This window comes from Dama dama, chromosome 14 (genome assembly GCF_033118175.1).
Source record: "Dama dama isolate Ldn47 chromosome 14, ASM3311817v1, whole genome shotgun sequence".
Lineage (NCBI taxonomy): Eukaryota > Metazoa > Chordata > Mammalia > Artiodactyla > Cervidae > Dama > Dama dama.
The window spans coordinates 75,010,352-75,130,611 of record NC_083694.1 but is presented as its reverse complement, the minus strand read 5'-3'; the positions used below and the strand labels follow the sequence as shown (position 1 = coordinate 75,130,611).

The following is a 120,260-nucleotide window of genomic DNA, read 5'->3' as shown; positions in this document are numbered from 1 at the left end:
CCCCAGCGGGAGAGACCCGGGCAGCCAGGGCCGGGGTGGGCTTCAGACCTGCCTCTCCCAGGCTTGACCCTGACCTCAGCACACCTGGGGCGAGGCCTACTCCCCCTCTTAGTCGGCTGCCCAAACTATCTCCTGGCGGGGGGTGGGGAGTTGGTTGTGTTGGTTTGAGTTGCTCAGAGAAACAGGATATACACATAGACACTTATTATAAGAAACTGCCCACGCGGTCACGGAGGCCGGGAGGCCCCCGGGGTCTGCACGCGGCGCGCTGGAGGCCTGGGGGTCCCCGTCCCCGTCCAGCTGGAAGCAGGAGAGGCCTGGAGTCCCAGGTCCACCAGGGGAGGCCTCCTGGTGGAGGGCCGTCCGCTCTTCTCGGTCTTCAATTCAACTGTCACCCGAAACACCCGAACAGCCTGTGACCAGGTGCCCGGTGGCCCAGCCGAGCTGACGCGGGAAGTTAACCGCCGCACTGACCTTCTGAGAAAAGCAGCCGGTCCAGCGGCGCGGCCTTCCCCCCGGGGCACGCGCTGGTTCAGCGCTAACGGGTGAGAAGCAGGGAGGCCGAGCCAGCAAGTCAGAGGCGGACGCGAGCGCGGGCTGTGGCCCAGGGTGTGGGGCTCTGAAGTCCTACCCCGTGTGTGGCTTTGGCGAGTCAGGAAACCTTGGCCTCTGGGTTCCCATCTGTAAAATGGGGGTAATGATACAAGTCCTCAAGGCAAGTTCCCCGAGCTTGCCAAGCCTTGGTGTTTTCGCCTGGTGAACAGGCAGAATGCTACTGTACGTGCCATAAGTTGCTGGGAGGGTGATGAGGAGACGTAAAGCCCTCAGCCCCTCTCCTGTCATAAGTTCTCATGAAATATTAGCCATTATTTTAACACCTACTTCAGAGCAATATTGTAATGATACTTTGTATAGCAAAGGTCTTTGGAAGAATATAATAAGATGGTCATATTGTGGTTTTTTTTTAAACTTGGGAAGACACCAAATTGGCAAATACTTTTTTACGATAATAATGCCTGTTTTTGTTATGGGTGTGGTGAACGGGCACCCACAAGCCTCCAGAGAGAATGTATTTTTTCCCACAATTTGACACACTGCACCAAAGTCCCAAATTGTTCATAACATCTGATGAATAATCTCACTGCTAGGAGTTTGTCCTGAAGAAAGAATCAGAAATGAAAATAAAGATTTCTGTACAAGAATGTTCATCACACACACACACACACCAAAGAACGTTCATCACAGAATTACTTAAAAGAGTGAAAAATTGAAAAAAAACTTCAAGGGCTTGTTAAATAAAGGTGGTTACATTTGAGTGTTTTCAATATTTTTCCTTTATATTTTCTTATGATTTCTTTTTTCAAAAAACAAAGAACCTGCATTACTTAAAAAACCAGGAGAAGCTTACACTTTCTAAGGGGAAGGCCGGGCCTAGGTGACCAGCGTGAGCTGGGTGTCGCGTGGAGGGGTGGCGGGGCCGGGTAAGCCGGGAGGAGGGAGCACAGAGGCTTGAGCCGCCCTGTGCTTTACTGTGACGCTGACCGAGCCGCTTCCAAGCCAGGTCCCAGCTTCCGTAAAATGAACTGATCAGTCCTGCCTGCCCCCGGGTCAGGGGCACCGAGGAAGCCCCCTCTGTGCACCTTTGACAGACATTGCTGAGCTTCACGCTGCAGGGTCGCCTTCCTGGGCCTGGCTCTCCCCGTCCCCCTCCTGGAAGGAGCGAGACGGGCCTCCAGCCCTGCTGGCCCGTGACGGACGCACACGGGGGTCTCACGCAGCGCCCACTCTCCCGAGACGCGAGGGCGCCTTCAGTGAGCCCTCCGATGACTGCGGGAGGAAGAGCGGTCTCACCTCCTCAGCTCCTCCTCCCACCCGCCAACCCAGCGTCTCTGCTTTCGGCTCCCGGGGGTCTGTCCATCCTGTGCCCCGTTGGACTGAGGTGGGGGTCTTGGCGGGGGCAGGGAGTGGTCAGTAACTTCCTGCAGGTACCCCAGCCTAGGCAGGGCAGGATCTGGACCCCGTGGCTCCGACAAGCAGGATATCCCCACACAGTCCAGAGTGGTGTGGGGCTGAGTCATCTCAGCGAGCCGGGCTTTGCCCGCCCTGCCATTCCTGTGAACTCTCCAGATCACTCACCCCGGGGCCCGGCGACCACACGGTGCCCTGAGAAAGGGCCCAAGAAAGCCCAGAATTAGTCACCAGCTCAAATCAGAATCGCACAGGCCAACGTGCCCGGCGTTTGCCCAGAGGTTGACCTTAAAAAAACCCAGAGACTCCACCCCATCTCCGCTGCAGGCCACAGTCGGTGGGCAAAGGGCGGGGCAGTGGGCCTGGACCAGCTCACCCCGAGGGCAGGGCTCCTGAGGTCTAAACACCACAGCTCACAAAGCGCGTTCGAGGACACGGCTTCGCTTGACCCGTGAGGAGCGGAGCAGAGTGGACAGAACCGTTGCCCTCCATGTGAAGAAAGGGAGGCTGGGGGCGTCTGGCCGGGTTGCCCCAGGAAGGCCCCGCTGGGATCACGCCAGCTCAGGCCTGGGTCCGCCTTTATCCTCAGCCCTGGGGCAGCATGACTGCTCTCTGTTCACTGCCCTTAAAGAAGGCTCCTAGAGGGGCTTCTCCGGGCGTCCAGTGGCTGAGAGTCTGCCTTTTGGTGCAGGGGCCGTGGGTTTGACCCCTGGTCCGGAAGATCCCACGGGCCTCAGGGCAGCGGGGCCCGTGGGTCCTGACGACTGAGCCAGGGGAACTGAGCTCCGCCACACGAGAAGCCCGCGCACCGCACCAGCGCAACTGCAGAATGGCCCCCACTCTCCGCAACTGGAGACAGCCCGCGCACAGCAATGAAGACCCAGCTCAGCCAATAAATAATCCATAACACTGTTTAAAAAGCTCATAGAAAATTTCCAGAGAGAGAAGTGGAGCGGCCTTCCTTTGCTGTTGCCCTTTTGCAGATCATACAGACAACGCAACACCCCCCCACCCTTACCCTTCCCACTATTTCTTACGATTTCACATTACGATGGATCACGACGGTCACTCCCTGCCCAGGGGCTTCATGCGTGTCCCCTTCCCCACCAGGCACAGGGGCCACAGCAGGGGACCAGACACAATCCCTTGACTTAAGAAGCTCACGTTCTGATGGGAGAGATAAACAACAAATACAGGCACAAAACAGACGGCTTCCCGTTAGTTGAGAAGAGAGACACCCATGGTGCTTAACTTGTGCCAGAGAAAGAAAAGAACAAAAGGTGGTTTTTACCCAGAGGACTCTGTGGTTCCTAATGTTCTGCACCAACACCACCAATGCTAACAATGATTTTATATCCTCCAGGCCTGAAGTGTGTGGGTGTGTATTTAACAGGAGCAGTTCTGTTACCCCCCTTTTTCTTTCGCTTACCAGCATTTTCCAGTCTCCCAGCAGTGGGAAGGAAATGCTGAGTTTTGATAACTACTTGTGGGGTGGGGGGTCGGAGATGGAGAAGCTTCCTTTCTGCCTGTCTTTGGGGAGCTCGGTGTACCAGCAAATCGGGAGAAGCAAGGTGGCAGCCTTAAGATGGGGGCTTCGTCGGAACAGCCCAGGAGAGCACCTCTGCTGTGAGCTGGGGCCTCGGCATGTGACTTGGTCATTTCTTGTCTCAGAGACGGGGCAGGTCCGAAGGGCCGCGGTACACTGACCTCTCCAAGACTGAAGCATCTGGAATCAGTCCTGCCGGCCCGGTGACCCCATGGACTGCAAGGCCTGCCTCCCTTGGGGTGTGGGGGGACAGGCCTGGGTGTGTTTCTTCCCAGTGTGACCGCTGAGGGCAGCTGATGGGTGGTGTGAATCTGCCCTAACCCAACAGCCCCAAAGGCTGCACTCCATGCCAGGAACGGACCTGGTGAGACGGGCGCGCCAGGAGAATTTCTGACTTCTTCTCTGCACTGACTGACGTTTCTTTAGGCGAAATCGGCTTAAAAGTATAAAGACTGAATTCCCAAGCCCTCCAGAAAGCTCCAAGGATGTCACAGACTCAGAACATGGATGCCCTTCAGCATTTGTCCTGGTCGGGCCCAAAGGGAATAAGGAAAACTTTGCCAGGATTTGACAGCCTCAAGGCCACACTTCCGCTTTGAAGTGACACCTGGCTAGCGGCTGCACTTAAATCTGTTTCCCCTCCCTCTCTCTCTGAAACCTCCAAAATGGGAAACGTCCTTTAAAATAGTAAGAAGAGAAGATAGGCTGCCCTCCCGGGGGGCCCATGGCGGGGCCGCTGCTCTTGGCCTGACTACACACCAAATCCCGAGCGCTTTGAGGTCAACCTCAACTACTGGGTTGAGTTTTGTCTGACCCAGTGTTCGAGTCACCCCCTCACACTCATTTCAGTCCCTTCCACTCAAGTAAAGGCAGACACAGCTGTCGGCTGAGGGCAGCAACAGTGTTTATTGAGAAAGGGGAACTCACGCCGGCCAGAGCATCCGAGCGCCGGGGGAAAGATGCTGGAACCGCCTGTCCGCAGGGAGGCGCCCGCCTAAGTCCAGGGTGAGTCCTGCGGCTTCTTGGGAGTCGGGGGAGATACAGGACGGGCCTCCTGGGGACTCTGGCAGCAGGAAGGGGCGAGCGGCGACAGCACCGTGGTTCCCACGCTTTGGTGAGCGTTGAAAACGAAGAGGCTGACGCGTGATTCAGCACAGCCACCAAGACGGCAGAACGTGAAGGTCCAGATTCTTTGGAGAGGGGCCAGAGAGTTTGGCTTGGAAAAGGCAAGGGCGATTGTAGGGATCAAAGATAAGGGAGCCGACCCAGACAAGAGTGGCCTGTGGGGAGTCTCTCCCAGGGGGCAGAGCAGGGAGGCCACTTCCCTTTCCGAGCCCGGGTCGGTGTTGCCTGCATCTCCCAGGACGTTTACTGCGCTGGAGACAAAGCGTCCAGGTGTCCACTGGGCGGAGCGGGAGGAGAGCGGGTCTCAGGAGCCGGGCCAGGGGTGGGAGGGACGCTGGAAAAGCTGAGATTCTGGGAAAGCTCGTGAGGGAGACTCCGGGAGGCCCCGCGGTCCAGGCAGAGCGGCCCGCTGCGCTCGGGGAGGTCGGGGAGGCAGGTGGCGGTGGGGGGCGGCCCGCTTCGGTTCCCCGTGCCGCCCGCCGCCCGCGGGCCGAGCAGCTACGGGCCGACAGCCGAGGGGGCGCTCGCCGTCTGGGCTCGGCCGCCCGCGCGGGCCGGGCTCCGGAACGGGGAGCCGTCCTCGCCGGAGAGCGAGGACGCCGAGCTGCTCCCGCGCGCTTGGCGGTCGGCGAGCCCGCAGGCTCCGCGCTGCCGCAGCTGTGCGCGGAACGAGCGGTCGAGCAGCAGGTAGATGAGCGGGTTGGCGCAACTGTTGACGAAGGCCAGGCAGGTGGCGACGGTGAGGCCCCAGCGCAGCGCCAGCAGCAGGCGGCAGGGCAGCGGCAGCGCGCCCAGGCTCGCCAGGTGGAAGACGGCGCGCAGGGCGCAGAAGGGCAGCCAGGAGCCCACGAAGGCGCCCTCGACGGCCAAGATGATGCGCAGCGAGCGGCTCCGGGCGCGGCCCAGGTGCGGCGGCCCGCGCAGGCGGCGCGACACGCGGCAGTAGCAGACGATGGTGACGGCCAGGGGCAGCACCAGGGTGAGCAGCAGCAGCAGCAGGCTCAGGCCCTGGAAGGCGTCCGATGGCTCCTCCCCGCACTGGCTGCCGCGGTCCCCGCTGGGCAGCGGCCGCAGGCGGCGGAAGGCCAGCGCGGGCAGGCCGGCGGCCAGCGCCGTGGCCCACACGCCGGCGCAGGCGGCTAGCGCGCAGCGCCGGGAGCGCGGGGAGCGCGCGGCCAGCGGGCGGCCCACGGCCAGGTAGCGGTCCACGCTGAGGCCGGCCAGTAGCAGGGCGCCCGCGCAGCGCGTGCCGGCCAGCGCGAAGCTGCTGAGCTTGCACAGGCCCTCGCCGAAGGGCCAGCGGCCGCCCCGTGCGGCCGCCGCGGCCCACAGGGGCAGCGTGAGCACGAAGCCCAGGTCGGCGGCCGCCAGGTGCTGCACGAAGGTGTCCACGAGCCGCCGCGGGCCTCGCGTCCCGGACAGCAGCCACAGCACAAAGGCGTTGCCCGGTAGGCCCACGGCGAAGGCCGCCAGGTAGAGCACGGGTATGTAGGCGTGGCTGTAGGGCAGGTCCCGCGCCGCGCACAGTTCCTCCGGCTCCGGCTCGCCCGGCGCGCCCGACCCCGAGTAGTAGTCCCAGGGCGCCGTCCCCGCGCTGGGGCTCCAGGGCTCCGTGGGGCGCATGGCCGGAGACGCCCGGTGGCGGACGCGGGGCCAAGAGGGAGGGTGGCTCTTCACGGCCCGTGCCCAGCCCAGCACCTCCCTTCCTGCCGCCCCTGGCCGAGGCGACTGGGTGGGCAGGAAGGGGTGGGGGCAGGGGGAGGGGCAGGCGCCTGGGCCGAGAAGGGGGCGAATTTCAGGGTGGGGCGCAGGGCGGGGGACATGGCTTCCCAGCTGGGTCTTTGGAAGAAAAGTCCGCAGGCTGGTCGCCGCCCTGCCTCCCGTGGAAGCCTGACCTGTACGTCCATCAGTCACTGGTTTTACTGATGAACTAAGACCGTCAGCGGTCTCAGGGGCCAGAGGGCCAGTAGGAGAGGCGCTCAGAGGCTCAGTCTGTCTCATCCCCTCCTGGCTCCAGGCTACTGTCTGTCTCTGAGGATTTTCCCCAGGGAGGTACCTGCTGCCAAGATTTACCTGGTCTCTTTTCAGAGCCAGCGGGTGGAGGGAGCCTGCCCCTGGGAGCCTCCCTACAATCAGGGACTGAACACCAGACTCTCGGATGCTGTTAGCTCCCTGAGCTGCTGGGTCTTAGCCCAGGGTGGCGTTTCTGACCAGCTCAGGTTCTCAGAGAGTCACGGGGAGGATTTGAACCTGGAGAGGGAGGGTCAGCCTGTCCAAATGAGGCAACAGAGCCTGGAGTCCAGACCCCAGCCCTTCCCCACCTTCCTTCCTGGGCAGAACCTACGTATGGAGCCAAACTCGGGTGTTAGGCGTGGAGTGCAAGATGGAGCTGGGCTCAGTGGCAGAGGCATTGTCCTCAACCAGCAATCGGGAGTTTTGGAGGACAGGATCCCCCGTGGACTGACAGGCAGGAAGGATTCAGAGAGAAGGGTGGGCATGTAGCCTGGCCTTGGAGGAGGCGGTGGGCCAGGGCGAGGACGGGGGCGGGGTTCCCCAGGATGCTGGGCATCCAGTCAGGCCCCAACTCCTCTTGGCATGTCCTCCCGTGAGCTGCTGCGGGAGAATTGCTGTGGCAGTGAGTCCTCCACAGAGCCGCCGCCTCGTTCTCCCCAGGAGAGGATGAGCCGTTGGGTCTTCTGGCGTTAGAAATTCAAGGCGGCTTATTCTTCCATTTTATTCCGTTCAGCCCTGTACAGCAGGCACCTCCGTGTGGCAGGCCCCATTTTGGGTGTCACAAGAGATGCCGGTTTTGACCTTGGAGGGTCACTAATTAGGCCCCAGAGACAGATCCATGCGTCCCACGTGCAGTGGCCGGCGTGCCAGAGGTCACACGTCCTGGCATAAAGGTTAACGAAGTCCCCCTGGAGCTTGAAGGAGCAGGCCGCCCCTCTGATTGAGGAGTAAGTCCCGAGTCTTTCCCGGTAAGTTCCAGAAGGGTGCTGGAGGCTGCGTTCGAGCAGCAGAGCCGAGGCGGGAAGAGGCGGTGGGAGAGGACTGAGGGGCCCCTGGACACACGGCGGGGGGCAGAGCCCACCTGCACCCCCTGGGCAGGGCAGTGCCGGGCTGTGGACGGACATGCAGAGGCCGCAGCGGAGCCCCGCGCTGGGCAGCGGTCGTGTGTGCTGGGGACGGGGAGGGCCAGACGGGGGACTGGCAGTGGGGACAGTGAGGACAGGACCCGTCCAAGAGGCCCTACGCGGGGCTCTTGTAGCCGAGCAGGCGGGCGGGCCTGGGCGGCCGGCGGGGAACGATGCAGGTGCTGCCCGCCTGTCCGTCCACTGAGGCCGGGGCCGCGGAGAGGCGCGTGTGTGTTCTGTTCCGTGTTGACTGGAGTGGGGTGCTGGAATAATTCGCGATCCACACCAGGCCCTTCTGAGGGTGAAAGCAGCATTATGACCGTTGACATGGGCCGTCGGCCTGGCCTATGCCAGGGACGTCAGGTGTCCGCAGCCACAGCGCGTCTGTCTGCAGGGACACCTGGCGGAAGAAAGCGCCAGGGGCACGTGGGGTGTGTGCACACTCCCTCGCAGGGGTGACTGCCCGATGGGAAGGGCAGGCGAGGCATGAGGCAGGGGCGGGGAGCCTCTGAACCACCCTCCCCATGCCCGCACCCAGGCCCGGGTCTCCCCTGAAGGCCCCCGCCTGCGGCGTGGAGACCCAGTGGGCTGCCTTCTCAGGTCTGGTCAGGCTGCTGGCGGAGGACGCTCTCGTCCTGGGAGGCCCTGCAGCCTCCGGCCCTGGAAGGCCAGCCCAAGCTGTGCTGCCTGTCCTGAGAGGGGCCACGCGGCGACCGCCAGGGGCAGCTGGGGACAGGCGCCGTGCCTCCTGGGCGCACAGCAGCCCAGGCCTGGGGCGTGTGCGGTTCTGAAAGCTCGAGATGAACGCCCAGGAGCCGCAGGGGAACGAGAAGAGCAGGGCAGGGCACCCGGAGGGCCGTGGAAGCAGGGCTGGGGGGGCCGACCTGGCTGTTTATTAGAAACATTGCTCCTCGCGCTTCCGGGGCCGTGGCCTTGCAGTCCCGAGCGTGCAGCGGGTTCTCTCTGCTGGGGCCCGGGCGGCAGGAAGCCACGGGGGCCCAGCCTGGCTTCAGTGACCAAGGCCAAATCCATGATGCCAGTCTCTCGTCCCCCTCAGGGGACCCCCACAGGGCTGGAACCAGTCCCCTGATGCATCTCATCCTGGTGAGCTGAGAGTGCAGGACCCTGCAGACGGGCATGAGGCCCGCAGGGAGGAGACGGCCTGCCTCTCTCCACCCGCACCCCACGGCCCTCTCAGGCCCCCAGGGCTCCAGCCATCCAGAGGGCGAGTGGCCTGGTGAGCCGGGTCAGCCTTGCCCAACCACAGCATCATCAGCTTCTGGGGTGAACAGGGCTCCCCGTCATCGTGCTTGGCACAGGCCTGCTGAGATCAGAGGAGAGTATAAATACATAAATATCCAGGGCTTTGAACTGGATGGCTTCTAGGAGGTTTTTCTTTTTTTATCCCCAGTCCCTTTATGGGCTGTATATTTAAACTTTTACCACTTTCCCCCTCAATGTTAATTTTTCTGTCCAATCATCTTAACTCTTTGGGGAAAATTTTGAAAGTTCTCTCGCCTTTTTCATCATGAAAGCCTTAGTCACGTTGCAGAATGTGGAATAAGAAAAGGCGTCCTGGCCCTCCGGCAGCATGACATGCCGGTGACCTTCTTTCTAACCAGTGAAGGACATTTTCATAAAGGAATTTGTCTGTGATCCCATTGCTCTTGGGTTTTCTGTTTTGTCAACATTGAATTTCAGATGTTCTCCACATACGTATTTCTCACACACCTGTTTCAGAGATGTGTTTGTAGCCAGAAGGTGCATAGTTTCATAGTCTGCTTTTCTCAAGTAATGCAAATCCACATTTTCCTATGTTGCTAAATCTTCCGATCCGTCTGCTTTGGTCATTTGGGTTGTTTGTAGTATTCTTTTTTGCAGTATTTTTATTTACATAAATTTGTAATAAATAACTGCACTTACCACTTTTTTCTTCTTTCACACTGTTCTCTGAGTATAAATGCCTTTGTGAAGGACAAAGACTATGAAGTTTTTTGTGGCTTGATACAATTGCTTGCAATGATCACTAACTGGCATCATAGGAAAGCATAGCTTCAACACAATCTTTTAGAGATGCTCATTGGTAAAATACGTCTTTCCACTTTAACAGGTAATGAGGTGAAGTGGTAACTCACCTCAATTTGCATTTCTCTGAAAATAGTAAGATTGAAAATGTTTCCAGATGTAATTCCTCTCATGTGAACTAATTATGTCCTTCAGACATTTGTTTATCTATTACAATCTTTTGTGTTTCTAATAATTTGTATCAACTATTTATTTAGAATAAATCATTATTCCATTTGGTTCAAGTACCTTTCCAGGCTTTTTTTCTTAGCTATTTAAAATTTTTGTTTTACATTTTCATAGTCAAATTCATTGCTTTAAGCAATTTCAGAGTTTAGAATGTTACTTTTCCTCTGATGATCTAAAAACATTCACTTTTATTTTTTAAATGTATTTATTTGGCTGCACTGGGTCTTAGACACGGCACACGGGATCCAGTTCCCTGGCCAGGGGTGGAGCCTGAGCCCCCTGCACTGGGAGTGCAGAGTCTTAGCCACTGGACCACCAGGGAGGCCCCTTCAATTTTGTTAAAATTTTGTATCCTCTTTTTAAGTCCACATAAATTTTTTTTTTTTTTATTTCTAAGTTTCCCAACACCATCACATTAAACATATTTTTAAGAAACCCGCTGCGCCGCGATGTCGAGTTCATTGCGTACTCAGCCAGCATGCGGTGTCCGTGTCTGCGTGTGTCCAGGGAACAAACGGGGGCTTGCTGGTGGGAGGCACTGGCTTCCACATCCACTTTACTACCGGACCGCCATGTGCAGCCGGGCTCCAGTAGAGCAGGCGGGACAGGGCCTGTCTGACGGGGAGGACCCCGTGGGACAGCCGGGGGGGGGCACCCCCACAGCAGCCCTGCCCCCCTGGGGAGCTGCGGGCTCGGCTGCCCTGCCCCGACCCCCGCCCCGGGTGTCTGTGCACACCGCGGGTGGGGGGTCACGGTCTGAGATTGCCCCAGACACCTCCTGAGAGGTCATCCCCATCTGGGGGCTTTCGGACTGGGCCAGCGCAGGTCCCTGGGGCTGGGTCTCACTGGCGAGTGCCACGGGTGAGGGGGCTTCTGCTGCGAGCTGACTGGGCCCGTGGTGGGCAGGGGCGGGTGTGTCCCCAGCCTCTGGACGACGAGGGCGCTAGAAACGGGAGCCCTGGCTTTACTCACGGTCATCGGCCGGCTGCGGGGTGCTTCCTCACACACCACGCTCCTGAGCCCTCCGTGTGGTGTGCCTGTGTGCACACGCACGTGTGTATGTGGCTGTGTGCACGCATGCCTGTGCTGGCATGTGGAGCGGGGAGGGGTGTCAGGGGAAGGCCGGCAGCGGTCCCCCCGCACCGCGGCTCCCCAGCCCAGGGCCGGCCCCACCCTGGATGGCAGGGGTGGAGCAGGGTTTCAGAAACTCTCAGGGACGAGACGTGACGGCCGGGAAGGGGCAGGAGCGTCTCAGCGTCCCTGGGGGAAGCGCTTTGGTGACTCAGTGTGAAAGTGTCTCAGGGCCGCAACCTCACTGCGGGCCTGGGGGTGGTGGGTCAGGGGTGAGAGGAAGAGGGTGGCTTTCAAGGAAAGCGAGATTCCATCTCCTCCTTCGGGGCTGCAGACTGAGGCAGCAGGAACCCGAGAGGACGGCAGGGAAGTCCCCCGGCAGGACAGGGCCCCGGGCGTGTTTGGAGAGGAAGTCGCAGGTCTGGGTGGCGATTACTCAGCCCCTGAGAGCTGCTCGCCAGCACCGTTACTTCCCAGTGATCTCAGCCCGTCTCTGGTCACCGAGGCAGGCCTGGCAGCTGGGAGGGGGCGCGGGGTGGGGGCCAGCCCTTTCGCTGCCCTTCCAACGCCACGCTGCCCGTCCTAACAGGGCGGATACCCACCTCTCAGTGAACAAAAGACCAGAAGAAGATGACTGGGTGCTCCCTCTCCACTGCCCCCGCATTGCTGGGGAGCTTGAAGCTTTAGTGCAGAATGGCTGGGAGGCAGGCAGACCCGGCACCGTGGTGAATGGGCGACGCCCGGAGTGACCCTCCAACGTGACACACACGTGAGGAGCCGAGGAACCTGAGAAAGTCCTGACGGTCGGATCTTTCTCACGGCGACTTTGACTTATCTCGAAATGCCACACTTGCCTGAGTTTCACAGTGTCGACTGGGGATTTCCCTGCCGGCTGCTGTGACTGGGGCAGGCTGGCCCGGGAGGACTTTGGTGACGGCCAGGCTCAGCCGGGCTTGTGCAGGGGTGCGGGGGCATCGGGACCCCGGTCCCCCTTGCAGAAGAGATGGCCTGGAGGCTCGGGCAGGGGGCTGGGGTGGATGGAGGCTCAGGGGTGCAATGCGTGGGGACTCCAGGCCCGGGCACCTCCGTGCTGAACCAGAGAGGAGGAAGGGAGGCCCTTGCAGACTTGGCCTTGGTGGCTGGGGGTGCAGGCCTCCCCAGAAGGTCGAGGACTGGTTTCTGAGCTGGCTGAGCTGCGGAAGGCCGTGAACTTCTGGGCGAGGGGTGAGCTGCACGGTGGTGGCGGGGAGGCCAGGTTGTACGGAGGTGTCTGCGCCAGTGGAGGCTGCAGGCCTGGCAGAAAGTGCAGGGGGTGGGGAGGGCCTGGGGCGGAGCCCTGAGACGCAGCGCGTGGAGGGGAGCCAGGGCCAGAGAGGAGGGGAGAGGCTCACCGTCAGGTGACAGCGTCTGCAATTTCAAGCTGCCCCCAGGCCCCACGGAACAGGGTGAGTCAACCGGAGGGCGCCGGACCAGAAAAGCCACCTCAGGGTTCTTATTTTGAGGGCAAAACTATCTTTAGTTGGAAAGTAGGGGTGGGCTTCCCTGGTGGCTCAGGTGGTAAAACATCTGCCTGCAATGCAGGAGACGCGGGTTTTCAATCCACGGAAGATCCCCTGGAGAGGGGAAGGGCTCCCCACTCCAGCATTCTTCCCTGGAGAATCCCATGGACAGAGGAGCCTGGCGGACTACAGTCCAGAGGTCACACAGTCAGACATAGCTGAGCGACTGACGCTTTCCCTTCACACAGTTTTTAGGTTTTTCTTTAACTGCTCTGGTCTGAATGAGGAGAATCCACAAAATCAAAGTGAAGCTTATGGAATAATTGTAGAGACCTGGCTCCCACTGCTGCTGGAGCCGGGTGAGCTCAGCAGACATTCACTTCTAGAGGCGCAGAGGGTTAATTCTGGCATTTTAATTATCAATTCACCAAAAAAAAAAGAAGAAATACAGGCAAGATTAATGCAATGTGAGCACAAAGGTTTTTGCACCACTGTGTAGACCATCTGAGCCGAGCACAGAAAGCGACAGACTTTCAACACTGCCTAAGTCAGGATTCAAACAACTTCTAGTATTAATCACCTCTCATGAATACCTAAATTGCTCAATTTAAACAGAGGTTAAGAGACAGGAAAACCATGTGATGTGTTTGCTCAGGTTCAAATATTAGCCCCAAGACCCCGTGTTTTAATCGAGAAACAGAAAAGGGCATTTGGCGCCATGCTTTTATTCAAATGAAAGGGGAAACCACACCGCACCACGAAGTGGCAGACAGGACAGTGTTACAGCACAGCATCGCAACCCTGTGAGCAACGTGCCAGAGCGGGCAGCCAGCACACAGACACGGCCCACCGCCCCAGCTCCACGGAGCCACAGTTAAAAGGCTGGGTTTGGCTTTAAAAACAGCCAACTGAACTGTAACAGTCATAACACAACTGAGCAGCTGAGGGGAATGAAAAGCTTTCCAACGCCTGTCACACGGCAGACTCTGACAGGCCGCACTGGTGACCACGACAAGGGTCTGGCAAACTTAACTGAGTAATTATCCAACAGCGTGACCTCCAATGATGAGAAGCACCAATGTGTTTCAATAAGTTGATGACTATCTCCAGACTTTATGAAATAGCATAATTCTCATTTGTATAATTTTAAAAACATAATTTAAAAAAATCCACAGACTTAAATATATCCATATTCTTTCTGCATGAATAAAGTAAAACATCATACTGAGAGCAAGGAACTTTTGTGGCAATATTCACATTCTACCTTTATAGACCTTACAGACATCACTGGACACACACAGATTTGAGAATAAAGGGTGGTCCTGTCTGGTCTTACACAGTTACTTCCTCCGTTGTCTTGCATCCAGTTTAAAAAAATTTAATGGCCAAGTAATATCACCAAGAAGATTGCTTTGATAAGGGAAATTCCATTGATTAAAAAGAACAAATTTAGTAATGTTGAAGGCTTGTTAACTCTCCTTTTGACTATTACCACATTTTTATCAGATTCACTTACGATTTTTTTCAACTAGTCAATCTATTTGACAATTATTTCCTTCTAATTGTGACCAAAATGGTTGTCTGAAAGGTAAAATGTGCAATCCCTCAGTTGTAATCTTCATATATTATATACACAATATGTATACACTTAAAATATAAGAGTTACATATATCCTGGTCTTTTACATGCAAACAGCAGATCACAAATAGTTCTGAGCTACACATATATCTTGCACAGGTATTGGAAAAAAATCTGTGAAATTTTCTTTTTTACAGTTTAAACAAATATACATAAATATAAGAACATAAATTACAGTAAAATATTGACAGCATTTGAGAAGATGTTGATAGCCCAGGCGCACTGGCGCCAAAGGCCTCATAGTAAGAGAGAGGCACAGTCCAGGGACACCTCACTCCTACTCTCTTTAAAAAAACAAGTGAATACATCATCATTTGAGATATTAGTCATTTCTCTGAACAACTCAATTAGAGAAATGCATATATTTTAGTCTCTACTTCCCATTAAAGAAAACAAACTATGCATCTCATATATGCTACAATACTGTCTTTTCCCTCTAAGTTTACACGTTGTCACAACACTGAAACATAACAGGGTCACAGAATCATTCAAGTCGTTTCCTGAGAATGAAGTTTTTCCCCAACTAACCCTCTGGTATGCACTGTTAAAGGAACAAAGATCACGTAGGGAAGAGTTCAAGTGTGTACTTAATCTAAGCTGTCCCACTTGAAAAGGATAAAAAATGAAGAAAAACTCAGTATCAGTGAAAGAATGTGAAGCTATTTTAAAATTAAAATGTAGCCCTTTGTACATGTTTAAAAACTCTAAATATAACTTTTTTATCAGTTATAAATACAACGGAAAGACCTCTTGAGAGCGTGTGGCAGGAAGTCTTCCATCTTCAGGTTCAGACTACTCTCAAAGTGTCGTTCATTTCTGCCAGCTTATAAAGTGACATGTTTCAAAAGAGACAGAAAGCCTTTTTGTTAAAAGAACAGTCTAAATTATTCTGAGTTGGCCAGAAGTGGTGTAAAAACAGCACTGATTTAATAGCAACTTCTTATAACATCTTCTTGGTTAAGCTTGTGTGGTTTTAAGTGAACTATAGCAGCTCTTTACAACAACTCCTCTTGTTTCATAGAAAAACGTTAATACTTGAGTGAGTAATAAATACAGAACTGTAAATACTTCGCAGGGTAATTCGGCAAATGCTCAGACACCACTAAAGCATGAGGGTTACTGGAAAACTAGCACTAGTGTTTCTCTCCGCGTCCTAAGAACAGCGCGAGGTATCTCTGCAGGCCTATTTCCTACTCCCGTGATCTCCACATGAAACCAAATACAAATATTATCCTGGACCAAACTCCCAGGGGAGAAAAATAGCAAAATAAACCATCTGAAGACACTCATATACATTAAAAAGTTGGAAAAAAAAAAAAGCAACAAACAAAACACACAACTGGTAATCCTAGCCATACGTCAACTAGCGTCCGTGAGAACTCAGTGCTTTGCTGTATCGAGAACCCAGCAGGCAGACCTCCACCTGAGAGCCAGACACCCGCCGTCCGCTGGCCTGTCACCTCGGTGCGTCTCCCGCACTCCAACACTGTGGTCTACATTCCAGTTGTCATGACAACAGGGCTGAACGTCCAGTTTCAATGAATAAAAGTCTGTTGGCAATTAGAAAGGGTTTCTATAGGCAGGAGGGATGAAGTGCAAACTTACCATGAATGTTCAGAAGCAGGTATCTCCCAGTTCCTATGCTTTAGTGGGTAACAGTTTTTTGGGCGTCACTGGCCTCTTGGCCTGCCACAAATGGCTGTGAATAGTAATTGCATCAACACTGGCAGATAAAGTTTTAGCAGGTATGTGGCTGAACTGTTTCCTGTCAGAATTGTATTTGTAAAGGCCCTCGATCATCTTCTTAGTGATAGACTTAGGGCCTATCCCAGTCAGCTTACTGATCTCTTCAGTCTCTGGGCAGTAAGTGTACAGAGACCGGAACTGGCAGCCGGAATCCCGGAATAAGATCAGGAAGTTGTTGGCATCTGACTTCTCCATTTCCTTCAGGATTAGAAACAAAAACAAAACAATAATAAAAGCCCTTAAACACTTTGCCAAACACAATTCATATAGCTGTGTTACATTTCTTAACACGTAATTTAAAACAGCTAACATGAGGCACAAGTAATACAAGCCCAGCACGCTGGGGCTGAATCGCATGCAGGCCGAGGACTGCTGGCTGTGCCAGGATTAAGATCCCAGGGGATCTTCAGGGTCTCCAGGGTCTGCTAAATCTCTACCACTGACAACCCCGCACTGGCCATCTCCTTTGCGACACAGCTCCATTTTAAAAAAGGCAAATCATGTAATCTACGCTTATGAAATGTGACCGAGTGACTCTGGGCAAGAAAATATTTTATAATTTTATATTTTCATCTTAAGTCTATGCCTAGTCTTGAATGAAATGTGCAGTCTTCCAGAATCCCATCTGAAAGTTAAGTCCGTCTAATAATGAAAACATAGTTTAAGACCCTTCATATGTGGCTGAAATTCTAGAAGTCCCTAAGGAGTGCTTTTACTTGAATTGAAAGAGAAGACTCCTACAATTTTAAGACGTTGCCCAACCTAACTTTATTTATTTTTTTTGCCCAACCTAACTTTCATGCAAACATGCTTACCTCCAGTATTTTTTTCTTCTGACCTTCATTTACTTTTCCAGCCAAACAGCAATGAGCTAAAGCATTTTGTATTATGTGCTTATTGGATTTTGCACTGGGTTCTTTGAAGAGCTTTGGTCCTATGATAAGAATTTAATAACAATAACAGTAAAAATAACATTCCTAAGTCAGAACTACTACTATGTTTAAATGACACAATTGTTCCTGCACTGATTAAACTCCTAACGTGAAGGCCCCTGACTGCCCTGCTCCGGTCAGGACACGGTTTTACCCGCGGGGCTACACCTCGCGGGTCTCCTCTGGCCTCCCGAGGTGGCCTGGAGGGCAGCACTTTCTACCACTGTCCTGGAACGTTTGCACCTGAGAAGGCCCCTCCTCGCTCATACTCACCTCCTCCAGGAGGCCTTCAGTACGTACGCAGAGAAACCAGCTCTTTGAAGAGAAAAAAGTTAGCCCTGATTTGTCATGTTTACCTCTATCTGGAGTAAATTACTCCCACCACGGCTGACTCAGAGCTACCCACGGCCCTGAGCCACGTACCTCCTGGAGGCCTCACCATGTATCTGACAGCCTCGCAGGCCCAGGCTCTCCGGGGCCTGCACTGACCTTACAGGCTGCTGGGCCGGCTGGAGCCGCAGGATAGGGAGGAAACAACTCTCGGGGAGTCAGCAAGCTCTGCTCCCCGGGGCCTTTGGGGACCACTCGGGGGTCACCCGGATGCCGGCCGGATGCGGGCGGTCCCCGTCACCTCTGCTCCTCCCACCTACCTCTCCACGGCCGCTCCCACGTCCTCTCCTGCTTCATTTCTTTAGTTCTCACCCACATGTTATTCTGCGTGCTTCTCCTTCAACGACGCCTCCCCCAACAGAGCGAGACCAGGTGCCCTCCTGGACCTAAGGCATTCCTTTATCTTTCAGAGCCTCTCAGCACTTGCTCCAGACACACAGTTCCAGACCCTGAAGGCCCAGCATGAGGGGAAGGACTTGAAGGAGCCGGGCTGTTCCCCGCGCTCATGACTGATGTGGGGCGGAGGGACCTCTGCAGACCAAACTGAGACAGCCTCAGACCCAGACTACAACACAGAGACGGACAGGGCTTTTAAGGGAAAAGTGGGGGGCTGAGGGCTATTGCTCTTTTTTTGAAGCTGAATTCATCTGGGACAAGTCGCCACCACTCTGAGTGCAACCGTATCATAGACACTGACTTGCCTGAAAGTGACTGCCTGCCTTAGCCACTGTTTCCCATTGGTCTTCCGTGTGTAGCGCACCCTGCATCGCCTCTCAGCCCCCGTCACCAACCGCTTCCCGAGGACGGGTGGGCACTCACCTGTGTACTCCGTCCCTGAGGCCACGGACGACGTGGTGGATGCGTTCTCCCAGTCCTTCTCACCGTTCCGGCTGCCACACCGGCTCGGAGACAAGAAGCCTTCTACAGACTCTGATCTGAATAATATAAGACATGCACTGTAATGTCTCATATAAAGAAAAATCATTTGGGGCTCAGGAGAATATAGGTGAGTGCCAACCAAACTCAACTCAGAGGCTTAAAAAGAAGATGATGGTGGTCACTCTGTCTCGTTCACAGCCACAGAGCCAAGACCTCAGTGGGCAACCCCCTGAGTACCTGTGGAGGACAGATGGACGTTCCCACAGGACAACTGACAGTGCCTGACGACCTTCACTAGGAACCGTCTTTTATATGGGTGCTACGTTATAACATGCTTCATAAGACCATGAAATACTGATTTTTAGCTTCTAATACATATACTGGGTTGGTCAGAAAGTTCATTCTGTTTTTTTTTCCATAAGGTGGTTTGAAACCTCAAACTAACTTTTTGGCCAACCCAACACATCCTTGAGAAAGAGTGAGCATACAAAGGAGCTTTCCTAAGTCACAAGACGGAGAAGCCTAGAGGCTGGTGCACTAAACATGAGCACTTTCCACTTCAAGCTCGACTGTATCACACTGGCTGACCAACAGTTACAGGTACTATCCTGCTGATGTCATTATCCTAAAATCCAAAAGATAAAAAACTGAAAGAGGAACAGACCTCTTCATATATATTTTTTTAAACAGACATTCGAACTGTCCTAGTCAGCAAAACTTATAACCATCTGTGACTATGGTGCATTTACTGAGGACGTTATGTTCTCAGGAAGACGTCTGTGCTGTGACTCACCTCGGAGTCCTCTTCCCTGAGTGCAAGCTCTCGTTATCGCCCATGCTCAGTGATGCCAGAGAAAGGCTCGAGACTGAAAAGACACGACAGATTTGTGATCCTGAATAAAAATTAGAAATTTAAAAGGAGCAACTAGAGAAGAGAGTTCCTTAGGTAATACCAGTGTATGAAAATTGAGCTTGTACAGTTTCTTTTCCTTTTTAGATACATAACGTGCTTGCATGCATATATGCATAATTTATTTAAAATGGGCAAGGAACCTACTTTTGAGAACTAATGAAATAAGTGAGGGAGATTGAGAGATACAAACCTCCAGTTATAAGAAATGAGTCAGGCAGCTGACATGTATGGTGTGGGGAGTGCAGTGAGTCACTACGTAAAGTCTTCGTGCAGTGACAGATGGTAACTGGATTAAGCCTGGTGATCATTTTGAATCACTCTGTTGTATAGCAGGAACTAACAGAGGGTTGTAGGTCAACTGTATTTCAAGAAACAAACAAACTCATAGAAAAAGAGATCAGATTTGTGGCTACCAGAGGCGAGGGGAGGGGCAATTGGATGAAGGTGGTCAAAAGGTGCAACTGCCAGTTACAGACGCACAGTCCTGGGGCCGCGACAGCAGGGTGCTCAGTCTATAACTTCCCCAATGCTGCTGTGTGACACGCCACACGAAAGCTGCCCAGACAGGGACCCTAGGAGTTCTCAGCACAAGGAGAAAATGCATCTTTCTTTTCCTGAAATGTTTTATCTATTCAAGATAATGGATGCTCAGTATATTTACAGTGGGCACCACTTCATGATGTATGTAGATGAAATCACTAGACTGAGCATTTTAAACTAACAAAGTGCTATATGCCAATTACATCTCAACAAAACTGAGAGAAAAAAAGATAAAATTAATTATTCTAAAACAAGGTGGTAATAAAAGAGTGCTTATAAGAAAAAAAGCTAAAAGAAAAAAAGAAAAAAGCTAACAAAAAGAAAAATTAACAAAGAAATTAACAAGAAGAATAAAACATATTTTAGGAATATCTAATTCCCATGTAACGTTGGACTGGATGAAGCACAAGCTGGAATCAAGATTGCCGGGAGAAATATCAATAACTTCAGATATGCAGATGACACCACCCCATGGCAGAAAGTGAAAAAGAACTAAAAAGCCTCTTGATGAAAATCAAAGAAGACAGTGAAAAAGTTGGCTTAAAACTCAACATTCAGAAAACTAAGATCATGGCATCTGGTCCCATCACTTCATGGCAAACAGATGGGGAAACAATGGAAACAGTGACAGACTTTATTTTGGGGGGCTCCAAAATCACTGCAGATGGTGACTGCAGCCATGAAATTAAAAGACGCTTGCTCCCTGAAAGAAAAGTTATGACCAACCTAGACAGCATATTAAAAAGCAGAGACATTACTTAGCTGACAAAGGTCCATCTAGTCAAAGCTATGGTTTTTCCACTAGTCATGTGTGGATGTGAGAGTTGGACTATAAAGCAAGCTGATACTTTTGAACTGTGGTATTGGAGAAGACTCTTGAGAGTCTCTTGGACATCAAGGAGATCCAACAAGTCCATCCTAAAGGAAATCAGTCCTGACTATTCACTGGAAGGACTGATACCAAAACTCCCAATACTTTGGCCACCTGATGCGAAGAACTGACTGACTGGAAAAGACCCTGATGCTGGGAAAGATTGAAGGTGGGAGAAGGGGATGACAGAGGATGAGATGGTTGGATGGCATCACGGACTCAATGGACATGAGTCTGGGTAAACTCCAGGAGTTGGTGAGGGACAGGGAAGCCTGGTGTGCTGCAGTCCATGGGGTTACAAAGAGTCGCACATGACTGACCAATTGAACTGAACTCCCAGGTAGCAAATCAATTTGTTAATTTCAGCCAATACTAGGTATCAAGAATTTTCACTGACTACAAAAGGTGGAGTTCTCTTTACTTTTTTAATTGAGGCATAGTTAATTTACAATGCTGTGTTAGCTTCTGGTATAAGCAAAGTGATTCGGTTATATTATATATACACACAGACACACTTCTTTTCCAGATTCTTTCTCATTATAGTTCCCTGTGCTGTACAGTAAGTTCTTGTTGTTTATCTAATTTATATACAGTAATGTGTATATTTTAACCCCAGCATCCTAACACTTAGCCCACCCCATTACCCTCTGGCAACTGTTTTCTATGTCTATTTAATTTTTTTTAACAGTTCTCTTTAAATAGTATTACATTATTTTCCCTAAGTTTCAAAATGACTAGTAATTCAGTATAGAATTCAGTATAGAATAACTATAGTGACAACCCAGGGAGACGGTATGTGGGGGCGAGCACCCACTGGGCTCGTGCTCAGGCTGGATGTGAGCACCCCAGTGTGCTGTTGGCCATACGCACGCGCGCATAACAGGCTCCACTCGCAGGAAGCTTTCCTACCCAGTTCAGCGCCCCACCTCACCACACGCCCGTTACCTGGGGGGCCTTTCACGGGCGTCTTGGGGGACTCGAGGTGGTCCCTGTGGATGGACTTGGGCCGCTGCTTCTTCTGCCGGGCCGCCTGAGGCCGGGGCTTGAGGACGGTGTCCATGTCCTCCATGAGCTTCAGCTGCTTGCGCCGCAGGTACTCCTGCCGGATGAACTCGCGGCGTGCCCGCTCGTCCTCCTTCTTCTGCCGCTCCTCCTCCGTCCTGCGCCTGGAAACCGAGCGGGCGCTGCTTACTGCGCACGGCACGGGGGCGGGGCCCGTGCGTGAGGGGGGGTGAGCGTGCGTGAGGGGGTGAGCGTGCGTGAGGGGGGAGGGGGTGAGCGTGCGTGAGGGGGGAGTAGGGGTGAGCGTGCATGAGGGGGTGAGCGTGCGTGAGGGGGTGTGGGGGTGAGCGTGCGTGAGGGGGGTGAGGGGGTGAGCGTGCGTGAGTGGGGAGGGGGTGAGCGTGCGTGAGGGGGTGAGGGGGTGAGCGTGTGTCAGGGGGGAGTAGGGGTGAGCGTGCGTGAGGGGGGTGAGCATGCGTACGGGGTGAGGGGCGGTGAGCGTACGTGAGGGGGTGAGCGTGCGTGAGGGGGGTGAGGGTGAGCGTGCGTGAGGGGGTGAGCGTGCGTGAGGGGGGTGAGGGTGAGCGTGCGTGAGGGGGGAGGGGGTGAGCATGCGTGAGGGGGTGAGCATGCGTGAGGGGGGTGAGGGGGGTGAGCGTGCGTGAGGGGTGAGGGGGTGAGCGTGCGTGAGGGGGGTGAGCATGCGTGAGGGGGGTGAGGGGGGTGAGCGTGCGTGAGGGGGGTGAGGGGGTGAGCGTGCGTGAGGGGGGTGAGGGGGTGAGCGTGCGTGAGGGGGGAGGGGGTGAGCGTGCGTGAGGGGTGAGGGGGTGAGCGTGCGTGAGGGGGGTGAGCATGCGTGAGGGGGGTGAGGGGGGTGAGCGTGCGTGAGGGGGGTGAGGGGGTGAGCGTGCGTGAGGGGGGTGAGGGGGTGAGCGTGCGTGAGGGGGGAGGGGGTGAGCGTGCGTGAGGGGTGAGGGGGTGAGCGTGCGTGAGGGGGTGAGCATGCGTGAGGGGGGTGAGGGGGGTGAGCGTGCGTGAGGGGGGTGAGGGGGTGAGCGTGCGTGAGGGGGGTGAGGGGGTGAGCGTGCGTGAGGGGGGAGGGGGTGAGCGTGCGTGAGGGGGGAGGGGGTGAGCGTGCGTGAGGGGGTGAGCATGCGTGAGGGGGGTGAGGGGGGTGAGCGTGCGTGAGGGGGGTGAGGGGGTGAGCGTGCGTGAGGGGGGTGAGGGGGTGAGCGTGCGTGAGGGGGGAGGGGGTGAGCGTGCGTGAGGGGGTGAGCGTGCGTGAGGGGGTGTGGGGGTGAGCGTGCGTGAGGGGGGTGAGCGCGCGAGGGGGGTGAGGGGTGAGTGTGCGTGCAGGGGGGTGAGCATGCGTACGGGGTGACGGGCGGTGAGCGTGCGGGGGGGGGGGTGAGTGTGCGTGAGGGGAGTGAGTGTGCGTGAAGGGGTAAGCTGTGTGAGGAGCGGTGAGCGTGCGTGAGGAGGGTGAGGGGATGAGCGTGCGTGAGGGGGGTGTGGGGCGGTGAGCGTGCGTAAGGGGGCGAGCGAGTCAGCACCTGGGACAATCGCGGTCATTAACTGTATCATTAATAACTACTTTAAAAAAGGTGTGTGTGTGTGTGAGAGAGAGAAAAACCCAGAGAAATGATTTTAAGAGTTTCAAGCCTGGGATAAAAACATGCAACCAATACTTAAATAAACTTCTAAGAAGCACCCCAAACCAGCACTGATTTAGCTGTGTCACATTCCGAAGGTTCCTCCAAACACCGGTTAACATAAGTCAGCAGGACGCCCCTCCCGCCCCGGCGGCCCCACCTGGTCTCCTCTTTCTTGTGCTCCATCTCCGCTTCCAGCTGCTGCTTCCGAAGTTGGGTCTCCTTCTCCCTTCTTAGTCGTTTCTCCAACAAAGCTGCCCGTTTCATGGCCATATCATTTTCTGCTTTTTGATCATCCTAGGGAATGAATTCCATTGAGGAGGAGCAAACATTTAAGGTACCAATATCCTCATTTTCAATGTCTGAGGCCGCATGCAGTGGTTACTCTTAGAACTGAGAATCCAAATTACCCACTGAAAAATCTTATTCCAACCCCACCACAGATGGACATGTTCCAAAATGATGAAGGAAGAAATGAATTAAAGAGGCAATACTTTCATCAAATAACAAAGCACACAAAGCTCTTTGATTACATGTTTTCAAAACTTAGGAAGTCAGCAAAGAACAACATAAAACTGAAGAAAAAAAAAGTTTTCTGGGCCCTGATAATTTATAGAGTGGAGAGTTTCCCCACACATTTTAGAATACATACTTAATGTAGAAAAGTCAAGAAAAAGCACCAAAAAAATAGCTACCCAACGTTGTATCACATAAATGAAATTCCTGCTGCACGATTTTTTTAGGTGGAGGTTCTGACAGTTGCTCACTGGGTTCTGCACTGCACTGCGGGCTCTCCCACGGAAGAGGAGACAGGTGTAATTACACTCCTGACCCCAGGGCTAGCTAGAAGGTGGACCCTGGGCCTCCTGAGCCTGCCTGGCTCCTAAGCAAACTCTCAGGGCCCGAGTTCCTAGAAGTCAGGAGTAACCAGCTGGAGAAGTGGTTCTGATACATTCCCAGCACGGTACTGGGCCCACAAGACACTAACTAAGATGTGAAAAAGACAGGGCTCCTTAGGTTAAAGGGCTTCTAGATCCCTACCAGCTGGGGGAGAGGGAGAGGCACAGAAACTCAGCAACAGATGCACTCAGGTGTAGAGAGTCAGAAGACAGCCTGTGAACAGCCAGGCGAAACACACACACGTCCACGTCCGACAAGCTGCACACGCTGCAGCCTGCCAGCCTTTCCTTCACTCTGCAGATGAGAAGACGCAGTGCCTGCAGGAGTTCATGGTCTAAGAGAAACCGTGACAGAAGCAAGTCACGAGGTGGTTGGAGAGCCGGGTCAGCAGCGTCACCATGAGAACACTGAAGGTACAAGAGACGCAAGGGGAAGATACTCCGTCTACCCCCAGAACCACGCAAGGCTGCAGCACACGGAGAAGACTGAAGCGAGCCTGACAGGACATCCTGACCAGAGTGACAGGGAGAGGGTGGCCCTGTGGATTAGTGGATTCGATGCGAAAGGCCCCTGTCACACGCTGAGGGGCTGCACTTTATCCAACAGGCATCTCTAAGAGACCCCGTGGACTTCCGCTCCCAAGAGGCAGTATGAAGGGACCAGGCAGATGTGGGGAGCCCGTGACAAGCTGCCACCACAGTCCTGAGGGCTGAGAACCGGGCGGTGAAGACAGAAGTGAGGAAAGGAGGGCATAGGGGGACACCCGAGGACCCCCTCTGCTCTCCTCTCTCTGCGGGAGCAGAGGTAGCAAGGTCTCTAAAATTAAACACATCAATTACTGCCTACAGCAGCAGTCCATTAAAAAACATTAACAGTAGTCTCACACAGTTAGGAAACAAAAAAGCACAACTCACATTTAAGTTTCTAAACATTAAAAAGGGCCGACAGGGCCATCTCTCTACGACCAACTTCAAAGTAAGTTACACATTCCCACTATTTAATGATTCAAAGTAAGTGATTGTAACCACTTCCGAATTCTTAGTTCTGACTCCAATAGGACTCCAGAAAATCTGCAAGTATGGATTGTTGCCACTGAAGGCTGTCTTTCTATCTATATTCTAAACTGCAGAGGATTAGAAAAGATATATCTTGGTCTCTTAACTTATTAAAAAAAGAAACGAGTAGCACACACATACATGTTTCTGATTATAAAAAACCACATTCTTCCCTATAAGAGTTTGGAAAACACAGAAAAATATAAAGATGAAAAAAAGGATGATGGGAGAAAAACTTTAATACTAGGCCTTCCTTGTTCTAGTACCTATGATAAGTGTCCAGATGTTACCATCACGAGCTGATACTGTGCAGGGCTTAGGTTAGCTGGCCGCAGTGTCCTATAAATGTAAGTTACATCAAACACCAAACTTGAGACTGGGGTCGTAAGCTACACTCTCATCAGTGCTTCCAGAGGCGGTATTACAATGACAACTGCTCAAACTATATTTTTAATGTTTCATCTTGCAAGATTCCATCTGGTCAGTTTTTAAAATATTAGAAAAAAGTGTATGGGAAGATAGTCAATACCAAGAAAAGAAACTAAAAGAGATTTGCATGCAATGCCAAGTTATAACCTTTTTTTAACCAACTGGCAAGACAGTATCTTTTGCAAGAGTGAATTACTTGGTTCTCAAAAGGCTTTGGTGAAAGTGAGAGAGAGAGAAGCAGGGGGCAAAAACAGCACGTCTCCCCATGTTCCACGAGGTGATGAAAGACTGCTCCAGAAACCAGAGTGCCTGCCCGGAACCGCAGTCCACAAGGGACAGACCAGAACATAACCCAGGATTGAGGGTAGACCCTAACAGAGGTCCTGCTGCTCAAGAAGCCTGTGTGCGCACCAGAAGCATGGAGAGAGGAGGCCTGTGGCCCTGCGGATAGTTTTACCTTAAAAAAGAATCCACAGCATACTTTCTGGTCCTCATCAACTTGTTCTTTATCACTTTCTCCATCATACTTTTCAACAGATACATCAGCCTTTTCAGGGGGTTTCAAATCTGAGAGGGAGACTTCAATCAGATTAACACTTTTAGGAGCAGCCGGCGGGACACTGGGTTTGGAAGGCAGCTCTGCGGGCTGACTCGGGGGGTCCTCGCTGGGTGCAGGGCGCGTGGCCTCTGAGGCCAAGGCAGCCGGGCCCTCGGGGACCGCAGAGGGCGGGGGCCGGGCCTCCCCGTGCTCCGGAGGCCCTGCCGACCCCTCCTCCTCCTCCTTTGCCCCGTCCTTGCGCCCAGACTCCTGGGCCCGAGGCTCTCCATCGTCGCCCAAACACACAAAGGACCGCGTCTGAATGGGGACCTGACTCGGGGAGAACCTCCGGAGCCGCGGGAGGCTGTCCACAGACCGCGGGGGCGTCAGCGTGCGGTGCAGGGGTGTGATCTTGAGCTCGCTGGGCCTGGGAGTCCTTTGATTTTTGACGGAGAAGGACGCACTCTTCCTGGGCACGGCCTGTGGGGACGGGTGGGCTGGGCGAGGTGCATCGCGCGCTGGCCGGTGCGGGGAGGGCGGTGGCGGGGAGATGACCCAGGCCTGCTGCTCGCGCATGTGCATCAGTGCCTCCTGCTGCAGCGCCAGGCGCCGCATCTCCCGCTGCAGCGCATGCAGGGATGCGTTGAGCCTCTCGATGGAGCGCGTGTGCTCCAGCAGCTCGCCGTCCTGCGGCGGCTCCTCTGCGGGCCCGGCCGGGCTCCACCGCCCCTCGGGGTCTCCGGGCGCGCTCTGGCCCGATGGCCACCTGCCCGCGGGGCTCTCCACACCCTCCTTGGGGTCCGCTGGGGACTTGCTCCTTGGCCCGTTCGCCTTCTGCGGCTCCTTCTCCCGCGGCCGCTCCGTGTACACCTTCTCGTCCTCCGCGCCCGCCGCCTCCTCCCGCAGCGGGGAGACCCCCTCGCCTTTCTTCTTCACCACGGTGAGGAAGGCCGTCCTCCCCATCTTCTGCCTCTGCTTGGTGAACGCGGCCTCCATCTTCTTCTTCTGGGCCTCGATGGCCCGCCGCTTCTCCTCCAGCTTCATCCTCAGGTGCACCACCTCGGAGGCCAGCAGCTGCGTGGTGTCCCGGCCGTGCGGGAGGCCCGCGTCCTCAGGGGCTGGGGTCCAGGCCACCACGTGGGGAATGTTGAGCTCGGAGCCCTCGGGCGTGGTCTTCTGAGAGCTGCTGCCGCTGCTCTTTCCATCCGTGTGGTTCAGCTTCCGGAACTTCTGCTCGGCAAAGCTGGTCATCTTCACCCCGGAGCTGGAGGAGGCGCTGCTCCCAGGCTGGGACTTGGTGCTGACTGTGCTGGGACAGGGGCTCAAGGCCTCTCTGGCGCTGCCGGCCCGCACATCGTAGTCCTGCAGGAATTTGGACGCATCATCCATGTCGGAGTCCAAGCTCACAGTGTAGTCTCTCAGGGACGAGTCCTCGTCCATGGTTTCTGGAATGTCTTCCGAGGGCACGTGAATACCTGTGTCCACCTCCGTGGTGTCTGTGACAGGACTCAAGGCCCCTCGCGTGTCCCCTACGTTCTCAGGACTGGACTGGCTGCGCGGGACGCCAGTGTTCAGGAAGCTCAGCTCCTGGCTATGGAGGAAGAAGCCGTTGGCAAGCTGGTCTGGCCTTGGGCTGTGGGCGGGCTTCTCGGTGTCGTGAATTATCTGCAAGGCTTCTTCGATGCTCGGGGTCCCCACCTGGTTGCCGAGCTCATCGAGAAGCACCCTGTTGTGCAGTGCTCCGTTGGGGAACCTGCAGTGCGGGTTCTCGTTGGAGTTCAGCTCGCCTGTGCTCCGGGGCACGTAGGTGGTCAGGTCACCGTGAGAGCCCCCCGTGAGCTCCTCTGCGATGCCCCCTGTGTCCTCCTCTCCATTCACCGGCTTGAAGGACAGATTCTTCCGGATGTTCTTGGCTACGCGGTTGTTGTTCAGGGTGAGTCCTTCATTACTAATGGAACGAGTGATTCCTCGGTTGGAGGTGGATCTCTGCACAGTGTTTTCTTTATCAAAAGAAATATCAAATGAAACTCCATGCACTGACGATCTAAAAAAAAAAAAAAGAGAGAGAAGACCCTTAAATAATCCCAGAAAAGACAGGATCTGGTATCACTGAGAAGTGTGACTTCCTCTCCCCTCATTTCTCACAATCATATCCTCCTGGGGGGGGGGGGGGTTGGCAGGGCAGGTAAGGCTGTCAGGACACCTATCACCTATGGTCACTCCATCATCTGGCTAGCAACAGGGGTGGTGGGGTGGGGAATGAGTGCTTCTCGCTAAGGTGAGGACACTGAGAGTAAGTCTCCAGTTTACCTTTTCTCCTTGGGCCATGTCCCTATGAAGCCGTCGACATAGGACATAGATGAAGACCTTCTTATTCCTCCTTCAAATGCATGAGAAGAAAAGTCACTGGCATTGTGTAAAACAATTTTAACTTACACCATTTTAACAGATTTCACAGAAGGTAAGGAGATACACATGGAGAAATGAAGGTCATCTTATTAAGAAAAGCAGGCACAGAGAAACAGAAAGAGTCTTCGGTGTGTATATGGAACACTTTTTATTTGCGCTTATGCTCAGTCACCTTCCTGTTAAGCACTCACACGGCACTCTCCTGGCTCTCTCAGACACGTTACCTGAGGCTGAAGGGTGAGGCTGGGGCTGTGAGTGCCTGGAAGGCAAATGCAGACGAGAATGTGTGAACACAGCTGCTTCCCCACTGCAACATAAAAGACACGCAAAAGGTCACGGTGTGTCTAGCTCTTTCACACAAATTAACATACAGCAGCTGAAGTCACAAACAACACTGCCACCTCTGATTCTCCACCCTAAGTGAAAAAAAAAATTAAGGAAACACACTGTTGAAACCAAAGAATCGCTATTATTATATGAACCTTTATGTATTTTATGTTTTTTAAAAGCCCAGGAACTTGAAATACTACTTTCAAGTACAACTCAATGTCCTTGTGAGATCAGATATACCACATTATTTTCACTTTACAAGTAGAAAAACTGAGAAGCTAAAATAATCATCATCAGCTTGAAGTACTTTGGTCAAATCTAAATTTCTAAAAGTACAACAAGTATGATCACTTCTTGTAAAAGAGTCTGACACACCTGCTTGTTCGCGGCCCTGTGTGTATATCTCTAACACGTTTACATTTCTCCTTACTTCAGTCAGTTCAGTTCAGTCATTCAGTCATGTCCGACTCTTTGCAACCCCATGAACCGTAGCACACTAGGCCTCCCTGTCCATCACCAACTCCCAGAGTCCACCCAAACCCATGTCCGTTGAGTCGGTGATGCCATCCGACCATCTCATCCTCTGTCGTCCCCTTCTCCTCCTGCCCTCAATCTTTCCCAGCATCAGGGTCTTTTCAAATGAGTAAGGTCTTCGCATCAGGTGGCCAAAATATTGGAGTTTCAGCTTCAGCATCAGTCCTTCCAATGAACACCCAGGACTGATCTCCTTTAGGATGGACTGGTTGGATCTCCTTGCAGTCCAGGGGACTCTCAAGAGTCTTCTCCAACGCCACATTCCACCCTATTCCAGTCAATGCAGGGGATTAGACAGTCTATTTCTCAGTTTATGATGACATTTGGCCAAAATTTAATCTTTTTCTCCCTACGTTTTCAGTCTGCCACAGCTTACCTTCATAGGTGAAACTCAGCATGCCCCCAAGATGGGCTGCGAACAAGCCGGGGGCAGGGCGCAGTGACCTGGCTCTCTGTGACCACAGTGCCTTTCAGCTAATGCGAACCGAGAAGACGAACAAGCACCAGAGGATTCAGAGGCGAACCTCAGCGTGCACCCTGCTGCTCAGTAAGCGCCTACTGCAGAGCTTTCCAGAAGCAACACCTGCAGCAGGCGCATGCCTCCGCTGTCTCGTCTGCTCCCTTGCACTCCCCCCACCCCCCCGCACATCGCGTGTCCCCTCACCCGTGTCCTCGGTCGCGGGGAACCCGAGGGACACGACCACGCTGCTCCCCATCACAGGTGTCTCTCGTCCCCTCCGGTGGCCTTCCCAAGCCTCTGCTCTTCTTACACCGACTACCGAGCGTGTCCTCAACAGAGGCATGTTCAGTTTTTAAATATGTTGGCTCTTTTCTTCTTCCCCAAGTGTTGGCTAAACTGTTGTACGTTCCTGTAACTGCCTCACTTCACGTCTGCATGGAGGGTTTTGATGTGGGGCAACTCCTGGACAGGCCAGTGGCCATGTGTGTGCAGCAGCTGCTACAAAGGTCTTGCTCTGCCATCTTCTCTGACTTTTTCCCTTGTGAGATCACTCTTCAGGCACAATAACACTTGTACATGTGGCTGCATCATTCTCAAGAAGAATAGCATTCCTTGAACCCCTCCTCAAAAGTTCTACAGTGGGACAACTCACATGGGCCACACGGAGACTCACAGACATGAGAGGACTACACAGTGCCCACTGAGGAAGAGAAGTCAGAGCCGTCTGGCTACAGGAAGTTCTGCTGGAAAAAGGAGAGGTGGCTACTCAGACACCCGAGGGACAGAGAGGTGAGTCCTCCCGAGCGTAAGACAGTGTCGGAAATGTGGAGGACTGTGTGTCAAGTTTCTAGAAATAGTAACTGTGGAATAACCTAGTCTTTAAGTGGAAAGTTCAGGAGGTTTTAAAGATTTAACAGGACAAGAGATATGACCTAGAATATTGAGTGTTTTCTAAATTTCAAGGCAGGGAATGTCACTACATAACCAACCCACGAAAGCACTGAGGAAGTACCGTGAAGAAAGAAGTATCCCATGGGACGCAACAGAGAAGCTCCTGGACCAGTCGCAGTCTAGCTTCACCTTTTCGTGGTAAACCTCAGTGATGGGTACGAAACAGGGAATTTAAGGGAAGTAACAAAATCCATGGGAGTAAATACGAGGGCAAGGGGAAGAAAGAGCTTTCCTGATTCACAGGAAATATCTACAGGGCTCAGAAGTTCATGGCAATGAGAAGCCCTATGAGGGCAGTAAGAGGGTCGTGAGGGTTCTGTCCACACTGGTCAGGACACAATACAGAGAAACTTCTCAGATGTGAGGAGGGGTGACAGCTTTGGTACATGTTCATAATTTCAGGTTAAACCAAGAATTCAGGCAGAAACTATTTTCAATTCATTACTTATAATTTTAAAAATGTATTTGAAATAGATCAGCTTGAATTTCTTAAAAAAAATCACAAAGTGCTTCAGTTTTAAATTAAAAAAAAATCATATATTAATAAATTAGGGAGTCCAAAGTCAATACACATTTTAGGTTCTAAAAAAATACGCATCAAAGGTGCTTACAGGATCTGCTAAAAAACATTTTGAAACAAATTAATGTCTGTATCACATACTTGGGTCAGAAGTCAGGACTGTCCTGATATTAAATGTTTACCTGGCTTTGAATTCAATTCCTGATATTAAGAACTAAAGCATTTAACATTCAATGGTACGATAAATATTCCATTGTGACCTCTCAACAGCTGCAGTAACTAGCAAACCAAACAGGGAAAACTGTCTCAAAGATTTAAAAATCTTCCCCTGAAGCCTAAGAGTGACCCATCATTTGAGCCTCATATGATCTCAATTATAAACAAGGTGTGCAGCAAGAGTTTAGTTTTAGGCTGATTATCTTAGGATAATATTCTCCCACTTTTCAGTGTGACTCATAAACGCCTATTTATGAAACATTCAGTTCATGTAAATCTCAGTGACAGTGACATAAAAACAGGCTTTAACAGGGTAAGTTAATTGTAACTTATTCAGCTCAAAGTTCCAACTGAAACTGTAAAAACGCTCATGTAATGTAGTAATAATCTTGATCTCCTAAGTGACTGGGATGGCCGTCCGGACTCACCCTGGCGTGAGGTCAGAGCTTTCCAGGGCATCTCGCTGGGCAGCATTCAAGACAGGAACTGACGGCAGATCCTCCACAGGCTCAGCTACAGGAAAGACGAAAACCTCAGAATTAATGTTAGCACATTTCCAACACTGCTTCAAGGAGTCCGAACTGCAAGTAAATGTTTACTCTCAGTTTTCCTTATTACTTATAGAGAATCATAGTATATTTAGTTTTTTCCATAAATAATTTTTCAAAAGGACAAATCTTCTTTAAACATTTCTTGGAAGTGTTCTGGCCTATAAAATTCACTTGATTAAGGCTAAATAGGAGGAAAAAAGGCTTAACATAAATACAGGAAACTAAAAATAAACACGTATTCAATTTTGCAAAAGCTTCCACAGAACTTGTTACACATGGTCACTTTTTCATCCATGAAATAGTTGGTGTTTTGGTAATCAGTTAAAGAGACAGAATCTTGTTGGTTAATAACTAAAACACAACTATAGTTTACGTTTTTGCAAATAACTCTCATTTAGCTTTTTGCTTTTGAGACCTAATATAACAACTGTTGAATATTTTGAATAGTGGGCTTCACAGATGAGATCACATGAAGCAATGTACGTGAAAACTGTGCCAACAGTAGAAGTGGTGGGAACACTGGTTTTGATCACCACTGAAGACCCTGGCTTTCCCCAGTGGCCTTCGCGAGGGGCTGGGCGTGCGCACAGGCCTGCTGGTCACGTGAGGCCGGTGCCCTGGGCAGGTTCACAGCCATCACTGCGTGTCCCCCAGAACGCAGCCCGGGCACAGAGGGCGCTGAAGGACGCCGCTCCTACTCACTGAAATGGCAGGGGGCACGCCCCCAACCCCGCCCCAGGACAGACTTCTTCCTTCTCTTTCCCCTTTTTTTCTTTGATTCTTTTTGGGGGGGAGCGGGTGGGGATGGGGAGAAATAGGGGAAAATACAAAACTGTGGCGGCAAGGAAAGCAGGCAGGCAGCGGGGAGGCAGAGCAGTCACGCTGTGCGTGGGGCGGAGCGCTGGCAGCAGACGGAGCCCCGCCACGCTGAGGAAGTCCTCCTGGGGGTCAGGCCTAAAGGTGGACTTGTTCTTCCCCACAGAAAGAAACCTCTGGTTTCATCATGGAAGCCAGTGGAAAATTTGGTTTGCTTTACAGGAAGTGTAAGAGGTTATTTTTTTTCCTGTTATTTCCAGAGATCTTTATGGTAACTTACCCCTTTATTTCTTGAGCAATCAATAGACTGTGATGCTGTAACAATCACAGAACTTACTAGGTTTGAAAATAGATATATATACACCCAAGTCTTTCATGGCTTAATGGCAAATTCAGATTACAGATGAGAACCAAGCCAACCAATTTGAATAGCTCTGGCCAACAACGTTAAAAACTCAGACTCTAACAGGGAACAAAAGCGAAGGATGGGAGTAAAAGGATGGGAGCAAAGGGAAGAAAGAGGGAAAACAGTTAAAGCGAAAAGTTCCACAACATAAGCCTTGGAATTCAGGGCTATTCTCGCCATCCTTTTCCTCCCCTAAGGCGTGTCTCACTCACAGAGAATTTAATGGCTTTAAATATTAAAATATTCAGAATTTATCCAGGCGAACAGCTAGAACATGAAACAGTCACAGGCCGTCCTATAAAGAACATCAGGCAAGGTTATTTTAACTCTCCACTCTGTCTGCTCACGGAACACTGATCACCTCCATGTGGACAAGCGACGCGGGGCTGGACAAAGGAGGGCTTCACGACCTCGAACCACCAGAAGAGCTCGGCCATGAACACCAGGTAGTTGCTCTGAAAAGAGGCAAAAGAGTCAGGAGAAAAGTCAGGTAAAGCTTGACCACCAAGCGATGATAAGGAGAATTTTATTCTGTGTTACCTATTGAAATACAGCTTTAATTATCAGTCACTCATCGAAATTTGTCATTAAAAAAAAAAAGAAAAAGAAAGCAGTGAGAACGCTTATAATCCCTATGGGCTGTGCTGTGCATTACCTCCTCAGCAGCTTTGATTCCCAACTATACTTCTGTCTCCGATACATTCATTCTCCCCCTAGGCTGAACCTGTCCTACTTGGCTTTTAAACATGCTCAGGGACTCCCCTGGTGGTCCAGGGATATGACTCTGCGCTTCCAATGCAGGGGACCTGGCTTTGATCCCTGGTTGGGGAACTAAAATCCCGCATGCCATGCAGTATGGTCAGAAAACTAAAAAAATTCCACTCCCACACAGCACGAAGGCACAAAACCTCATCTGCTCAGGCCGCCAATGACGATGCACTGAATCAAGCAGGTTCTGTAGTGTCCCTTGTGCCTGACCCCTCAGTGGCACCCACATTCTTGACCTGTCTCCTCTGTGAAGACTGCCACGCCCCTATCAGGCGACTCCGGGACGCGTGAACTGTTCTGAGACATGCAGGGGCCTTCAAGCATCTCCTCCTGTGTTTCTCTGCCTGCGCCAGTCATCCTCCCCACAAACTTGATCCAGTTCCAGCCTTATCTCCCTGAACGACAACCGCCATCACCGGGCACAAACCAGAAACTTGGGATTTGCCCCATGCCCCCTTCTTTCTCCCTTCCCACACCAAGTCATCCTCAGGGCTGCAGAGTCTGCACCCTGAACAGTGGGTCCACCCACTTCTCTCCATCTTCATCATAATTACTTTGATTCAAATGTTTTCACCGCTTGGTTGCAATACAATCCCCTTTTCTTTGACTTATTAAGTCAAACTTCTCAAAATATAGCACCGTTTCCCCCACTTTCCCCACCCTTGGGGAAAGACTGACTACAGGTTACAAGTAGGTACTTGATCAGGGCCCTCTTCAATTTCCCCAGCTTCATCTACTACCATATTCTCCAGGCTTCCTCATCTTACCCGGCCAGCTCTATCGTAAAAGGACAACGCCATGCTCAGTACTCTGTCTTCAGTGTTCAAGGCAGTGCCTGGTACATAACAAATGCCCAATAAATGTTTACTGAATGAACATATAAATGAATAAGTAAACATATAATAAAAAAGGCCAGTCACAGGCAAACACTAATAGGGATTATCTCTGGGCAGTAACATGGCTGTGATTTACATTTATTCTTTATGCTTAACTCACAGTACACCTTCTAAAGCCAAAGTATAAAATTATATTTTAAGTACTAGTACTAGATTCTACTCTGCTAGTACAATTAACTGAACGCTGTGTATATGTTTTGAAAAAACACTTGTTAAGTGCTCCATAACTGTTATAGGAAATTAATCAATATTTAAGGACCTTGGTGCTCAACAAAACTACTCATCATCAGGAAAATGCAAATCAAAACCACCATGAGACAGCGCCTCACACCTGTCAGAATTGCCATCCTCAAAAAAATAAGTGATACCAAGTGCTGATGAGGGTGTGGAGAAAAGGGAAGCCTTGAGCATTACCAGTGGGGATGTCAAATGGTGCAAGCACTATGGAAAATAGCATGGAGCAGTACGGAGGTTCCTGAAAAATTAAAAACAGAGCTACCACAGAATCCAGCAGGCCTATCTGGGTGCAAACCCAAAGGAAATGAAAACAGGACCCTGAATAGAGATCTGTACGTTCATGCTCACTGCAGCTAAGACATGGAAGCAAGCCAAGTGTCCACAGCGGGTGGGTGGATAAAGATGTGGTAAATATATACAATGGAATACTACTTAGCCATGAGGAAAGAAGGGAATCCTGCCATTTGCAAAAACACAGATGGATCCTGAGGGCACTGTAGTGAGTGAAATAAGAAAATGAATAGGTCCTGGGGGTCTAATGACTATGGTTAATGACACTGTATTACAGATTTGAAAGTTGCTGAAAGTAGACCTTAAATGCTCACAACAGAGAAGTGATAATTATGCGACGTGATGAGGGAGTCAGCTGCCTACGGCAGCAATCACTGTAGTGTGTGTGCATCAAATCAACACACTGAACACCTCAGACTTCTACACTCATGCCTTCCCTGGGGGCTCAGTGGTGATGAATCCGCCTGCCAATGCAGGGGACACGGATTTGATCCCTGGGTTGGAAAGATTCCCTGGAGAAGGAAATGGCAACCCACTCCAGTATTTTTGCCAAGGAAAGCCCACAGATGGGGGGCCTGGTGGGCTACTGTCCATGAGGTCGCAAGAGTCGGACATGACTGAGCTACTAAACAACAACGTGTCAATTATACCTCAATAAAGCTGGAAAAATTTTATTTTAGGCACCCAGGTCAGATAACTGTCCTAATAACATCACTGTACTGGGTTTGGCCACAAGGTGTCAGCACAGTAAGAAATTATTTCCCCAGTAACTGAAGTTTATGAAGAGAACTCCTTTCTGAATCTGCGAAGATTAAACAGCAACAAATCTGTCACCATATTCTAGGAATGAAACCAAATTAATTTCATTTAAAAGCTCTTCTTTTAGTTAAGAAAGTCATGCGGCTCTACATTAACAATCTTGAACAATATAAACAATATCAAAGAATACAAATACACAGAATAAAAAGTAAAAGTCCACAAATTCCTCTTGTCCACATCAGTCAAGAAGAAACCACCTAACACCACAGTCAGAAGAAACCACCACTAACAGTTTTGTGTTTCTCTCTCTACAGACCTTTTCCTGTGCATCTATATATATGTGCAGATGTATATACAGATAGAAAAAGCATTTTAAAAATAGATATAAATTACATCATGTTAAATATAATGTGTGCTACCCAGTGCTTCTCTTCATAACTCTTGAGAGCTCTCTGCCTCCTTCCCTTAAACAGCTCAACTATATGACAGGACACTTCCATCACGTCCCTTCTAAGATGAAGTGTTCCCCACTGTGACCCACCAGGAACAACACCAACGCAGCCGTCTGTGCACTTTTGGTCTGGTTAGATGCCACCAAAGTGCCCTCTAAAAGGGCACACCAGTGTATGCATCCAGCGTGGGGGGAAAAGAGGGCTCATTCCCCATGTCCCCACAAATACTTGTTGCTCAAGTCAACACATGATGGGATCCCCAGCACCACGGACCAAGCAACTTCTTGAGGACACAGAGTCTTAAAATACTCATTTGAAGACAAAACCATGGTTCTAATAATTTAGCAGAGAACCAAAATAGATAGAGTGACAGTCTTATCTGCAGGTAATTATTTTTAAAATGCCTCATTTAAGAAATTATCTTTATATCTGGATCATGGCCAGAGTAAGTTGATCTAAACATCAGGGTTACACTTTATTTATGGGAAGTCCAAGGTCTATGACTTAAGCAAATGTAATCTTACAATTCAATGTATTTAATGAGATGATTTTTTCCTCTGAGATTATAGTAGTTGCATTTAAACTTTTTAATAGGCAAGAACCAGAAAAAGCATGAACAAGATAAACATGAAAATATCTCCCAACTTCCATTTTGGTAAAAATGGTGTAACCATTCAAAGTCAATCAAGGTCTTTCTTTCAATGTGCTGGACAGCGGGGAGTGGGTGCTGCTCTGGTCATTGGGCAGTGCACGGCTGGCTGTGTCTCCTGCCTTGTGGCAAAGGAGAAAGGGGCAAGGGTAAAGGGGCAGAGAGCAAGGGCTGCAAGCACACGGGCGGCAGCGTTACTGCGGGAGGCCCGCCGCAGCCTTTAGGGAGGTGGGCACCACGAATATGGCCAGGCGTCAAGCCTGACACAAAGCTGCTCCTCTCAGACATTACACAGAAGTGACGAACTTCAGGCAAGGGTACAGGAGGCGGGAAGGAATTCTGTAGCTGCCAGGAACAGCAAGGCATCACTCCCACCACGGAGCTCTGGCACCCGCAGCTCAGAAGCCATCACGCCTGAGACACGCGTCTGTCTTCACTACAAAGTAAGCTCTGAAAGGACATGGATCTCTGATGGTCTGCTGATTCACCCAAACCACCCGGAACAGTGCAAGGTGCTCAATGAACAGCTCTTGGAAGAAGGGTACTAAGCAATGGTGTGACGCTAAGAGGCCCTGTGATATCGTCCTGAAGCAAGGGACACGTGTACAGCTGATAAAAGGAAGTACTTTTAATTTTATTTATCTACTAAAAATTTTACATATATGTTGGCTGCACTGTGTGGCACACGCAGGATCCTAGCTCCCTGACCAGGGGTTGAACCCACACCCCCTGCAATGGGAGTGCAGAGTCTGAACCACTGGGCCACCAGGATATTGCCAGGAGTTACTTCTTAAAAGGTTCATTTCTAGACAACCTTAGTATTTCCTTCCCCCTTTCTTTCTCAAGGTTGTGCCTCAAGCTCTGGGATGGGAGGACCCTTTCTTCCCAGAGCCCACAGCCCTGCTGAGGGCCCAGAAACACTTGCCAGCTCCTTCTCCACTTCGCTAACAACTGCAGGACCACAGATTAACACTTTGTATTGAAAAAGACACCTGTAGCTAACAGCGTACATTAAAACAAAACAAAATCAGCAGAAAAATCTAACAAAACTATTTTGACTGAAATTACAGTTAACTTTGTAAGCTTAACACGGCTAGACTGTTTCTGTACCTGGCTGTGTGTTTTTTCCAACAACCTTAAATCAAGGGAGTACCTTTATGGAAGAAGCTGCGTAGAGCATGTCTTCCAGGGTGAAATGGCAACACTGGTTTAAATATTCTTGGCAAAATTCTTGGATCAGCTGCAGGTTATAGAGGCTATCAGCCAAAGACATGGTTTCTTTCAAGCAAATGTCTTCAAATAAGAAAAGAACAAGGATTAATTTTGATAATACATAGTTTGTACTCATTTTATAATTAGTAACTTAATACTAGCACACAACTACGTAGAATCGGATCACACACACACACACACACACACACACCCCTATAAATGTAGCAGTCACCACACAGAAAGACTTAGAAACCAGCACTCCTTCACTCAACTAACTGCCCTCCTAGAATGACATGTAAATGTTTTTCTTTAAAAAAAGCCTTCATTACTTATTAGATATTACCATCTTAAATACCTGTTACATCTACCCACACTTGAGAAATACTTCAGTGGAACACTTACCCTCTAGCCTGACGACACCAGGACAGTAAAAATGAATGAGGGCGGCCAGCGCACAGCCGTCCGAGCCGTCTTTCAGTAAGTTTTCTACCAACGGGATGCAAGGCAGTTGCCTGAGCAAGGTTTGCTCCTTCCTGTAGCGAGCCTACAACATAAAAAGAGATGGGAGTGAGCACTAACCACCGTACAGGAAAGACACAGTACTGCAGGCCCCAGTGTGTCAGTGACAGAGTGTGAGTCAGGAGAGACGGCAGCTCTCAGCCACACCTTCTCTCCTGACCAGCACCACTAGGCCTGTCCTCACCCACAGCACACGGCTGTGAAGCTAAGCGCTTAACCGAACGCCATGGGGCTCATTTATATGAATTCACTCAGCCTAAGAATTTAAATACAAGAGCATCACAGAATGGATTTTGGACATTTGAAATGTCCAAATTATCAGTTCTGTGGCTCTGCAGATGATAAAATTTGCTTTAACATTAGACTTAACTTAGACCGCACACTCTTGTATAAAAAGATTAAGACTGGAGCTTAAAGACTGAGGAGTTGTCAGCGTCAAGGACAGCCAGAGGAGTGTGAAACTACTCCTAAAGGAGACCTTGCAATAAGAAACGTCACTCTGAGGAACTAGAATCAGACCACAAAGAAATCCTGGATTCTCAGCTGAATGCTGAGACAATGCAAATAAAGTGTAACCACTCTGAAACTGAGAAAACCCTCCTGGATGAGGTTTCATTAACCCAAAACAGAGCAAGTATAAGGTTTCCGCTCCCTCTCAGAAAAGCAGCAGCTCTTGTTTTTTAAAGACTGGCTGGTGCGACCGATACAAACTTGTAAGACAGCTCCCTAAAAATGAGACCTGCTCTATAACTGAGCGTTTACGAGAAGGCGCTTCGTCAGTCAGACTGAGTGCCTGGGCTCAGATCCTGCTGCTGTCACTTCTCAGCTCTGGCATCTTGGGCAGGTTACCTGAATGCTCATCTCATGGTTCCTCATCTGTGAACTGAGGATAATCACAGTGCCTACTTCACAGGACATGGAGGACTAAGAAAGATGATGAACGTCAAGTGCGATGCATACACGGGCACACAGTCAGCAGTCACCAGAGGTCAGCTATCTTTAGCTACTAGCTCTCCTCAAGCCGAGAAAAATCATGCTGAAGACTTAATGAAAATGCACACTGAACTATTTCATTAGCAAAATTTATAATTATAGTGGTTACTGATGTTTGAATACAGGTTTTTAAGAAATCAAAACTAATTTTTCTTCTATCTAAACTGATCATCTCTATTTCATAATTAAAGTATAATTATGAAATATAATATTCTGGTGAGAATAAAAATAGAAAAATAACTTACTGAAAGAGATTTACTATTTGGTGGTGAAGTCAGATTTCCTATTTACTATTTGGTGGTGAAGCACACACATTCAAGGGGAAATATTTATTCCTATATCACCCTCACTGGTTACTCAAGAACAAGATTCATGGAACATTTTCCCTTGTGAAGAATTTCAGAGGAGATTGTTCTTAGGAATCAATCAGTAGGGACTAGAATCTGTATTTAATGGTATAGCGCACCTATATTCAGAACAAATCGCATCCATGCACTACAGAAATTCTTCAGTTGATTTTTGTGTTTATGTAATCGTTAGTAAACATCCTCATTTCGCTGCTGGTGGACAGTTTAGAACTCAAGCACGAAAATCAGGAGTGAGGGGGGGTGGCACCCGGGGCCTCGCCAGCCTTCCGCTGCCCCTCAGGCTTCCCGATCCCCCCAGCCCCACTTCCTTGGGCCGGTGAGAGACAGAACGCAGTCTCTGGAAACGCTCTCCAGTGGCTGGGCTCCACGCCAGACGTCCCGGGTCTCCAGGGCCCACGGCCTGGAGTGGACTTAGCCGAGCGCCCAGGGTGACGGAACAGAGAACTGAGCTGTGTGCTGTACCCTGCTGTGCTCTCCCGAGGAGCACACGCACACAGCTTCCCAAGGCTGCAGCCACAGAGGCCTACGACCTGGACCAGACGATCCACGGTTTCTAAGTGGCCGGCCGCAACATCTTCCTGAAGATTATGCTTAGAAGGCGTATCAGGGAAACCAACTTTTAATCTTGAAGTCGTGTGGTTCTCCCAGAACTTCTGGAATGTGCTTGGTGCTTTAGAAACGTACTGCTCTTTCTACAGACCGAGACATCTCGCATTTAAGAGGGATGTATTTTTGATCTCTCAACATTGTGGTGGACTTCTAAGTTACATGTCTGTTTCTAAGGGTGAAAAATATTTAAGTGGTCAAACCCCCAGAGTTCACCCAGAAAGATCTACTCTTCAAGTCAAACCAGAACTGATTCTGTTAATAGTTTAGATTCAGTAATGAGAGGGACACAGAATCTGTCACTTTTTTTTATTACACAAAAAGTATCTTCTAATGGTCAGGCCAAAAGGAAATGATTCTTTCAAAAAGATGACTTTAAATACAAATAATTTACATGTGTCATTCATACTCGCTTTTACTGACATTATTAAAACCAGTACAAATCTATACCCACACTTTCTTCTTACCTGGTTACTGCAAGTCTGCAAGTACTGACAGACCAGTTTACACTTTAAATTATCTTTAAAGCTGCTAATCCAAACTTTGGCTAGATTTTTTAGGTCTTTCTATTCTGCACTATGATCAAAGACCTTACAATTCAATCTCCACTTGTGACTAATGGAATTACATGAAATGACCGTATCAGCATGACACAAACAATACAATGACACTCTACGATGACATCTCTGGAGAGTGAGCTGAAGAAGCTGGGCAAACTTACAGGAACCAGTTTCCAAAACCATTTGGAAGGAGACTTCAGAGGAGGCAGCAGGAGAAAAGGGAAAGTGAAAGGGAAAGTACATCAGCATTTTTTAAAATTAACAAGTTATAGTAAAGCTTCTGTTACTGGAGCTCCAAGTATACAGTTCTCAAAACATGTTTTTTCTCAAAACACTTTTAAACTGTTAATACTTGAAAATTTAGCTTAAAATGTAGAGTTTCCTAGTGATAAAGACCACCACCTTCTCCCCCCAACTCTGCTCCCAACATGGATATGCATTTTTAGGATACCCTGGACCTTCTGCATACTTTGGCAGCAAAGAACTTTATTTCACAGCTCTGGAATCACACATCATATTAAAAAATAAAATATATAACACAAGAGGGAGTAGAAAGATTCCAGGGTTGGACTTGCAACCACTGAAATTCTTAGACATTAGGAAGCCAAGTCTTTGTCCCAAAAGGAAAAGAAGACTGTTCCATAAGTGTATGGATAAGGGCAAACAGTAATGTAGAATTGAACATGATGATTATTTCCCTTAATGATATAAAGAATTTCTTCCAATTAATGGGAAAGAAAAACAGTTGGCAATTCCTATCAATATTTTTATAGGATCTCTAAAGCAAGTAGCTACTAACACAAAGAGACTATAAATGTTATTATTTTTACTATCCAGGGGTGTCTCAAAGAATATAATTTTATGCCTTCAAGAAGATTAATATAATAAACTCACAATTTCAAATAATTGAATAATTTGTGATTGTTTATATTTCCTAGCACCGGTCTTTTTTTTTGCAGCCTTAAATAAATATTTGTTAAAATGAACCAAACTAAATGGGGTCTGAGTTAAAATTTGTACTAAACTTTTATGCAGAAAGTTTTTCTTACAGAAATTAACAGTAAAAATAAGACTAACTGGAAAAATAACATAAATAACATATATTTAAGAACTTAAAAAATCTGAAAAAGTCATCTTAAGAGTCAGAAAAATATCAGCTTCCCACAAAGAGATAACATTTCCAATAAGGTTTTCTTGCTGCATCAGAAGAGTAACCCTAACAGTCTGTCACATGTGTTTTAACCTCTCGTTTAACCAAAGTCTCTGGCGGCTGCACCTGTAACAGCCGAGAAAAGCACACAGACAGGGCAGGGGGCCCTGAGGACTGTCCGGGTCCCGGTGACTGACAGCATGTCAAAACGGGGGTCTTCCTGTGTTTGATACTAGAAGAATCCATTATATAGAAATTACTAGGGACTATTCAAAACAGGTGATGAGCAAAGGAGTTAGTCTGTATTTCTTGTAAAATATTCAGTACATGAACTTTTTACTAATCTAGAAAACTCTGACACAGCTCCCAATGACTGGAGCTGGGAAATCTGAGCAACAAGTGAACACCACAGACTGGATTGTAGCCCCAGTACAGACAGACAGACAGACAGACAGACACACACACACACACACACACACGAGTCCAGATTGCTACAAAAACTGACTGAAGGATGGAAGGAAGTGGACAGGACACAGTCTCCCTTAGAGGAAGGTTCCAAATGATGCAGGTGCTTGGCCCTGCAGGGAGGGAGCTTAACTTCTCTCTCCTGCAGCGTGGGCTGGACTGAGTGACCCACTTTCAAAGAAGACAGTGCTGACGGGGGAAATGGAAACTTTACAATGAAGGACGCGACTTTAATGAACCAAGTGATCACGCGGACACCATCAGTGACAAGCCGTGTTCATGTCACGTGCTCCCTGATGTGAAGAGATGAGGTGTGAAACCACCTCTGTGATGTTCTTCTCTGAAAGCCCATGCACCAAATGTCATCACAAGACACAGGAGACAAACCCCAATTCAGGGATGCTGGATAGAGCACCTCGGCAGAACACAAACCGGTGGGATCTAAAAAAGTCTGTGGTTTAGTCACTGTTAATAATGCACCAGCGTTACTTTCCTGTTGTTGACAAAAGGGCCATGATTATAATAATAAGATGCTAACATTGGGGGAAACTGGACAAAGTTGTACTATCTTTGGGATTGCTCTGTAAACTAAAATTATTCCCCAATGCAGTTTATTTCAAAAATAAATACACACAAAATTAGACGAGGCCATCAAAAGGTGCAAACTCCCAGTTAGCTATGAGGTAACAAGTAGCAGGGATGAAGCGTGCAACACGGCGATCAGCACTGCCGCGCGGCACATGTGGGGCTGTCAAGGTGGGTCCCAAGAGCTCTCACCACAAGGGGAGGCGCTTTCTCTGTTTCTTCAGTGGTGTGTCTCTATGAGATGATGGAGGCTCACCAAGCCTATTGCGATCATTTCACGACGTGTGTGAGTCAGACCATGATAATGCACACCTTAACCTTATACCATGCTGTGTCAATTAGATCTCCATAAAACTGGGAACGAACAAATGAATAAGTGAATAACCATGGACAGAAATATATGCGTTTAAACTAACAATCTATCAGTTCATACAAGTAATAAAGAGATGACAGGCGGATAAACAGACGAGCTCAGACCTGCTTATAGTATAAGCCTAGCTAACAAACATGGAAGAGATGATGGTGCTAGAGTGTTACCATTTTGTAGCCTCCACAGTAAAAGTGACTGAAGTAGGTGTCACCCACAAATGCTAAACCTAGGATGTAGGGAAATGCTGAAGAGGAATAGGGTATTTACAGTCTCAAAGTATCTCCTCTCAAATTACTACAGAAGGAAAAATAATAACCACGGTCAAAAAAACCAAATGATATCTTAACCAACTGATCAAAATTATTTTCATCTAACAGGGGCGAACGGCTATCATGTGCCTCTGGATACAATCTTGTGAGAAGGAGACACTTCACGTCGTATCTCAGTCTTAAAAAGCACAGCTTAATCTAACTGCAAGGAAATGCCAGTAAAAATACCAAATTGAAGGATATTCTATGAAAATGCCCTGCATTCTTAAAAAATGTCAAGGTCACAAAAAAGAAAAGCCGAGGGACTGTTCCAGATTCAAAATGATGAGAAAGATACACATTTAAATCCATTATATGATCTCTGACTAGATCCTAGTGTAGAAAAAAGTATAAAGTATCGATACAATTGGGATGACTGACAAAACTAAAACACAGGCTCTAAGTCTGATCAAAGCACACTGCTGACACTAAGTCACCTGTCCTGCGGCTGTGTGAGTGAACAGCTTTGTTCTTAGGAAATACCGAAATATTAAGGGGTGAAGGGCCATGATGTATGAAACCTTGTTTCAAATGTTTCAGAAAAATGTATGCACATACATATTTGTGTGTGCAACATGTAACACAAGGGCACACATGTAAGCATAGGAAATGTTACAAAATGTTACCAAAAGGGCATACAGGGTTCTTGCAAACTATCCTTGCAACTTTTTCTAAGTCTGAAATATTTCAAAATAAATGTTCTTAACAAGTTATATTAAGTCCATACCAATCCAAATCTTTGTAGGGTCTTGTGTCCAAATGCACAAGACTGATTTACAAAGCTGTTAAATCTAATTTTTACAGTCCTCTTAGACAAAGATTAAAATCATGGTATTAGGTTATCTAACTCATATATAAGTCACTTCAGACCAAATCATCTTCATAAAATATTCCTTGGAGAAAAAAAAATCATGGTACCATCTCTGAATTTTTAAAATGCTTAAATATATATATACACATGTGAAAGTTTATGATAGCCAATTACTTAAAATTTTCACTAACCTTTCATTTTGAGTCCCTTACGTTTACTACATGTAAACTGAGCATCACTTTAGTTACAGAATTTAGGAGCCACTCATCCAAACTTTTAGTTTTTGCAGACACAGGAGATAAGGTCCACGGTAGGGATGGGCCCTGGGAAGGGCAGTGGCAGAATTCTCCTGACCAGGACCAGGGCCCACTTCCAGCAGCACTTGGGACAAGCTCCTTAAGAGAGAGAACACTGGACTTCACGTCGCTGGCTTTAACCCTTAAGTGACTGTTAAAGTAGGGCTGCCAGATTTTGCAAATAAAAATACAAGATGCTCATGCAACTTATACCAAGAAATTATTTATCTGAAATTCACTCTTTAGAATCAAAAGGAGTAGCAGAAGCCAAAAGAGAAACTTGAAAGAAAATAAAGAAAATAACATCAGTAACCTGTTTAATCAAAACATTTGCCTAGGACACTATTTAAAATGCCTCCCTCTTAAAGCACCACCCAGTCCAACAATCAGAAATAGATGGTCAGATGATGGTCTAATAATCTACTGAAATGGCTTTGGAATTTTAATTTTGGTCCAACACTAATAATATACAGTACAAGTATCCCTCAACAGAGCGTGTGTTTTACCCAGAAGATAGATATAGAAAGAAGCTTCATAAAATGAACCCTATTGAACATCTGAGCAGAGAATCGCTAGACAGGACAAGAGATCAGACAGTCCCCATGCAGCACCCCAGGCTCCATCCACAGGAGGGAAGTGACAAAGCCCAGGCTTCTGCCCTGAGAGCACCAGCTGAGGGGGCAAAGGGCACGGCGGCCTCTTACCAACGGCACAGAGAGGAGAGAGAGCAAAGCACTCGACCTCTCTTCCCTAAAAGGAGAAAAGGTTGGGGAATTTGCTTTGCAAGAATGAAAATCAAGAATACAGTGATTCTATCTGTAGCCATACGGTTCGAAAGCTGACACGCCCACAGACAGTAAGAGAGCGAGACTGGCCGACCTTGTCCGTGCGTGGCCGCGTGTTCCCTCAGGACCCCTGTCCTGCGCAGTGAGATGCTGTGACATGAACACCTCCCCACACACCTTAATGAGAACAAGGATAAAACTCATTTGAAAATGAAGGTACTGCACCCAGCACACGGCACAAATCAGTCTATGAAACAGACACAGGCTCACAGACAGAGACCTGAGCTGCGGTTGCCAAGGGGACGGGGTTATGGAGGGGTGGACGAGGGGCCACGTGCAGGATGGGGGGGAACAAGGTCCTCCTGCACAGTGCAGGGGACTGGATACTCAGGGTCCTGGGATAAACCACAGTGGGAAATAACAGAGACAGCATGTCCATGAGCGTGACAGGGTCACTGCTGTGCGGCGGAATTTAACACAACGTTGTAAGTCAACTGTATTGCAATAAAAAATTAAACATAGAAAACAAAAGGGAAGAAAAGAAAATGAAGGCACAAATGCTGTGTTCGTGCTAAATAAAAATGTGCACTAAGCCAAATATTTAAGCGAATCGCACTAATTTATTCATTCACTCGCTCAACAAATCCTGGCTGTGAAATGTGTATGTGCAATTCCATGGGACCAAGTGCCGTGAAGTCAGAGTGGTGATCCAGTTGTGTATGGATTCCATACAGCTTGTCTTTCTTAAAGGTTAGTGAAGGCCAGGAAAGCTCAGCGTGCTGCAGTTCATGGGGTCACAAAGAGACATGACTTAGCAACCGAACAACAACAACTTCATCTACAGCTGACTGGAACAAACAGCAACTTTTCCCATAGAAACAATGTTTACTAGATCCTCTGTAAAATATAAAACCTGTTTAGTTCATAATGTGTGTGCAACACAACAGAACTGAGCCATTGTATGTAACAAACAAGGTCTCCTCAGAAGCCCCTTGACTCAGGATGCTGCTGAACCTGATTTCTGATCAGAGCTGGGGCAAAACAGCAGACAGGAGTAGATCCGTCTCCAAGGCAAGGGTTTCTATGCCTGAGGGCAGGAGAGGGCGAGGGGAGCAGTAAAGGGCTGGGGAAGGCAGCGGGTGGGGCCCACCTCCACTGGGGAAAGGTCAGCCTCGGGAGCAAGAGGGCGAGAGGGGGTCAGGTGATCCCAACACCAAATTCAGGCAAAGCTGCTGCTCTTGGGCAGAACCTCCCTAGCAAGGCTGCTTACACACAAAGCAACCCTCCCTTCCTCTCCTCTTACAGAGCATCAGTGGCCAGCAGCCTTTGTCCAAGATGAAGAGAAGTGCTGCATAATAAAGATACCCAAAATAACCCAAATGGGAAATAAAGTCTCTGAATAATAGAACTTCTTATACCTCAACTGAAATGCTGGACAGTAAGTTTCAAGAGCTCTCCCTATAACACATTTTAGAAAGTGTAAGATATACTATATTGCAGGAAATACACTTTAGGTTGCAGTATACAACAAACACACAAGTCTTCAGAGAAGAAACTTGTAAAAGCCTGTTCAAGAATTTTTAAAGAATAAATCCACGTCAGTGTTTCTTCTTCCTTCACAGAATAACCATGTGTACAACTTACAATTCCTGGAATAATTTTAGAGGTTGGTCTTATTACAAGTCACTATACGGTTGATACATTGGAAATTGTTTTCTTGTTTCATAACTCTACCAAAGGCAGAACCATTGTTTTTGCCAAAAGAATCTCAGAAATTGAGCTCTAATCATTAACAATCTTTCCTAAACATCATCATCCAGTTTTTAACTTCATTCTGCACTTCTACTTACCTGGCATTTATGGCAAGGTTTCCTAGGGTATAGTTAAGATCACCAAAAATAATCTGATGAACACAACTATGAACATTTCCCCAAACAGCATACACATGTGAACACAGGCTCTCATAAAGGCACTTTTTCCCCCCCTAGGAACATGCATGTACCTTCTGACCTCCTGGAGTTTCCACTGCGTGATGGTCTTTCAATTTCTGTTCTTGTTCCATTATATCCTTCAAATGTTCATTTACCTTAAAATATAAAAATATTAATTTTAATTTATAGTCAAATATAACAATAAAATAACACCTACTTAAAATGCCTGTGTTCAGATCTCTGATGTCAAATATCAGGCCCACTCAAATGAACAGAACCTCATTTTCCCAACAAGAAAAAAGTATTTTACAGTATTTACAGATGTTTTGTTTGAAATCCTAAAATTAATTCATTACTTTACCAAATACTTGCTGAGTACCTACATGTCAGGAGCTAGCTAGAGTGCTGGGAAAAAAGGGACTTGATAACTTCAGTTTTGATGCTTGCTGTAGTTTAGTCACTCAGTCATGCCTGACCCTTTGCGACCCCATGGACTGGAGCACACCAGCCTTCCCTGTCCTTCGCTATCTCCTGGAGTTTGCTCAGACTCATGTCAACTGAATTAATGATGCCATTCAACCATCTCATCCTCTGCTGCCCTCTTCTCCTTTAGCTTAGGAAACAATACAACTATTTTTCTGTAAAAATTTTCACAATCTCTTTTAGGACTAATAAGTGAACTATTTTCCTTAAAATTCACGTTTTCATTATCAGTAGAAAACACTTTGTTTGGATTAAATTCTTAACCTGTGATTTCCTAGGCATGTCCCTGGATCATGAGTGGGGTTTAGTGTGGTCACAGGTCACAGTTAAAATACATGAAAAACTTTTGTATATAGGAGCTTCTCAGGGAGAAGATCTAACTTATCAGATTGTTCAAACAGCCTATAATTCAAGATGACTAAGAAACAATCTGTCAAATATTTCTTGAGAATAGTTTAGATAATTTTGGATTTTGAGTTACTGATGTTAAAGTCATTCCAACAACAATAAATAAATGCTCAAATTAACTAATAATGGCAATCTAGAAAATATGAATGCTGTTATCAACCATTGTAAGCTAAATCAATAATTTTTTAAAATTCTGTTGCTTGAAATTCAGTTCTGTGCTTAAAAAAAAGGACTGAAGAATTTTAATTTATGATAAACTTAGTAGTTACTAACAGTCTTCTCTACCCATAACTCTACCCGAGGCGTTACAAGGAATTAACAGCACACACACTTGCTTTGGTGTGTTAGGCTGCTGCATGCCAGATCTCAGAGCATCGACTCACTCAGCTGTGTAAAACACTCTTCCTGAGAGACGGCAGAAGCAGAAATGAGCTGGCTCTGGCTCGGAATCCCCCACTCACAAGCTAGGACCTGATTTGTTGGTATCTCTGAGCATGGTTGCTGGTTTGAAGGAAACCTACTCCATGCGTGGTTTGGGGGATGATGGCTCTGAGACGGTCCCCAGGGATCCCGGTGTGGGCAGGGCTGAAAATTTGCTTCAGACCCACCGTGGTCGATGTGCTTGCTTCCACTGAGAGCGCGAGCTCTTTGTGGTCGACACAGAGGCCAGGGTCCCAGCTTCCCGGAACGGGCAGAACCACGGCCTCATCCAAGCAACTCTCGAGGCCCAGCAGAGGCCCGGAAGCCAACGAGAGGCCAGTGAGGCCTGCAGCCTGACTCGGGTCTCCCACCTGACAGCTTCTTCTTCTTTCTCTAAGGCTCAGCTTTCCGGCACAAGCCTTTCTAACTACATTATTTATTTATGGTCTTACACATGTCACTCAAGCAAACCTAAAAATCGTCTAATTGGCAATATGAAAAACTTATTTCATTCCTGGATGCAAAAAAAATTTATGCAGCACCCACAGAGTATATTCCCTACTCGGGAGTGCTCTGAATTTTGTACTAATCTGATATCAACTAGGTTAACCATAAAATGTAATGATAGATTTTGCAGAATACATAAAATCTGTTTCCACCATTTTAACCATTTTTTTGGTTTTTTTTTTAAGTCTAAAGGGAACGGGAACTGTTAAGTAAGACTGCGTGACTTTAATTTGCACTTTGACTTAAAACAAAAGAGTAGTGGAGTCTGAGTCCGATTGGGCTGCTACAACAAGAATACCAGAGGCAGGTGGCCTGTGAGCAATGGAAATGCATTTCTCGGATTCCGGAGGCTGGGAAGTCCAAGGTGCCAGCAGACTGGGCCTGGTGAGCCCGCTTCCTCACACGCAGAAGGGGCAAGGTGGCTCTCTGGAGTCTCTCTCATGAAGAGAGCAACCCTACTCCCACGTGAGGGCTAGCCTTCAGGACCTCCGAACACCAGCACATTGGGGGTCATGAGGTCAACATTCAACTCTGCAGGGGGCACAGACTTTCAGTGCAGAGTGGGGAGGCACGGTGTCCATGGTTCTAAGACCACTGCTACCCAGGGGAGCATCCACCTTGTTGATCCAGTACATGACGGCGTCCTCGATGTCGTAGGGCAGGTCTGTGGCCTGGAAGAAGGCCGAGTACTGCTGCGCGCAGGCGGCCACCTTCTCCACGCTGACCATCTCCACGGTGTAAGCCATCATGAGGGTGTCGATCATGGCCAGGTGAGCGCTCTGGAGACAGACCGAGAACCACCGTTAGAATCACTCTGAGAGACGGCTGCTTTTATACTGTTAAATGTTACTAACATTGCCTAACAAATGGGAGCGGAACTAAAGGCTATGAACAATAAGCCTTGATAAGAGCATACGGGGTACACACAGGCCAGGGGTGAGCTCAGGTAACCCAACCAGTTTATCACTCAGATGCTCCCTGAGGATCTCCATTCAAGGCGCTCATCATCTCCTACTCAGAGGAGGCTCCTTGTCCTGCTTTTCCTGGTTTTGAGAAGGTCACGATCATTTACTCAACAACACGACTGCAGACTTCAGCATCACCTCTGAGCGAGCTCTCTCTCGTCCGCAGGGAGCCGTGTACAGACTCCACTCCTAAACTGCCCTCGAGTCTCACCTCCTTGTCTGCCCAACTCCATTCCAGCTCAGACACCACCACTTCTCATCCTGAACAAGGCAAAGCAGCCCCTGCTTCTCCCGGCTGCAGCTTCCTCCCCATCCTCTGCATCCACCACAGGACTGCTACTCTTTCCTTTGCTGCTGTTTTTCAAGAGAAGTAGTTTCATACAGAAATGTTACATTGGGGCGGGGGCAAGGGGGAAGGTCTTAAAATTTCCCAACATTACAAACTTCCTAAAGTCGAAAGCACCCTGTCCCCCTCCTACTCCCCAAGCAGTGTCCACGGTTTGGAACGTATTCTCACCAAAAACTGTACTCCCCCACCCCCCAGGTAGACACTCACACTGCCTCCTGCCCTTTGGCATCGTAAACACACCACCACCCTGCATTTCTCCAGGGATGACTTTCACTGTGGGCTGCTGGGCCCAAGGGCAACCACACGTGCAGTTCTGAGAAACAACCACGAATCTGCTCGCTAGAAGGGTGGGGCAGCTTTCATCTCCCCACCCAGAGTGTTGCCAAGGGTGCCTGTTTCCCCACATTTTTGGTCAACATCAGACATAATGCACTTTTAATCATCTGTTATCCAGTCTGGAGGTTAAAAACCTTCCCCTGTTCAGACAGCACATTTCTCTGATTAATGAGGATGGGCATCTTTCCATACGTTTAGCAAATATTTGTATTTTTCCCTCAGAAAACTGCCGGCTCATACCTCTGGCTTATATTTCTCTGTGAGATGGTCACCTTTCCTTCTGTATTTCTTGATCTGTAAGAGCTCATTATTTATTAGGTGTCATTTAATCATCAAATACCTTTTTCCAGCTTATCTTTGGACTTTCTACTTTATTTGGAATGTAATATTATATTAAGAACCAGAGATAAAATTGCCAACATCTGTTGCATCACAGAAAAAGCAAGAGAATTCCAGAAACACATCTACTTCTGCTTCACTGACTACGCTAAAGCCTTTGACTATGTGGATCACAACAAACTGGAAAATTCTTCAAGAGATGGGAATACCACACCACCTTATCTACCTCCTGAGAAATCTGTATGCACACTCAGAAGCAACAGTTATAACCAGACATGGAACAACAGGCTGGTTTCAAACTGGGAAGAGTATGTCAAGGATGAATATTATCACTCTGCTTATTTAACTTATATGCAGAGTACATCATGAGAAACGCTGGACTGGATGAAGCATAAGCTGGAATCAAGATTGCCAGGAGAAATATCAATAACCTCAGATATTCAGATGACACCACCCTTATGGCAGAAAGCGAAGAAGAACTAAAGGGTCTCTTGAAGAAAGTGAAAGAGGAGAGTGAAAAAGTTGGGTTAAAACTCAACAGTCAAAAACTAAGATCATGGCATCTGGTCCCATCACTTCATGGCAAACAGATGGGGAAACATGGAAACAGTGACGGACTTTATTTTTTTGGGCTCCAAAACCACTACAGATGGTGACTGCAGCCATGAAATTAAAAGACATGTACTCCTTGGAAGAAAAGCTATGACCAACCTAGACAGCATATTAAAAAGCAGAGACATTACTTTGCTGACAAACGTCTAGTCTAAGCTGTAGTTTATGTAGTAGTCATGTATGGATGTGAGAGTTGGACCATAAAGAAAGCAGAGCACCAAAGAATTGATGCTTTTGAATTGTGGTGTTGGAGAAGACTCTTGAGAGTCTCCTGGACAGCAAGGAAATCAAACCAGTCAATCCTAAAGGAAATCAATCCTGAATATTCATTGGGAAGACTGATGCTGAAGCTGAAGCTCCAATACTTTGGCCATCTGATGCAAAGAACTGACTCACTGGAAAAGACTTCAATGCTGGGAAAGACTGAAGGCAGGAGGAAAAGGGGACGAGAGAGGATGAGATGGTTGGATGGCATCACTGACTCAATGGACATAAGTTTGAGTAAGCTCCGGGAGTTAGTGGTGGACAGGGAAGCCTGGTGTGCTGCTGTCCACGGAGTTGCAAAGAATCGGACATGACTGAGCGACTAAACTGACTGAACTGAATATTATATTGCAGAGAAGGTCTAAATATTGAATATTTACTTGGTAAAACCTGCCAATCTTAATGTTCTCCTCGATGACTGCAATTTCTCCCAAGTTTACAAAAGGCTGCACACCCCCCAAGAATATAAGAAAACTATACTTTTTTTTTTATTACCTTAAATCCACGTGGAATGACTTCTGAAGATGTTATAAACTGGGGACTAGTTATGTTTCCAAATCAGAGATGCCATCATCTCAATGCTCCCATAAAGTCGACTTCATCTTCTACACAGTAAAGTCCAAGCTCCTTAAAAAGGGGAGCGCTCTTTATTAGCTGGCTCCACCCAGCAATCCAGCTTCACAACCTACATGTCCCTCCCCCGTCTACACTCCCTTCAGAGCAGCCGCGGCAGAGCTCCGCTGTCCCCAGGCCTGTTGCCAGCTCCCCGCCCCAGCCTCCTCACTGCAGGCGAGTCCTGCTCCGGGTCTGAGTATCACCCTCTCGGACTCCCTTTCCAGCTCGTTCTCCCTGCAGAGCGAGGACAGCACCCTGCAGAGTGCTGCTTGCACCAGCACGAAACCCTCCTTTTCTCTCAGTTTCACTGAGATGTCACCGACACAGCGCACCGTGTGAGTTTAAGCCTGGACACACGGCACCGTGAAATGACGAGTGCAAGAGACTCAGTGACAGGTGCACCGAATCCTGAGAATCCTGACATGGCCACGGGCCACGGCATCTTCACACAGCCCCTCGGACGAGGCTAGCGAGCACCGCACAGACTGGCTGGCCACAGGATGGGCACTGGCTCCCTGGTGAGAGAGGGAGACCCCAAGGGCAAGGGCATCTTCGGAGCTACCTTCGCATCCCCTGTATCTGACACAGCGCCTGGCAACAAACAGGGGCTGAAGGAAGGAACGGAGCTAACCTCCTGCTCACTGTAAAGAGGGAGGCGTGAGCTCACCTCTGGAGGTCAGGACGTAGGCTTGACTCGGAGGTGGGGACCGGGGCACTGAAGACTCAGCAGTGCTGACGGGAGGGCGGGGGCCTGTCCAAAGCGGCATGCTTGATGACGGCCAACAGAAGACCAGTGCTGACTCAGATGCTGCGCTGAGTACTTTGCTAACACACCAGCTCTTCCATTTCAAATCTGTTCTGAATTAAGACTGGAGATAACATACACCTTTTCTAACCCTTAAAGCTCGGAAGGAAGCATCACTCATGCTCTTAACGTGAGGAAGCGGAAGCTCTGAAAATTAAATGGTCTGTTCCAATCCGTGCGCTCCTTCTACTGTGTCATACAGTTGGCAGAAATTAAATCAGCTAGCGAGGCAAGAAAGATGTTCTGGAAATGATATATAGACATCATACTCAAGAAAGAAAAGCAAGCCTATGAACTTCAAGTCGTATTTTCACACACTCCGCCTCCCTGTCAGGCTGCTACTGTCCGGGGACCCTGGGTCTTCCCTCAGACTCGGGGGGACTCGGTGTTCACCCTGTGTGCCCTTCACGCAAGGGTTTACGCGCCCTCTCTGCTCACCTGAGCCCTAGGGGGTGGGACTCTGTCTTTCTCAGCTCTGCTCCCAGCACAAGGGCTATTAGCATTCCAAAGCATAACTCTACTGAACAAACTGTGGAAAAACATCTCAAGAGCTGTAAAACCATTCACATCCTCTTCACTAAGACTCTTTCTCCTGGCAATTTATTCCACAGATAAGATTTAAGAGAAAAAAAAAGACCTGCATGAATGAAATTGACCATTACTCAATTTTATGCAAGAAGAAAGGAAGCAATGGTACAGCCACAATGAAGAATTCATGCTCTCCTAAGCTATTTAACAACAGGAGAAAATGTGCTCAACACAATACGGAGTGGAAAAAGCAACACCTGTAATAATGTTCACAAGACAAACATGCACATGGGGAGACATACGTGTGTGTACATACACATCCTGAATACACCTATAATATACATAAGATGGGAAGAGAAAGGAAAAGAATAAAAGTAAAACTTGCTTAGACATGACCCTATAATAATATGCAGAACATTACATATAATCAGTAATATATTTTCAGAACAAACTTCATCTCATTGATTACTTCAAAATACTCCTAAATTCAAGAACAAATTTAAAAATTATTCCACTACTGTGTTTACAGATATTTCCATAAGATGTTCACCTACTTTTAAACTAAGAATCTTCAAATTTGAGTATTATTTTTTTACCCCTTAACTTTATAATGTGGAGAAGTAATTTAAAAATTATGTATAACAGAAACTGTATACATAATGAATCTAGAAAAGATCAACAGTGAAAAATAAATGGTAGGCTACAATCAATCCATCTGGACTGATTTATGTCTCTAAATTAAATACACACGTTCAATATTTTACCCCAAGAATTAAGCCAAATAGTAACAGCAGCCTATTTGGCCTGGAGAATCCCAGGGACGGCAGAGCCTGGTGGGCTGCCGTCTATGCGGTCGCACAGCGTGACTCAGCAGCAGCAGCCGCCGCCAGCACTGAGAGCGGCGCTCCAGACAGCGTTTCCAGCGGCGCTGTGAGACGCGCGGTCACGGGCCAGAGCAGGGAGCGGCCGGCGCGCAGTGAGAGCGCCAGGGGGCGCCCGCCCGCAGCCTGCGCACCTCCGGGCGCTGCCGGAGGAGGCGGCCACCAGGAGGCAGCACAGAGCCTGCCCGGGAGCAGCGGCGGAAAGGCTGGGTACTTCCTGCATCTCAGTGAAGGCGAGGACGAGGCCCAGAGCTCACGGAGCCGCTAGCAGCTTCCAGAGCTGGGTTACAGGGTCACGTTACCTCCGACCAGTGGAGTCTGGACAAGAATCAGTCACCTGCATGTATCAGAAATGAAGGTTAAGGCTGCTAAATAAAGAGCACTGCAGTGCTGCTGGCCAGACGGCTGCTAACGAGCCTCACCGATGAATGAGGCCCAAGTTCTACTACTTCATGGCTCTTGATATTCTTTTATCAGGTGCAGATCCAGGACCAAGAGAATACTTCCTGAACTGAACTCCAGCCCTGTGGCACAGTGGCCAGTGCCCTGGGCCCACGCCCCCTGCAGGGACGAGGGGGAGGGGGACAAAGTTAACAGACCAAGAGGAATGCTGAGACCTGGAATGATGCTGCTAAGATGGTTCACAGCAGCACACACACATCAACCAGTGTGCCAAAGTTAATTCTGGTTCAGAAAATGAAATTTTACACATCGTTTATTTATATAAACAAGTTTACCATAATTTTCATTTATCCTTAACTTACACAGAGACACAAGGAAAACAGCACTTAAAGCCCTACTGAGACACCGCTTCCCACCAGGAAGACTGTAATTAAAAAGTCAGATAATAACAGCCACCAGCGAGCACGTGGGGAGGCAGGAGCCCTCGTGCTCCGCTGCGGGGGACGTCACAGCCGCTGTGAGGGTGGCGGAGCCTGGGAGAGTGCAACACAGGGTGCTCGCAGGCACAGCGCCCCCGCCCTCAGCTGGACGGCGGAGGGAACCAAGAAGCGTTCACACAAAAGCTCTACACAAACACCCGCGGTGGGATTACTGTAGTAGCCAAGCAGCACCAGCGGATGACTGGGTGAGCAAAAATGATGCATCCATGGTATTCTGAATGGAATGTAACTTGGTAAAGACCGACAAACATGGGAACCTGGTAAACAATGCTGAGCGCGCACACACAGACTCTATTACTCCATTTATATAAAATGTCCAGAACGGACCACTGTAGAGAGACACAGAGCAGGTCAGGGGTTGCTCGGTGCTGGGGGTGGGGAGAATGCTTCTTTCTGATGAAACTGTTCTCACAGGGACTGTGGTCAAGCTCACGCCACTCTGAATACACAAGCCAGTGCACAGGACCCCTGGAACGCATGAACTGCACACTCTGTCAGACACCTCTCAGCTGCTCCCCCCAGTCACACTAATTGCTGATGCCCCGGTGCCCTGAGGGGCCGCCCCAGCCAGGGGACGGCGCATGCGGAACGCACGAACTGCGCACTGTCAGCTACGTCTCAGCTGCTCCCCCCGATCAAGTGAACTTCTGACGCTTCCCTGCCTCCTTGCCAGTGTGAACACCTCATCAACCACCTCAGCTCTGAGGCAGGCAGTCAGCCATATTCATGTGTTTGCAAAGTGTCCTTCAAAGGACTTCAAGGTGAAGCAAAACTGATTTTTTTAGACAGCCTTGTATTTTAGACATTGTTAAAAAGTGAATTAAACATTTGTTTATTACCATAAGTTTGCTTTCTATATAAATTTAAGTACAAAATATTTATGTATGAATTGATGATAAAAATAAATATGCTAAATTAATTCTAGTTTCCTCCCACAGATATTTATGTTCACTTTCTTAAGGCACTAGCTAATTGTATAAAAGGTATACAGTTTACTTGAAAAGATTATCATTTATGATCTTTCTTAGATAACCTTAATTATTTTAATAGCTAGAATGAGAGGTTGCTATAGTTGGTATGAGAGTAGAAATGTTCCAGAGAAAATTTATTTCCAATCATAATGTCTGTCCTCCTGTATGACAAGATCTTAGCACACCAAACGCTCAGCCTGTTGTGGGAATCCGCAAGCAGCCAACAGTCAGGGCTCGGCACTTTCACCTCCACGCCCCTGGGTTCAATTCCTGGTCAGGGAACTAAGATCTCACAAGTTTAAAATGAAACAAAAAACAACTGGCCTATCAAACGTAGGCTAGTCCTAGGGGCAAAAAGCACTGGCCTTCAAACAAAGGGAGAGCACCACTGAGCAGCCCCCAGACAGAGGCTAACCCAGACGGAGGCAGAGGACCACCGAGCGGGCCCCGGACGGAGACAGAGGACTGCCGAGTGGCAAAGGGCTGAGCTCTAACTGCAGCAGGATTGGGGCTGTCCCAGGCACAGCAATGCTGCACCCAACCTCCAACCTGTACGAGACATGGATGGGGCGGTCACTCTGCTACACCGCGGGGAACACGGGCTACACCTGGGGCCCTGGCGAGGGAGGCGCCATCCAAGAGAGCCAAACCCTTCACATGACATTTGCTTGTGACCACACTGAACTGACACTGCTACTTCCTACCGGGTCAGACATGTGAAGAAAGAGAGAAAGGCAAACAGTAGGGTCACCAGCAGGTAACTCAGCACAGTGATACCTGCTCAGCGGCCATTTAATTCTGCCTCAACTGGACGAGTACCGCGTGCCACACCGCAGAGCAGGCGGGGCTCTCTTCAGTCCACGTCTAAGGGCGCTGAGCACCTGCCCCCACTCAGTCACTTCCATGTGGTGACTCGCATCATCACCCAGGGGAGAACTGCTTCCAAGATAATGTTGAACCAAACTGAGATGAAGCTTTACTGCAAAGGGATGTATGCAAGACATAGCCCAGCCCAGCAGTCTTCCAAAACTCAAGTCCCAGACCAACGAGAGACACGGTGGTATCTCCAGAGCGGCTCCAGCACTTCCTCTGGACCACACTTAACCTCAAGCAGGCCTTCCCTGGCAGCCCAGTGGTTCACGACTCCTTCATCTAGTGCAGGGGTAGAGTTTGATCCCTGGTTGAGGAGCGAAGATCCCCTATGCTTCGTGTGGGAAAACAGAAGCAGTACTGTAATAAATTCAATTAAGACTTTAAAAATGGTCCACCTCAAAAAAAACAATTTCTTAAAAAAACATTATTCAAAACAAACAACCTCAAAGGGCAAGTTACGGACGCTAACTAAGGCTCTGTCAGGCGGACACAGACAGGAAGGGCAGCCAGTAGCAAATAAACACGATAAACAAAGGAAGTGGCTACAGCGGAGGTTCTCAGTGTGGCCAGCCATCAAAAATCACGCACCTCCTGGCCCCGAACCTCATAGGGCCCAGGCCAGCCTCCTAGCAGGAATCTCGCCTCCACAGCCCTTCATCGCAGCAAACTGACCGTGCCATCACCCCAAAGCCAAGGCTAGCGGGCGCTTCCGAGAGCCCACCCCCTTCCCGGGCCTGCACCTCCTCCGGTCCGGCAGCGCCAGTGACGGCAGGAAGAGCGCTGGTGTTCAACCCCGACTCCACACACGCGACGTCATCCCGGACAGGGCCCTCGGTGTCCTTGTGTACAAGTGGGGTGACCGAGGCAGCCGCCATTCCCATCAGGAGGCGGGCCGCGGAGGGGACGCAAAGGCGCCGGGACGCGGGCCGGGGGAGGGGGCACTAGGGGCGGCGCCAAGGCCACGGCGAGAGCTGTGTGCTGCCGGCGCTGTCCTCGGACCGGGCCCTGGGCAGGCGCTCGTGGCAAGACTGAGGCCGAGTGTCAGTTCTGGGTGACTGCGGACTCCTGCGATACGTGTATGTTCTTCCAGCACTCAGTTCCTCAGTCGTGTCCATGACTGTGTGACTCCATGGACTTTAGCCCTCCAAGATCCTCTGTCCACTGGATTCTCCAGACAAGAGTAGGTTGCCATTTCCTACGCCAGGGGATCTTCCCGACCCAGGGATCAAACCCATGGCTTGGCAGGTGGAATCCTCACCATGGAGCCACCTGGGAAGCCCTGTCTCTACCGCAGTGTGTTCAGACGAGATCAGGTGCATTCAGGGTGGTGTGGCCGGGGACGGCCTGTGTGTTCCTACATGGTCGGGGTGCAGCAGCCCCCCTGGGATCTTGAAGAAAGGGCCTAGAAGCAAGAACACGATAAATGCGCCTGTACCCAGATCCTGGTTTCTAAATAACATCTCCTCATTAAAATAAACCCAAGCCTCTTTAGAAAACAGCTGATTCCAAGTCAGAGACAAGAAAAGCACAAATGAAGCTTGGAATATCTAGTTGTGTCAGAAAGAAAAAAGGATTTAAAAACTGTCAAAAGGATATAGAAGCCAACCTAAAGGGGCACCCACTGGCCAAACACAAGCCTGCATGAGTATAAAAAAGATGAATGACAAGAATGAAGTACAACACACTAAAAAAAAAAAAAAAAAAGAATCTATGAGTCCACAGTGACAGTCACTAAGGGGGAAAGGAGGATGGGAAAGCTTGTCTTCACAGAGCAATGCTAGGTAGAAATGGACAAGGAATGAGAGAATTCTTAAATCACAATATCACAACCACCAATGCAGTCACTGATTCAGGCAGAGCCCATCCCAGAGATGCTAGAACCACAAGAGGGAGCATCACTGGGGAGCATAACATGCCAATAAATGTCAAAACATCAGCCCACATGACACCTCCATGCTTCAAAGGAAACGTGGTCACCCTCAGAGTCTCCAGTAACGGGACACGATGAGACTGATTCAACACCACCCTGGTGTGTAACACACACTACCTACCCATGTCTTGGAATTCATGTCCTATAGCACACCACCTATTCAGGTCATGGCATTCATGTCATGTAACACACACCACCTACTCATGTCACAGCATTCACGTATATAACACACACCACCTATTCATGTATGTAACACACACGCCTACTCATGTCATAGCATTCACGTATATAACACATACCACCTATTCACGTATGTAACACACACGCCTATTCATGTCATAGCATTCACGTATATAACACACACCACCTATTCACGTATGTAACACACACGCCTATTCAAGTCATAGCATTCACGTATATAACACACACCACCTATTCACATATGTAACACACACGCCTATTCATGTCATAGCATTCACGTATATAACACACACCACCTATTCACGTATATAACACACACGCCTATTCATGTCATAGCATACATGTATATATAACACACACCACCTATTCACGTATATAACACACACGCCTATTCATGTCATAGCGTTCATGTATATAACACACACCACCTACTCATGTCATGGCATTTGTGTCTAAAGATTGCAATCTGAACCTCATCAGGAGGAAACATTCCTCAAAAATGTTAATGTCATGATTTAATAATAAAATGGGGGGGGGGGGGAGGTAACTGTTCCAGACGTGGAAGAGCAAAAAAGGCAGGACAACAACAGAAGTAGATGATCTCTGATTGGCTTCTGATCCGAAAAGGGTTAAAGTAAAGCTATAAAGAACATGTTGGGCACAATAATTGGAGAAATAAGACTACGGATTATGTATTAAATAATAGTGTAGCAACATTTAAATTCTCAGTGTAACCATGGTATTTTGGTTATACAGAAAAATGTCCTTCTTTTCTTTTTTTTCCTTGTTTTCATAAGATACTGAAAGGAGTGTGTGTGTGTGTGTGTGTGTGTGTGTGTGTGTGTGCAGACAGAGATAAGAAAGGAAGAGGGCGGAGAGAAGCAAATATGGGAAAATCTGAATGTCAATTATTCTTTAAGTCCAGAAGAATGAAAAGTTGAAGAAAAGGCAATTTAGAAGCAAACAAAACCATATTCATTTTCCACAGACCTGAGGAAGTACGCTTACACATGCAGCCTTGTATAGACTACACTTAAGTCAACTGAGGTCTAAAGATGAACATACAGATCTTATATTGATATTTTTATCTCACAAAATACTGTGTGCAGAGTAAACTTTACGTGATACTCAGCCTAAACAGGAACTGCTGATACACACAAAGAATAAGCTGTTCCCGTTTACCTTTTTAACACCTAAGTAATTGTTGGTGGCTTTCTTCTCAAACCATACCTCATAAAGAAAGCATTCCAAATATGTGTTTGTCCATTAAGCAAGTCATCAGATAGGAATAGGGGAGTGTATGGCCTTCATGGAGTTCTCATCAAGCAATACTTACCAGTCCTTTTGCTACAATTGGATATAGAAACTGAGGAGGTTTTGATAAGCCAAAAAGAAAAAAATAAAATCACGTGAAAGTGAAAGTCACTCTGTTGTGTCCGACTCTGCGACCTGTACAGTCCATGGAATTCTCCAGGCCAGAATACTGTAGTGGGTAGCCGTTCCCTTCTCCAGGGGATCTTCCCAACCCACAGACTGAACCCAGCTCTCCTGCATTGCAGGAGAATTCTTTACCAGCTGAGCCACCTGGGAAGCCCAAGAATACTGGAGTGGGTAGCCTATCCCTTCTCCAGCGGATCTTCCCGATCCAGGAACTGAACCAGGGTCTCCTGCACTGCAGGCAGATTCTTTACCAGCAGAGCTACCAGGGAAGCCCCAAAAAATCAACATCAAAATCTTAAAGAATGACATGCCTTCAGCTGAGGTCTCAGAGCAAACACAGAAGCACCCGTAGTGATCTGCTGGTACACGGAGCGCAAGGACACAAGTGCTCTCCAGTTAGAACACCGTCCAGAGGAGGCAGGCCTCTGCAGCACCCCTTCCAGGAGCAAGTCATGCCGCAGAAATGTTAGGATCTGAAGTGACAATAAATTTTACTTTTGTAGTCATTATTCTGCTTTACTACACATTCAGTAAACACTTTTAGAACAATATATACTTAAATATACTATTTTGAATTAATTCATACACTAATATTCAGTTTAGGAAAGACTCAGGAAGAGAAAACAGGACAACAGAAATGGATCACACTTGCTAAAGTTTACCGACCCCTTATCACAGGTCAAGTGCTGCATGAGATGCTCCCCGGCTGAATCTAAAGAGTCCTCGCCATGTGCAGGGCAGAGGGCAGGGTCCTTCCTGACACAGCTGAGAGACTGGAGCCAGAGTCTCAGAAGCAGTCCCAAGTCAGACAGCGACGTGCTGCCGGCCTAGCCTGTCCTGCCCTGCAGACGCAGGGCTCCACCGCCACGAGGCTGCCTCACAGAGCTTCTCTGCTCCTTTCAACCTTAAATAGCCATTCCTCACAACTTTTTTTTTAATTAAGCTTTTTAGTAAGTAATAATTACAAGTTCGCATGCAATTGTAAAGAGTAACAGAGACGCCACGAAGCCCTCTCCCAACCGTAAAGTCAAACCAAGAGACAGACAATGATACAGTCAAATCGTCACAAGAGCCTCTTACAGCCAGTCTACTTCCCTCCAGCCCCTCCATCTCTTTAGACCCTGATCTGTTCTCCATTTTTTTAATTTTGTGCTTTCAAGAATGTTACACAGATATCATTGATAGCTTACGGTGAATGATGTTGGATTCGTGATCTCCGAAGAAGAAAATTTATCTCCGGGACTAGGGACCAGGCTTCATCACTCAGAGCTTTTGTGAGCAGAAAATTTTATTACAGAGAACAAAGACAAAGAAAGCTTCTGATATAGACATCAGAAGGGGGACAGAGAGTGCCCCCCTTGCTAGTCTTATCAAGGCCGTATATACTTTTACCAGGCCCACTCCCACAACATACATCTTCAATTAATGAGATTAGAACTAACAATATATATAGAAAGGTCTTATCAGACCCACACTCATCTCACACGCTAGTAAAGTAATGCTCAAAATTCTCCTCCAAGCCAGGCTTCAATAGCACATGAACCGTGAAGTTCCAGATGTTCAAGCTGGATTTAGAAAAGGCAGAGGAACCAGAGATCAAATTGCCAACATCCACTGGATCACAGAAAAAGCAAGACAATACCAGAAACATCTACTTCTGCTTTATTGACTATGCCAAAGCCTTTGTGTGGATCACAACAAACTGTGGACAATTCTTCAAGAGATAGGAATACCAGACCACCTGATCTGCCTCCTGAGAAATCTGTATGCAAGTCAGGAAGCAACAGTTAGAACTGGACATGGAACAACAGACTGGTTCCAAACTGGGAAAGCAGTACATCAAGGCTGTATACTGTCTCCCTGCTTATTTATCTTATATGCAGAGTATATCATGTGAAATGCCAGGCTGGATGAAGCCCAAGCTAGAATCCAGATTGCCGGGAGAAATATCAGTAACCTCAGATATGCAGATGGCACCACCCTTATGGCAGAAAGCAAAGAGGAAGTAAAGAGCCTTTTGATGAAAGTGAAAGAAGGGAGTGAAAAAGTTGGCTTAAAACTCAACATTCAGAAAACTAAGATCATGGCATCTGGTCCCAACACTTCATGGCAGATAGATGGGGAAACAGTGGAAACAGTGACAGACTTTATTTCCTTGGGCTCCAAAATCACTGCAGATGGTGACTGCAGCCATGAAATTAAAAGATGCTTCCTTCTTGGAAGAAAAGCTATGACCAACCTAGACAGCATATTAAAAAGCAGAGACATTACTTTGCCAACAAAGGTCCATCTAGTCAAGGCTATGGTTTTTCTAGTAGTCATGTATGGAAGTAAGGGTTGGACCATTAACAAAGCAGAGCACCAAAGAATTGATGCTTTTGAACTGTGGTGTTGGAGAAGACTCTTGAGGGTCCCTTGGACAGCAAGAACAAACCAGTCAATCCTAAAAGAAATCAGTCCTGAATGTTCACTGGAAGGACTGATGCAGAAGCTGAAGCTCCAATACTTTCACCACCTGATGCGAAGAACCGACTCACTGGAAAAGACCCTGATGCTGGGAAAGACTGAAGGTGGGAGGAGAAGGGGACAACGGAGGATGAGATGGTTGCATGGCATCACCAACTCAGTGGACATGAGTTTGAGTAAGCTCTGGGAGTTGGTGATGGACAGGGAGGCCTGGCCTGCTGCAGTCCAGGGGGTAGCAAAGAATCAGACATGACTGATCAACTGAACTGAACCAGACCCACTCCCACAACATACCTCTTAAGATAACAAGAGCAGTTAGAAGGTTCTTGTTAAGAAGGAGAAACATGTCCTTGAGAAAGATACATGGTTGTTATATAATCATTCAGTTCAGATATGTTATATAATCATTAGCACAGAGCTTAAGCAAAAACATACCCTTGAGCAGATGAGTTGTTTTGTTGTGTAATCATCAGCTCTAGGCTTAAAGAAAGCTAGTCTTAAAGACTGTCATAAGAACTAAGAGTTTAAGAAAAAACGTCGTATGTGACCGACCAAGACAGAGCAATGCAGAAAACAGCGTTGTCCCTTCTCCTCTGCAAGTCCCTAGACCGCGTCCTCCACCTCGAGGGCTCCGGACTCCTCATCAAGCCATCTACGGATTGACTCTCTCATGATCCTATACTACAAAGCTTTGGGGGATTAACACTTTTTACTCAGCATCTTCTGTGGAGATTCATCCAAGGGGCTATATTTATCAGTTATTCCTTTTTATTGCTGAGTAGTGTTCCAATAAAGTGCTTAAGATACTGATTATTTGGTATTATGATAATCAATACTCTTATTTTTTTAAATTAATTATTTGGCTGCTCCAGGTCTTAGTTGCAGCATGTGGGATCTAGCTCCTTGACCAGGGATCGAACTTGGGCCCCTGCATTGGGAGTGAGAGTCTTAGCCAGTGGACAACCAGAGAAGCCCCAATAGCCAGTACTTTTGTAGTAAACACATCACCTCTCTTAGTCTCCACTACTAGTTTCTTCCTATCCTCTCAAGCCCTGTATCTGAACTCCTTGAACACTCGGTCCCCTTCTCAATTACTGCCCACACGCATCTCCTGACTCACATCTCTCTGGCTAGCTTCAACGAGGCTGCCCCCGTCCCCTGCCAGTGAGCTCCTGGAACCCCAGCCCCAGCTGGACCCTCCCGGGCTAGGCTCCACAGCATGGAGGCACCGCGAGCCCTGGTTCAGGGGGAGGCTCTGAGTCAGGCTGCCTGGGCACATCGAGGCTCCACAGTGATGAGCTGCAACTCACAACAGGGGACTCCAAACCTCTGCAGCTCATTTTCCTCTTGTATAAAATCAGGGATAAAACACCACAGACGTCAAACAAAGTGTTAAGGACGACACGAGTTAATAAACATGCCTTTAGGCATGGAACAGTGCTGGCACCTAGTGTTCTACAGATATGATCTACTGATGGCAAAAAAGCAGTTCTTGGCCATGAAGGGGTAACTGGTTCAAGACTTGTCCTCCTGCCATAGAGAACTCAAAACTGGAAAAATGCATAAAACTACTTTCAGATACTGGCCTACAGATGACAGAGGGGTGTGACTCCTGAGAGAAGCAAAACAAACGCAAGCCCCACAGTCCCTTCAGCACACACAAAGGTGCTTCTGGAACACTGGAGCAGGAGAGGTAACCTACGCTGCGTGTGCTGGGCTCGCTGGGCTGAAGACACAAGAACTGCAGTCTGGGAGCAGGAAGTCTGAGGCAGCAGACACCCGCGGAGCAGAGGACTAGGGAGGGGGAAGCCACTCAGAGAAACCTGCGTGGGGCGCCCTTTGGCCGACTACTAACCTGCACCTGAGCAAGGTGAGATTTGAAAAGGCTGGACGAAAAACAGCTACCAGGGAAAGGACAGCTCCAAAGGCACTGTAGGCAGAACTAACTCCCTCAGTTCACTGAAGCTTGCAAAAACTCAACCTCTAGACAGCAAGATGGAGAGACCACACTGACTGTCCAGGATCCTCAGACGAGACTCCAGAAGGTCACTGAACAACAACTGGCTTAAAATAGCAAAGGTCACTCCAGACCTGCCCTAACAAAGGCCAAATACAAGCTCACAAGGATCAAGATGATCTGCAAGTAACTTAACTGCCTACCAAAAAAAAAAAAATCAAAACTTAAAAAATTAGTTTAAAATAATTACAGGTTCACAAGAAGCTTACCAAAATTCAAAACTTTTAAAGGTGGAAAAGATTCAGACACTGAAAAATATGACAGTTACAATGTTTAGGATTAAATTAAAAATTACAAGACATAGCAGCAGGAATATGTCTCATAATTAGGAGAGGAACCAGGCAAATTTAACAGAGATGATGGAATTATCACACAGACTCTAAAACAAACAATATAAAACATGAACATATTGAGGAAAGAAATATGTTACTTATTATTTTTTTTAAATTAATTTGTGGAGCTTAAAAACACAGTATTGTGTTTGAGTACTGGAATTGAAAGATTCACTGGATGGGCTTACAAGCAGATGAAGCACAAAGTGAACCTGAAGACATAGCAAGAGAAACTACCCAAACTAAAGCAAAAAAGAAAAAAGCATCATCACCAACAACAACAAACACCAGAACAGAGAGCCCCAGTGACCTGTGGGAAACGGCAAGTAGTTATGCAAGCAGAGGACCAAAACGTGTGGCGGTGGGGGGACACAGAGAGAAATGAGGCCTGAAGAGCTTCCTTTTCTACTCCGAAGGAGAAAGCTGTCAACCTAGAGCTCTGTCACCAACAAAGTGTTCTTCAAAAACTGGAGATGAAATTAAGATGTCTTCAGACAAACAAATATTGGGAGAAGCTGTCACACAAAAAAATGTTGAAAGAACTTCTTCAGGCTGAAGGAAGGTAATATCAGATGGAAACTCATGTTGAATCAAAGGAATGAAGGGCACCTAAAAAGCATACATGTGCATGAATATGGGGGACTTTGCTTTTTCATTTTTTTTACATAAAAAACTTTTAAAATAAAAAAAATTAACTTAAAATTTGAAACTGATACTAAACAACAAAAAAAACCACTCAATTTAAAAACGGGCAAAGAGTTTGATAAGACATTTTCTTGAAGGAGACACACAAGTGGCCAACAAGCACATGAAAAGATGCATGAGGTCATTAGTGAAATGGAAAACAAAATCACAATGAGACTGCCACTTCACAGCCACTTAGGATGGCTACAATTTTTAAAATGAGAAATAACAAGTGTTGGTGAGGATGTGGCGAGTTTCCAGCCCTCAAACACTGCTGGTAGGCTGTAAAATGGTGCAAAATTCCTGTAGAAAATTGTCTGCAGGCTCCTCAGGGAGTCAGACACAGAATGACCACTATGACCCAGCACTTCTCCAGCTAGGTGCATGCCCTAAAGAACTGAAAACAGGTATTCGAGTAAAAACCTGTAAATGAATAATCGTAGCAGCATTATTCACAGTAACCGGAAAGTGAAAGTGTCTGCCAACTGACAAGCGGGTTAAGTGTGTCCTAGCCCTGCAACAGAAGGCTTGTTGGTGATAAAAAGGAGCAGCGTGGCCACATGCCACACACAGAGGAGCCTTAAAAGTGCTATGCGGAGTAAAGGAGCCACAGAGACGCTCGACATTTTAACTGGAGTGGTGTTTATGTCAGTATCAGTTAGTTCAGTTGCTCAGTCAGGTAGGATGAAACAACTATTTACTTTAAATAGGTACATTTTAGTTAAATAATATCTCAACAAAGTTACTTAAAAAAAAACAAAAAAACAAACTCTGACCTGAAAGTCACTCAGATTTCACTGATCCTTTTCTTCATCTATCAAATGTGGATAATACTTACCTCCTCACCCACAAGACATCAAATGAGGTCAGTCACTTCAGTCGCTCAGTTATGTGCAACACTTTGCGACCCCGTGAACCGCAGCACGCCAGGCCTCCCTGTCCATCACCAACTCCCGGAGCTTACTCAAAGTCATGTCCACTGAGTTGGTGATGCCATCCAACCATCTCATCCTCTGTTGTCCCCTTCTCCTCCCGCCCTCAATCTTTCCCAGAATCAGGGTCTTTTCCAATCACTCAGTTCTTCGAATCAGGTGGCCAAAGTATTGGAGTTTCAGCTTCAACATCAGTCCTTCCAATGAATATTCAGGACTGATCTCCTTTAGGATGGACTGGCTGGATCTCCTTGCAGTCCAAGGGACTCTCAAGAGTCTTCTCCACCACCAAAGTTCAAAAGCATCAATTCTTCAGCGCTCAGCTATCTTTATAGTCCAACTCTCACATCCATACATGACTACTGGAAAAATTATAGCCTGACTAGATGGACCTTTGTCAGCAAAGTAATGTCTCTGCTTTTTAATATGCTGCCTAGGTTGGTCATAACTTTTCTTCCAAGGAGTAAGCATCTTTTAATTTCATGGCTGCAGTCACCATCTGCAGTGATTTTGGAGCCCCCCAAAATAAAGTCTGTCACTGTTTCTACTGTTTCCCCATCTATTTGCCATAAAGTGATGGGACTAGATGCCATGATCTTAGTTTTCTGAATGTTGAGCTTTAAGCCCACTTTTGCACTCTCTACTTTCATCAGGAGGCTCTTTAGTTCTTCTTCACTTTCTGCCATAAGGGTGGTGTCATCTGCATATCTGAGGTTATTGATATTTCTCCTGGCAATCTTGATTCCAGCTTGGGCTTCATTCAGCCCAGCGTTTCTCATGATGTATTCTGCATATAGTTAAATAAGCAGGGTGACAATATACAGCCTTTTCCTGTTTAGAACCAGTCTGTTGTTCCATGTCCAGTTCTAACTGTTGCTTCCTGACCTGCATACAGATTTCTCAAGAGGCAGATCAGGTGGTCTGGTATTCCTATCTCTTGAAGAATTTTCCACAGTTTGTTATGATCCACATAGTCAGGGACTTTGGCACATTCAATAAAGCAGAAAAAGATGTTTTTCTGGAACTCTCTGGCTTTTTCAATGATCCAACGGATGTTGGCAATTTGATCTCTGGTTTCTCTGCCTTTTCTAAACCCAGCTTGAACATCTGGAAGTTCACAGTTCACGTACTGTTGAAGCCTGGCTTGAAGAATTTGGAGCATTACTTTACTAGTGTGTAAGATGAGGACAATTGTGTGGTAGTTTGAGCATTCTTTGGCATTGCCTTTCTTTGGGATTGGAATGAAAACTGACCTTTTCCAGTCCTGTGGCCACTGCTGAGTTTTCCAAATTTGCTGGCATATTGAGTGCAGCACTTTCACAGAATCATCTTTTAGGATTTGAAATAGCTCAACTGGAATTCCATCGCCTCCACTAGCTTTGTTCTTAATGATGCTTCCTAAGGTCCACTTGACTTCACATTCCAGGATGTCTGGCTCTAGGTGAGTGATCACACCATCGTGATTATCTGGGTCGTGAAGATCTTTTTGGTATAGTTCTTCCGTGTATTCTTGCTACCTCTTCTTAATATCTTCTGCTTCTGTTAGGTCCATACCATTTCTGTCCTTTATTGTGCCCATCTTTGCATGAAATGTTCCCTTGGTATCTCTAATTTTCTTGACGAGATTTCAAATCTTTCCCACTCTATTGTTTTCTTCTATTTCTTTGCACTGATCACTGAAGAAGGCTTTCTTATCTCTCCTTGCTATTCTTTGGAACTCTGCATTCAAATGGGTATATCTTTCCTTTTCTCTTCTGTTTTTCCGCTTCTCTTCTTTTCTCAGTTATTTGTAAGGCCTCCTCAGACAGCCATTTTGCTTTTTTGCATTTCTTTTTCTTGGGGATGGTCTTGATCCCTGCCTCCTGTACAATGTCACGAACCTCCATCCATAGTTCTTCAGGCACTCTGTCTATTAGATCTCATCCCTTGAATCTATTTCTCACTGCCACTGTATAATCGGTATGGGATTTGATTTAGGTCATACCTGAATGGTCAAATGAGATCAAAGTACATCAAAGTGCCCGAAACATTAAGTGACATAGTGAGTTACAGTGGTTTATTACCTCAAGCATCAGTCAGTGTATGACTCTGGGATTAGCCTGCTGAGCAGTTTATCATCTGAAGATAATCTTCGAACTTCATTGTAATCATTTATTCTTATGTTTCCCCCAAACAAATGCTACACTGGTCAACAGTTTAAGGCATTAAATCAGGAGTGTGCCCCGCTGACTAACAGTGGACCAGCAAGGAGCCAGCAAAGACTGCAAGCAGGAAGACGACCACCACCACTGGGACAGCAAAGCCTGGGCTGCTTTGTGGAAACCCCCAGAAGCAGGTGATTACATCCAGCTCATCAAGACTTAAGTACGGAACATCTGTGTCTTTCAAATGTCCTAACCATGGTGACCTGGGCAAGTTTTATTTATAAGACAGTTTATATATGGCAGCTCAGGCTCATCACCAGCACTCAACATAATTGCTACCACCTCATGCCAGAGACCCAACATGACAGCCATGCTCTTTCATTTGCTAACCAGTACAGCATTCCTCATATAGTTGAACCAGTCACATATGGTGTACTTCAAAGTGTGTTTGTGTTTTATAGCTTTCCAGATTTGAAGGTTTTCCAGGCATATGTATCCTGAGCCAAATACTGTGCTTCAAATCTCAAAATCTAAAACGAGTTGCACAAAATACACTGAAATATGCTTTATCATATAAAAATAACCATCAGTAAAAGCTCCAGTTAACACTCAAAAAATTGCCTGAAAGGAAATTTGTCAGCAAATTTTTTCAGCTGGGTATGTATGAAAAATGCGCCTGACAGTACTAGCTTTACCAGAAAAAAAAAGAAAAGAAATTGAGCCACACGAGGTTATGACATAATCATAGCTGTTCCAACCATGCAGTCAAGATTCGTCTGCCAAGTGCCGTCTGTGGGAAAGAGAGAGGAAGGTTGCAAGGTCTCCTTGGTGACATGGGAGGTCACCACCCAGGTTTCTGGAAACTACAAAGACAAGTTAAACCTGAGTAACAGCAGGCAAAATTTCACCAAGTTTGAACACAGCTATGGCAGAAACTCCATCAGCAAAGTAAGAAGTGGGAACACCGTTCCTCCCACCTGCCAAGCTCCCAGCGGTCATGGTCCCTCCCGGCTGAAGGCCTGTGGGCAAGGCGTGCCGGAAGGAGCACGGCACAGCAGAACTCAGAATCCGAACTCGCTGAGGCCAGCATCAAGGCCTCTTCACACAGATGCCGGCCAGAGGTAAAGAGCTGCAGATCTGGGAGGCAACTCACCAGCTAACTGGCGGGAAAACAAATACTCATGAGAAAGGAGTCTGAGCTTGTCTAGGAGTCGGTGCACGCAGGATGGGTGCTGTCAGCCCCCCAAATTCCCAAACAACCTGGTGACACAGCCCAAGAAGCGCTCCTACTGCAGTCACACACACATCCCCACTCTGTCCATTCTAACGAAGCCAAACAAACGTGTGAAGGGATCAAAAGACCATCAAGATTTTTTGTTAACCCTTTGAGCTGGTAATGCCTTATGAGCATTGATTTTTCAAACAGTTGAGAAGTAATGTCCACATAAAGCGCTCCCATTATAATTTTGGTAGACCATAACATATAACTCCTTTAAAACATTGGTTTTTAATGAATCATTAAATACTGACATTATTCAAATCCAAATTCTAATTTAGATCATGAAAAATAGAAATAATAATTTATCAGTAACAATGCTGATTAACAAAAAAAAAGATTAAAAAATAAATAAATAAAAACATCAGTTTTCCTTGCGTTTTCAGGCCTTTTTCAGTAATATTCTCATTGCCGCATGGGAACTAAGAGTGAGGCACAAACTCTGCAGAGGGGGAAGGAAAGGCTGATTATAAACAGTGGTGCCACGCAGAGTACTGCGATCAGTCAGCTGTCAAAGTAGCCAGAGCACTTCAGAACCTACGTGCCTCATCATTATTGTAAACAAAACTTTATGAGAAAAAAGAACAAAACTGGAGGTGTCACGACCTTTGACTTCAGACTTTACTACAAAGCCACAGTCATCAGAACAGCTTGGTGTTGGCACAAAAACAGACTTGCAGATCAACTGAACAGAACAGAGCCCAGAAATAACCCCACACACCTACAGCCAATCAACCTACAGCACAGGAGGCAAGGAGACCAACGGAGGAAAGTCTCTCTGAAGTGGAACTAGGAACACTGAATAGCTACATGTAAAAGAATTAAAACATTTTCTTACACCATACACAAAAATAAACTTAAAATCAATTAAAGGCCTAAATGTAAGACCTGAAACCACAAAACTCCTAGAAGAAAACATAGGCAGTGGCTCAGATGGTAGAGAATTGGCCTGTAATACAGGAGATCTGGGTTCGATCCCTGGGTTGGGAAGATCCCCTGGAGAAGGGAATGACACCCTATTCCAGTATTCTTGCTGGAGAATTCCATGCACAGAGGAGCCTAGTAGGGGCTACTGTACATAAGGTAGCAAAGAGTCGGACACGACTCAGTGATGGCTTCCCAGGTGGCTCAAATGGTAAAAAAAAATCTACCTGCAATTCGGGAGACCCAGGTTCAATCCCTGGGTCGGGAAGATCCCCTGGAGAAGGGAATGGCAATCCACTCCAGTATTCTGGCCTAGAGAATCCCATGGATAGAGGAGTCTGGTGGGCTACAGTCCATGGGGTCACAAAGAGTCAGACACGACTGAGCTACTAGCACACAAGGGGCTAATATCCATAAACAAAGAACCCACAGAACTCAAATAAAAAACAGAACAAATTCAACCCCCCCAAAAAAATATTAAAAAATGGGCAGAGGACCTGAATACATATTTTTTCCAAAGAAGACCCACGGATGGCCAACAGGCAGCGTGGAAAGATGCTGAACATCACTAACCACCTTGCTCACGACCAATCTGGTGGCTTTTTCCAGTTCCTGAGATGCACCTGCAGGCTACTATGCCTTCCTTCTCTGTTGCCTGGATTGTTCTTCTCCCAGGAGTCACACGTGCTGCGTTCTTCTAGTATCTAGGCCTCAGTTCAGGCATCAGTCCTCTAGACCAGCCTTCCCTGACGCCTCTGAGGAAGACAGCACACTTCACTGCCTCTGCCTCTTTCTTCTTGATTTCTTTTCTTCAGAGCGTTCATGACTATTGGAAACTGTTACAGTCTGTTTAGCATTTTACTGCTCATCTTTGCTACAATGTTAGCTGCGTGAAAGTAAGGCTGCTGTCTTCCCATCACTGCCCTGTCAGGGAGGCCCCAGAGGTTCTCAACAAGCACTTACTGAATCAAGTAGCTCACATCTCACAAAGCACAAAGTAACAAATGTAGCCGGAACACCTCAAATTCCAGAACACATTCCCTCCAGGAAACTCCCTGGGAACTCCATCATCCAGACCTGAGGCTGACTTACTTAGTGGCCTGTCTCGTTCCCTGTCAGGGATGCTGGCCACCCCCATCTCAGCCTAAGTCACCCCTGGTGGAGAGCTCTGCTCACAGCACTCTCCTGGGCAGGCTTCCCCAACCCTTCCACCCACGAGGGATGCACACCATTTCCTCAGGTTGCTCCATCACATCCTCCCGCTTTTATTTTCCTCATAGCCCTCATCACTCTCTAAAGTTACCTTTTTAATGTTTACTAGGTGGACTATTTACCACAAACTAAAGATTTGAGCTTCAGGAAAACTCAGAATCAGCTCAAAACTCATAATCAGCATTCTCAGATCCCTGCAAGTAGAACAAGAGGACTTCCTGAAAAGATAGGCCCCTGGGACAGCTCTGTAACACAGTCACTTTGTACCACAGCTCATTATAACCCTCTTTTCAACACAGAACAGTGCAAGCGCAGAAGGAATCTGAGTATTATAAAGATCTTCTTTTCAATCACAGAAGCTCATTTATCCAGGTGTCTAAACACAGGCAAGCATCCAAATGGAACAGTTTGTACAGTTTTTAAATAATCATCTATTTTCCTTCTTTAACTCTCATCACTGACATTAATTAAAAACAATTTGCTAAACTATTACAGTCTACCAAGCTAAAAAAACAGCTGGGTGTCATGGGGACAGGGTGGGGGGTCAGTTTGTTCAGCACAGACTGGGGCGTGAACGACTGCAGACCACGGCGGGCCCGCGCACTGCTTGGCAGTGCTGGCCTGGAGCTGTGCAAACGGGAAAACCTGCATCTCTACACCCACCCTGCGAAAGCAGCTCAGGATTAGTGCTCCAATTATATGTGTTTATATACAATTATGTATGCTAATGCTTGTGAAGAACTGACTCATTGGAAAAGACCTGATGCTGGGAAAGATTAAAGGCGGGAGGAGAAGGGGACGACAGAGAATGAGACGGTTGGATGGCATCACAGACTCAATGGACATGAGTCTGGGTAAACTCTGGGAGTTGGTGATGGACAGGGAAGCCTGGTGTTGCAGAGTTGGACACAACTGAGTGACTGAACTGAGGCTAATGCTGTATATTATTTAAAGAAAAGGTATCCTCAACAGTACTATTTCCTTAAATTTAGTAATCTACAATGAATAGTTACCTTTTTTTCTCACTTGATCTTAGCCAAAAGGCCTAGAAGCGATTACCTTTTTTTCTCTTTTTAACAGATGAAAAGTCTTAATTAATATACATTTACTTCACCTTCAAAAATCATCAAAAATTACTGCTGGCAGGTCTATACTATCAGACAACTTTCTAAATATTTAGCTTTTGCTACTTTGAATATGTTATGAAGGTGAGATTACCAACAGGCAATAAAACTTTCACTACTTACAAGTGAAATTTATTTTACAGACAAAGTCTGAAGTAACTTGTTATACTTCAGAAGCTAGCTCTGAAAAGTCAAATTTTTTACAAAAGAATATGCATATGAATCTGCAATATATACTAAATTTCAAATCAAATAAAATGACTAATATTTTTTAATTGGAAAGTAAGACAGGTATCAAAGTATTATTTCAGGAAAATTAATCTGCTAGAAGTATATACCATTGAAATTAGATAAAATTTAAAAAAAAATTTTTTTTTTTGGCCACATTGTGCAACTTGTGGGATCTCAGTTCCCAGACCAGGGATTAAATCTGGACCCACAGGACAGAACGCTCCAAGTCCTAACCACTGGACCACCAGGAAAGGCCCTAGATAAATAAATCTTAAGGTGGCAAGTCCACACACAAACTCTAGTCCCATAGTTTCCTTTTCTTTTTTTCATTATATCAGATACAAGTTGGTAACTTATAGATTAAAATACATTTTTAAGAAAAATTTAAGTATGGCATTTAGTTTTCAGCACCAACACTGTCACCTTACCACTCTTCCCTATAAAAAAACAACTAAACAAGTGACTTTAAATGTGTGTTTATAACCCATCTGTGGGTCAAGCATCGACCACAGGCCTCATTTTTGCAAACAGAACAGGAAACAGTCGGGTCACGAGGGCGACTGTCAGGCGTGCGCACAGCTACCTCGGCTGTGGGTCCCGAGGCACCACGCGCCCGCGCGAGCCTCAGTCAGGAGCACCCCCGAGCTCCAGCCCAGACGGCGGCGAAGGTCTTTCTCCACCGCGGGCCTCACCGACACGGTTACACCTGTCCCGGAGTTAACTGGGATACCGTTAAACTCGGGACAAAGACAAGTGGGTGGCTTATTCTTTATACAGTGTTTCACTACATTTCCTTTCATGGCAGGCAGCAGTCTGCTGAATGAACTGCGCTAATTTAAACACCTGAGACTTACTGAGGGGACACTGAGGCAGGGCACAGGCTCTGGGAGCCGGGCCAACTCAGGACAGACAGACACGGAGCGCCTCCAGGCCTGGAAAGTCGCTCGCGAGCTCCACCCCTGTGCTGCCCGGACGAGGCAAGCGGCCTCTGCCATCAGGCGGCCAAAGCCCAGGTACACCAGCAGTGGCGGGCACGGAGCACAGACGTGGTCTCTGGGGAAACCAACTCCCCACCATCCCAGTCTATCGAAAACATCTGATTTTTATGGCCGGAAGTTAACATTTCGTTTTGTAAGCACTATACTAGGCATAATACTTGGTTCAATATGATAAATATACAGAATATATGTACATATTAAAACATTACATTGTACTTCTTAAATATAACCAGTTTTTATCAGTAAAACTGGGGGAAATGAGATATATAAAATATGTTTTCAACAGCTAAAGGAGACTGCATTAAGAGCAAGTCTTTTAAAATAATGAACATTACATTGAACATTGCAATAAACGTGACATTTTTCATTTCACATTATGTATTCTTGAAAACTTGGGTTATTAAAAGTCGTATTTTTCTAAATCAGTGTTGTGAAAATGAATCCTGGCATAAAACACTTTTAAAATTTAAAAATTATTTTGCAAAGTGAAACACTCTGTCTTTAAAAAATCTGTTATCTTTTTAAGTCAGTTGTCACTAAATGAGACGTCCCTATGCAAGAAGAGTACCTGCTGAGATCTGAATGTTTCAGTTCAGTTCAGTCGCTTAGTCATGTCCAACTCTTTGCCACCCCATGGACCGCAGCACGCCAGGCCTCCCTGTCCGTTATCAACTCCTGGAGCCCACCCAAACCCATGTCCATTGAGCTGGTGATGCCATCCAACCATCTCATCCTCTGTCGTCCCCTCCTGCTCCTGCCCTCAATCTTTCCCAGCATCAGCGTCTTTTCCAAGGAGTCAACTCTCCGCATCAGGTGGCCAAAGTATTGGAGTTTCAGCTTCAACATCAGTCCTTCCAATGAACACCCTTTAGGTGTTAGGACTGATCTCCTTTAGGATGGACTGGTTGGATCTCCTTGCAGTCCAAGGGACTCTCAAGAGTTCTCTCCAACACCACAGTTCAAAAGCATCAATTCTTTGGCACTCGGCTTCCTTTAGAGTCCAACTCTCACATCGATACATGACCACTGGAAAAATCATAGCCTTGACTAGACAGACCTTTGTTGACAAAGTAATGTCTCTGCTTTTTAATATGCTATCTAGGTTGGTCATAACTTTCCTTCCAAGGAGTGTCTTTTAATTTCATGGCTGAATGTTTGTGTCCCCCTAAAGCTCAAATGTGGGAACTAGAAAGCATCAGGTGATGATGTGAGGAGGGGGGCCCCTGGGCGGGGATAGGTCAGGAGGCGGGGCCCCAGGGAGGCTCCCTCCCTTCCCCCACAGGAGGTCACAGCAGGAAACTGGCAGCCTACAACCCAGAAGAGGCCTTCACCAATATCCGACCATGATGACTCCCTGACCTTGGCCTCCCAGACTCCAGAACAGGGGGCGGGGGATAAATTTTGATTGCTTATAAACCACAGAGTCTGTGGGATTCTATTACAGCACCCCAAAGAGACTTGGTCCCCTTCCAGCCAACACCCCCTGCTCTCAGGTTTCCCACCTGCCCCTCTCACCACACTCCTCTTGGCTGCCGCACACCCGTCTCTCAGCGGGACGCCCTGCTTCATGCTGACGTTCTCTGCCAGGCTCCCCAGGAGCGATGCAGAGCAAAATCCACAAGGACGAGGACAAGGGCGGCAGCACAGCATGTGCAGAAAAACACGCGCCAGGTCAGGAGTCGGGGGGGCCGGGCGGCCGCTGCACCTCCAGGAGCTGGTCTCCAAAGTCTACACCAGCTCACGCGGCTCAATACCAAAGGAACAAACAGCCCAGGCAAAAGTGGGCAGACGGCCTACACAGACATTTCTCCAAGGAAGACACACAGATGGCCAAGAGGCAATGGAAACATGCTTAACTGCACTAATTATGAGAGAAATGCAAATCAAAACTACAATGAGGTATTACCCCACATGGGTGAGAATGGCCATTATCAAAAAATACACAAACAATAAAGGCTGGAGAGAAGGGAACCCTCCCACATTGCTGCTGGGAATGTAAACTGGGGCAGCCACTATGGACTGCAGTATGGAGGCTCCTTCAAAAACTAAACACAGAACTACCACATGACCCAGCAGTTCCACTTCTGGGCATATAAATACCTGGAGAAAAACTTGGTTCGAAAGGATACATGCACCCCAACATTCACAGCAGCACTACACACAACAGTCAAGACAGAGAAGCAACCTAAGTGTCCACTGACAGACAAATGGATAAAGAAGATGTCAGACAGACAGACAACAGAACATTCGCCATTAAACAGAATGACATAATGCCATTTGCCCCAATATGTATGGACCTGGGGATCACCATACTAAGTGAAGTCAGACAGAGGAAGACAAGCATCATCTGGTATCACTTATATCAGATCCAGATGGACTGAATGACGAAACAGAAACAGACTTAGAGAATGAACTTACAGTTACCAAGGGGGGAGGGTGCAGGGAGGGACAGACAAAAAGAGTCACCTCGATCCCACCTCGGGGGATCCCACCTCAGCAACGCCCCTCCAGCACGGCCACAGCCTCCATGCTCGCTACCCCAGCAGAGTGACCGTCTGCTCCGCAAGCCCGATGCTGCCCTGCCTGGTGCAGAGCCAGCACCTCCAGGATGAAGGACACGCGGGGTCATCGTGCCCGTCCCCACCCAGTGCTCCAGCCTCAGTGCTCGTCGTCTCTGGACACACACCTGGGGCTGAAGCTGCACTCTGACGGCACGCTCCCACACACCAGCTGCACCTCTGTGCCCACCCGGAAGCCCCTTCACAGCCGTCAAGACTTGGCCCAAGAGCAGGAGCAAGTCTGGAATCCCTACGCTCCTGAAACACACGTATTACAAGTTGCTTGTTTCTCTAACCCCCAGGAGAATGTGAGTCCCTGGGGGACAGAGGCTCCTCCCAGTCACAGTAGGTAATACAGAGTATGCGGCAGAAGCGCTGTCAATAAACTGAATAAATTAATAAACGCCCTGACTTCAGGTTTATTATAAACATAAAGGTTTTGTGAGATCATTTGGTAAAATGAACACACATTCATCAAGTTATTTCTAGGAGAAAGTAATCTGGAGTTTTAAATAAACGACTACAAATAAACGCTAAGTCAAATGTAAAAAAATGGTTATATCAAAAGATAATGTGACTTTGAGCCTTGAAATACTAATGGAATCCAAACCAGGTCCATGATTCATGGAACAGAAATACCCAGCACTATGCGTGAAGAAAATCCTGTTCAACAAATGCCAGGAGAATTAAGAATAATTTTTCACAGATAAGCTCTGCTCATAGTTTGCAAGACATTATTCTACACGGGTGACTAGAAGTAAGTCCTTCCTCAACCACTGCTGTAATAAATCTTACATTTATATAATCCTCTTTCTCTAAAGGGCAATTTTTAAACTTCTTACATGGGGACAAGGTTTTTCAAACCTCTACATGGGTAAGTGACTGGGGCCCAGCGGCGCTGGCGCCATGGGCTTCCCACGCGCAGCAGCGGAGAGGACCACTGTGCCGGGCGCGGGGCAGCGGCGGGGGAGAGGGCCGGCGTGCCGGGCGCGGGGCAGCGGCGGGGGAGAGGGCCGGCGTGCCGGGCGCGGGGCAGCGGCGGGGGAGAGGGCCGGCGTGCCGGGCGCGGGGCAGCGGCGGGGGAGAGGGCCGGCGTGCTGGGCGCGGGGCAGCGGCGGGGGAGAGGGCCGGCGTGCCGGGCGCGGGGCAGCGGCGGGGGAGAGGGCCGGCGTGCCGGGCGCGGGGCAGCGGCGGGGGAGAGCGGCCAGCGGGCGCTCGTGCCGCTTTGTTCGTTTGATGCAGTCCACGCAGCACTACTGCCACAACAAAGCCCCAGGAAAACGGCATGGAAACTTATCCCATGATCCTGTAACGCACAAAAGAGTTAAAAATCCCCACTCAGGCTCACAGCCCCTTCACAGTCTAGGAAGCCGGCCGACTCTCCAGGCCCATCTCACACGGGGGCCGTGCAGGCGGCGGTGTCACTGGTGACGCACAGCATGCCTGCACAGCCCAAACTGGGTCAGGAACTTCTTCAGCCTGTCGCCTCCCACCGATCCTTTCCCACCCACGGAAGCCCTGTGAATCACTCATCCCCAACGCCTTTCCTCACCGCCGGCAGCAATCACCACACCTGCCCGTAGGATCTGAATGCTAGGCTTACACTCCCACAGGGAGCACCTATTTCATGCTAACGAGCATTTTCCCAGTCTTCTCTCTCTCTGGATTCTAAGGTCCACATCATCCAAGTGCAGGCATCCGTGGTCAGGAGAATGTGGACGACAAAACACGATAAAGTAAAACTCCTTTACTTGCAGTAATATTCTTCCTGAGGGTAAACAGATGTTTCCATCATCCCTCTGTTTTAAACACAGCTTCACTGGTTTCACACTACAACAAGGCAGGGTAATGGACAGTGTGAGTGTGTGAGTGTGTGTGTGTGTGTGTGTGTGAGTCGCTCAGTCGTGTCCAACTGTGAATCCCATGGACTGTAACCCACCAGGCTCCTCTGTCCATGGGATTCTCCAGACAAGAATACTGGAGTGGGTTGCCATTCCCTCCTCCAGGGGATCTTTCTGACCCAGGGAACGAACCCTGGTCTACACTGCAGGTGGATTCTTTATCGTCTGAGCCAACCAGGGAAGCCCTCATGGATAGTACCAGAGATGCATTATAATTTTTTAGTTTATATTTTGTGACTCCCCAAAACATCCTTATAACAATGCTGACAGTTTACCGAGAGAACATTTCATGCCTTCCTTATCAAATGATCTATCAGCACACTTTAGTTCCCATTAAGCAAACAGAGCACTAAATCTCTTTCTGGTACTCATTAAAAGAAAGCACTTCAAAATAAAATTTTTCTTTATATGCCTGGTTCAAAACAAGATCTGATTAAGTAATAAAGGTTATTTTATAAATCAAACATGAAAATCAATCTCATTATTTCATATCACACATACTACATACATATACATTTACTTTAATAGAGCTTTATGAATATCAACTCTTTTTCATATATATACAAACATGACTGGAAAGCTGATTTACAACCAACAGTTTGGTTCATAACCAGTCTACAGTTTACATAGCATGAATCCAAATATTTAAGTGCTCAAATTTGCTTTAGATTACAGCATTATAAATTAGAAAGTCAGTTTTAGCTCATTCAGATTCTAATTCTAGTCTTGCTACTAAATAACAATGCTACCCTAGCCAAACTGGTTAACCTCTAAATTCTAAGTATTACATATTTGAAATGACTCTGGAGTAGATCAAATTTCTCAGATCACATTCTTGATCACAGAAGTCACTCTGAACACTTGTTTAAAAATACACGTCCCAGGGACTTTCCAGGTGGTCCAGAGGTTAAGACTCCATGCTTCCACTGGAGCGGACATGAATTCGATCCCTGGTTGGGGATCCTGCATGCCTCGAGGTGCCTCGACCCTCTTCTAAGGCCCCATGCTAGCAGCTCTACCTGGAGGGCCAGGGAGTCTGTGTTCAAAGTCCCCTGGACTGTGTTCCCCAGGCTGCTCCTGACTGGCAAGTTTTCTACTGCACACAGGTCAGCTCTGATCTCTAAGGCTCTTTCCAGCTATGAAATTCATAGAATTTAAGATTTTATGACACGGGTCAAATCCACCAGCCCAACCTGATGACAGCAAACGCAGTACACATGCAACTTCATTTTGCTGCAGAGGAAAGTTCAAAAGCTACAAGCCCCATCTGGCTCCACTTGCTACAAGTCCCTCAACCTCCAAGTCCTCCTACGTACTAGTACTTGTGCGGACAAATAATCCGACAGATGGCCTGCTTCAGGTTAGGACATACTGTGGTTCCAGGGCACACAAGTCGCCATAGGTTTAATGCTGACTGGAGCACTGATGGTTAGGTCTCGGAGCCTGTGCTTCCGCCGGGCGACTGTGCACGCGTTCCATCTGGGCTCCACTCGTGGACATGTAACAGGCACGCTGTGTCACAGGTTCAGCCCCTCCGCCCACCTTACAGGTTACAAGTGTGTGCTGAAGAACAGCCAATATATATCCGAGCTATTCAAATACACGATTCCTGAAAATACTTTTCCATTGACATAAATATAGAGGAACATATTTTAAAGGGTATACTCTCAAAATCTGTCTTTAAATGCACTCTAACGGAAAGGATATATTCTCCAACAGGTGTTCTCACTTTTTCTTTAAAAAAAAAAAAAAAAGACATTTCTTTCAATCCCCACCCACCCCCAAACTAATAATATCTGTTTAGTCAAACCTGCCTCATACTTGTAATGACATTTCTGCTACCACTACATATTTTTTCCTAAGAGGCTGAGAGGTGGCATACAGAAATAAAAGACTCCAAACCAAGATAATTTAGAAGTGGGAGGTGCGGTGGGGGTCAGTATATCTAGTGCAATTAAACAGACTATTTTTCACTACACTTCTCAAAATGCAGGACAAGGAAGGATATTGATTCTTATTACTCTAAAACCAAAAAGAATGATTTCTTAAGAACAAAGTTTTTACTAGTACTCCTGAGAAATTTTCTCACACAGGTCTCAGAAAAATAGTAATAGTACAATATCATCAATCAAAACTTCATAGCAACTGGAAAACCTTAAATCCAGTTGTAAGAAAAACTGAAAGTATACAATTAAAACACAGATCATTAGGTGTGACACAGCAAGGGGGAAAATGATGTAGTCCAGCAAGAGTGTCTGAGGCCCACAGACAGAAGCCAGACCCAGAGAGGCAGCGGCCATACCCTTTACATCACGTTCCTTAAACCTCAGCTCCTGGAAAGTGAAACTGAAGTGAAAGTTGCTCAGTCGTGTCCAACTCTTTTTGACCCCATGGACTATATAGTCCATGGAACTCTCCAGGCCAGAATACTGGACTGGGTAGCCTTTCCCTTCTCCAGGGATCGATCCTAGGTCTCTGACATTGCAGGTGGATTCTTTACCAGCTGATCCACAAGGGAATCCCAAGAATACTGGAGTGGGTAGCCTATCCCTTCTCCAGCGGACTTTTCTGACCCAGGATCAAACTGGCGTCTCCTGCAATGCAGGCAGATTCTTTACCAACTGAGCTATCAGGGAAGCCCTCAATTCCTGGAGTCAGATTTAATAGCAAGATAATACAGAGTGAAAGTAACCTGATGGGAATGCAAAGAGTAGTCTACCAAACCTGTATCTTCACACACACAAGCTGCACTAGGAAAAATAATGAAGATAGTGTGGTAAGTCTGTTTCATCCTTATTAGAGAGGATGTAAAATAGATAACCTTCTCTGAGGATGAGCAGGCCGTGTGACGTGCACCAGTGGCACCTGAAAGAACTGGTACTGGGCAAACACAGACGCAGACTCAGCATCGTGGACATGCTCTGTAACCACCCCCTGGCCTGAGCAGTGGGAGCAAAAGCAGTCAGAGCAGGAGTGTCCACCTAGTGCAGCCAGTCTAGAGAGGACGGTGAGCTACCGCGGGGCCCCCTGAGCAGAGTTCTGCTCAGTCCTGGGACCTGCAAGCTGCTCAAGGGCACCACACAGGTGTGCAAACCTCAGAGGGAACCGTAAAGTGAATACGCACATCACACAGGTGTGCAAACCTCAGAGGGAACTGTGAGGTGAACCTGCAGCCGTCAGCAGGAGGCCAAAATCTCCTATCTGACAAGAAACATTCTTTGTTTCCTCAATGATTCTGCAGTTTAATAAATCTATTACTAAATTCATTAACTAAAATTTTCTCGAGACGTTATTCTCCATTTCTTAAAGGTAATAATAGGTTGTTTTAAAGAGAAAACAGGCAGAAAGCAAAGGTAGGTCAATCACCTCTTCTAGTGCTATATTTGGTAAACTAATTTTCACTCATCCTTCTGCAATCTCATAACTTCATAGTCTCCTACGTATACCTCTCTCCTCTCCTCCAAGGAAGACAACCAGTCTCATAAGAGCCTGATCTAATCCAATGTGCGAATGAGTCACTGTTCTAATGCCATTCTCGAGGCCCAGGATTCTGTAAACTCGAGTTCAAGCGGTACCACAGACTGACGCAGGACACGGCGAACCCCAGCACTTGCGTGTCCCTGGAGCTGTGGGGAGGAAGGGCCTGCCTGCTCGGCCCAGGCCAGCACACAGCCCTGCACTGCATGTTCTCCACAAGAATGCGTTCACGGTTATTAAATAAACTCAAAAACCGAGCACAAAGAAATCTACCAAGAGGTCATTCAAGCATACAGATGAACACTCACAACTCCTACCTCTTTCCTAAGGAGAAGACAAGGATGCCCTTTACATCTCTTAGAGTCTCTGGGATGGAAAAAAGTAAGCTTTTAAATTGGGGGGGGGGGGGGGGGCGGAATCACTTTAGTTGGAAATTATGTGTTTGTTTCTCCCAGGTATTAGAATGGCACCAAATATTACAAAATACTTTATTAACCTCTTCCTTAACTGGATCACTTTGCTACACACCTGAACTACAACACTGTAAATCAATCATACTTCAATTCTTAAAAAAAAAAAAAATTTCCATTTGAAAATGAGGTTTATGAGGAAAAGATAATTTTTAAACTCCAGGCAGAGATGGCAGTGCAAGTGTAAAACCTAGGTCCCTCAGCTGTGTAACACAATTCGCGCTCAGAAGCACACACAGCATTGAAACATATGTACTATCAAGTGTGAAACAGATCGCCAGTCCAGGTTGGATGCATGAGACAAGTGCTCAGGGCTGGTGCACTGGGAAGACCCAGAGGGATAGGATGGGGAGGGAGGTGGGAGGGGGGCTTCAGGATGGGGAACACATGTAAATCCATGGCTGATTCATATCAATGTATGGCAAAAACCACTACAATATTGTAAAGTAATTAGCCTCCAGCTAATAAAAATAAAAAAATGAAAAAAAAAAGCATGCACGTCAAACACCATCATTGTGGGCACAGAAGACTCACCATCTGGATGGGCTTCTTGTGGAGGTCTCGCTCCGTCACCAGCTTTTCTTGGTCGGTGACATAGAGGCCCTTCTGAGCTAAGGCCTGGATGACGGCGTCGTGACCCAACAGGGGCTTCGCGGCGTCGCTCCTGAGGATGAGGCTCCCGGCGCGGCAGTACAGCTCGGCGGAGAGCAGCAGGCCGACCACGGGCGGCTTGATGTGCTCCTGGTCATATTGGTCCGTGTAGAACGGCTCTCGGAGCTCCTCGGGCACATTCTCTACAAAGATTAAGGGGGAGATGTTCTTACAGGATTTGCATAAAAGAAACAGTTTATTTAACAGTATCATTTATGTCATAAAAGATTTCCTTTAGAAACAACAATAACCCTTTAACTGAAAAGATGGTTTATTTGACCATGGCAGACAATCTGGAATGAGAAAGAGAGAGAACTTTCCTTCACGGAAGATGCTGTCCGAGTACATGACGAAAAGCCACTGCCAAGCATCATGGAGACACGTCTGCTGAGCCCGGTGACTCAGGGGAAAGCGCTCCCACATGCACGCTCAGACACGCAGGATGAGTGCAGGGTCCGAAAAACCCATCTCAGTGAATCCCCTCCCATTCAAGCGGCCAACCAGGAAAGGCGGTGTAACAGCCGTTTCAGGGACCCAGGCCTCGACACCTGAGAGTGTAACATCGTCTGCCCACCGCCCGCTGTCCCCTTGCCTCTCCCACCCTGCTTGGCCTGTTGAGGGGCAGTTAGAACTAAGCCTCAGGGAGAATCACCCTCAAACATCCCGAACACCAGAAAACCCGGTTACCACACCAACCCACTGACCACCTCCGTCCGACCCCACCGAAACCCTCCTGGGAGTCTGACTGATCTGTCCCAGGGAGACAGACAGGCAGCTGAGCAATGGGACCAGTCTCTGAGCATCTCTCTGGAGGCCAGGCCATGCCCCAGGAAGAAGGCCCGGCGAGAATGAGCGTCGGACCCCTGAGGAAAGGCAGGCATCTGAGCAGGAGGCCCATGTGGAGCTCCAGTCACAGAACCTAGGCAGCCACCAGCCAGGCCTCGTCCGCCTTCTCCAGACAGCCAGGGTTCACGGCCACCCACCACCAATTTCAGGAGCTTCCTGAAGAGGCAGCTTTAGTGTAAGCTCAGTAATGTCACAGCACAAACAGAAGTCCAAAGAGCATATTCACAAATATTTATACACTCTGTAGCAATTTTACCTTAAAGCTTTTGAAAAGTCCACTCATTTAGAAAAATATTTCCATCAAATAATAGTATTATAATTACTGCACGTTCATTTTATATACCACTATGGGTTCTGGGGAATTCAAGGATTTAGAAATAATCCCAGTACTCAAGGACTTAATAATCTACAAATAGTCTAGACAAGTCAAGTTTGTCAATTTGGAAACTGGAGTCAACAGTAAGCAACAAACGACCTAGCACAAAATGAAAGAAACCAAGTGTGTGCTTCAAGTTCAAAGCAGTAAGCACCACGGTAGGCTGACCCAACTGCATCCAAAAAAACAGGAGGGGAAGAGCAAGCAGAAACTGCAATCAGAGGGGGTAAAGAGGGTCTCTAAACAGGAGGGGGCAGAGAGAAGAGGAAGAGAGTAGACCCAACAGCTCAGGCAGATAAAGGGTTTCAGCAGGAGGACAGAAATGGTATGGACCTAACAGAAGCAGAAGATATTAAGAAGAGGTGGCAAGACTACACAGAGGAACTGTAAAGAAAAGATCTCCATGACCCAGATAATCCTGATGGTATGATGACTCACCTAGAGCCAGACATCCTGGAATGTGAAGGCAAGTGGACCTTAGGAAGCATCATTACGAACAAATCTAGTGGAGGTGATGGAATTCCAATTGAGCTATTTCAAATCCTGAAAGATGATGCTGTGAAAGTGCTGCACTCAATATGCCAGCAAATTTGGAAAACTCAGCAGTGGCCACAGGACTGGAAAAGGGCAGTTTTCATTCCAATCCCTAAGAAAGGCAATGCCAAAGAATGCTCAAACTACTGCACAATTGCATTCATCTCACACGTTAGTAATGCTCCAAATTCTTCAAGCCAGGCTTCAACAGTACGTGAACTGTGAACTTCCAGATGTTCAAGCTGGTTTTAGAAAAGGCAGAGGAACCAGAGATCAAATTGCCAACATATGTTGGATCATCGAAAAAGCCAGAGAGTTCCAGAAAAACATCTTTTTCTGCTTTAATGACTATGCCAAAGCCTCTGTGTGGATCATAACAAACTGAGGAAAATTCTTAAAGAGATGGGAAATACCAGATCACCTGACCTGCCTCTTGAGAAATCTGTATGCAAGTCAGGAAGCAACAGTTAGAACTGCACATAGAACAACAGACTGGTTCCAAATAGGAAAAGGAGTACGTCAAGACTGTATATTGTCACCCTGCTTATTTAATTTATATGAAGAGTACATCATGAGAAATGCTGGGCTGGATGAAGCACAAGCTGGAATCAAGATTGCCAGGAGAAATATCAATAACCTCAGATATGCAGATGACACCACCCTTATGGCAGAAAGTGAAGAACTAAAGAGCCTCTTGATGAAAGTGAAAGAGAGGAGAATGAAATAGTTGGCTTAAAACTCAACATTCAGTAAACTAAGATCATGGCATCTGGTCCCATCACTTCATGGCAAATAGATGGAGAAACAGTAGAAACAGTGTCAGACTTTACTTTTTTGGGCTCCAAAATCACTACAGATGGTGACTGCAGCCATTAAATTAAAAGATGCTTGCTCCTTGGAAGGAAAGTTATGACCAACCTAGACAGCACATTAAAAAGCAGAGACATTACTCTGCCAACAAAGGTCCATCTAGTCAAAGCTATGGTTTTTCCAGTAGTCATGTATGGATGTGAGAATTGGACTATAGAGAAAGCTAAGTGCCAAAGAATTGATGCTTTTGAACTGTGGTGTTGGAAAAGACTCTTGAGACTTGGACTTCTTGAGACTTCCTGGACTTGCAGTCCCTTGGACTGCAAGGAGATCCAACCAGTCTGTCCTAAAGGAAATCAGTCTTGAATATTCATTGGAAGGACTGATGCTGAAGCTGAAACTCAAATACTTTGGCCTCCTGATGCAAAGAACTGACTCATTGGAAAAGACCATGATGCTGGGAAAAATCGAAGGCGGGAGGAGAAGGGGATGACAGAGGATGAGATGGTTGATGGCATCATTGACTCAATGGACATGAGTTTGAGTAAACTCTGGGAGTTGGTGATGGACAGGGAGGCCTGGTATGCTGCAGTCTATGGGGTCGCAGAGAGTCAGACACGACTGAGTGACTGAACTGAACAAGGAACTGCCGACAGTTGTATAGGAGGAAAGTGACCCATTACGACTGATGTCTGGGGACAGTTAATCTAGTATTCAATACTGATGGTGATAAAAATCAGAGACAGAAGGTTGCAGAGACTAGGAAATGACGAGGGAAGGAGGCAGGGCAGCAACACCAACAGGAAGGGAAGGACAGGGACAAACCCCGAGGGCCCAGGCACAAAGCAGAGAGAAGGGGTCAGACGGCACCCAGAGATGATCAGGGAAAGAGGCGCATCACTTGACAGAGGAAGGGAAACCAGAGGAAGCAGGTTTCCTGCTTCCTTCTGAAGCATCCGCGCCAGAAGCAGGACCGTGACCTTAGCTCCAGACACGCTGAGTTTGGAACAACAGCAAAAATACCCAAGTGGAAATACCAGAAAGGCAACTGGGGATACTGGACTGTGGAAAGAGGTCAAGAGTAGATGGACCAATTTGGGATTTTGGAGACATCTAAAAATATCATCCTCATTTAATAATTGAAAACTCTTTCCTTTCCTTCAGAGCCGCATTAACCAGCGGTGAGCCAGCCTTAAACCTGACAGACTCCGCAGAGTGATGTGTAAGCTTCGTCATAAACTACGGAATGCAGGGTCAGTGTTCATTTAAATTCTTGTATCCCAGGAACTAAATGGAAGCTACTAGTAGAACAAATTTAAAAGGGAAATCATTTGATTTTAAGATTATTATAAAATGTATACATGATAGATTTTTTTCCTTTCAACAGTGAAAAGTGATTAATACAGGTAACTTGGTACCTAAACACCAGTTGTGCAAACTGACTGCTCACCATCTGTTTACAAACTTCTCCACCACACCTGTACATCCATTTACATTTACATACTACATTTACATCCTTCCCCACCCATGAGCTTTATTACAACTCGGTGAAACTGTCAAATCAGACAATATACAGATAAATATTAGGAATGTGTTAATACTCAAAAAGGGCTGTTATGTGCAAGCACTGTCATAAACATGCATTCTGTCTTTAAATACGAACAATCCTCTTGTCCTTATTTTACATATAAGAAACTCAAGAAAGGTATTGTGCTAAAGGTACACAGCTGATAAATACAGAATCTTAACCCTAAACCATGTAGCTAAACAGATTCAAAAATAACGATGGTCTGCCAGGATCACCAAACTGGAAGGTGGAAGAGGACAGCTTAGGGGCTATTTTCATTGTGCTATGATGTACCCACAAGTCTAAGTTATGAAAGTGTAAGTTTCAAAAAGATTTCAATGCAAGGAGAAGGGAAAGGAGCCATAGCGAGTCTCAGAATGTTTTAAGAATATGACAAAAACAGATCATTCCATCCCTAAAGAACGCAAAACTGCATACTGAGTATTGTAAAGGAGGTCACTTTTAAGAACAAGACTTCAAGAACTGCATATGCTGAAAAGACAACTTCAAAAATGTCTATCATTTTGCAAGCAGTACAAAACTGTCATTCTTTAAAAAAACAGTTTGGAGTTGTATCACATTTTAAAACAAATGAACTGAAACCGCATATTAGAAAATAAATAGGCAAAATCAAAGATAAGAAGTTTCACCCTCCCCCTCATCTCCAGAGTATAAGAAGATAAGAAATTTATACTTCAGAAAACTGAAACTCCACTCCCAGAATTGCAAAGGGGAAAAGACAAGTTTTTCTTGTGTACCAGGACTTAAACAAGAACCTACCATACTCATGTTATTATAAATAAATCCTGGCTAGAGCAAAGCTTTGAAATTCACAATCACCTGAAAGGCTTGGGCACAGGCAGAGAGCATAGAACAGTCCTGTTCAAGGCCCTTTTCTAAGAAGCTGAGTTAGTACTAGTAATAGTTGCATCCATACACCAGCAAAAAACTCAAATTTCCTTAAACAGTGACTGGTTGGGGGGTATGAGGGGAATGCATTTCAGAAATGTCACTACTCAGCCAGGGAAATGCTGCGTTAATTTCCAAATCTAAAAATTGTGTCTAAGACAATTAATTACTAAGACAGAATTTGTGAGTATCAAAAACTCCAAGTGAAAGTAAACCCTAGACCTTGAACTCTAAATTAAGCAAAAGACACAAAAATGGTCAGTAACATTAAAAAAAAAAAAAAATCCTAGTACCAGTAATCAAAGATTAAGTTACAAAGAGCCTGCCTATCAGAATGACGAACAGTTGCTAAGCCCATAGCTGACAAGGAGGTGCTCACCCAGGCTGAGGTCTCTTATTCCCACCCCTCACCCCAGAGGCTCAGTGCCTGACCCACAGGAGCACGCAATGGACGTCTGATGGTTGAAAACGTTACTTTGTAAAAGTTTCGTCATTGGCCTTGTTCTAAAGATATACACAGATTTCAAATTTCCCCTCAAGTCCCAGATTCTGCACTAGCAACCCCAATTTACTCCTATCTGCTTTGAAAGCCCTGAGAATTCCCTCTAGGCCACCTGACTTCTGCAGCGGCATTCCCTCTCAAAACCTGAGTCGTCTTCAGTAGCCTAGTTCACCAGCAGCAGGAGGCAGCATGGCAGAGCGGGGAAGGCTGGCGCCCTGAAGCTCTGTCTTACTTGATGGGGTCCCCTGAGTGCAGGCATCCCCTCCCCAAGTTCAGGCCACCCCCCGCTGCCCACATGTGTCATGTGTCTGCCTCCCCAGCTCTGGACCCCAGCCTCTGCCCCTCTGGGCCAGGCCGGCGCGCCGCAGACGAGTCTCTGGGCTCCAAGCTGCCCAGTCGGCCCTCATCCTCCTCCTGCGGGAGCCCCAGACCCCCCTTCCCATCCTGTTCTCATGACTGCTGGCCCACGATATCCGGGTCTGCTATTTCCCCCGCGCCGCAGCCTCCAGGAGAGTGGGCCCTTCCACATCCTCGGCATCAGCACCCAGAAGGGCGCCTGGAGCACAGCTCAGGCAGGGCCTCCCCATCCCTCCACACCACACCTCAGGTGTGAAGTCCCCACTCCACCCCTCCCGCCGCCCTGAGAGACACAAGGGCCTCTTCTGAGCTGCAGATCCTCACCAGCCTCCAGGATGCAGGGAAACCTCAACCCCAAGACCAGAGCCAGGTTCCTGGGTGACAGGGGTGGTAACGCACAGGGCGAGGCGAAGGTGAGGGCGAGCTCCATGGAGCCGGCCTTGGGTGGGAAGTGTCAGCATGAGCACACGGCAAGTGGCACGCACCTGTGACAGCCACAGAGCGCCGGAGCCACAGGTCACGTCTGCTGAACCCCAGCAGCAGCAAGAGCACACCTCCATCCTGGTCTCTAAGACCCTCCCACGAAAGCAACCAGGACTCCTTAAGAAATGGCTGCTTCCTCCAGAGCTGGAACAGCAAAGTACACGCTCAGCTACAAATGCGTGCGTGTGTGTGTGTGCATGTCAAGAAGGCTCAGAGCCAGCAAACGAGGGGACCATGTCAGAAGCTCGCAGGACTCAGCTGGAAGGATATTCCAACCAGCCAAACCTGAGACAATCTGGACATCAAATAAATAATGAAAACAAATGATTATAACCCATTTGAATAAACAAGAATGTCCATCCTGATGTAAGCAATTAAATGAATAAGTATGTGAAAGAAAAAGAAGGGAAAACTCTTCCTCATAGCAGAATACCAAAAATGGGATATAGTGAACAGGGCAATAACTGACTCAAGCAAGAATCACTGTGGGTGCTAAGTCGGCAGGCCAAAGTTTGATGAACAGGATGTTTCAAATTATCTCCCTGCAAACTGCTTCTTAATTAAAAATGGAAAACGATAACTTCATAGTGGAGAAAAGCAGTAGATACCACCTAAAGCAAGAGATCAAAGTCTGGACTTGCCTGGTGGCACAGTGGATAAGGACCCAGCTGCCAATGCAGGGGACATGGGTTCGATCCCTGGTCTGAGAAGATCCCACACGCTGAGGAGGAACAACGAAGCCCTGCACCACCACTCCTGAAGCCTGCGTGCTCCAGGGCCCTCGAGACACAGCCCCTGAGCTGGCGTGCGACAGCCACCGAAGCTCGTGCAGTGAGAGCCCGTGCTCCACGAGAGAAGCACCACGGCTGGGGCGCCCACAGGCCGCAACAAAGACCCAGCACGATCAAAACTAAATAAACTGGTTTTTTTTTAAAGAGAGAGATTAAAGTCCACCTCAGCAACTGAGCGCACACCGTGTGCCTCCGACACGACCCACCGGAAACACAGCGCCCCTTCTGTGGTCATCCTGCCCGATCAGCGTAACTTGACTCTATCATGAAGACATGTTCGACAGACCCAAATCAAGGGACCTTCTGTAAAATAAGTGGCCTACTATTTTTCTAGGATAAAAACACATTTTAATAAAGGAAACAAACGGACACTGAAGGCTCAGGCGTTCCCGGGGTGCTGAGACCTGGGACTTGCCACGTCTCCCCCGCCCCCAGCCTCACTATGTGTGAGAGAGGGGGTCAGGACCAGAGGGTGGGGGACAGAGGGTGGGGCGGCCTGGCTGCCGGTGGTTCCCCTCGGGTCCTCCTGGGTGTCTCGGCCCAGGCCCCCAGGAAGGCAGGCAGGGGGCACCAAGGTGAGAAAAGGTACAAGGGGTGGGGGGGGGGGGCGGGGAGGGGGGGAGGGGAAAGAGAGTAATGTCAGAGGACAAGAGGGAAGAAAGCCAAAGACACCGGGCTATCAGCAGGTACCAGGAGGGGCGCTGGGAAGCGTCTGAGCTCCCGGGTCTCCATCGCCTCCTGTCCGGGGCAGGGGTCTGTGTACTGGTTCTTCTTACTACCTAGGGGTTCCTGCTGGGACACTGACAGCAGCCAGACCCCGTCATGGAGGGCAGGGGACCAGGGGGCGGGGACGGCCCTGTGGGGACCAGCCTGCTCCTGCCGGCGGCACAGGGCAGAGAGACAGCACCCGAGGCAGGGGCCCGACGCCCAACCCCGCATGCGGCGGGGTGAGCAGACCTCCCCACGTCAGCACCGTGACGACAAGGCTGAAAAGCCGTCCCAGCTGACAGAGCCGACAGAGACAAGCCAGTTACACGTGGTGCATGGTCCTGGGTGGCTCTGCGAAGAGGAAAAAGTAGCAACAAGGGGCACTAAGACAATGGCAAAGCTGAACACGGGATCAGATAATATAACATCGCGCTCAATTACCCAGTTCTTAAAATTTTCAGATTATCAGAGACTTATCGCTCATCTTAGGAGACAGCCTGAAGCATTTAGGGGTAGAGGACACAGTATCTCTAATTCATTCTCAAACAGTTCACAAAATATTATATATGTATATACACACACACATACTTGTGCCAGGGAAAGGGAAAGAATCATAGAACAAAAGGGACAGAATGTCAACAACTGATAACTCTGGGTGAAGGGTATTCAGGAGCTCCTCGTACTACCTTTAGACATTTGAAATTATGCTGAGAAGAGTCATGAAACCTCAAAACACCCCAAATCAATCTTCTCCCAGTGTTCCTTACATCAAAGTTCCACAGCACCATCCAGGTGCACAAGCCTGGGGCCTGGGAGTCCTCACTGCCGCCTCCCCACCCCTCAAGCCCCAGACCAAACCCATCGCCACACCCAACCCAAAGCCCTGCCTTCTCAGTCTCAACGCACACCTCCCAGTCCCGCTCTCAGGACTTTTCATCTGAACTACAACATCACAGTTCGAAAGCATCTATTTTTCGGGACTCAGCATCAGTTCTCTCCTACATCTGTCTCTGCAGTGTTGACCCTCGCCCTGTTCCAAACCCTTCTCTACTGTGCCTACTCCCTCGGGCACACCTGACCGAGCTACCCACCACACCCAGCCGCAGGGTTCTCGATGACGTCCAACTTTTTCAAGGACTCAGAGCCTTCCTCTGACCCACAGGGAAGTGGCCCAGGCCTGCCTGCATCCCTGGATGGCGCAGCGCCCCCGCCAGGCACGCAGCCTTGGGACCACGCTCCCGTCCCCTGCACAGCCTCTGACACCCCGGTCACCACTGCTCAAAGTGCTCTTTCTCCCTACTCTTCACTCCCTTCCAGATTCTCGTGGGCCACTGACCCATCACTTTGGTCCAATTTCCCCTCAGTAAAGGGAAAGAACAGAGCAGTTATCCTGCCCTTCCTGTACCTTACTTTTACTTTAAAGGCTATTCAGTTCTACTAAAAAAATGCATACGTTTTAGAAAATGTACTTTTACTTTAAAGGCTATTCAGTTCTACTAAAAAAATGCATACGTTTGTAAAATAGATGTGAAAACTTTAAAGATATTTGAAGTATAGGTAACTACTAGGAAATAAAAAGTCTGTTAGCCATCTACAGAACTCAAGGAATGTATCACGTAAAGGTAAGTGGTGAGCAGCATAGGTACATTAAACATAGAAAGGCAATGTTGTTGTCCAGTCGCTCAGGCGTGTCCGACACTTTCCGACCCTGTGGACTACAGCACACCAGGCATCCCTGTCCTTCACTACCTCCCACAGTTTGCTCAAATTCATGACCATCGAGTCAGGGATGCCATCCAACCATCTCATCCCTCTGCTGCCCTCTTCTGTCTTCACTTTTTTCCAGCATGAGGGTCTGTTCCAATGAGTCAGCTCTTTGCATCAGGTGGCCAAAGTATTACAGCTTCAGCTTTAGCATCAGCCCTTCTAATGAATATTCAGGACTGATTTCCTTTAGGATTGACTGGTTTGATCTCCTTGCTGTTCAAGGGACTCTCAAGAGTCTTCTCAAAAAAAAAGAGTCTTCTCCAACACCACAGTTCAAAAGCATCAATTCTTCGGTGCTAAGCCTTCTTTACGGTCCAACTCTCACATCTGTACATGACTACTGCAAAAATTATAGCTTTGAAGTATACAGATCGTGGTCAGCAAAGTGATGTCTCTGCTTTTTAATATGCTGTCTAGGTTTGTCATAGCTTCTCTTCCAAGGAGCAAGTGTCTTTTAATTTCATAGCTGCAGTCACCATCCACAGTGATTTTGAAGTCCAAGAAAATAAAGTCTGTCACTGTTTCTAGTTTTTCCTCTTCTATTTGCTATGAAGGGATGGGACCATATGCCATGATCTTAGTTTTTTAAATGTTGAGTTTTAAGCCAGCTTTCTCACTCTCCTCTTTCACCCTCATCAAGAGGGTCTTTAGCTCCTCTTCACTTTCTGCCATTAAGGTGGTATCATCTGCATATCTGACGTTTTTGATATTTCTCCCAGAAATCTTGATTTCAGCTCATGATTCATCCAGCCTGGCATTTTGCATGATGTACTCTGCATATAAGTTAAATAAGCAGTGTGACAACATACAGCCTTTACGTACTCCTTTCCCAATTTGGAACCAGTCAGTTGTTCCATGTCTGGTTCTAACTGTTGCTTCTTGATCCACATACAGGTTTCTCAGGAGGCAGGTAAGGTGGTCTGGTGTTCCCAACTCTTTAAGAATTTTCAATGAAGCATGTTTTTCTGGAAGGCCCTTGCTTTCTCCATGATCCAACGGATGTTGCCAATTTGATCTCTGGTTCCTCTGCCTTTTCTAAATCCAGCTTGTACATTTTGAAGTTCTTGGCTCAGGTACTGCTGAAGCCTAGCTTGAAGGATTTTGAGTGTGCTAGCATGTGAAAGGAGCGCAACTGTACTATCATATGAACATTCTTTGGCATTGCCCTTCTTTGGGACTGAAATGAAAACTGACCTTCTCCAGTCCTGTGGCCACTGAAAGGTTTTCCAAATTTGCTGACATACTCAGTGCAGTACTTTAACAGCATCATCTTTTAGCATTTTAAATAGCTCAGCTGGAATTCCATAAATATATTTATGATACATTAAATATGCATGAGACTAAACAAAAAACGGGCAATGAACACTACATATACATGAACACTTCACAGTCTGAATGCTTAAGTGAGCCACCCATTGGTGACACTCACTCTGGCCTGTGCGTCCTCTGCCCTAGAAGCATGAGACCCATACCGATTCATTAGGCTTCCTGACACGCCTGACGCGTGGGGAAGCTGTGGCAGGCATGCTGTCCCTTGCGTCCCTGATGGAGCGAGCATGTGGCCTGTGTCACTGTGGGCCTCCTTGTTCCAACCTCAGCTCTGACTGGTGTGACCACACCATCCATAGGTGAGGCTGGTATAGCAGAAAGTGATGGACAAAGCTCAGGACGGAGGACAGGGGATCCACTCTGTCCTACATGTGTCAACCCACCCCACCTTTCCCCTCGCTTCTCACTGTAAACTGATTTAACAAACCATGTGATATAAGCACTCTGATCTGCTTTGTGAGCTTTTCTGCTCCACGACCTTTGGGGTGGGTGCCTGGCAGTGCACCTGGAGACTGGGGTTCATTGAGGAAATTTCCCCCCCCAGGGTACCCAGACACTTAATTCAGGGAAGAATATTCCAAGTAACAAATGAAGAAGTCATGACAGAAAGAGAAATAATGAGATATTAAGTGCCTCCTGGTGGAAGTACACAAATCTATGAAGTATGCAAAAAAAAAAAAAATCAAACATGAATCCATTTAATTCTCTAAGTTTAGCTGTCAGTATATAAGAAACACAGGGGGCCAAAAAAAAAAAAGGGGGGGGGGAGAGAGAGAGAGATAACAAATTACAAACATGGCCCTATTTGATACTGCCTGGAACAAATGAACTGGAAGACAATGGAAGTGAAAACATGAGTGGTGAGGTAGAGTGGTGTGATTATGGCAGGACTCCAGTTACACTTAAAAAGAGAGCCCCTCCATAACAGAAGCTACATACACCCCAATGTTCATGGCAGCACTATTCACAATGGCCAAGACACGGAAGCAACCTGGGTGTCCACCGACAGAGGAATGGGTTAAGAAGATGTGGCACATATATCCTGTGGAGTATTACTCGGCCACAGAAAGGAAAGAAACTGAGTCTTTGCAGAGACATGGATGGACCTAGAGACCATCACACAGAGTGAAGTAAGTCAGAAAGAGAAAAACATTGTACTGTAACGCATATATGTGGAATCTAGAAAAATGGTACAGATGAACCTATCTGCAAACAGAAACACAGACACAGACATAGAGACAAACACCAGGACACTAAGGAGGGGAGGGGAGGGGCGGGATGAACTGGGGGACTGGGAAGGACATGTACACACTGTTCACACTATGCCTGAAACAGGGAGCCGCTGAGACCTGCTGCGAGCACAGGTCTCCACTCAGCGCTCAAGTACAGCAGGAACCAAGACAACACTGCCAAGCGACGAAACGCCAACAAAAAAGAAAGGGAGTCCCAGACTTTGGAGACACTTGTATATTTATTGATGAAATGACTGGATGGCAGGGATGTGCTTCAAATAACGGGCAAGGGGACAGATAAATCAAGGCTGGCCATGAGCTATTGACTGTGGAGGTTGGGTAAAGAGTACATGGAAGCTTACTGTTGATGTATGTATCTGAGATCTCCTATCTTTGAGCAGCTTTGTCTGTTTAAAACGAAAGAAGGGTTTAAGAGAAGAGCGGAGCACTTTCTGTGATGCTGGGAAGGGCCCTGGCCTGTGTGGGACATGAAAGGGCCCTGGAGTAGGGGCCATTCCTAAGTGAAAAACAAACAAACAAACAAAAAAAAACACTCTTAACACTCCCCACATATCATCTTTCCTTCTCTGTGTCCAGCCAACTTCCCACTAAATCTGCCTTCTGTACCTCTGGATTCGTGAATCTATGCCTGTCTCACCTCTTCAGAAAATATGAGGTGTCAAAAGTAAAATTTCAAGGACTTACAGTCAAACCCTCTAAAACCCATTAAAAAAAAGTGGAGATAGCTAAAAAAAAAAAAAAAAAGGATAGTTCTGCTGTTTCAGAATCTGTTACAATACAAAATTCTACAAAATGCACTAATCAGAGAAAAATTTACAAGTCAGCAATCTCATAATTTGAATGTCATTTTAAAAAAACGAAAGAGAATGGAAAACAAGAAGCTGAAAGAGAATATTGAAAGAAGCAGTAAAATGCCAGCAGAAAAAAATGAAACCATCTACTTTGAAACTTTCCTTTGCTGAGGACAAATGTCATTTCAGATATATTTTATTTCAAGAGCCTAAAGTACTTAAAAATTGCTCATACTCTCCATTTTAGAGCTAGAAAGTGGTCCGGAGGAGCGAGCTGGGAGTGGGTGCTGCTAAACTCCTATGATGCACGGGCTGCTGCCCACAAGGAAGGACCCAGACAGCTGTGCTGCAGCAGGGACCCTTGCCTCACAGTTGTAAATGAAGAAACATAGTATCTACTTAATAGGGTCCTTCTCAGAATTTTTTAAAAATGCATATAAAATGCTCAAAACTATACCTGACACAAAGTATGTGTTCAATAAATTATAGTGGCTTTCTAAAAAAAATCTAAAGTGCCTAGGATAATTTACTTATCTACTAAATAAATACCAAATTCCTTAATGTGGCCCCTCAAGCAATCCCAACTTACCTTTCAAGGTGGATCTCCTGCACCCAGCACAGAGGCCTCCTGCAAGGCTCAGGTCTCTGCTGCTGCGCTGACACACCTCGCTCTGAGCTCCCTGCCTGCACACGCACCGTGGGCTCTGCCTGCCGCGCCTACTCTCCACTCTCTGGTCCCCTCCCCGTCTCCACCATCTCCACTGCCCCGCTGAGAAGGACAGAACCCTCCACAGCATTCCCACAGAGCTCCTCCCCTTCCCCAGGGCACTGGCCAGCTCCGCGGCTCCAGGATTTTTCCTGTGCTCTGCTATGGTCACACACTGACCGCACCTCTGTATTAGAGGACAAGCTCTCAGAAGACAGGCCGGGTTTACACACCCGCAGCCTCTGACCCGGCTGAGAAGACCACCCACTGCAAACTTTCCCCTTCCGGGGCCGCGGTGTTTGCACACTTTCTTAATTCTCCTCCTGACTCGGATTGCTCTAATTCTGACTTCTCTTTCTCAGCCTCCTCCCATAACTGTTCTCAGTGTTTGCTACCCTAGATTTTGTCTCAAATCTTCTCTCCCTCTATGTCTCATCTCCTTCCCAGTTCAATGACACTTCATACACAGAAGATTCCCAAATTGCTATTTTGTAGCCTCGCCTAGTCAACCCTCCTCCATACCCACACTTAGAGCTGCCTACCTTATTGGATTTCTCAGATAACATATTTGGCCAACACATTAAATTCAAGGTTCCCCAGAACAAAGCTGACTTCCCCTTCCCACTGGCCGCTCCCAGCTCAGCCAATGGCACTTGACTCACCCTCCCAGTCACTGATGGCAAAGCTCAAGTAACCCCGTTCTCAAGTAACCAGTGGTATAACCGCAGGTGACCTCGTCCCCTCCCCAGGCATCCCAAATTCAGCCCTTTAGAAACACCAGGGACTAGGTTTCGGCAGTGTTTTTTCTCTGTTTGCCTCTTTTCCTTTAATCCAACTCCTACCCATACAGCACAGTGGTAAAGAGGGCAGCTGGAAACAGGCTGAGAACACACGGTCGGATGCTAGGTGGTGTGGGGTGAGTCCCTGAACCCCTGGGCCTCATTCCTCATCAGTGACCCTGGACAGCTTGCACCTCTCAAGGCTGTTATAAGGATCAAAATTAGATGGAACACGGAAAGAGACTGACACACAGGAAGAACTCAATAAACAATACCAGCGTTTCCATGCGGCCACCTGACACCCAGACTCCTGCAAGAACTTCCCAAACCGGCCCCTCTGTTCCAGGCTCCCTTCACCACAGTGCTGGCCACTGAGACCACAACTTCACACGTGCATGAGAGTCAGGTCTCATGCAGGATTTTGACAAAATGTATTGGGATATACAAAGAAACATAATAAAGAGTATTTATAGTATCAGATAAAAAATCATATTAAATAAAAATAGCAGATAAATAGCATATTAAAAAGCAGAGACATTACTTTGCCAACAAAGGTCCATCTAGTCAAAGCTATGATTTTTCCAGTAGTCATGTATGGATGTGAGAGTTGGACCATAAAGAAAACTGAGTGCAGAAGAATTGATGCGTTTGAACTGTGGTGTTGGAGAAGACACTTGAGAGTCCCTTGGACTGCAAGGAGATCCAACCAATTAATCCTAAAGGAAATCAGTCCTGAATATTCATTGGAAGGACTGATGCTGAAGCTGCAATACTTTGACCACCTGATTCGAAGAACTGACTCATTAGAAAAGACCCTGATGCTGGGAAAGATTGAAGGCAGGAGGAGAAGGGGACGACAGGATGAGATGGTTGGATGGCATCACCAACTTGATGGACATGAGTTTGGGCAAGCTCCAGGAGTTGGTGAGGCCTGGTGTGCTGCAGTTCATGGGGTCACAAACAGTTGGACACGAATGAGCGACTGAACTGAACTGATAATAGCAGATGGGCTTCCCAGGTGGCATTAGTGGTAAAGAACCTGGTTGTCAATGTGAGAGACATAAGAGATGCGGGTTCGACCCCTGGGTCAGGAAGAGGGCATGGCAACACACTCTAGTATTCTTGCCTGGAGAATCCCATAGACAGAGGAGCCTGGTAGGCTACAGCCCATGGGGTCACAAAGAGTTGGACATGACTGAAGTGACTCAGCACACACACATAACAGCAGATGATTTTATACTCTGCTATATATATTCTGTAGTCCATGGTACGAAAGGAAGAATGACAGTTGATAAGATTGAAATGATAAAGTGACACCAGGAAGTGGGTCTTAAGTTCTACGTGAAGAACAAACGCCGGCAATTCCCTGATGGTCCAGTGGTTAGGACTCTAGTGTTATGGTAAAGGAGAGGCATTTTCACTGCCATTGCCCAAGTTACACGATCAAGAAAAAAGAACTCCAAATGTGAGAACTTCGCAAACTTAAAGCCAAGTTACACTACTGCATGAATGGGTGAAGCTATTCAAATACACCAGACACAGCACAGTTCAACTTTCCCTTCTGCAATTTACTTCAAGTAATTAGAGCATCCTACCTGCTTACTGACTAAAATTCACCTAAACAAACTTGTTCTTCATTTGATCAAACTTGTACCTGCCTCCTCCCACAAAATAAACTATTAAGATTTGGGTTATCTGGAACATTTTCAGCGTAAAGAAAAAGAATATGATTCCAATCTCGAATTAAGTAAATACTCCATCTGCTTTCTAGGTATTACCTAGGTATTACCTGCTTTCTAGGTATTAAATGCCAGTGCTTTATTTATTTTTTAAAGTTCAATAACTTCATCCTAGCCCACAACTGATTTCCAGCTATCATCTTAAATGAGTTTTCCGATATATAGTTCTAAAATTTAATTTGTCAAAAGTTAGAACGTTTCTCACAGAAAAAGACTAAATCAGCACCTGAGAATCCTACATGCCATCGTTAAAGAAGGGATGTTCATAAGTCATAACTTAAATGGGGGCTAGTGTTTTGAATGATTCACTGAATACCCCTAGGCAATACCTCTGAAATATGCTATCTACTAACACCTGTCATAAAACAGTGTCTGCAGCAAATGCAGAAAATTTACATCCAAAGAAATGAAACCTTACCTTTTTTCTACTCACCCCATATAAATTTATACTTTGAAAGACTGTTGAATAAGAACAAACAAAATGTACATACATAACCTTCTTAATAATACATTAATTTCTCCTTACTAAGTGACTTTATGTTTTTTTAAGCTTGTTTTTCATTCCATTTTGAATATGACTTTTATCCAGGCCAATCGCTCCCAAGACAAATATAAGTGCCAACATCATTCATCCAAACCATCTGGGAGTAAGATCTGCCGTTATTCAAAGAAAACAAATAAGTAAATAAGACTTTTAACATGTACTATATGGACATTTTGCACACTTGGCAGATAAAGAGGCTTACTCCGCAGAGTGGCAGAAGGAGTAAAGACCTGCAGGACCCGCCAGATGTTTAATCTTGAGCGAACGGGTCTGAGCTCATTCCCTCATCTGTGAAATGAGAACACTAGCCTTCTGGAGGGATTCTGTGGGACTACTAACAGAGTAGTGTGTTTGAAGATTCAGACACAGAAGAGGTGTGCCTGCTCCACCCACACCGAGCCCTTCGGAGTCAGACACTCAAGTCAAAGCTCATGTCTGCCCTCACTTAAAGTGTGACTGTGGGGAAGCTGTTTAATCTCTCTCTGCCCTGGGGACCTCGCATTTTTAGATGAGGAGCAGGCTACCTACATCACAGAGCTGCCGCAGGCCCCGAACGTACAACAGAACGCACAGCATCTCACACGCCTCCCACACACAACACATTCCACCCGGGCTCTGCTTCTTCCTCTTCTCCTCCAAGCAGGTTCAACGCCTGCTCCTCAAGAGGCCCAGGATCTACTAAACCTGCCTGACACACACCCAGAGAGCAGGCCTTTTTCTGGTCAGGAATCCTCATGAATCCAGGGCAACATGGACATCTGTACTACAAGATTCTTCTCAGTTTCAGGAGGAAAGGAAATATTTTTGCTATCCCCTCTGCATTCCATTTCGTACACACTGCTTTTCCACAGAGGTGGAAATTTAAATTTCCCTTTCTCCATCTTTTCTAAACACTTAAGTAGCTTCCATTTCTCCTCTAAATGGATATTAGCTTCAGTGGTGTCGGGAAACAAAAATACTCTAACACTTTGTGTTTCCTCTCATGTGTTACTCTACACATTCAGTTTCAACAAAATCTCTAAGATCCAAATTATTTCAAAGTAAATTTTTTATTATATTTACTCCTGATGCCAGTTTGAAAACCTTTAACATTTTTCGGCTTCAATACAAAGCATGAGAATTCAAATAAGACAAAAGCTGTCATAAACATCAAATCCCGGGAAGGTGCAGTTTCCCTCAAAACTAATTAAAATAATTTTCTAAACGCTGAGATTCATTCGCTAGTTAACTAAATATGCAGTCCTGCTAGTCACCTGTGTATGTTTTCAGCTGTGTATGTTTGAACAGTTAAGAATTAATTAAACCATTTACCCACATATTTTCATGGTCCTAAAACTGGAAATAAGCCATCCTCTTCCCCTCAAAAAAAAAAAAAAACAAAAACCTGTATTTAACATCTGGAGAAAAGTCTGTAAATACTAAGAAACTTTTCAATAGATATTTTATATATCCAAAATGTATTAACTAGGGCACAGAAATCTTACAGAATGACTCAAAACTATCAGACGAAACCAGCTTCATGGAAAAATCTCCCAGTGAAAAGCTAATCTTTCAGAGCTCCACAACAGGGGCTCCTAAAGCACCAGCCAAGGAATTACACAGGAGGCCCTTTTCCTGTTATTTTGCAAAGACTGGGTTAAGGCAGGAGTGTCTGACTTCCACTGGACTATACAGTTTGTGTCAACAGCACATGCCCTCAAAAAACTCTTCTATTAAAAAAAAATATTTAAAAAATCCCACAGTAGGGAGTTGTTGTTTCTCTTAATTTATGAAGCCAAAATGTTTGGGAAAAGGAATGTGTCTGAACACGAAATGAAAACAGTACGTGACAGTCAGCAAGCTAAATACTGGGTTTAAATAACTGGTCTAACAGAGCCTGGACCGTGTACGGGAGGACAAAGGCTTAAAGAAGGACCACAAAAACTAAAAACCTGCACTCGGCCGCGGGCCACTGTACAGCCCTCGGAGCCTGACTCGCAGCCATGGTTACAAATGTCAGAATCAATGTAGTCTGTGTGCCAGCCACCTCCTTCCAATAATAACGAAACCAACTCAGATTTCTCGGCGCTGTAATCACAGCTATGACTGCGGGGGAAATGAATGCAGCACAATGAGGCAAATACCACAAATTAAAAGCACCCCGTGTAAAAACGTGACAAAATTGGTCACTGGAGCGAGGAAAAAAAACAAAAACAACAAACACCCACTTCTGCTATCCAATAAAAGAAATCTGGCGCATCCCACCTGCCCAAACCGGAGGCTCTTGACTGAGGAGCAAGCCGGCGTTACCCCCTCGCCCCTTTCTCCTCCTCGCATCGCCCATCGCGTCCCCGAGCCTGTGCGCCGAGCCAGGCGGGGAGCGGGGCGGGGGTGGTGGAAACCAGAGGACGGAAACAAAACCGGGATGCGCGCAGCTGCGGGGGAGGAAGGCACGGACGGCCACCGCCTACCTGTCCCGAAGGCCTTGGCCACCAGCCAGGCCAGATTGCAGGCGATTTTGGCCCTGGAGAAGTCGTAGTGGTCGAAGGGCTTGATGGCCGGAACAATGAACGTCCTCTTCCCGTCCCGGGGGTCCGCGGCATCCCCCATCCTCACGCGCTCCGGGCGCCGGCCCACACTTCACATGGCGCGGCCGGCCGCGGGGCCGGGGGGTCGGGGTCCCGGCCGGAGTCCCCGGGCAGCTCAGAGCATCGGGCAGGCCCCGCGCGCCCAGCCCAAGGCAAGGCGACGCCGCGTCCGGCCGCCCCGCGAGCCTCCCGCGAACGCGCGTGAGGGCGCCTCCCCTTTGTCTCGGCGCGGCCAGGCCCGGGCGCGGCGGGGGCGTCCTCAGCGGTCACGTCGCGGGGGCCGTCCAGCCATCGCGCCGCCCTCCGAGCGCGGCCCGCCCGAGGGGAGCCCCGCCGGCCGGAGCCCCGGGGCCTCGCCGGGGGGACGCGGTCGGGGGACTCGGGCGGCCCCCGCCCGTGCTGACGGAGCCGAGAACGTCAAAGTCTCTGCGGCGCCGGCGCCGGCGGTCGCCCCTCGTCGCGCTTGCCCTCCGCCGCCGCGCGGACGCCGTCAGCCCGCCGCTCGGGCCCCGCCCGGCCAGCCCCGGCCCGCGCTCCGCCTGCGGCCGCCCGCGCGCTCGCCGCCTCAGCCGCCGCCTCAGCCGCCACCGCTGCGGTTTTCTCCGGCTGCCGCACTGGGACCGCGCGGCGGCGCCGTCTGCGCATGCGCCCTCGCGCGGCCCGCCCCGCCCGCCGCCCGGCCGGGTCCCGGCGGCTTGCGGAGCATGCGCGGTGGGCGCGCCCGCGCGGCTGGCCTCGCGAGTGCGCGTCCTGGCGTCCGGGCCGGGCTCGCGGTGCCCGCTGGCCCTGCCAGCGCGGGAGGGAGGAAGCGGGGACGCGGGCCTCGCTGGGGCTTTCGGGCTGTCGCGACACGGTGCTGAGGCCCAGAGAACTGATGTTTATTGAAGTAGTTGTTCGGGGACGCACACTTTGCCGCCAACAGAGTCCCGTCTCGTCCTCGAAGTGACCCTGGGGGTGGGTGTCATCGCTGGCTGACCACAGAGGTACAGAGCTCAAGTGGGCTGACTAGGGGCTTGACCGGGGTCGAGGACTCGGGGGTGCCTCGCTCTCTCCGCTTCAGCGGCCTCCCTCGGGGGTGGGGGCGCGCAGCCTCGGCGTGTCAAGACCCGGCGTGTCAGCTCCTGCGAGCGCAAGGCTAGCGTCCGCAAACCCTCGTGGCTCCATCTTGTCAAAGAACGGGGTCCTGTCAGACGTCTGCGTCCCGGCTCCTTGTGCTCCTTCCGGCCGCTCGGCTCACCCACACGACCCGCCCATCTCTCACAGGAATCACCTCCTGCTGGAAGCCCTCCCCGACGGGGCTGTCAGGCGGGCGCTCCCCGGTGCCCCGCCCCCCCCCCCCACACCCACACCCACCCAGCACCGTGTTCTTGTCGTCTCCGCATCGGCTCCTACACGCAGTCGTGTCTTTCCCTCCGGTGACAGAGTCTGTCTCCCCGACGCGCGTGGGGCCCAGCCCATAGGAGTTGCTCAAGTAATGTTCACACTTGTTGGGCTTCCTTAATTCTTCATTTCTCTCAATATCTCCTTTCAGAATGTTATCTGTCAGTTCAATTCAGTCGCTCAGTCGTGGCTGACTCTTTGCAACCCCATGGACTGCCACACGCCAGGCCTCCTTGCCCATCACCAACTCCCAGAGTTTACTCAAACTCATGTCTACTGAGTCAGTGATGCCATCCAACCATCTCATCCTCTGTTGTCCCCTTCTCCTCCTGCCCCCAATCCCTCCCAGCATCAGGGTCTTTTCCAGTGAGTCAACTCTTCGAATGAGGTGGCCAAAGTATTGGAGTTTCAGCTTCAGTATCAGTCCTTCCAATGAACACCCAGGACTTAACTCCTTCAGGATGGACTGGTTGGATCTCCTTGCAGTCCAAGGGACTCTCAAGAGTCTTCAACACCACAGTTCAAAAGCATCAATTCTTCCAAGCCTCTGCACTCAGCTTTCTTTATGGTCCAACTCTCACATCCATAAATGACTACTGGAAAGACCATAGCTTTGACTAGATAGACCTTTTTTGGCAAAATCAAGTCTGCTTTTTAATATGCTGTCTAGGTTGGTCATAGCTTTTCTTCCAAGGAGCAAGTGTCTTTTAATTTCATGACTGCAGTCACCATCTGCAGTGATTTTGGAGCCCCAGAAAATAAAGTCTGTCACTGTTTCCATTATTTCCCCATCTATTAGCCATAAAGTGATGGGACTGGATGCCATGATCTTCATTTTTTGAATGTTGAGTTTTAAACCAGCTTCTTCACTCTCCTCTTTCACCTTCATCAAGAGGCTCTTTAGTTCCTCTTCACTTTCTGCCATAAGTGGTGTCATCTGCATATCGAGATTATTGATATTTCTCCCTGCAATCTTGATTCCAGCTTGGGCTTCATCCAGTCCAGCACTTCACATGATGTACTCTGCACATATTAAATAGGCAGGGTGACAATATACAGCCTTGATGTACTCCTTTCCCAATTTTGACCCAATCCGTTGTTCCATGTCCGGTTCTAACTGTTGCTTCTTGACCTGCATACAGATTTCTCAGGAGGCAGATAAGGTGGTCTGGTATTCCCATCTCATGAAGAATTTTCCACGATTTGTGGTGATCCACACAATCAAAAGCTTTAGCATAGTCAGTAAAGCAGAAGTAGATGTTTTTTCTGGAATTCTCGCTTTTTCTATGATGCAACAGATGTTGGCAATTTGATCTCTGGTTCCTCTGCCTTCTCTAAATCCAGCTTGAACATCTGGAAGTTCACAGTTCACATACTGTTGAAGCCTAGCTTGGAGAGTTTTGAGTGTTACTTTGCTCGCATGTGAGATGAGCACAATTTTGTGGTAGTTTGAGCATTCTTTGACATTGCATTTGTTTGGGATTGCAATGTTGGTATAATCTAATTTTAGTCATTGTCCGATCCTGTGTTATCTTCATTTCACACGCACACAAAATGGAAAGCTAAGAAAAACTTGAAAATTACCCCACGTCACACAACTAGTAAAGATTTGAACCCGGGACTGTCTTACTCCAGAATCCTTTTTTTTTATTTTGGCTATGTGGCATGTGGGATCTTACTTTCCCAATCAAGGCTGGAACCCACACCCGCTGCAGTGGAAGCATGGAGTTTTAACCACTGGACTGCCAGGAAAGTCCTTAGATACCATGTTTTAACTAGTAGAGCTTCTCTGGTACTTTCCGCCCTTTAAGGTAGAAGTAGGACATATGAAGTAGGGGGTAGGGAACGGTGCTTTGGACCCTACTATCCAAAAGGATAGCTTCACTGGCGAGCAGGCCCCTTTGATCCTGTTTGTTTCCTACAAATATCTTCCCAAAACATAGAGGGCATTACAGATAGGCCTAGCTAAGGATGTGGGCTACAAAATGAATGTGAAAGACAAGAATAATACATCACAGGGTGGTTGGTGTCATTTTTCTATAATTTAATGAATATTAATAAGGTATTTCTCATAGGCAAGGCCTTTTGCTAGATCAGTTGGGGGGATAATAAAATCAGCATATGGGTAATAGTTAACAAAGCACATTCATGTGATAAATACCTTCATTCTCACATCCATGCTATGACATAGGCATTATTATTATCTTTCAACTCTAGATAGGGACTGAGGGTCGGAGAGATTAACTTGCATGGGCAAGATTTCATGGTTGATTCATACCTAAGTCTGACTTCAAAAACAAGCACAAGCTTTCTGGCTCCACTCCCTGGGCACCTTTTCTCACCCACCCCCCCACCCCCCCCCCGCCAGATAATGGAGGCTGACATGTTCATAAATAAATATAACATGACGTGATGAAAGAGGTAAGTGCACATAAAGTACAGAAGGAACATACAGGTGGGGGAATCGGTTTCATAGAGACTTCTGTTTGATTGAATGTACTCAAGTTCACCTTCAGCCAAATCATAAAGTGACAAGTCAAGTTAAGAGAAACTTACAGCCTGGAAATCCCATGGACAGAGGGGCTTGATGGGCTACAGTCAGTCCATGGGGTCACAAGAGTCAGACACAACTGAGCCACTAAACTACTACCACCATAGCCTGCAAGGGTTGAAGGGAGATGCCAAAGCATTTCGCCAATCTCCAAAACCATCTGCAAGCCGCAGCAAGATGCTCCAGGCCAGAAACCACGCCCAACCAACTCAACGCTGCATATGTGACTGAGCACAAGTGGGGCGCTGTGTAAATGCTCGCTGAATTTTATTGATAGCGATGTCAACCTAAATAAACACGATGAGGAAGAGAAGGCAGCACAGACAGTTGCTCTGACCTGTCCTTTGACTCAGTGGTGATGCATTTAGTAGCGGTGGCCCAACTATGACCCCAACTGGAGAGAAGTGTGTGTAGGAATCGGAATGAAATGCCTACACAAAGAATAGCTTTTACTTCCAGGGAGACTGTGAAACCTGGGGTCATCGGAGGAGGCTGTTATTAACAGAGAAACACTCTGAGTACAAAGAAGAAGGATTTGCTTTCAGGGAGACAGACACTGTAATAGGGTGCTCTTTGTGATACCTTTAGAATGATCCCTTTTAACGACTGGAAATCTCTGCAGACTATCGCGGTCAAAAAGAAATGCTCTCCACTGCCTTCTTGAGGTATCTGACTTCATTAAAAACAGAAACAAAACCCAGAGATTCTTTGGGCCAGCTTGTCCAGCTGCACAGCTAGCCCTCTATGTTTTATCTCCAGGCGTGGAATCTATCCCTCAAGCAACAGTGACACTATTCCTACATGTCTATTTCTCCTCCTCTCTGTTTTAAAAGTTGATCTGCTACCTTGAGGAAACCATGATTCAGAAGAGCACATGTACCCCAGTTTTCACTGCAGCACCATTTACAATAGCCAGGAGAACATGGAGACAACCTAAATGTCCAGAGACAGCTGAATGGATGAAGAAGATGTGGCACATATTTACAATGGGGTATTCAGTTCAGTTCAGTTCAGTCGCTCAGTTGTGTCTGACTCTTTGCAACCCCATGGATCACAGCACGCCAGGCCTCCCTGTCCATCACCAACTCCCAGAGTTTACTCAAACTCATGTCCATAGAGTCGGTGATGCCATCCAGCCATCTCATCCTCTGTTGTCCCCTTCTCCTCCTGCCCCCAATCCCTCCCAGCATCAGGGTCTTTTCCAGTGAGTCAACTCTTCGCATGAGGTGGCCAAAGTATTGGAGTTTCAGCTTCAGTATCAGTCCTTCCAATGAACACCCAGGACTTAACTCCTTCAGAATGGACTGGTTGGATCTCCTTGCAGTCCAAGGGACTCTCAAGAGTCTTCTCCAACACCACAGTTCAAAAGCATCAATTTTTCAGCACAGCTTTCTTCACAGTCTAACTCTCACATCCACACATGACCACTGGAGAAACCATAGCCTTGACCAGACGGACCTTTGTTGGCAAAGGAATGTCTCTGCTTGGGTGTATTACTCAACCACTAAACAGAACAAAATAGTCATTTGTAGAGACGCAGATGAACATGGAGTCTGTCACAAAGAGTGAAATAAGTCAGAAAGAGAAAAACAAATGTCATTTATTAGCACATATATGTGGAATCTAGAAAAATGATACAGATAAACCTATTTGCAGGGCAGGAACAGAGTCGCAGACATAGAGAAGGGACCTGTGGACATGGGGGTGGGGGAGACCTGGGAGACTGGGACTGACATGCGACACTGCCGTGTGTGAAATAGACAGTGGCAAGCTGCTGTGGGGCACGGGGAGCTCCGTGCTCTGTGATGACTTAGAGGAGTGGGACTGGTGGGCGAGGAGGTGGGAGGGAGGTCCAAGGGGGAGGGGACATATGTATCCTTATAGCTGATTCGCTTCGTTGTACAGCAGAAATTAATACCACATTGTAAAGCTGTTATACTTGATCTCCTTTTTCCTGGAAAATCCATGTCAGCCAGACTTCCTTCCTTGGGGCCATCCTCGATTTCTCTTTCTTTGACTAGATTCATAAATGTTTTCATTCATTCATAAGCCAGTATTGCCTGAGTACTTGGGTGCTGAGGCTGTAATGTCGAACAAGACAGCCCAGAAAGCAAATTTTGAATGGGAAACTGAGAGCTCTCAAGGCCTGGACGGACCAGCCCTCTTCCTGTGGTCACGACTGTAGCTCTGTAGCCTTGAAGCCTTCATCTAAGAAATCATCAGCGTGTCCCTCGGAAACAAAGAAACACTAAATTGTAGAGCACTACAGTAAGAACGCAAGTTACTTCTTTAACTGAGTGCCTATATTCACATGCTCTCATCCACTTTTAATTAGTTACACTAATAGTACTAATGCTTACTGAGTATTTTCTGTGTATCAGACCCTGTTCCACATATATTAACTTATTTAATTCTCACCGCAGTCCTATTTCCCTCATTCAGCAAATGGAGTAACCAAGGTACAAAGACCTTAAGTGGTAAAGATCTTATTTTGAAACACGAGAGACTAGACTAAGTCACCTTTGAATCAACCGAGTTAAAGATGACCAGGGGTTGGTAAGACAGAATGCTTAGTTAACTGATGACAGTAATTGTTGAAATGGCTGAAGCACAGCAGCATCTGATAAACCAAGTTGGGCGGAGGAGTGTGGCTGAGTGGCTGGCACTCCGTCATTGCTAGACACAGTTGTGGCTTTCGTCTGCATAGCTAACAGAGTTTTATAAGGATTACATCAACCTTCACAACGACTCCAGCAAGGCCTGTGTGGTCTGATGCGAAGTGTGGAGCTGGAGCAGCTGAGACTCAGGGAGGCCACAGAACCTCCCAGTATGGAGCTGTGCGTCAGAGCCTAAACCCAACTGTGAAGCCTGGCCCTCGGCTTCCCAGGGATGGCAGTCCTGTTTCCCGGATCCCCAAGACATTTGTCCTATGTTTCCTAGTCAAACCTGAGTCTCCTGTAACAGGCAGCGCCTCCACTTTTAGAATCACTGAAGACAGGTAAGGATGCTGGAGGAAACAGAAAGAACATGGTCTGGGAGCGGGTACCCTGGGGTCCAGGACCGTTCAGCCACGTGACCTGGAGGAACACAGGTCACGTCTCTACTCTCGGATTCCACTTCTGTAAAACAGAGGAGGTGGGGGTAGGCAACCCCTAAGGTACTTCCAGTGCCACCTGTCATAGTGGGAGGGTGACATCCCTGTACTTTACCAGATCTTAACTGACGGCTTAAGCAGTCTGCGGCTAGCATTCGGGATCGTTATCTTTACAGAAGTCACTTTTTTATTTCCAGAAAGCACTCCGATGGGATTGTGTGGAAAAGCTAGGGGAGGTTACAGAGCAGGAGATGGGATCCTGGAATCTGGTCGGAGGGGGATGGATGCAGTTGTTTGTGGTTAAATCCAGTAGTTCTGCCGCTTGAGTCATCAAAGTCTAGAGTTTTAGAACATCACCAAGTCACTCATGAAGCTTTTGTTCTTTGTATCTGGTTCTTGATGGAAACAACCCACACATCTACCAGTAGAGGGGAGGGCTGGTCAAATAAATTATGATGTACCCCGGGATTGTACAGAGACATCTGTACGTCTGTATGTCTGTGAGACATCAGGTGCGTGCTTGGTCCAGTCGTATTTGACTCTCTGACCCAGTGGACTGTAGCCCACCAGGCTTCTCTGTCCATGGGATTCTCCAGGCAAGAACACTGGAGTGGGTTGCCATGTCCTTCTCAAGAGGATCTTCCTGACCCAAGGATCGAACCCATGCCTCCTGCATTGCAAGCGGAGTCTTTACCACTCAGCCATCCTGGGAGCCCCAGGACATCATATGACCAAGTAAAAAGAGAGGCGTAGGGATTTCCCGAGGGTCCAGAGGCTAAGACCTCACCTTCCAGTGCAGGGAATGGGGGTTTGATCCCTGGTTGGGAGCTAAGATCCCATGTGCCTCAGGGCCAAAAAACCAAAAGATAAAACAGAGGCAATACTGTAGCAAATGCAATAAATACTTGAAAAATGGTCCACATCAAAAAATCATTTTTTTAAAAAAAAGGTACAGAGTAGTAGGTTTCAGGCAGTGTTTAAAAAACATGAAAGTGAAAGTGTTAGCCGCTAAGTCATGTCCGACCCTTTGTGACCCCATGGACTGTAGTCTGCCAGGCTCCTCTGTCCATGGAATTCTCCAGATAAGAATACTGGAGTGGGTTGCCAACATACCTGATGTATTATTATAAATTTAGGTTATAAATAATCAAGTATATATTAAAATGTGTGAAACTATCATAAAGTAATAATAAAATTCTCAGTCTAAAACAAACGAACAAACAAAATACGTATTCATTGACTCTGCCTGGGTATTCCTGAAAGTTTGACCAAGAAATTGGAGGAGTAGGAGAGAGAGTTAGGTTTCTCTTTGTATGCTTTGGTAGCTTTTGATTCATGTGCATGTTTCCTTATTCCAAATATAACTTAGTTCATTTTCAATATAATTTAAATATAAATACATTTATAAATTAATCGTTTAAATATAATTCGATCTATTTTAAACTCACCTCTTCACTTTTTCCTGCAAGGCGGCTTCGGCCCCCGCCCCAAACCACTGGAGCTGTGCTCACAAAGTCCTTCCGAGCTCCTACTGTGACTGCCTTGCTCCTGTTTCTCTGGCACCTGTGGCCCGTGGCACTTACGACCGCCCCTTTGTTCCTAAGACAGTCTTGTCTCTCAGGTTCCGTGGGCTCCAGGCTCTGTTTTCCCTGCTGTCCTCCCAAGCCTAGCAGAGGAGATAGTCAAACTCATCCTCAGTTCCCTGCTTCCTCTGCATTCCTGCCCTTGGCAACACAAGGATGTCTTTATGGCTTCACCTTTCACCCCTGGACCAGATGGTTCCCAGTCTGGATCTCAGCTTCTGACTGCCCGGTTCTGCTAACCTGTGTCATCGTTCTTGAGCCCTGCATCCGAGCAACCCAAATGCCCCTCACTACCAACCCCTCTCATCCACTCCCACTGTTTCTCACTTTGAGTCCACAGGTCAATGTGAGAATCTTCCTAAAGCTGAATTTTGATGATTCAATAGATATCCACAACCAGTAAACTTTCATGATTTCAGACTGTATGTCATACTGTCCTAGGCCTTTCACAGACGGCATCTGATTGAATTTAATAATAGGATAGATATCATCGAGATATTAATCACATTTTACAGTTGGAAAATGGAGACCTACAAGAGAATTGCTCAAGGTTTTGTGGGGAGAACAGAGCTGACACTCAAAGGTCTGAGCTCCTGATTTCAAGGTCTGGAATCTGTCTGTCCCCACACCTGCTTGCTGGCTCTGCCTAGCTTACTGGATGTGATCTAAACATTTGCCTTGACCCTGAGGATTCCCTGCAAAATGACCTTCATTGTGTTTGTATTTTTCCAATACTCTACAGTCCATATCAAGTCAAGACATTGAGCATATTTAATCCTTCCCCAGGTTTATTTGTCTGGATAATGTTTTTTAACCTCCCGCCATAGCACCCTCTACCAGACCAACATGAGCTATCAAAATTCTCTCATTTCTCCATATCTGACTCAAATGCCACCTCCTCCATGAAGCCTTCCCTGCCCCCACCCTTGGCTTCCCTGATCAATCTGTGTCCTTTTATGGAACATTTTTTCATGAATTAAAATTCTTTCTGTATACTGCTTCATAACCACCATCAGTGCCTAGTATGTAATAGACCACAGGAAGTATTTGTTGAATAGAAGACAGAATCAGTGAATTAATAGCTAACAAAAAATATACCTTAACACACACTGCAGGGCCATGAAACACACCCAGGTAACTTAACTAGCTTATAGGAAAATTAAAAATGAAAAGCTGATTTCCTTAGTACTGTGCTAAGTCATTTCCATTGGTTCCTAAATACTAGTTTACAATGTTTTATTAGAATTTATACTGAGAAAATGTAGTGGGTTTTTTCTTCATAAACTAATTTTCTTCCTCTGAAGGACTATTTTTATTATGAGATTATTCCCTTCCTGATTTTTTTCTGTTAAGATGTACTTTCTCTTATTAAATAGTCGTGATTACTGATGGTGGTTGAGCTTTTTGAATCTTCATTTAGAGAAATGAGAAGTTGATAACTCAATATCTGCTCCTCTCCAGTTTATTTACTTGTTTATTCATTTGGGAACCATCCCTGCTCTGTGACATCCTGGCGGGAGACCACCACTCTGATCAAATAAGTGAATTAGTCCTGACTCGCTTCTTAAACAAAACTGGCTCCAAATAGCATTCAGAAAAACAAAACACAAATGTGTTACTTTTGTGTATCATATTTGCTATGGGAACAGCTATTACTCTTATTTCAAATATGTTGGTATTTGAGCAAGTTGTGGCATATGGACTAAATTTTCCTTTTTTTCCAGTCACTAAAAATATAAATCAAGCCTTCCGTTAAAGTGCTAGTTAGGAGCTATGCTTCGACTTTTGCAGACTTCTTTTTAAATGGATGTTGAACTACTGCTGAATGTAGGCAATGGTCATTCTTTCATTATGCCCTACAGACAATTAGAAAAATGTACTGCACCTCTCTCTGATGTGTGGTCCTTGGGCTCAGGCTACTTGGAGCCTGCTGAAGATATGATTTTGATTAACCAGAACAAAATATGGTGGCTTCCTTCTCCAGATTTAATTTTCTCATCTGCTCCCCATCTTCCTCCTCACTTTCTAGATCAGAGAAACACAGCTTCCTGTTTACTTTCTTCTGTTTTGATTTAAAGGTTCTGGATAAAACTGGAAGAAGGAAATTACAGCTTGAGCTTGAGCATTTGAAAAGGCAAACGTTTGTGACATCCAAAATGATATTCTTTACAGAACTTGGATAACTCAACATTATTTATCCCACATGAGAAACACTTTATGATTAGGGTCTTCAGAATGAAACCTGGAGTTGAAAAGGAAGGAAAAGTGAAAAACGGCCCACGGTGTTTAAAATGTGCAGAACTTGCCCTCCACGATTCCCACGTGAAGGAGGTGTCTTGGAGAACAGAAGACTTGGTGCTTTAGCTAATACGTCCCAATTCTGCTTAAACCTAGTTCTTGTTGCATTTTAAAACGTTTTTGTTACGATAGTGAACACAATTCAGAATAATTACAACAGTTTGTAAAGGAAATCAGGAGATTTTTATTTGAAGGTAAATAAGACTGGAGATGCTCAGAACCACCTGGACTCAAGCAGACGGTAAACCATTTTTTTGCCACAGATCCTGTGGATCCATGTTAATATTCACACAGCGGGGCTGGTTCAAGCAGGTCTGACACCTGTACCTCATTTAAGTTTTTATTTCATTTGAAATGAATGTTGTTGTTTACCTTTCATGGGCCACTTAGCTAGTTTGGTTAACTGTTTGGAGTGAGGGCGGGGACGTGGGAGTGGGGTCAGGACTAGATGGTGGGAGGTTCAGCCTGTTCCCAGATCGTGGCAGCACTTTGGAAAGTATGTTATTTTTTTCATTAGGTAAAGGGAAAACAGTACAGATAGCTCAAGGAACCCTAGGCTAATACTAAAAACAAATTAGAATACATTCTCATTGCAACTGAGTGTATTTTTGGTACTTAAAACTCAACATTTTTTTCATATGGTAAAAGCAATCCATGTTTATTTGTTTAATTTAGAAAATACAGAAAAACAAATGGAACAATAGACACCCGTAATTTCACCACCCAGAGATGTACTTTGTCTATCCTTCCATTTATTTTGTGCCGAAGTGAGATTCTACTGTATATTCCACTTGTAACTTGTTTCTTTTACTTGAGTATTATTAATATACCTTGATATTAATAAATATTCATCCAAAACATCAATTTAATGCATAGTAGAATTTCATTGTTTGGATGTATCATTTTTGTTTGTTTTTAACCAAACCTCTGTTATAGGATATTTTTGTTATTTCGATAATTTTGGTTCTTATGATAATGCTTTAAGCAGTAAACTTGAACACAAATCTTTGCTTACTTCCCTGATTATTCTTAAATATAGATAAGTTCTTGAATGTGAATTGTCAGTTTATTTTTAAGTCTTTTTGTATATATGCTATAATGCTCTTCTGAGAACTACAAATTTTCATATATACCAGCAATATGTAGAGTGTACTGATGCTGGGAAAGACTGAGGGCAGGAGGAGAAGGGGTGAGAGAGGATGAGATGGTTGGATGGCATCACTGACTCAATGGACATGGGTTTGGGTGGACTCTGGGAGTTGGTGAAGGACAGGGAAGCCTGGTGTGCTGCAGTCAGTGGGGTCACAAAGAGTCGGACATGAACAACAACAATGACGTTATACATTGCTTCATAATTTTGTTTGCCCTTTTTTCCTCTTATAAGACAAGTTTCCCATTTATCTATTATGATCTTCTTGTATTGATTTCTGAGAGACATATATTAAATATATTAGATCTTTATCTCTCAAACATCGTCATTTTTCCAAGTTTATCTCTCTTTAATGTTACTTATAGAATTTTTTGATGTATTTGCTTTTCTGTAGTCAACTCTGTCAATCTTTTCCAGTTTCTGCCTTAAATGTTAAACTTTAAAAGGCCCTTCCTCCTCTGCCTCCCCACTGAAGGTTAAATTAATACACACATATGAATGAATACATGAATTGTTACAGGTATATTGTCTGCAGAGATGCTGAGACTATACTTACTGTTTTGATCATTTTTATTAAGAACATCTTTTTTCTAGGTAGAAACACAAGCATTTTAGTCTGAATTATACCAACAATGTTGATTATGAAGATATTTTCACAGTGAGTGCCATTAAGCTAATCTACATCTTTGACCAATTTTCTCCACTTTGCAGTTAAACCACTCTCATCTTTTTTCATTTTCTTTTTGATCTCTTACTGAGGTTATTTTTATTGGGTTTAGTTCTTTTCCATGTAAATTTACAACCAAGGTTTTATTTTTTGGTAAGACATTTTTGGCCAAATCAAATTCTAACAGCAGCCTGCAACTTTAAGTTTTCTTTCGTGGCCTACATTTTTAACAAGTTCAACTTTCCTGAATCACATTTTAATACTTCTAATTTTGTTTAAAAATGGGATTCTCCAAAGAGCTGTTTATTGCAATTTTTACTCTATGTAGTCTGGCTTGTTGTCTTTGAAGTTTTGTGTGGCTTATTTCTTTTCATGATTTTTCACTCAGTTCAGTTAGTTCAGTTGCTCAGTCGTATCCAACTCTTTGTGACCCCATGAACCGCAGCACTCCAGGCCTCCCTGTCCATCACCAACACCCTGAGTTTACCCAAACTCATGTCCATTGAGTAGGTGATGCCATCCAACCATCTCATCCTCTGTTGTCCCCTTTTCCTGCCCTTAATCTTTCCCAGCATCAGCGTCTTTTCAAATAAGTCAGCTCTTCGCATCAGGTGGCCAAAGTATTGGAGTTTTAGCTTCAACATCAGTCCTTCCAATGAACATTCAGGACTGATTTCCTTTAGGTTGGACTGGTTGGATCTCCTTGCAGTCCAAGGGACTCTCAAGAGTCTTCTCCAACACCACAGTTCAAAAGGATCAACTCTTCAGCGCTCAGCTTTCTTTAGAGTCCAACCCTCACATCCATACATGACCGCTGGAAAAACCACAGCCTTGACTAGACAGACCTTTGTTGACAAAGTAATGTCTCTGCTTTTTAATATGCTGTCTAGGTTGGTCATAACTTTCCTTCCAAGGAGTAAGCGTCTTTTAATTTCATGACTGCAGTCACCATCTGCAGTGATTTTGGAGCCCAAGAAAGTAAAATCAGCCACTGTTTCCACTGTTTCCCCATCTATTTGCCATGAAGTGACGGGACTGGTTGCCATGATCTTAGTTTTCTTAATGTTGAGCTTTAAGCCAACTTTTTTACTCTCCTCTTTCGCTTTCATCAAGAGGCTCTTTAGTTCTTCACTTCCTGCCATAAGGGTGGTGTCATCTGCATATCTGAGGTTCTTGATATTTCTCCTGGCAATCTTGATTCCAGCTTGTGCTTCTTCCAACCCAGTGTTTCTCGTGATGTACTCTGCATATAAGTTAAATAAGCAGGGTGACAATATACAGCCTTGACGTACTCCTTTTCCTATTTGGAACCAGTCTGTTGTTCCAAGTCCAGTTCTAACTGTTGCTTCCTGACCTGCATACAGATTTCTCAAGAGGCAGGTCAGGTGGTCTGGTATTCCCATCTCTTTCAGGATTCTCCATAGTTTGTTGTGATCCACACAGTCAAAGGTTTTGGCACAGTCAATAAAGCAGAAATAGATGTTTTTCTGGAACTCTTTTCATTATGAGGTAGATGAAAAAGGCTGATGGGTGACAACAGATGTACATGCAGTGTTTCAGCATTTGGCGCCCATGCAGTGGGTTCCCTTTGCCAGCCCACGGATGGTGAGTGACGTGGTGGCTTAAAATATGACCATGACTTCTTCTCCAGGTGATACTCCCTCAAAAACACGCAGCATGATGCCCTTTCTGCAGAGTGTGAGCTGGAGCAAGGGACTCAGTTCCAAAGACCAGGAGGAAGTACAGGGTCAGCGCCCATGGCCCAGTCCCTGGAGACACGGCCCGAGAGGCAGGCGGCCTCTGCCCGCTCTCATCTCCCACTCCTGGGAGCCCTGCTGCCCAGCGGTGGGGACACCCCTGAGGTTTCTGCGGGAGCCTGCTTGGTGGCAGTCCTGTGGGGGCACCACCTGGGGAGTGGACCCTTGGGTCCCTGGTCCCCTCCTGGGGGGCTGAGCCACAGAGACTCAGCCAAACTGCGCCTGGGTCCCGACCCCCAGAGACTGTGAGACCGCTTTGGGTCGGTTTGTTCTGGAGAGACAGTGAGCCCACGGGAGGTGGCCCCGGGGCCCGCGGCTTGCTCTCCCTTAGGGATGCTCTGCTAAAGCCCACATCCATACTACGCCCCGTCCCCTCAGCCCGCCTCGCTTTCAGCCTCACCGCCTCCCTTCCTGTCCTGACCTCCCTTCCCCTCCCTCGTCACTGCCCCCCACCCTTTTTTCTCCCCAGTCGCACAGCAATGGGAAGGCTTCTGGATGTTCGGGGGGGAGAACACAGCTTTGGTGATTATGCATTACCCCGCTGAAGGTGTCCACTTCCACGGCACAGGTGCCTGTGGGTACAGAGGTGCCCTCCATCCTTCCAAGACGTGCACCACTGCACCCACTGTGGGCAGGAAGCACAGGATTTCAGAGGAACCCTTGGGAAACAGGTGTTTTATTTAAAGTCCAAGGGATGTTTAAAAGTACCCACAATACAAAAGTCGTGACTGGGGCTTCCTGGCGGTCCCATGGTGAAGCTTCTGCACCCTCATTGCAGGGGGCATGGGTTCCAGGCCTGGGCAGAGAACTAAGACTGTGTACCAAGGTCCAAAAGACAAATCAGTAAATAGGATGAAATATAGTGGTCGCTAGAGATTACATTAAGAAAAATAGGGATCTGAGTCAGT

At 47.3% G+C, this 120,260-nt stretch overlaps 1 protein-coding gene across 2 annotated transcripts; it reads right to left on the bottom strand.

The window, feature by feature from the left end:
• Positions 1-12,997: 12,997 nt before the first annotated feature.
• CAMSAP2 (calmodulin regulated spectrin associated protein family member 2) lies at positions 12,998-104,940 on the bottom strand. 2 transcript variants are annotated; one of them, XM_061161109.1, is made up of 18 exons: positions 104,756-104,940; positions 85,398-85,657; positions 50,724-50,885; positions 48,360-48,443; positions 41,749-41,781; positions 38,944-39,085; positions 38,483-38,622; positions 33,639-33,732; positions 31,933-32,017; positions 28,718-28,800; positions 28,395-28,464; positions 26,004-28,128; positions 23,323-23,459; positions 21,454-21,674; positions 18,978-19,050; positions 18,125-18,240; positions 16,799-16,917; positions 12,998-16,181 (listed from the first exon to the last, which is right to left on the bottom strand). In XM_061161109.1, exons 1-18 carry the CDS (start codon positions 104,892-104,894, stop codon positions 15,876-15,878), a joined length of 4,389 nt encoding a protein of 1,462 aa, XP_061017092.1. In that variant the 5' UTR covers positions 104,895-104,940; the 3' UTR covers positions 12,998-15,875. The 2 variants fall into 2 exon arrangements, with proteins under 2 accessions (XP_061017092.1, XP_061017091.1); XM_061161108.1 differs by lacking the exon at positions 41,749-41,781 and having other exon boundaries at positions 104,756-104,939.
• Positions 104,941-120,260: the final 15,320 nt, after the last annotated feature.

Excerpts from the sequence above, each read along its gene's own strand:
- CAMSAP2 (XM_061161109.1), bottom strand. The coding sequence starts at position 104,894 with ATGGGGGATGCCGCGGACCCCCGGGACGGGAAGAGGACGTTCATTGTT. Across the intron at positions 50,886-85,397 it reads ACAAGAAGCCCATCCAGATG|AGCGCTCACCTGGCCATGAT; the intron begins GTGAGTCTTCTG and ends GTCTGTCTCCAG. Across the intron at positions 18,241-18,977 it reads TCAGGGAAGAGGACTCCGAG|ATCAGAGTCTGTAGAAGGCT; the intron begins GTGAGTCACAGC and ends TATATTATTCAG.